Source organism: Xiphias gladius, chromosome 22 (genome assembly GCF_016859285.1).
Source record: "Xiphias gladius isolate SHS-SW01 ecotype Sanya breed wild chromosome 22, ASM1685928v1, whole genome shotgun sequence".
Lineage (NCBI taxonomy): Eukaryota > Metazoa > Chordata > Actinopteri > Istiophoriformes > Xiphiidae > Xiphias > Xiphias gladius.
Window position 1 is genome coordinate 22949914 of NC_053421.1, and position 111004 is coordinate 23060917.

The 111004-nt window shown below is 42.3% G+C and overlaps 1 protein-coding gene across 1 annotated transcript; it reads right to left on the reverse strand.

The window, feature by feature from the left end:
* Positions 1-6268: 6268 nt before the first annotated feature.
* On the reverse strand, positions 6269-92689 carry iglon5 (IgLON family member 5). Its single transcript, XM_040118192.1, has 8 exons — positions 92629-92689; positions 20708-20786; positions 17411-17643; positions 15580-15699; positions 9301-9432; positions 8919-9039; positions 7953-8104; positions 6269-6372 (listed from the first exon to the last, which is right to left on the reverse strand). The coding sequence occupies exons 1-8, from the start codon at positions 92687-92689 to the stop codon at positions 6269-6271; spliced, it is 1002 nt and encodes a 333-aa protein (XP_039974126.1).
* Positions 92690-111004: the final 18315 nt, after the last annotated feature.

Genomic DNA, 111004 nt, shown 5'->3' on the forward strand with positions numbered 1-111004 from the left:
TGTGTGTGTGTGTGTGTGTGTGTGTGTGTGTGTCTATTTGTTTGTGTAGAGAGAGAGAGTGAGTAGAAACGAAGGGGCGAGAGAGAGAGAGAGAGAGAGAGAGAGATGGGTTCCATATTCAACACTAACCTAAGCCAACTCAATCCCTCAATTATACACGGTGGGTTCTCTTCTGGTAAAATTTGTTATTAGTTTCCAAATTAGACATTTTCCATTACTCTGCACTGAAGGTTCCTTGCAGTCTGTTCATTGTTATTGCCCTCTTGAGGCACACAGCACATGAGGAGCCCCGATCATACATCCTGTCATGTATCCCGGCCTCCAGCGCACCTCACACAGTAATGAGACATTCCGCATTGGTGACTTCACCGCAGCCCGGCATCCTTACCATCTCGTAACTGCAATATAAAACAGCACAAAAACACCAGTTGGTGCTGTCACTTCTGAAAGAAATCCAAGTTTCCCCTGTCAGTGCTCAGCACCACAACCAATATTTACCCCTTGGTTGATTGACAAGGAAAATGCCAGGCGTGGGCTGGTGATTCAACGAGGCCAAGTAATAGGACTCTTTCTATGTTGGAGATGTGAGGTGGGCGACTTAATGACTAGGGGAGACATGGTGGGCGCGATGCCTCCATTGTGGCGCATGGCCCGTGCGAACGTTGCCGTTGCTCAACTGGTTAAGTACAGCACACTGTTAATTAGCCAGATGCTCCTGTTCTTAGAGAGGTGAGTGATTGACAAGACGCCATCTGTGGTCGCAGTGGGGACGAGGGCGAGGCTGGTGGCTCTGTCGCCCAACATCTTTGCTTCAAGCTGAGGTTTTAAATATATCCAGAACACCTGAACTGAACGATATGCATAAGGAATCTATTGAACTATTTTCATCTAATTACTAATACAAAAGACAACAATAAAATTGACTATCTATCTACTTATCTATCTATCTATCTATCTATCTATCTATCTATCTATCTATCTATCTATCTATCTATCTGGCTATCTGTCTATCTATCTGTCTATGCATCTATCTATCTATCTATCTGTCTATCTATCTGGCAATGTTGGCAATTTCTAATATTATTGAATTATTTTTTGCAAATATAACGTGACTCTTTATTGAACAAATCTGACGTCGTTTCCAACACCTGAAGTGTACTACTGAAGTGTAGTGCTCACTTTCATGGAGCCTTTCCACGTCACAATCCTCTCTAGCTTGCTGTACACTAATGTACTCATTAGCTTTGGTAATGGAAAAGTACTGGGCCTTAATAGACTTGCAACATTGACTTTGCCCATGAGAACTGAATGAATGAGTAGATAGATGGTTAAATGGATAATGGATAATTAATAATATATAATTAGGCATGCTTGCTTTGCTGGGAGGGTGGGGGGGGGGATTTAGATAAATGATAATCATTAAATAATAATAGTCACTCTCATATTATCCCTTTCGGAATCTGCTGCTGCCTATTAATGTTGGCAATATTTTATTGTTATTTTTTTTTTTTTTATTTTTTTTTTCCTACATGTGTATGTGTGCTAACACATTATTTGTGTATTTATATTATAATAACATATATATCACACACATACACATATACACACACACAACATACAAAATGCACAAAACATTCAAATTACATCTCTGTCATTGCAAATGAAATATAGAGTAACTCTATAGCACCAACCTAATTGCACATACAGCGTAAGAGCCCAGGGAGCATGTCGGTTAACACTGAATTATGTAGGGAAACAAACAACAAATACCAGCCTGGATTGACTTGAAAAGAAAAAACAAATGATTAATTCTTCATTCTCCAGATCGGGACCATAGCTCTGACCACACAGTTTACTGAGCTGACTTTACAGAATACCCAAATAGTTTCAGAGAAGGGTTTAAAATCGATGTGCAATTAGGGGTGTCTTGTATCAGGCATGATGAATTATGCTCTCTGTTCTAAGGCTGGTCTATAGACACTGGATCAATTCAGCTTCTAGGGACCTGGTAAGGCAGGCCGGGGAGAAATTGCTCTATTCCAAAGCCATTCAGTCAAATGTATTGATTAACCACTGCACTCTGTATTGAAGGTGTGTCTGGGATCTGTTGTACGCAGCGAGGGTGTTGTAGGAGAGGCAAGAGCTTGAGCTTGCTGCCACGTACAAAATGAAATAAGGGGTACATTCAGACCTTCTCCATGTTCACACTTCATTTTTCTATTCTAAAGTCTTGACTTTAGAGTACCGTAATTATTTTTATTTCATTGCATCAGTTCAGGAACGACGCGCTGTATCTGTCCTTACCTGACTCTTCTCAGCAAAGGCACAGTGTTCTGAATCTGTTAAATGTATTTCAAAGTATTTTACACTCCCTGTTCCTAAAATTCATTTCACAGCACTACAGATCTTAACAAAACAAACAAGCAAAGACTGCCATTCATTTACAACTGTATAAATTCACCTCCTTCTCTAGCTGTCACATGTGTAAACCCATTAATCAAATCTTACCATAAGCAAAAACCTAAAAAAAACACTACAGCTATAAAGTGCAATACAATGCTATTTACTGTAAACTGGCAATACGTGCTACTTTTGTGAGTTCTACACAACAGTTTCATGGCACCTTATTAAAAGAGAGTCTGTAAACAGATCACCATAACCTTAAGCTGCAGGAGCCAATCAACACTTTCTCATCAGGGTGAGCCGAATGTAATTAGGGGCCGAGCAAACGCCTTGTTTATCAGTGTAAACTCACTGTACCCCAATTGGGGTGTTATTTATACACTTGAAGTAGGCCAGACTGTGTTTGTGATCAAGGCTATGTTAATGCTATTCATATTACATTGTGCAACCATAAATAGTGTGTGGTACTCCTTCCCCTGGGAAAGACCACAGTGCTCAAGTTTGGAAATGTAATATGAGTGTCTGCCTGTCTTCTTCCCCTAAATGGAAAATTCACTGTCTGGTTAGTGTCATCCCATCTCCCTCTGGCTCTCAGCTTTTGGATTTGCATTGTCAGGGTATCCTCCCATAGGCCCGGCGGAGCGGGTGCTCTCTCGAAAGCATCCTTATCTACCCTCAAGCCGTGAGCCCTGGGGATCTGCTGCCTTCTTGCCCACACCCTCTCCAGTCCTCCTCTCTCACACCAGAAGGGTGACTCATTTACATACGTCATGACTCATGAAAACTTGTTCTTTCGCTGCTTGTTTTTATAAATGCCCACATTCTGTTTATCACCACTACGATTTTGAATCTTATTGTCCTCCCCTCCATCTGGACCCTTTACCCATAAACCTGAACACAACATACAATGTTTGCTTGTTTTTTCTTTTTTTTTTTTTTTTTCAAAATCCACCCATACACGAACACTAACGTGCTTTTTTTTCAAACCCACATTGAGAAACATGACAATATGTTATTTTTTTTGTCCATGTTTTTTTTTGATCTTTTCTTCTGTTTTTTGTTCTTTTTCTTCATCGAGGACAGTTTATGTACATACAGATGTTATATGCCACTGACAAACCCAGTGGGATGCTGACATGGACAAGTATATGAGCGATAAACAGGGGAAAAAAAAAACAAACAGCATGAAAGACAGAGATTGTGAGGGGATGAAAAGGTGATTGAGATGGAAAAAAGAAGCACTGACCGAATGGCCTACCCTTGTGCTTGACATGGAATCCATCATTATTTTTGGAGCAACAACATGCATGCACAAACAGTGTGTGGTCAGTCACACAGACAACTTGACTACTACGCAGAGGGCAAGACTACTTGAGTACAACATGTAGTGTTTTAAATTAAGGGCCATTTAAACAGAGCTTCACAATCATTTCAGAGTACTGTACACAGTAAGAGTACAACAACAGACTTATTTTATATACCGTGTTAATGGCAATTTTTCAGATATTACACCACAGCTTTAACCATATCTGATACCTCTTGCACAGTAGAGTTAGGGGTTATTGCTGGTTTCAAACAAAATCAAACAAAACACAATCAGACAACTGATTCAATACTGAGTAATTCCCCTTTAAGGTCGCTGTAGTCAGGGTTCGGCCGGGGTAAACTCATCTCTCCGTGCAGGCTCGTTATGGCAAATTTGCATATAGTCGCTGCATGTGAGTGGAACAGTGTTTCAGCGGCGAAACGAGAGCTGTCGCTTTGAAATAAGGGCTTACCTCCCACTGTTTGTGCTGTATGAGGGAAGTGGCTCGATAATTGTGCCATGGGGGTTTTGTAGTGCCCATGCCTGCATGTCACAGGTACACACTGGAGGGAGTACTGGTGCACCAAGGCGAGGTTGTCCTTGAAGAGGATTCCTGTCAGTGGCAGGATTGAGCTTGATTTATGGGGGCCATCACTGGCTGGCAGGAGGGACAGGTGGAGCTCGGGCTCCTTCACTTAGCCAGCCACAGGTAATGGCTAATTACATCTTTATCTCCCTGTGGTCTGGCTGAACAAGAACTGACTTACAGCCTCGACCAGAGACTGACAAAGGATCCAAATCATTTATCTGGCTGGTCAGAGAGACACACTATGATGCGTGGACAAATATGCTGTAAATGTGTGTGTGATGCAGTTAACAGCATGGCAAAGAAAGTCCAATACATAAACTGTTACAAATTATAAATTACATCATCATTCACCGCTTCTGGATTTGGATGAAATAATCCTTCAGACTGTTTCAAATGTGTTTTTAAAAAGCTTGTCATGGCAAAATAGAGCACATCACTTCGAAAACTTTACATCTTTTTTTTTGTTTGTTTTTTCATCGTAGTTGTTCAATGTGTGTGACTTCTAAGAGTAAAGTACAAAAATTATTTTTCCCACGCACGGCTCATTACCATCAGATTTTGTTCATTTTTTTTTTTTCTGACATGGAATTACTATTCATAGTTATTCAAATACTTATTAACATCATCATCGGTAGTATTATTAACACCAAAAAAGTAAAAGCAGGTAACCTTGCAGGGTAAAACAGACAGTGCGGGGAGGGAGGGGAGGGGAGGGGAGGGAGGGAGGGAGGGCGTGTAGGACTCACAATAGCAACATCTCTAACCGGTACATGCTATCAACAAGCGACACAGAAGATGGAGCTGCAGTTTTGAAACAGAAGATATCGTTGTCACGGGACAGTCTCTTGCTGCTTCAGAAGTCTGGAGTGTAGTCGAGGCTGAAGGGAGATGTTGTTCGGTGCCAGGCAACTTGAGGTCACCGGCAGGGCCTCTGCACTGCATACCTTATATTTACACTGGGGAGGAAGGGGCACACGAAGCGGAGAACACCATAGCAATGCGAAGGTCTAGACAGAGCACATTAAACAGAGGGGCAGGGGTGGCTAAAAAGGTTTGGGTAGTGAGGGGGTCTACATGCGAAACCGTGGTATAAACCCCCCAAATTACATAAAGGGGTAGTTAAGACTGTCGACGTCACCACCCACCCTTTTTATTATTTTTTTTATAGATTTTGACATCATTCATAGCAGCTTCACTGCTACACAGTTAAAATCAAAAAGCCAGACATGTGTATGTGTAGGTGTACGTGTGATCAAAGGGTGACAATTCACATGGCCACCAGTTGGACATTTTTCAAAAGGTCACATGACCACATTATCGTTTCCATAAATATCCACCATTATATTGTGATTTTATGTATAATTTCCATAAGGCAAACATTGTAGGTCAGTCATTAGTCTATGTAGTATATTACATAAATGATCGTCCAGTTGTTAGATTATCTATTTTGTCATAGATGACCGACACAATAATCATTAATATACACTCCCTATCAACATCAGCCCAGTGGTAATAACGATGGGATAACAAGGTGAGGAGGGAAGTACCATGTCAGACAAATCTGCAAGGCATTCTGGGAGACAAAGAGCGAGACAGACTGTGTGTGTGGGACGAGAAAGAGAGGAAGTGTGAGAGAGAAAGAGAGGAAGAGATAATGACAATGAGTTGACCTCAAAATTGAATTGAGGGTGCTGGGGTTTTGGGGGTGGGGATGGTTGGGTGGGTGGGTGGGTGGGGGAGGGGTGTGTGTGTGTGTGTGTGTGGGGGGGGGGGGTGATGTGGTTGTGTGTTTGATGCAATGACTCAGTGGCTCCTGGAATAATGCATATTCTTTTTGTTCACAGTGATGGGTTCGTAATTAAAGAATTTCATTTCCTTCTTCCCTCCGTAGAGGGGGAGGGACGGAGGGAGGGAGGGAGAGGGGCGGCTTTCAGGGACTATCAGGGACAATTCCAGATGGAGCTCGATCTTTACACCTTCAGCAGAAGAAGAGCAGAGAGAGAAACCCAAACACACACGCCGACACTCATCCCTGCATGTAAACCGGTCCCTCGCCCCTGTATGGCCCCCGGTCCTGGAGGAAGATAGAGGGAACAAAACCAGAGAGGAGGGAGGGGAAAAAGTTTAGTTAAAACACACACAGAAAGCTACCAACACTGCCAGATATAAGGGTTCCCAGTTTGGGTTTTTAAACATATTATAATTAATTAACCAAATTAACTACGATAACCTGCATCAATTTTTCTTACACAAATTATATAGCGTGTCTCCACATTAGAACTACATTTCCTATAACCCAACAGGTTTACACTCATCCCACCATTTAAAATGGTTTTATAAGGCGTTGCTTTTTGGAGGGACTTTGAATATCCACATTTCTTTTTAATATGATGAAAATGTCGTTGCATTTGGATCCCATTTAAGACCTTTATGTACTTAAAATGGGCAAAATATCATAGGCAGTGTATGTCATATACAGTTAATCTTAAATTACAAAGCCATTAAGTGCTATAGTGATACCCGAAGAAAGCAAAACAAAAGTCAATATTATCTTATTCAATATTAATCAATATACAATCAAGAACACTGTATTCAGGAAACAAAAATACATCACGATTGAAAGGACAAGTGTACAGTGAACAGTGTAAAGTGAAAGCCAGTGCGGGCTGCCAATGGTCTCAGTAATGGGCATACTGGTTGAAGGTAATTAAAATAATGTGCCAATTTTTGATGTGATAGTGGGTTGTTGATGCTAAAAAGCCACACGAGGCACCTTTAAAATGGTGAACAAAGAGGTACAAAAGCAGGGAAACAAAGTCGGGGAGGCAATGACAATGTTTTCTGTGGCTGGTCCGGAACGGAGAGGGGTTTGTTGTGTTCAAACGATGGCAGGAGTAGATTAGGAAGGAAAGAGGAGGCAGAAGGACAGATGATGGAGAGATAGGCTGACAGAAGTGGCAGCGCTGGTGGAAAAAGAGAGCAGGAAGATGTATGGGTCTGACAGGAGAGTGAGTCATTGAAGGGAGACTGGCCGAGATAATGGGTAAAGAAATGAAAGAAGAAAGGGGATAGATGAAGGACTCACTTAAGATGGTAATGCCGAATGCACTAAAAGGGGTGGGGGAGTTGCCGGGAAATGGAAGGGTAGGGAATCGCTCATCGGGGACGGTTAATGTGAATTGGGCTCGGAGAGAAATGACAACTTCATGGGTAACGGGACAGAGCAGAGAGACACTCTGGGTGTGTGCAGGAATGTGTATGGATGCTAGATGGAGGGTGAGAGCATGGATGAATGAGAGAGAGAGAGAGAGAGAGAGAGAGAGAGAGAGAGAGAGACGGTGATACAGGCAAGCAAAGCTTTAATGGGGCGGAGAATAACGAAAATGGGGTGAAGGAGGGAGGAGAGTGCTGAGAAAATGCTGTGCTGTGTGCAGAGCAAGAATGAGATGGGGCGAAGAGGGAAAAACAGTGTGTCATTGCACACATATCGTTCTGCGGTAGTGTGTCTCGTCTGTTCAGACTCTTGCACGTTGATTGATAGTCACTCGCGATAAAATTGAGCGTACTTATGTATTTGTCAAAGCTTGGGTTTACATACATGTGTACACTGTCATTGTGTGTATACACCCGGTGTAGTCCTGTCTGATCACTTACGAAACAGCAGCATGCTTGCGTTGGAAGCACCCAGACGGTTTGAGGCAAAGCAGGTGTAGTTGCCAAAGTGTTTCTCTGTCACATTGGTGAACAGCAACAGTGAGCGCGTCTTCTCGTTTTTGATCCTCAGGGTGTTGTCACTCTCCACCGGCCTGGGTGGTTAGAGGTGGGGAAGCAAAAGTGGAGGGAGGAGGCAGGACGAAAAAAGAGAAAAAGAGTGTGACAGTAAAAGAGAGTTAACACAACTTAACATCACACCTAGTGACTCAGCTCTCATAGAGGCTTTTTTCTCCGTCTCTCCAGAGACAACCATGCAACACAGTCCCCCTTCACACACTGGCTGTGTCTCACCTTGTACTAATAGTGAAATCTAACAGACCATAAATAACAGAGACCTCCTGCTGGGGCCCATTATACTCTATTAACAGCCCTCTGTGGCTGGCAAAGGCTTGTCTAAGTACTTTTGTGTCTTGCTTGATGTCAAATCACCCTGACTCTTCTAAGCTCTCTGGGACCTTTTACAAACTTGTGAGGATAGTTTATGTGAAGGTAATAGAGAGAAAATAGGTTTCCGACAAACTATTATTTCTCCAGAGATGGCCAAAACATACACGATTATCTCAGACCTACACTAATGTCAGTGTTTAGGCAAAGGGGCGGTACGTCCACAGCAGTTTATTACAGGTTAACGACGACACCTGTATTGTGTGAACAGACATGTTGATATTTAAAATTAGTGCACACATAGTGGATCGGAGGGGAAGTTATTTTGGCTTTAAAAAGCTCAGTTTTTCATGTCAACAGTAGAGCATTTTTCAATACGCTCAATTTTAGGAGTAAAAACATATGCTTAGTGTGGACCAAGGGCCCTGGAGAGAAAAACATGCCTTTTTAGGTTCAGCTGGCTTTGTGTGGACGTGCCCTAAGTACCAAACAAATTAGCCCCGAACTCATTGTTGGTCTGACCTGTGGTCATCTCTGTACCACTCGAAGGAGGCCGGTGGGACCGCCATGGCTTCACAGCGCAAGATGGCTGTCTTACCCAAGTGGGCTGGCATGTTCTTCATGTCTGTGATCATGGGAGGGTCTGGCAGGGAAAGGATGGACAAACAGAAGGAGGGGATTCAGCAATTAGTATAAATCTGTCTTCACTGGGAAGTCGAGTCAGGTCAGCCCGGGGTGGCCAGCAAAGTTGAAAAACCCCCGGAGAGAACAGAATTAAGATTTATGAATTCATACATAATAATGCCTCTACAGTTTTTACATATACCATTGATTCATCATTTTCCTTGGAGCGAATTGGATTATCACCACTAGGCTGTTGTGTGGTGCAGAGAGAGATACTTACAGTTGACCGTGACCTTGACCTTGCGCTGATCGGGCGGAGCCACTCCATTGTTGGTGATGCATTCGTAGTCCTCGGCCTGCTGCCTTTTGATCTCTGTGATGTCGAGAAACTCCCCCTCACTCACCAACCCATCTATCGACGTAAGATAAGATGTCAAAGGTGAATGTTTATCAAGGCGAAACACTACTTTTTCATGCACTGGTTGATTTTGAGATTTTGGGGCTATTTTGCTTCCATAACATGTCTTCTTTCAGACTAGTGGAAAGATGTCCAGAATACACATTTAGGTGTTTATTTTACTTCACTTTGTCTATTTGCATCTGTGGATTTCAAGTACCTTACATATCTTCAAAAGCTGTTTTCTCAGAAAGATTTTTTCTCCTACACTGGGCCAGAAATCTCCACTTCAGTAGTATTTATATACACCAAACTTTCCAATTTTATTCTTATATATATTCTGAAGATTTTTTCAGAAGGGTTCATTCATATATCATTCATAGGCTGATTTATATAACATTTTATTCTTTAAACATGGACAAATTGATATTTTTATGGATGTTGTAAAGACCTTTGGCTCTAATATATCAACAAAATGAAACATGAATTTTATTTGATTAGATAACATCTCACTTGCATATTTAAACATACAATTTCAGAAAACTTAAAATAATTGTCTTAATACCAGTCATCAACTGGGGAAGTTTCATGGTGATATCTATTAGTTAATTTTTTACCCTGTTCATATACCCTTGCCTCAAATGGAAGGTTACTCATCAGATGAAAGCCTATAATGCATATTTAGATGGTATTTTGGAAAATGCCTCTGGTGCTGACATATAGGGCTGGGTGATATGGTGGAAATCAATATCATGATATTCATAAAACTACTGAACAAACTTGATCACAATGCAAGATTACGTACGAAATATGCAAATCGACGTTTAATGCAACAAAATTGGTGCAATGGCAATGCATTATATCAAAAAAACAAACAAACTGAAAGTGAATTAAAATTTGCTGCTTGGAATCATTCATTTGGACACCAGAAAACAACAACCCAAAATTAATAAGAATACAATTTACACCAAAGACATATATGATGCTGCTGAATTATTGCCAAGCCTAAATAAAAAATCGGTTATCAATAAAGACTGATACATTTAAGTCATATTTTTCTCATTTTTCTCAGTTTTGTATGGACGCAAAGTAAATACACATGATTTAGCAGCAGTGACACCATTACTTTGTAGTGTTGTGGGAAATTGCAAGCTTTGCTTCCAAACAGTGGATACACCAGGGGGTGACGGCTTGTTCACCACATTAGCTAGTGAGAAGAATATTTGGCTGTTATTTGATGTTGACAAACTCCCAGGTGCCTCCAAAACCGAATTAGTCAGTCTCGCACTTCCACTCTTTCTCCTCGGGCAACAAACAGCCGAAGCATCTCTTCAGAGGCGGGAGTCGAACGGACGAGCTACAAGTTACTGCTCCTTCATGTGAGGGAATGGATGTCGTTGCTGTTATTGGATTGACGGTGGCAGAGAGAGTAAGGGAGCAAAAACAGAAACAGAAAGAGAGTGAGAGTGAGAGTCCACCCCTTCTTTCCTGCAAGTCTTAGCAGCCAGATGTCTCACAGCCTCCAAAACCATTAGGCCTTTTTTTTCTCCCACCCCTTTACCCCATTAAAGAAGTCAGACTGTGGAACACGACATAATATATAATCTCACCACTAACAAGGAAATCCAGCTCTTAAATTGCTGCTCACTTTTCCCTCTCAAAGGCGCCCAAACACACACACACACACACACATACACACAACCACTGTCAATCAGTGGACCTTTACTTTCCCTCACAAACGCACAAACGGCTCCTAAGCACATTTGTGAGCAACACCGACGCAAACACACACACGCACACACACACACACAAAAGACGCTAAACACCACGATTATTCCTGTCAGAGATTAGCGCGGTGGTTCTAATTGAAGATTATACTGGAGGATTATTAGTGCGGCTACTGAGCTGGAGACGATTATTTGCAGCTGCTGCGGCAGAGGCTGAGCAGCGAGCGACAACCGCAGTGACGGCTGCTTGTGCCACCCGAGCGAGTACGGGCGAGCCCCGGGTGATGGGGAGGGGTGGGTGCAATGTTGTTCACGCATTCTATTAGACTAATAAATATAGCTCTCTTGTGACATCTCTGTCAAGCAGGCAGAGCACCCAGCTTTGCCAGTGAGATGAAGCTGTGGTGGCATAGAGGGGAAAGGGGTAGTGGTGGTGGGGTGGGTGAGGGGTGGTGGTGGGGTGGGTGGGGGGTAGAATCAGACAACTAACACCGGAGAAATTACAGGCGACTGCTGCAGCTGACTTCCAGGAAATAAAAAGGACAAAGAAAGTAAAAAATGAGAGCAATCGAGCACTGCAAAGTGCATTACAGACACAGAGGAAGTGATAATTTGCAAGAGAAACCGAGCAAGAGACTGAGATACACAGATATAAAGATAGAGGAAAAAGAAGGAAACAGTGAGAGATGTCGAGGTTGATATTTGATGTAATTGATTCTTTCATGAACTTTTCATTCCCAGCACCTACTGTATGTGTGATGTAATATGACAGTGCAAAACAGGTCTCTCTCTCACCCTTTCTGTCGCTCCCTCTCCATCCCCTGAGATCTCTGGACCTGAATCGCACACTTCTCTCCGCTTTGGTGGGAGATCATATCTGACTGGGGCTGGCCCCTGGCACTCCTACAATGGTCTGTAAAATACAGCTCCATCAATCACTTACGGCTTTTAAGGGAGTCTGACTCCTGACCACCAGAGATAGATGGATTGTACCTGAGAAGAGAGGAGCGTGTGTGAATTTTCGGGGGGGGGGGGGTCCTGGCTTGTCCTACAGTGAAACCGTGCTCTACTTCCCTGGCAGCTCTTCTAGCCTGACTAGATCATCAGGGCACTCGTTTTCTCGGCTCCTCTAATCCATTTCCAATTCAAAAACTACCTTAAAGTCGGAGCGGTCTGATCTCGGGTCAAAACACAGACGGCTGGACAGGCTGACAAACGGTAAAACCTTTCATTTGGAAGAGTAAGGGGCTGAAATGTGTGTTAGTTGAGCTAAATGAAACTACAGCAAAATTTAAAACAGGAAGGCCAAATTTACTCCATAGCTTTCTGGCTGTGTAGTTTATTCCACATTCCTCTTTCACTTACATATCTGTTCTTTCTATTAGAGCCTGACCATAACTGGATTTTTGAGGCTGATACCTATTTGTCAATATTCTGTATTATATATTCTATTCTATATTTTCATTTGGTAGAAAAGAAACAACCCATGAAAAGACCAATTCATTGATTCTATCATCTCTGTATCTTAAACCTCATATAGATTATTCCTCTGTGCAACAGACCTCCACCTACACTGTGACATGTTCCTTCATTAGCCTGAACATGGGTACTGTAGTTTATTTTGAGTCAGTCCCACATACACCTTCCTTTTGGCATTCCCAAAACCTGCAGAGAGGTTTGGAATATGCAGAAACGCCCTGTTGTTCTTTTCATAGTATTGTTAACTATAACAAAAATACAGAATGCTGCCAGCCTTACCAGTTAACATAAGCACATAAACATTTTCGATAAGGACCCCTTACATGTGTTTATTAAAGTGGCCAAGATATGTACTAAGTGGGCCCTGTTGACTGGATGCCTTCAGACTTTCCCTCCTGTCCAGTCGTCTGAGTTCCCAGTCCATCTGCACACCTGCTCCTGATTCCCACATCAAGACACACCTTTACCTCATCAACTTACTCAGTATATATTGTCTACCAGCCCACAAACACCAGTCCTCCGCCAAGGCTATAGTGCCGCCATGGCAGTCATTTTTTGAGCGTCTCTTCCTATCTGCCTGCCTGTTCATCAGTCTTCCCTGTTTTTGTTTTTTTCCCTCCTCCTGTTTTACCTCCCCTCACTGCTAGCTTCTTGCATGGAATCGAGTCCGAGTAAACCATACTTTAATCCTATCCTCTACACCACAACTGCCAAATCATTTAACCAGTCTCACCAAAACCAATCACAAACTCCCTGTAAAACATATGTAAATCCTATATCATCATATCACTGACTTATTGTTTGTGAAAGCACATCACTTTCCCTCGCCATCACCGCAAGCATCCATTCATGTTAAGCCTGTGTGTGCTGTAATGGATGGGATGTCAAATGATAAGGCTGTGATGTGCTGGTGTATTTAACCGAATGAGACACAATGCCTGTATGTCTCTGAGTGGGTCAACTGATGGATGTCAGTAAAAGGGAATGGGCGCGACAGATTGCATCTGTGCTCTGGTGAAGATGAAGGAGGCGGCGTCTGCGAACAACAGTGCAGAGCATCATTACTGTCCGTATGCGAGTAAGGACACTGGTCACTTTAGATAAGTTGCAAAGGGGTCGAAGATTCTTAACAGGTAAATGTCTCACCTTTGAGGTGGTGCAAATAGATCCTCCCACCCAGCCACCACATGACACGCACAGACTCACGTATTCCACTCAACCATACATACATTCTTCTCCTCATCCCCCCTCCCTGCAGTCTCTGAGTAATGGGGACAGATGGCTAGCAGCTTCTTACTATTTCTTTGCCGCCGCCACCCCCCCCCGGTGTCCTGCAACTGATGGCTTGGTTGCAGAGACTCCCTTAGAATAGCAATGCGGCCCATATCCCATATCTCTTTCTCTGCAAGCTGAGGGGTTATTGGGGGGTGTAAGATGGTGGTGCTGGTTAGAGAGGGAGGATTACTGCTGACAGAGGCGAAATGCCGTAGGCTTGCAAGTGAGCATAACTGTACAAACATTATGATGTAAGTGTGTGTGTGTGTGTGTCTGTGTTTTCTGCAGGTGTGCGTTTGTGTATGCTCCTTCTTTTCTCCTCTATTTTTGTCTGTCTGTGGGTGTGTGTGAACAGTACCGGGCTTGTCCATGCCTGAGGTACTGTACTGTGTAGGTTCACAAACACTAACTGTGCAGGGAGGGATGCTGCATGCACAGCAGGCTAACCAAGGGACAGAGGAGAGAGGAGAAGGAACAGACCTCTGAGCAAGCCCAAAGCTGTCTGTAAGTACAACGGTATGGTAGCTTGTGCATTTAGGGGCCTAACAGTACAATTACATCGTTTTGAGTAGTTGTTCACACTGACCTATTTATTATGGCTGTCTCGTTGCCGCATTTGATCTGTGTGGTTGCTGCTGCTTTAGTCAAGCTACAACTCAGCCTGTGTGATTAAAAAGTGCTTTTACCATGACTTTGGTGATGCTGATGCAAAAACGGCCTCAAAAAGAGTCAATTATTTGAATTTCAAAACACTGAGAAGTCTAAAATAATAATCCCCCTCAGATTCGAGTTAAATCCACGATATTTAAAACATCTTTTGGCACACACATGTTCAAACTGCACACAGCAAAGTTCAGGGTGGATATTTCACCTATTGGTTATGGAGCTCCTGAGCTTGCAGTTCCACTTCTCAAAAAAAGAAGTGGAAACAACGGCAACATTCTGAGCTTAAATGCTAAAAAATACTGTAGAAAAAATGCACTCAGGAAAATAGAGTCAAAACACACTGGTATATTCAGTACATAGTTATTTTCTTTATGTGCTAAACAGATGTTACAGCACTGCCATTACAGTTCTAAGAAACCCTGAAACTGTACAATCTCTAGAGCCCGTTTTGCCTGACTTTGGACATTAGTGGTGACAAAGATGTGGGCAGATAGGGAATAAAAGCTGTGCTGATCCAATCAAATGGATCTGACTTCTATCAAGCTGTGCATCCTGACCACCCTGAACTAGTTCTGATTCCACACACTGATGGAGGACACAAATAGCTGATTTAATGCCAAAAGCGGCTGTTAGCGTCAGTTGGCATTGTAATGCTGGTTGACAGGGTGGATGAAGACAGATGCTGATGATTACGGGTGGCGCAGTGGGGATAATTACGTATAATGTGTGGTTATTTGCGACAAAACACTGGGACATAGGGAAAATAAGGCAGTATGAATTTAAGATGGGCAGAGACTGAACAGCTGGGTTTAAGAATGATGACATAGGAATGGGGGATAAAGACATGGGCACGGGCTGAATGCTGATAAGCTTTTAGGCTGCAAGGAAAAGAAAAATCAGACCAAGGAAGACTGAACAGGGTTAGGGATGAATGTATTGACAGGGAGATAAAGGTGAAGCTGTGAACAAGAGATCTCTGGATGTGAGGATGAGCAAACAGGAAGGGATAGCTTACATTTCTGGTCTTTCCAGGTGACAGTGGGCTCAGGCCGACCCACTGCCAGACAGTAGAGGTTTACATTGTCTCCCTCGTTCACTGACACGTTTTTTGAGATGTTGACGATTCTGGCCGGCACTGAAAAACAAGATCGGGCTATTAAAATTTGACCTCAAAATCCCCTTTTATTTCATAAATTATTGATAAGGTATGCCCTTACAGCCTATTAAGGTGTTTAAAGTGTGATGCAAATCCCTGCACCTTAGACGGACAGGCAATAAGCTGATTAATTATCTGTGCCTGAGTGCTTACTGAACTGAGCAACAATATACTTGACCGTCTACTTAAAATGCACCGAATTCTAAAATGGTCATTAAAATCTCCTTATCCTGACATCTAATGTAATTTGATCTTTAAAGAAAAGAGACATTTGTATAAGTGGTAGTCAGAAATTTTTACCTCTACTTTTTAAATGAATGACCACCCCGAATACCATTTTGCCCCAAACTCACAAAGTGTTGGAGCACTACGCGTGTAGTTAGTTTGATAACAAGATGGCCCTTGAATTTAAATGGCCCATTATCATTGTTTTTAATGAGCTTGGCCCTTAGATAGCTTTTATGCGAAACATCTACCAAGGATCCTATTTTTCTCTATCTTGCTAGAGTTGAATACTAGCAGCAATAAAGCACAGACTAGAGTGGTGGTGAAGCTGCTGCTGCTTGATGCGCTGACTTGAGGGTATAATTATTTTGTGTGATATCAAGCTAGGGCTGAAATTGCAGGCAACTTGGAATTAGGTATTCATGGTCATCTGTGCCAAGCTTTGGGCCCCGCAGACAAGAGTGTTTGTTTGGCTGCAGTGCGATGGGAAAACTCCGTTAGTAAGCAGATGACATTGTCTCTGCCACCTGTGAGCTGCGAGGCCTTGTGTTTTCATTCCAGCAAAATATACCTAATACAGCCTGTTAAAAGTTGTCAGTTTTATCCTGCTGGTGATGTATAACAGCAAGCTGCACAAAGCATTGTTCAAAGTACGCATAAAGACTGTCATATGCGGGGGGAAAAGTCTGAGATCCATCCTCCGGGCAGTCCTGAGCCAATGCATCATGTCACTCAGTATCAGTCAGACTCTCACTCGCTTAGCTGCTGACTTGATGACTGAGCCCCAGTTGTGTTCCTGCACTGTCAGTTATTTAGTCAAGCAGTTGGACAGCCCCTTGCGTATCTCATCTCCTCCACACACATCCTCATCCATCTGATCTGCCTAACTTTCTGTTTATAAAGACAAGTAACCTTGACAGGTTACATGAAAATAAAAACCAGGATTGGGCTTGGCTTTTTAATTTTTTTTTTTTTTTTTTAATTGCAAATAACTTTCTGGTCATCTGTCACCTGCACTAGCTTGCTTTTAGGCCAACTAAGCTTTCAAGACGTAATCAAGTAATTACATTTCGATGTAACCATAAATACAGATCTTAAATACACAAACATAATAAACATTAACGACTAAGACTTGTGTATCATAAATGTAAGCATACATTTAAGCGTGATTGAACAGAAAAGGAACACTGAAACATAACTATAGAAAATCTTAATTGCTTCCCCTGATCTCAAACCTCAATCACACCCAACAGACAGCACTATGCTTGGATGAATGATGAAATGCATAATTAAGCCATTTAGGGGATGTTTTTATCCAGTACCATGAGTGCACACATATTTTTTGCAGCCGCAGTGGCAATCAAAACTGCAGGATATATTAGGGAAATGAGTCACGATTTATACTGGATGTAGTAAACACCTCACTCATAACTGATTCCTATTGCATCTCAACTCAGCTGCCAACCTTGGACGATGAGGTAGACATGGGCGATGCGGGGCTTGTTATTGGCCTGGAAGGTGCAGGTGTAGGGCCCCTCATCGGTTACTTGCACCTTGTCAATGTGGATAGAGAAGTCACTGTTGTTACTGTTGACCAGCGTCACACGCTTGTCCAGCGACCACTTGTCTGTACCCGTGAACAGGATGTTGGAGCGATTCAGCCAGGCCTTGTGGGTCACCTCCTCGTCGATCCGGCATCTGTGACAGGATAGGAGTTGATCAACAGGTGAGAGGCCTTTCTAACATTGTTTTGATAGGGTTGATATTGAAGGAGTCAATGCTGAGAAATGTTATATTGTTAGTTGTTATATCATATAATATATATATTTCATTACAGTAGGTAGCAGTTCTTAGAGAGGTACATGAAGTGTCTTAGTACAGTGTTGAGTATCCATGAGTCACCAGAACAGCATCAGAACATCTTAGAATAGATTGTATAAACTGAAGAAATTGGGACACCATTCTCGTCACAAATAATCTCTCTTTTGGTGTTTTGATAATGGTGGCACGCACATTCTAACACCTTGGTCCAAACTTTCCCCACAGCTGTTCAATTACTTGGAAATACAGTGACTGCAAAGGCCACAGCGTATGATTCACACAATTCTTCTTACTCATCAAACCGTTGGAAGTAACCTTGTACTCTGTATGTAAGAGTCCGCCTTCATTATTTCTCTCCACTCATTTATTCCTATTTTTCCTACACTTGTTCTTTATTTTATCTGTCTGCAACCTCTTGGGCAACACAGTACAAATGAGCAAAATTTTATGCATCATTTCTGTTTCCCGCACAGGTGGACCAAAATGCACAAATTATAAAAATAGAGATCAGTCAGAGAAAAGTGTCAGCAGCTTGAATGCACAGTCAGTTGCATATGAGCCAATCATACCATTATTCTTTGTTCTGACTAAAAGATAACCCTGAAAACTTAATGCACTCCGAATATTGATATACTGTATGTCAACTGGCCATATGCCCAGAAGTGGCTATGGACTCATACTTAAAATAAATAACAATAAAAGGAGACATTTATGGAGAAAATAACAGGTATGGGAAAGCAAAATAACAGTGCTGTGGTGATTAAGGAGCAGTAAATTAAAAATGTCCTCTACAGAAGGCTGTGGCAAGCTTCATAACAGGAGCCACTGGCCAAATGTGTGAGTTCAGTTCTTGTCTTGGCCACTAGATGTCCTTAGCTTCAACTAGTTTGAAGGACATGCCCCTGTAGTCCTTACGTTTAATTGATATAACCTGGATAAATATCACTTTTGGGTTAGATCTTGGATCACCTGCCAAGTCATTGGCAGTGACACCATTGTGCATAAGAATCATAGCACTGGTAAGCTTGGAAGTCTTTGACAAACAGGCTACAAGGCACTGGGCTGACGGTTCAGGTTGACACATGACCTATGGGCCAAACCACTGCAAACAGATTAGGAAGTAACGGAAAAGATGAAAAAAACATTTTTGACTCATATTCAGTCTGTGGCTGGTGGGCTTAAATAAAGAAGCAATATAATAAGAAATACCACCATAAAAAAATCATTATCTGTGTATAAACATCCTATTAATCTATTTTTATAATTAATCGCTTCTGTACTGATGATGTTGCTACAGGACTGCAAGCCCAGAGGAAAAGAGCACCATAATAGCATCAAATGTGCCTCATCTTAATGGCCCGCATCAAAGCCAACACAACAGCATTGTCTAAAGCATAACACAAGTATTTGTGCGACTTGGGCAAAAAGGGATTTTACATGCAAATGGAGTTTATTTATAAAGCTCTTTAGTCTTTTGTTTGTCAGCTGTTGGCTGTCCAGTGCAGACTAAACTTACACACACATCTAATTACAAAATATGCAAACACATCTCTACTGAGGAAGCTACAAAGACAATTCTGTGCAGTGAAATCTAACTCGGCGTACTCTATGGATTACTGCAAGTTTAAAGCAGTAGTTCCCAAATTGGGGTTGGTACCCACCGCAAACACCAAATCTGAGAGGGTGCGAGATGGTTTATAAGAGAGCAAAGCAGAAAAACACATTTGCTTAACAAGAAACAGGCTTATATTTTCAGACTTTCACATAATCTCTGTGAGGGGTTTTCGTGAATTACTTTTAGTTTTACCTTCAAGAATCTATATACGGTATTTGAATTTAAAAAAAAAAATGAGAAGGAAGAATCAGCCCTGGGTTGAGCTGGTCAGAAGATGTAGACTCGTGCAAGTTGTGCAAAGGGGTCACAAGTAGACATAGTTTTGTTTTAAGCGGTCGAAACTCAAAAGAGTTGGGAACTACTGGTTTAAAGAACTGTAGGGGATTACGTCTAAAATTGTTCTATGCTCTGGTAAACCAGTGAATGTGGCACAATTGTTATATAGAGGTGTTTGTAATGTAGCACTACTGTGCAGCTTTTCCGATACCCAGCTGTAAAAGGAAGAAAAAGGTGACATTGTGAGCAGAGATTTTTACCATGAAGGTGCATTAAATTTGGACTTTTATGTGTGAAAACAACCAAATAAATTCTATAGATGTGACTTCTGCACAGCATCAATAGAACGGCTTCAGGCTGCACTGCTTGATGGTGTTATAGATCAGCATCCTGGTTTTTTTGATTTCCAACTTTGAGAAAGACTTGTTGATGTTCACAAATATTGACAAGAGCTGTACTTGGCTTCGGAATAACATACCTTATTCTAGTAGAGGGCCCACTTTTCTTTCAAGTAAAAAAAAGGATTAAAAGAAGAATTTGTTCAAAGATCTGAAGAGCTGTAGGCTCAAAATTGATGAAAGTAATGTTGACTTGGATTTCTTTTTCTTTTTATTATTTATTTATTTTTTTTGGGCTGCTGAGTGTACTGCCAAGCCAGGTCCAATCCAGACGAAGGGGAAAAAGCAAGGTGGCGGTTTTTCTGCTTGGTTGGGATCTGGGGAAAGCTGTGATTTCTACTTTATCACTCACAGTTAGGCAGGTGTGGTTGGATGCAGAGGAAGTCCACCCACCGAGCTGACCTGTGCATCATTATTGTTATATCTAAGTAAAAAGAAAAGGTGATTGTAGACAGACTGGACGACTCCAGCGACATCTGACTGGTATTATTATTTAATTAGCTGTAGGGAAAACAAAGCTGGAAAAGATGGCACAATGTGGGAGTTATGTGACAGAAAATTGGCAATTAAACTGCACGACAGTTGAGGGGTTGGGGGGGACAAACATGTTTTTCATGTAATTAGAAGGTACAGGTGTAGGATCAAGAGTTACCTCAAAGTGACGCTTTCTCCTTCCAACACTGTAATGTTGTCCGGCAGGTGTCCGAATTCCGCTCCGTGCAAACTGGACCCTGCCAAGAAAAACGAGAGAGGACACCAATGAGCATCCAGTAATGGCCCCAAATGCTAGTGCCGCTGGTGTTCATCAATCGCAGGTCATTTACATGGGCACAGACCACCTCACCAAATCAGGATGGGCAGGGATGTACTCTGCATCCTGCTTACTTATTTCTGAAGGGAAAGTAATAAATATACTAAGCAAAAGAGTCACAATGTCTGCACTGACCCCCATACTTGAATAATGATTTGGTTTTACCCTGCATTCTGGTGGGATGCGCGTTCATTGAACAGCACTGATAATGAGCCAAGGGAAGGGGATTCACGCGGAGCTGCCGGAGCGTGAAATGAAGGGACAGAAACGGTAACAGAAGGGATGCTCATCCTGCCTACCAATACACACATGCACACACTCACAGAACAGAGACACATGCTTACAATTGCACAAAGACACGAGAACAGACACACATCCTGAGAGCCATTAGGTGAAGAGGAAATACAAACTTGGCATCCGTGATGTGTGTTTGACACAAGAAGAAAAACTTTAAAACAGTTTGAAGTCATTTTTGGGAACTTGCTTGGACTGAGAACGAAGATAACCAAAGACCTTATATGCTGGCAGTGATATTGCCAACTGAGGCAGGCCAATCCCCAGTAAGACACCTGGCTCTGTCCATCTAAACTCTGCCAAATCACAGCATGACACCAGATACCTCGGCTTGTGTCCTCCCTCCATCTCAGACAATCTCTTTCTCGCTCTGTAAGATGACCTCAATATCTCAATAGGTTGTGGGTTGCTGCAGTCTAGCCTTGAGGTTTAATAAATGGTGACTTTATGAGACAAAGCTGCTGCAGCCAGGATCTAAGAAGCAGCTCAAGGTTTTTTAAATAGCTCGCACAAAGTTAAAGACATGTTGAGCATGCCAAATGGGAATGCTAAGAGATGAGACCCCAAATGATTGGCAATGTACCAATTAATGGATAGGAAATGTGGGCTTTAAATTAAAAGAAGACTCAGGGTTTGATTACAAAGAATAATGAGAGAGGCTTCAGAATTATAATACACATGATGGATTACTATTCAAAAGGTTTTCAATCTGCATAGCAGAAAGTCCCGAGAAGTGCCAACTACAATAAATAATAATTTAACATCTCTTGAATAAAGACTAATTATGCCTGTTCTCTTTTTCTGCGTGTTTTTGAATGTAAAAGTGTGGGCTGGCATAACTATGTGGATATGCCATGGTAAATATAGGCTATATTCATGGTTGTTTATTCATATATTCATGTGTGTGTGATTAAGTGTGTGCACCAGTGCATGTGTTGCTCATGGGTGTGTATAGAAGCGGTTACAGTATCTAGGTGTCTGTTGCTCATGGGTGTGAATGTGTACATTTGTTTTCTGACATACCGGTGCAGAGCAAAAAAAAGGACAAACTAATGACGCCTCAAAAGAAAACTAGCCCCCGAAAATCTCCTGCTAAAAACTGTAATCGCATTAATGGGTGTTGCTGCCGCCACTGTTGCTGTGCTATCTAGGCCGGCCAAGAATGCCAGAACTGGCTCCATCTATCTCTCTCTGAAAGCCTTGGGGGGAGGGGTGTAGCACATTAACCATTGTGTCCAATGTTCGAAAACGTCATAAGCTTTCGTTTATCTGTGGTTTTTACTATGGTGTAATGTTGCACAGCATCGCTGTTCCCATGCTTTCTTACTTAGACGCAGACAGTCCTCAGCTCAAGCCCTCAGCTGTTCCCTTTCAAGTGTTCTGTACTCTAGACTTTATTTAGGTTAATTCAATTCAGTTCCAGGGCTTGGGGCTTGGAGACGGGTGTGACATGCTGTCATAAATACACACTAGCCCACATATGCAATTACAGACACACACGTAGAGAAAAGACGCTCTCTATCACATAATGTAGCCACTGAGACACAAACGCAACACACACACACACACACACACACACACACACACACACACACACACACACACACACACACACACACACACACACACACACACACACACACACACATTTTGATTGAATGAATGATGTATGCATACGCTGAATGCTCCAAACAACATTGCGAAGGTTACAAACCAGTGGGGAGCTATTCCCATTTCCCTACTCAATTCCCATTTTCACAGTTCGATTGGCACCTCGCATTCTAAAACCTGTATCACCCTGCCTCCACTCCCAGGCGCCGCACAACATGATAACCAGGTCAACGCGTTCAGCCTAGACTTCCTCTCACACACTGAACCACAGGACCGATCACAGACGTGCAAGATTACACACACACACACACACACACACACACACATGCAAACACACTCATCGATGAGCTAAACCAGCTGAGATGAAGGTTTGTCTGAGTTCACTGTGGCAGCGAACACACCAAAGATTCTCTTCACATTCCCCATGGGAAATACAAATATGACTAGACACACACATGTCAAAATACACACAGGGAAATGCACACATACACAAATATTTTGCATCCACTCTCCTTCACGCATGGACACACCCCCTACTCTATAACCCTTTTGGACTTCTGTTGAGGTCTGACTGCTCAGTGCAAAGTGAACTTGTGGCTTTGACCTTTGCACAGGTTAAGGTCCTCACCCAAGATTTATGTTGTGGAAATCAGCAGCTTGTGTAGAACAAACAAACAGGACCACCGTCTGTATTTAGAGAGGGGAGACCACCTCTCTCCTGACACAAGGGTGACCTCAGGACAGTTTTGAGGTTCACGCTCCCTTTTCTTCCCCCCTACTTGGAGCAAAGCACTGAGTGAGAATCAATCAAATATTATCATTTGCTTGACAGCTGGACTATGTTTCGGCACAAGACGATAACGAAAACCTAATGCAGACCTGGAAACATACAAACCCAGTCCTCGGGAATGTCAACCGGCTATATGGCTAGAGCTGGCTGTAGATTTAAAGTTAAGGTTGACGACAGCAAATTGAAACAATCGTGAAAACATGCACTGATATGGGAAGATAAGTTAATATAGGTAAGAGATAACGGAGGTCATTTGAATTCATCCTCTGTGCATCGTTGATATCTGTACCAAAATTGAATGGCAATCCATCCGATAATGCAAAGATATTTTAGTCTGGACCACACTGTGGGACTGACTGACCAACATTTCCATCCCAAGAGCCATGCTGCTATAGAGCCAAAGCCAACGCAATCATACTGTAATAAAACTGTAATATGTATATGGAGGTAAATGGTTATTGCCTCTACGGATAAAGGACTATAAAGTGTGCATCTGCAGCATCTCTTTTATGGGTGAGTGGGAGTGGGGGCATAAAACAACAAAATGTAAACATCATCTGGCTTAATGACAACATGTCTCTCTCCCTTTGATGTAATCCACATTATTTATCCTTTTCGGGCAATTAATTCAAATCTAGCCAGCCAAACACAACGGACATGATCAAACAGAACAATAATGACTCCAGACTGCAGCCAGCATGGTGTTGCATGGCCAAAACAGATCCTTCAGACAGCTCTCTCAAATTCTGGGCTACTTTTGGCTTTATTGATCACTATCTCAAATTCTCCTTTTTGTCTGCTACCTCCTGGGGCTCAGCGTGCAGGCTGATGAACTGCGCCCACCAGGAGGATTCAGGAGTTTTTTCCCGTTGACACTCCAGAAAGCTGGATTCTTATCAACAGGAAAGCAAAAAAACAAAACAAGCTTCTCGTCTTTACTGCTTCGGTACTTTACTTTACTAAAGTAAGAATGGATTTGTTTATAGGAGTGAAAAATCCTGAGCCTATATAAAACACAACTGAGCGGACATGATAAATAACCATTTGGAACCATGCTGGTAGTGATCACTGCAGTGGCCCCTGGTGTTGGCGTGGCTACCGGCATATTGAATTTCACTGCTCACTGTTGTCTTTAGCAGCTACACTCTCTCCTGGCTACTGGTATCTTGTCCTTGCTATGACCTGCTGTTTTGGCACACAAATGGAACCCCACCTCCACGCACACACACGTACACGCACAGACACACACATACATACACACTGTGTACGCTGTCCAAATGACCCCCCTCAAGCCTTTCTGTGCACACAGTATTGAGCCTTGGGTTGAAATTTGTCGGGGATTTTTAAGAGGATAAAATTTTATGGACATGCCTATGGGATTACACACAGGAAACTACTGGGCTGACAGACTATTATATATACTTTTATATTTACTGTAGTTCTTCCTTTGCTGTTCAGTTCCGCTGTTCTACACCCTCCAAAAGCAGAAATCTGTTTTGCTCATCTGTGGATAACACTTTATCTATTGTTGGTCCATAGGTAGACATTCAGATAATTCCCTACACTTGTGGTCCAGTGTTTTTGCCTTTGTGCTTTCCTGCATTGTGTCTTTTGTCTGTAAACGCGTTGCAAGGCTGTATCCTCGGCACCCACAAGACATCTATTATGTGATTTGTATTCTCTTGACTTTTACATGCGCCTGTTTGTAATTACACTTGCTACTGGCAGACACTTATGTGCAGATCTCTATTGAGCTGTACAACTTTAGCCAGTGCAGTCCTTGCAAAGGTTTCTTTGTACTGTTCATCTATTTCGCATTGCCCTTGACGATCAAATAAACACAGAGATGACGGAAAGCTACTTCTGAAAGCATGATTTGCGTCAAAACGGATAACGGCAAAGACTATAGTGAAACTCCTAACAAGAATCCATTTTAACGGATGCTACTGTGGTTTTGAATCTGAAAAGAGAAGGAGAGAGGCATAGTACAAGGTTGGAAAGCAGAGGCGAAAATGGATAGCGAGGGCAAGGTGATGTCCTGAAAGAAAAGTCATTCAGAGTGAGGAAACACTGTAGTGGGATATGGAATTACTGGATGTTTTGGAGCCGCAGCAGTAGAAGCAGTACCAGTAGTGGTAGTTATACAGTTATAGTAGTATTAGATGATAATAGCACTGTTGGTGTTTAGTAGTAGCAGTTACAAAAGGAACAATAGAGTAGCATCAATATGAAGAGGAGAGAACAGTGCAAAGACACAGTCAGTAATGCTGGGGCAGAGAGCAAAGCAAAGGAAAGACACACCCGCATAATTAACACCGGGATACTGCAGCCAATTAAATATTTACAGAGACACTTCCCTCCGACACCTTGATGATGAGGAGAGGCAGCCTAAGGATTATCAGATGCTGGGAGCCCCAGGCAGGAGACAAGGGGTTGGGGGTGAGGGATTAAACATTAACCGGCACAGATATCCCTTTCTCTTCCTCGTCTGATCCCATTAACTCTGGATGGCCCAAAACCAACCCCATGTCCACCTCATTTAAGCCCTATCTTCCTGCCCTCCCCCGTTCTCGTCTTCCTCTTCATTCCACTACTTATTCAGCCCCCTCTACTCCCTATCGATGAAATCTCTGGCTCCCTCCACCCTCAGCACCACCTGTTAGGGACAGAACAACGGGAGAGCAGGAGAAGAGTGATGGGCAAGAAGTGAGAAACCACTTGGATGCCTCGCTCAACAGCACAACAAGATGGATATGCAGGTCGCCTGCTTTTCACAATTGCTGGTGAAGCAAAATGGTTGTTGGCAGGATTCCACTTGACAGGAAATCTAAGAAATGTCAGAGAAGTCACAGTGAATGAATTGTTTTGAATCTGTCTGGTAATGTCACCCCCCGCCCGCCCCCTAAACCAAAGATGTTTTTTCCTGCTGGAGAAATGTGGTGGAAGGAAAGAAATAAGTGTTTATGTGATCTTAGCTTATTTCAACATTAACTGCTCTGGTGACCTTGTTCTGAGGCAACAAGAGGACTGGTTGGACATTTAGCTGCTCATCATTCAAGGTCATATATTTGGCTGGCCTCACAGGACTGGCACGTTCCTACTATTCTGACAAATATACAACTGCTAACACTCACAAGCATGCCAAAACGATCAGCGTTTACAGAAAAGCAGGGCATCCCCCTCGGGTGTCTAACTTGGCCTTACCAAAGATGTGACATCTGCCCCTTTTTACTGTACACACGCTGCATCCACAATTCTGCCTCTGGTCCCCTCCCATTCAAAATCTCCTCCTCTCTTTCCCTCCCCTCGTCTCCCTCCCACACACTAATCCTTCTTCACACATCAATCAATAGAGCACTGCAGAGTGCAGAGAGCCATACAGCTCTCAATGCAGCAGTTGTACAACTTCAATGGGCAGCCACAGATCTTTGCCATTGAATCAAGCGTGGCCGGGAAGAAAGCCGAGCGTGCTAAAACCAGGGACGAGCCCCACTCCACTTTCTTTTACCCCCCATTTTCCTTGGACTGATGCCTAAACCCCTTAGCACTGTTGAAATCAATACAGTAGTTAAACTGTTACTTCCTTTCCCAGTGAGTACACACACACACACACACACACACGCCCGCCTTTACACAAGGCCTTGTAGACTCCCCTAAATACACCCTGTGCACTGGTAATTTGACAGATTTGTGGGCAAGTGCTGTCACTGCTTTAAAGGAGAAGCTTAAAATACTGATTCACTCCAAGTAGCTCTGCATCTGACATCCTCTGACAATAACATACTTTATAAGCAGCAAAAAGGAATATAATACAGCGGCATGCTGCAGTCTGTGATACTGAGCAAATCTGAGTTGTAAATTCCCATTTTAGTGTCAAGTTATGGTAAACGCATACAGTAGAGGCACAATACATGAATGGGCTGAAATATTAGCACCTCATTGTCCTGTATTCATGTCTATTTTCATGGACATAATGATAAAAATATGTATTATTTTTAAAGGTCCTCTGTAGTGTTTCAATACCATGAAACCTGCATTCTTTATATCTTCTGGACATTTGCATGCTAGCAATCTTCTCCTCAACTTCCATTCCTACATTTCTTGATGCCATACCACCCCTGATTGTTGAGTAGTGTCTTCCTATGGCCATGTTGCATATGGCAATACAAAATATCAAGTAAGTTCCCCAAACTGAATGAAAACATAAAGGCTTCGTAACTGACATGATAGCTTGACAACATAATTTGCTTAACAAAACCTGTTGCACAAATAAAATTGTTTTCTGATCTGACACCTCTATGGTTAAGGTTTGGTTATGTTTGGGCACAAAAACAACAGGAAAAGATAAATGTCATAGTTAAAAGAAACATGAAATGAACTTCTTCCTCCTGAAGGACAAGAGCTATAATTTCGGCAGAGAACTCTGTCACTTTAATGTTAACATAAGTTATTTTTGTCCATTTACTGAAACGACCGATGCCGTCACTTTTCTAGGAAGGACAGATTTGAAAAAGCACATAAAAACAATCAGGTTACTGTTTAACACAATGAACATTTCAATAACAATTTTTTTTATTAATGTTTAACCATGATTTGCATGGAATCACTGATTTGGACAACAGAATTGTGTAAAATAATAAGACAATATGATCATATCAACAAGAGGTAATAAAACTTGAAGTCTATAAACCATAATATTGAATTATTACACAGTCTTATACCATAATTGTCAAAATACATATACAAAATACAAATAAATAATACAACTGCATCATAAAAAAGTGAAATTGCTCTGGTATTCCATATTCTTATTGTTTATAGGACCTTTGTCAGATGCAGTGAGACTGATCAAATAATTCCAGCCATGCAGTTAAGCTTCCAGCACAGTGGCAGGGCTTACCCTATAGTTTACACTTGAGCCTCTAAGAGGCTACAATAAAAACAGCAATTACTGGGCAATAGTGACAGGAGACAAAGGAGTGTAATAGCATGGGAGCAGTTATTTTCGATAGGACCATTGGCTGTAAAGTGGAGTCAAAAAAGAATGAGGCGTCAAAAAGTCAGCTGAGTGCTGGGCAGTATGTGTATGACATGGTGGACCAGACAATACAAGCTGCCAATGGTCATTCATGACACACTTGAAAAGTAGGACAAATGAGACAAAAAGCGTTTAACAAGAGCTCGAGAATGAGTGCCAATGTTGTTAATCTGGACATTAACTTACACTGAAAGAGCTGAAATCATGCAATTTCCATCAAAGACAAAAGATGATGTGCTGAAAATGCATTCAGTGAATTTTGAACAAAGTCTTGAATCAATGTGGAGATGAATAAAAGATCTAATTTAGCTTTTGTTTAGATTTTCTGGCATGCGTAAGCCTTGACAGCACCAACACTGACTTAGTTTATCCCCCCCATTCATTTCATACTGATAATGACGTATTTCTGTGGAAGTATGCAAAATATGTTATATACTCAAACAGAGTAATAAGACCAGTTAATTGTGATGACTGAATGGAGGGCAATTAGCCGCTGTCTGAGGCCACCATGGTAATGAGCAATCTAAAATAAGTTATTCTTTGTCTGTGCCTTTTGCATACAGCAAAATAAGAGGGAACAACATTTTGGTTACAGGAGAGAAGGAACATTTTCACATCAACACACTTCAAGTTCAGTGATGCACTAATTACTTGAATGTGATGGTTTCAAGTGCACCTGGGTTATATCTAAGCACATGTGCGCATCCATGAATTCATGCACATATGAATATTATGTTTGAGTGAACAGTTTTTGAGCGTGTGCAAGTCCATCTCAGTATTTGTTTGTGTGTGTGTGTGTTTTTATGTGTGTGTGTGTGTGTGTGCGGGCCGATGTGTTGTTCAGGACCACTGGGCTGCTCATCCAGGGGTCTTGCTGCCTGCACTACAGGGGGTGGCGAGAGAGTGAGGATGAAAGGAGGAGATCCAGGCGGGGGAAGTGAGGATGGAGGCGCAGGGTACGGCGAAAGAGAAGGAAAAGAGCTGGGGGCAGGAGGGGGGAGAAGGCGAGGGTCAGAGCCCAGGAGTAAGGTGCTGTCAGGATAATTCACAGCAGCAGTACTTGCTGCAAAGAACAAAACAGAATTACCTGAGGGAACAGAAATCAGCTAACACCTGCTTAGGAGGGAGCTCCTGAGGGATGGAATGGGAGAAGGAGGAAAAAAGGGAGGAGGGAGGCATGGTGCAGTGCACTAAGACGCTGGCAAGTACAGATGAAGTACGCATCAGTGTGTGAGTGTGTACGTGTACGTGTGTGTGTGCGTGTGTGTATGTGTGTGTGAGAGAGAGCGAGTGATAGCGAGAGAGAGAGAGAATGTGCATATATGTATTTGGAAGCTTGTGTAAATCTATTTGCTGCTTGTGTTTTTGAGTTTGTGTTTGCGGTTACTGTGTGTGTGTGTGTGTGTGTGTGTGTGTGTGTGTGCGAGTCAGAGAGAGAGAGAGAGAGTTTAAGTGTGTGTTTTTTTTGCATGTGTTTGCATACTTCTGTCTGTTTGTGTGCAGTTGGATTCCGCCTGACTGTGCCCACCGCCATCCTTACAGCTGTGGATGGGGTTCATTTGCATTCTGAATCGCAGCAGCTCTTGCCATTGTTCCTCCACTGCTGCGACTCGGCACACACAGCCAAAAACCAGTTTTGTTTGGCTACAGCTGTGCTGGAGAGCCCATGGCAGACATTCAAAGCGCCACCACAAGCTCAGGCCTTGGTCTGTAAGTTGGATTGAGTTTGGTTGACGTCATTTCCCCTTTCTGGGCTATGTTTGCGGGCTACCTGGTTCACTAAGTTAGAGTGTATTCTCCTTCACCAAATCTTGGAGTTCCCTTCTGTTTCTCTCTGCATACTTGTCTTGCACCAGATGGAAGGCACATGACACCCCGGCTAGCTTTTGGCACCATCAGCGAGCTGCCGCTGCTCAATTACAGAAAAGCCCCTTCCCATTCCCTCGACAGCATTACAGTCATGCTCACATGCTCCCTTGTTGCTCTTTTCATCTTGTTGAGCGGGGAGGCCCTCTGAGTTAAAAATACCCCACTTTGAAGATGAGAGTCCCTCCCTTTTCACCCTCCAACCCCTTCTTTCAGCCTGGGTGGTGACATGCTTTTGGTATCTCTTTGAAAGGGCCAGTGCATTAGAAAAAAACAATCAATAGAGAGCCCATTTAATCTTTGCAGCTGATCAGAAGTGAGAGGGGTCTCATGTATGACATGCAGAACAAATACTGAAAATCAAAAAGTGAGAGATGAGAAGATAGGTAAACGTGAATTAATGTGTCATAGTCTGTTTGAGGAGGAAACAAGCGTGCAGCCAGTTACTTGGGGCGAAGCTAAGCTATGAGTTTATGTCAGCCTTGGTGGACTGAGCCACTGACTAATCTGCTGGCTCATGTTCCCGATGAAGCTGTTTCACCAAACCCAGAGGCTATCGAGGAATATGAGGAAATCAGGGGCATAACTAAAGCTGCGACAGAAGTAATGTGTAATTAAATACAATGCCACTGGCTAATTTACCTTTAATTTATCTCTACACATCAGTTTCTTCTGTGTTTTTTTATTGTGTTTTTCACAGAAAGGGTTGTATAACTCCTTTTGTGGAGGTTATTAATCTTTCAGTGCACTGTTACAAACATAAACAAACTCCTAAGTCACCATAAGTTATTAGAGGGCCGTCTCCTTGGAGCTGTTTGAATTGGATTAATGCTCCTTCATGTGGAGCACTGAAAATGATCTCTGGCTTCCCTCTCTCTCATGTGTGCATGAGCTGCAAAAACAATTTTACTACTGTGCCACAAGCACATGCAAGCATGTGAAGACGGCAGACATTCCTTATGCATATATGCAGACAAAACTATAATAGTAATAGGTATTGCATTCATATATAAAGCTGTAACTGTCAATAACCACAGCAAAAAACCTGGGGATTCATTAGCTGCGGTTACGTGCACAATTTTTCATTCTGGTTGAAATCCTTACGATTCAAGATTTCGGGTGAATTATTTACATGGGATGTGATGTCTGGTGTTTACATGCGCTGGGACATTTAATCGGAAAAGCTGTGCGACATGCTACTCAATGGCTATCTAATCTCTCTGGCACTTATTTGATATGATTATGATTGCTATGATTATGCCAGTGACTCTTGCTCAAGTGAAAGCTTATGCTATCGTGTAAGGAATATTTCCATAAAAGACTACAAAACTTACAGAAACTATAAAGTGGAAATAGAAGTATCCTTCTTTAAGATACAGGCTAATGTATCAAAATTTTATATAGCGCAAGTTTCATGTAAAACACATTAAAGACAGCTATCATACAGCTTCTTTAATTTACTTGTCGTTGATTATTACTACTCAGCAAGTGAGCAAGTGAATGTGTCATAGCAAGATCACTTCTTAACACATAATTTCTAACCTTTTTACAAGCTGTCTCATTATCCTCCCTCACTCCATACTGCATCGGCATCGACTTCATCCACAAATGACTCGACAAACATTAGCCAGATGTTTATTTCCTACATTTGCACAAGAGTCTGGAGTAAAGGATTAAAATAAACCCCCTGAAACGTAAATTAACCTCCAGCAAGACATGATTGTGCCTGAGTCATTATATTCAGAGACTTAAGACTTAAAACTTTTTGAACAAAGAGAAGATGATGGTGAAGATTAGGTGAATATTTTCAAGGAAAAATCCACCCCTGGATTCTTTTTCATTGTTATGTAGCTTATCATGAATCTGTGATGTTGAGTGTGTTCCAGGAGTTATTTTTTGTGAAGTAATTGACTTTTTTTGGTGTACCCACTTTGCCGCAATCTGCCTCATCTACGTCTATTAAAGCTGGTGATTTCGTGTGGCTCCTAGAACTACACCGTTAGAGCAGAGACTGAGATGTCAGATGGAAAAAACATTACTTATGTCCCTGAAACACTGCATTTTCTTAACCTGCCATGCATTTTGTGCTACTGAGGCTAGTGTCGACTGAAAAATGTCTATCTTTATATAGTCTACACTGAATTTCTCCCTGTAAAATTGTTCGGCCTTGGAGCATATTGGCGAGTCTAGAAAAAAAAACCCAAAGCTCTCTGCCAGTTGTTTTTGATGATCTGAAAACAAGAGTGTTTATTTCGTACGGTACAGAGCTAAAAGATATTGTTAGCAACTCTTGTGATGTCACGTCATGTCGAGCATCTTTTTACAGCATTAAAAATGTAAGAAGGTGTAAGAAAAGAAGAAGAAAAAAAGGGAGAACGCTTGAAGCAGCAGCTCATCCTTGTTTGTTAAAGACCTTTTCTGACCTCACACCTCTAACCTAATGTTTTACTTCCTCCAGCAGTTGTCAGCTGTACTTTTATCAGGGGGGACTCAGTTTAAGCCCTTATGCACTGAGCTGGGCACATTGTCAGAATCTAAATGAATTTTGATGCTTTCCTCAAGCCGTTTTCTCCTTATTTCTTTCTATGTAGTTCTATATTTTTATTTGCATAATTCTTTTAGTCTGTGTTTGAGTGTATGGCTGTCAATCTCTGTTATCTATGTTGTTGCCCATAGGGTACACAGTTGATGTTTGCATACAACATGTTGTGAGCTTGCATGCAGAAGCCATGTGTGCTTATGGATTGACGGTTGACTGTTGGCTAAACTTCTCCCCGGAGCAGTGATTGTTCAATCATAACTTAGCAACCATAATTTGGCACAGCAGGTCTGTCAAGCTTAGGATTTCTCCACAAGCTGAAGCAGTGTGTGCACTGGGGTTGTAGTGATACTCTCTATTTAAAATGTTTGGAGGGTGGCGTCTTTTGTCTTTCCAAAACCAAAAGCAGAAGAGGAAAAGTGTGAGGAATGCATAAGACAGTAGGTGTATCCTGCTCTAACTTAAGGCGCCACATTAGCATGTTTGGCTAACTAGCTCACTGTCTACATTAGTAACAAAGTGTTACTTCTAAGGCCATGGAGCTTAACTAACTACATTTAAAAAAGCAGCATATCCATGTGGAAGCAGGTCCTGGACGCTATTAGAGCCGAGGCTAATGTTAGCAGCTCTGTCCTGCTCTTAACTGGATTTTGGGAGGTTTATCCTCAAGCAACACCAGCTAACTGTACTGGTGTTAGCAGTGACTTTACCAAACACATTGGTTACTGCTCATACCCAAAGCCTTTTGTCTTGTAACATTAAAAATGTAAATATACTTTTTGAAAATACGAACAAGCAGGCTATGTAAATGAAGCAGCCAAACAGAATTTTTGTTAGAACAAAATTACCGTCCAATTGCACATTTTTTCTTATCACACTTACAATACTAACAATCTCTACACTGAAATAAGAGAACAATGCTGTTTGTTTATTTTTATCTTCTACTTGGAACATTCAGCTGGTGAGCATGCAGAATTTTAGTCAAGGGAATGCAGCTTTAGCCTCAGTCCCATAGCACGATATCATGTATGGAGACAACAAGTGTATATTTAAGGCTATATGTTCAACTATATTTAAAGTTGGTCGGACGCACAGTGTTTTCATCCTCATTGAGCTATGAAACGTCAGCTTACTTAACTAGCTGGCAGCAGTTATTGATCTGCCAACAACGGTATATACAGTACATGTCATATACTTTTCTGATCCACGCTTCTCTCACCCTAATCTAACTTGTCTCTCTTTTTCTCTCATTTTGCCATCTTTTCTCAACCCCTTTTTCCTCCTCTCCTCTCTCTCCCTCCCTACTTTGTTATCTTCTCACCTCCTTGCTCATCTTCTCTCCCCTGCAACGCCACAGCTGATCTTCTCCACCCTCGAATTCAGCAGCTTATCTGAGCATACAAGTTCCACAAAGCTCTATGATCCCTGTCACCTTGCAGGCCGCGTGGGAATCATGAGTCAGTGCTGCAGATACATGATGGTGTAAGAGCTGGTTGGGAAGGAAGGTGGGAGGATGAGGATGAGGAGGTGACAGAAAGAGAGTCGGACGGGGAGGAAGCGCTGTCGGGGAATGCTGAGGAAGTAAGAGAACAAGGAGGGGAAGGGGAAATACAATGAAGTGCAGAGTAGAGGTCAAAGATAATAGAAAGCTGAGGGGTCCTGGAAAAAATGCCTTAAAGAGGGAAATGAAAGTGAGACAAAAGCATCCTCTTGGATGGGCAGGACACATCCTTCTACCTGTGTGTTTTTGGGTTCAGGACCTTTGCTGTATTTAATCTGCTATCCTATGCTTCTTGTCACCTATCACTGCAGATTCTGTCAAATAAAGCATGGAGTAACTTCAAACAGAAGCAAGAGAGAGACAGAGCAGAGGTAGGTAATGGATATAAATTTAAAAAATGTGGTGAGAAAGAGAGGAAAGAGAGTGAGAGATACGGCTCCCCAGATAAAGACAGAGACAGAGAGACTGTCGTTGTTAGAGATTTAGTGCAGATGTGTCACACAAATCCTGATCTTTAGTCAGACTCTTGACAGGCGCAAAGAACATCTTGCTGTCACGCAGAGGCCCCCCGTTAGTTGTCCTCCTCCTCTTCTTCCTCAACATCTCCCCCTCTTTGGCTTTCCTCTCCTCAAGCTTCCGTTCTCTGTTTTCACTTCCACTCTGCCTCATTTCTCCATTTGCTTCACTCCATTCCTCCCATTTCTCTTTTGCTCTGCATCATCTCTCCCTTCTCTCTCGTTTTCGCAGTGCACCTCAACCATCTTAACTCCATTTTCGGGCTCTCAGTCCATCTCTTTCCGTCTGCTCTTTCTCTCTTTATACTACTCTTCTACATTCTTTTGAAAGAGATGTTTCATTAAAAAGCTTCAAAAGTCAGTTTTTGCTGCCACGTCCACTCCTGCCCTCTCAGATCCCCTCCCTTCCCTCCCTGTGTGTCACTCTCCTGGTGGATTTTTGCTTCTTGTCCCCCTTGCCTCTCTTCCCTAATGAATTTTGGACACTTTGCAGCCACAGATGGTGCGGCAGGCAGCTGCTGGCGGCGGGGCTCTGGCGTAACAAAGAGGGAAAGGGAGAGAGAAAGGAAGACTGAGTGCTGCAGCGATAGACCGTCTGCCATCACCTGTTTTAAAAACACACATCACTGAATATGTCCTCACCTCAACCTCTCTTCCTCCCGTGTTGCATTGAAATACAAATCTGACTTCAGCCAGACAGCCAGTGTGAGCACGCATATCACCTATTCACTTTTAATGTATTTTCTCTTTTTGCTCTTTCCTCCACCACTCTCTCACCCCATCCTTTTTTTTCGTTTTGCAGTGGCACTATGGTTAATTGCAAAGCCTCGTTTCTTTCTGGGAAGCTTTAAACCTCTTCCCCTGCAAGGGCGCCTTCAGGCAAGGAAAACAACCCTGAAGTTGTGTTTCTCTCCTCATCTTTTGAACCAGTACCACACCCTTATCTATGTTTTCTTTTCTGTTTTTTAAAATCCAACTCACATACATTGCAGGATTCCAATGCGTAATTCATTCTGCCGTTGGTCTCTGAGAGCTTTAAAGGCATCAAAAACTGGGCGAAGGCACCAGTAATGGATGAACATGTGAGGTGACAGATGAAGTAAAGTTTGGAACAATTATTTGTTCAGTAAAACACATCCAAGGTCTCAGTTAAAATTTTTTAAGGTAGCTTCAATGTCATTATGGTAGTTAGGGGTCAGGACTTCTTCAAGGGGTCACAGGATTAACCTGAGGGGTCATAAGATGATTTACAGAAGAGAAAACAGGATAAAACATCTCATAGCCTCTAAAACGTATTCAAATGAAGCGATCTGAGAAGAAAAAACACTCTTTTTTGGAACTTCTCACAATTTATGTCATTTACAACATTTGCTTTTCTTTAAAGGATCAAAATGTTCATCAAAAGGTTGGAATAGCCTGATCTACACCACATTATTTGGAGGTAAAACAGAAAGTAAGTGTAACCGAATTTAAGTTTTGGGTGAGCTCACTTTTAATTCCCAGATTTCTCTGTACTTGTCTCGGCGAGTACACAGTTTTTACCACTGATAGGTAAAAATTTCCAAACCAGAAAACAAAAAGGTGCATTCTCTGTAGCCTGCTACCGTGCAGAGCACAGGTGTAATCGCCACGTGAGCATATTACCTCTGCACAACCCTCAGCTCTGATATCATAATGTAAATACTGATAATACTGTAAATACAGGGACATCAGAGAGAAGACTGTGTACTCAGTGTATCTTGTGTGGGCGTCCGTATATGGTCAGCACATCCCGAGGTAACACTGAATGATTTATGAATTCTGGGAGATTTAACATGCTCAAATGGAACTGCTCTAAACTATTCTACGGTGAACTTCTATAGAGAGCTAAGTATAGTACCAATGGGTGCATAGGTTAATTGTGCTAACTCAAGGGCGTCCCAGATGTGGTGCCCATGAGAGATATACCATTATACATTTTAAGGCCAAGCAATCCTTTCTTCTTCCCCTCTCTCCTGTTTTCGCTCTCTCTCTTACCATCCTTTTCTCCCGTCGTCTCTCCCCTCTACAAACAAAAACTGCCTCGTGATCATCATCATCTCCCTTGACAATGTTGGTTGCTCTCTGTGCCCCAGGTGAAAGCTGTTCTCCCACACAGAGGTCAGAATTTCAAGTCCTCTCTCTGCTCCCAAACTTTTTGGGAAAGCGGGAAACATCACTTTGATGTGCTTTTGTCGGCTACTCTCGACATTTTAGACAAAGTGCTTGTGTTAAAATGGAGGGAAAAAAAAGCCTAGACCAAGGGTTTTTCTGGATGTTCAAGGAAAAAACACTTAGATCTGTTCTCCCTGGTGTTACGTGATTTTCTCTGTGGCTACTGCACTCCATTTAAAATATTTAATTTATTTTAAAAATAATTTTCTTATGTTTTTGCACCTCCACATCTTCATGTCTTTTAGGAAAACAGAGCAGTTATTGTACCGCTCCTTGTAATCATCATTACAAAACCTTAATAAACTCAGCTAGTAGTGGGCCTCATCACTGTATGTAATTTTATATCATGATATAAAATCATGATATATAGTATAATGTATATTTTCTGGAAATTCAATGGAGAAACAGTTTAAATTTAAAATAACAAATAAGCAGTCAAAATGTATTTCAAAATCCTATTTCAAAATATAGGTTAAAAATGCTATATAGGAAAAAGAAGATAAAAGAGAGAACGAAGACAATAGAACAAGGAGAATTAAGTGCACAATCCACAAAATAAAAGGTATAAAATCAAGAGAAAGCCAAAGAGAAAACAAATGGATTTTAAGATGTTTTATAGAGATGTGCACTGATTTGTCTTCTATGAGACTTAATTAAAGAAATGACAGATGTGGATATCTCTTTTTGGCTAATCCAGTGAATTAAATACCTTAAATCAATGCATTTGATCACATTGCTTGTTATTAATTAATCATTTTTGATCAATTGATAATCATTTAGTCTATAAAATGTTGGAGAGTATTCAAATAGCTTGTTTTGTCTAGCCAACACTCCATAAACCCTACAGTATTCACTTTACAGTGGTCTGAAACAAAGAAAAACACCAGTTCTTCACATTTGAAAAGGTGAAACCAGAGAATTTTTGGTATTTTTTCCCCCTGATAAGTGACTTAAAAGATTAATTAATTATCAAAATTGCCCCGGCACAAGAAGCAGTGGGAATCCGTGGTATGCAACATCACCCCAAACGGACAAGATTTTAAAGGAACGGGTACCTTGGTAAAAAGGCTTTAGAAACTATCTCTGACCAGCTGACAAATCTCTATCGCCTCAAGATATCTATCTGCATATCTCCTTACTCGAAGCTGAACTAAACTGCACTTCATCCAATCATGAAAGCAGATGATGACTGTACCGCATCTCCTCTCTTACCCATATTAACACATCACACTCCTCACTTGCTCATACAGTTCAGGTTCCTCCTTTTAACTCCCTCCCAGAGGAATAAACAAACCACAGAACAAGTTTGCTCCAACTTTTTTTCCAATTCATCTCTCATCATTGCTCTTCCCTACTCTCTTTCTCCCTCTGCTGTTTTCTCATTCTACATCATTCCCTGAGGTAGGCGGCTGTGCGGGGGAAACTGACAGCCATCACTGCATCGTTTGTCGGCTCGGCTGCTAATCTGCATTGCGTTAATAATTGATTGAAGCCTGCAACCATAGATCTATGATGGACTCTCTCCCCCTCCATCTCTCTCTCTCATTCGTTCCATCTTTTCTCCTCCGCCTCTAAATATACTCCTGCTTCACTTCCCCCATGCTATCAAAATGCATTTTTCTAGCATTTTTCTTCATTCGCTCTCTCTTGATGAATCTACTGAACCATTCCAATTCTTTTCTCAAACTCTCAGTCTCTCTCATAGAAACACAAACACACTCTGTGCCCTCCTCTCGCTCAATATGAAACCCTTACATCTCTGTTTCAGCTTTTCATCCACCTGTTAAGTTTTTCAGATGAGTCTTTTCACGCCGTTCAGCTGTCTCCACTGTGTGAGGTGGCTTTATGTATCCCCTCGCCAACAAACAACAACTGAACAATGTTGTGTCAGTGCCTCGCCACCTGTCCTACCGTAGCACTAATGTGTGTGGCAGCACCACATTACACATATACAGGGGAGAGCGGCGCACACAAACACACACCACACACACACACACACACACACACACACACACACACACACACACACACACACACACACACACACACACACAAACACACACACACACACACACACACACACACACACACACACACACACACACACACACACACACACACACAATTTTTTACTTGACAACATAATCCTGCCATGCTGCTGTCTGTGATTTATGAGACCCAGTTAAAGGGATGTGAGGGTTCTCTCTTGCCCCCACCTCACTCTCTCTCTTTCTTATATTTCCAAGGGGTGTGTGTGTGTGTGTGTGTGTGTGTGCTGTGGAGGAGGGGGTGCGTCTATATGAGGCGCAGGGCGAATCAGGCCACTTGGGCCCCCTGCGATTTCTAACCACAAGCTCTTGCACCAAAAACACCTCAGTGCTCATGACTCACCTGCCCAGTGTGCACATACACACCAACACAAATGCATGCCCACTACAAAAAACCCTTACAGTCAGTAAAACATGTCGGTGGTTCTATCAGCTTTGCTGCCTCCGGTACTGGAGGCATAGAACCGATCAAAGGAATGATGAAATCAGAAGATTACCAGTGCATTTTAGAGTGTTACCCAGTGTCAGGAAACTAGGTTTGAGGCAAAGGTCTCGGGTCTTTCAGCAGGTCAACAACCCCAAGCAAGAAGAATGGTTGAAAAGGAAAAGATGGACTTTTTTAAACTGGCCAGCAATGAGTCCTGACCTAAATGCCATTGACAACCTTTTGAAATCTGCCATTGCAATAAGGACTCCTGCAAACTTAAAAGAACTTGAACGCATAGCAATGGAAGAGTGGCAGAAACTACAAGCAGTCAGATGCAAGAAGCTTCTAGATGGTTACAAGAAACATTTAGAGGCTGTCATTGTTGCCATAGGTTCTGCAACCAAATATTAGTGCAGGGTTCCTATAATTGTGTCCGAGGTACATTTTGTGTTTGTATTATTTCACTATTATGCAAATAATGTTTTTTATTTCTTTTGTTCAGTAACCTTGGAAATTTAATTAAAACATTCTGATTATACAGAACTTGCTCATTTGCATTTATTTCTGAAGATATTCTGAGTTATGTACTTGAAATTCATTGGTTCCAATAATTTTGACCAGTGTTGTACACACGCATGTACCCAAAAACAGAAGGATGTAAAAATACACATACAAATACACTGTGGTGTTGCAAGTTTTACTTAAATTAAGAGGCCAGAGTACTTCTCTCACCACTGTTTATATATGCACAGGTATTAAAACATTTATCGTTTTTGTACGGACAAATTTTAAACCATACGTAGTCCCAATTCTTTCATTTCCATCCTGGGGCCCCCTCGCAAGTAAATACGGCCTTGGTTTAGCGCTGTCCTACGACTTACACATAAATGTTTTTTTCCTACTGGGGTCTTTCATAGCTGCATAATCAGTCCCATCCTTCTATATAGGTGCACAACACAAGTATGTTTGCTGCACTCACACACACATCTCTACCCGGCAGACACATAAATTCATAATAACATCTTAAGGCAGCCATCCACAGCAACATAAACACATTTAGAGGAATCTAAGCAGCAGGAGACACAGTGATGTGTGTTTGTATGTATGGGTGTTTTTTTCTGTGCGTGTATGCTTGAATGTATGTGTATTCTTCAGCGTATGTGTGTGTGTGTGTGTGTGTGTGTGTGTGTGTGTGTGTGTGTGTGTGTGTGTGTGTGTGTGTGTGTGTGTGTGTGTGTGTGTGTGTGTGTTGGAGTGCGTTGTGCATGGGGGCTTGGCTGGGGCTGCGGCTTTGGCAGAAGCAAATCTGCCCAGGCTGTTAGTCACGACGCTGTGACACCCCCTGCTCCCAGGCACTGCACGGGTCATTAAGGAGCAGCAGCACAGCTGAAGAATGACCACACACACGAGCACACAAAGGCACACTGACACACATAAGCACACAAACATGCCCAAATGTGACATTACTAGGAAGAAGCAGCACTTCTCCTTTGCCAGGAGGATGGTTAAAGGGGACTGAGAGAAAGATACAGCACACAGGACACACACATCCAAATCCACACATATTACTTCCACTACCTTCCAAAGGGGGAGCCGGTGAGGCATGAGCCACCCAAATGGGAATCATCTATTCAATTACTTAATTAAATGTGGAGCCCCCAAGGGCCCAGGAGAGTTAGGAAGAGACTAATTGGGTGGATGGGATACTTGCCACAACCTCAGTGTTGCTCTGCATCCTGACCCTTGCCACTGCATGTTACCGATGCCAAGTAGGTCAAGATGGGGACGCGGCCCACGCTATGATCTCCAGGCTAGACAGAGTGAGAGCAAGAGGGGGTCAGAGCTGGATGAATCAATGAGATTAGTGGATTAGAGTTAATTCTGGCTTCCAAGGATATAACTTTGAACCTTCAAAGCAACAGGTTAGATAGTCGGGCATAGTTGGTGTGGCAATAGATCTCCATATAGACCCCCAGAGAGTGATTGTTTACCATTGTGAGGCAGATAAGGCATTTTTATGAACCCTTTTTTGGACTTTAATTGCACTGTCTATAGGTGTAATAAAAGAAGCTGAGAAATAATCATTGTTCCAGGGAGTATTGAGTGGTTTCTCGGCCACCAAAGTGAGATGCTCCCCGCTAGGAGGGGAAAGTTGTTTCTGTTAAGGGCAGTGAAGGAGGAAGGAAAAAAAGTTAAATGGCTTTTAATTAAATTTTCATCTAGAGATGATTTTCTCCTCCCCAAACCAGTTAGGAGGAAGAGATGGATAGAGCTGAGCAGAAGGCAAAAGAAGGAGCGCAATGGCCATGACGGATCGGATGTTTAAACCCTGCAGAGGGCCCATCACAGGTGTCTTGTTAAAATTTAATCAGTTAATCAGTTGATCATCAATGAAGCTGCCAGATCTTAAAAAAAAATGAAGCTGCGATGAAGGTGAAATTCTTCAATTTTGATTGCCTCTACTCACCTGAGAATAGTCTCTAACCCTCTAAGGCAAGAAAGTCTCAAAGGCAAACCTGCTGTCAGTATTGTTCCTTTAACATCAGGTCAAAGTGAGATAAATATTTGCAAATATACTTGTGTTCTGAAAATGAATAGAATTAAATTTTTAGTCCTCTCTGGAACTCAGACATTATTGCAGATAATGCCACCACCTTCTACAGCCGACACTTTTGCTTGGCCACTGATGAACGACCCGACCTTTAAGTAAAGCCTGGTTCTCAGTACAACTTTACTACTTTATTGACTTGACTGGCTTAACAGTGCTGGTGCTGCACAGTAAACATTTCTTCCTGAATGTCAGACTGCTGATGTCATAGTTGCCCAGGAAGTTGGACCCATCTACATAAAACCATAGACCCATGTAATCATCTAATACCCTCAACTCCCCCATGCTTAGCTTCACTTTCTGCTCTTTATGAGATGCTTGGTGGGATTGGCAGGCTGCATTCTGGCCTGAAGCCTGACCACATCACATTCTCCTCACCAATGTGCAGCAATATAAGAAAACACCACCAGTAATCACATTATCATATTCATGCAGCTTCCGTTTTGACTTATAGTGTAGCGGTGACTAGCTGCAAGCCATGCTGTTGCATTGGATTACATTTCAGCTGAGTGTTTCCTGCCGTTACGGTGGGCTATTACTATTATCACTTTCCTTGCTAGGCAGGAATGGAGCGAAGTGGCACATAAAGTGAAAATGTCACAGGGATTTTAGTGGGTAGGAAGAGGTTTGGAGGGGGAGAGTAGTAAGAGGCTTCGGTGCGCAGGGAAGAGTGTGTTTCTGACATGGTGTGTGACGAGGGGCATCACGCCGACCCCTGCTCATGAATAAGACATGGGCAGAGAGGGCCGCTGGGGTGCCCGCTGTCCATTTGCCATTTGCACGCTTGGCCAAAGCCATGGAGGATGACTGGTGAGGGAGTGCTGTATGGAGTTGCTCTAGGAATACGGCATGGAGATACAGAGTACACAGAGGAGACTGCTGCTTGCAGCTGTGCCATTTGTGGATTGAGGTTTTTAGGTCTACTACACTAACATAATTAATGACTGGATTTACTGATTACATGGACATGAACAGCATATCAATTTGTTTGTATTTTTAAGAGAAAGCATCTGGGATTCTGATTGGTATGGTTCAGGGTCTCGACATGTGGAAACAATGCAAAATGCTCTCTGTTTCTGTTCAGTGTGCGTAAAGCATGTGACAACCGTCTCAGAGACACAATAAAAGTAGAGAAATAGCTGCAGGGGAAGATTTAGTGATGCAGTGCAGTACATCTTCAGTGCTTACTTTGGATACAGATATTTGCCTTAATCATTTCCGCAGTTAGCTTTGAGCTCACGAATTGATGTCCTTTAACGATTTCCAATAACAACCAACATCTTGCAGTCACAGCATTTTCAAGTTTAGTATGAAGAAAGACCACTGAAAATTGCATGAAAATCTGAATGCTGAGGTAGCTTTTGGAATAAAAGAAAAAACAAAAACTAATCATTAGCATTGGTTTGTTTCTTCAGCTCAGGCTGGCAAACCAGAAATGGTTAATGTCTTTCATCCGAAACGCATCTGACCTAACCTCTCATGGGAGTTCAAGCTAGCATCGATCCATCACCCTCCACATTCTTCTTTTTCTTCTCCTTTTCCATCCAACCAAGGCAGATGTGGATCGATAGAAAATCAAGGAAATGGGTGGAAAGTAAGTTGGTCGTGAAATGTTCCAGACTGAACTTTTACTTCAAAAGGAACTTCCGAAAAAGGGGGAGAGACAGACACACCAGTCACAAGAACTTTGAAGCCTGAGCCTTTTGGATGTGAAGCAGCAAATTGAGGTGAAGAGTCAGAGGGACAATGCTAGCTGCTCAGATAGAGGATAAGAGGTCAAGAACACTACAGATGAATGGTACAAATAAGTGCTCTGCTGTTAACACAATCCGGCACCTGTACAGAAAGGCTAAGCCTCATTCAGCACTGCTGTTTTGACTATTCTTTAAACAAAGAGCTGTCAAAGGGGTCTGAGGGTTTTCAACTGGCTGTTTTGACAGGAGTATAATGACCGAAAACACGGACTAGTTAGCCTTCTCTGTTTGTTTTTTTTTGGAGTTCTGATTGGTGTCTGTAAAATATTCTCAGTCCTCAAGGCTTTCACAAATGTAAACAACTCTGACTGGTTGGAACAGCCTTTAACCTCAAAGCCCATGGGTCTCCTCAAGCTTATAATGCACCTTTCAATGAAAAATGTTCAGGAGGCAGCAGGATAGTTCACGGGAGCTGTTAAACACTGACCTTGGGGCTCCCAGTGCTTGTTACCAGTGTGACATTTCTAACCCAACTATACTAGGTCAAACAAATTAGGCAATAACCATCGCAAAGAACTGGAGGCACCCAGCTGAAAGCTCCGGCCACAACAGCATTGGTTGGGCATTTAAATTTCCATTGCTGCCCCGCTTGTAAATGCAGAAGTACCACGGTATGCAAATCAAACAGCCCACAGTTCAGGTTCACCACACAACCTAGCTTTTTAACCCATGCAAAAAAAGAAAAACCGCTTCAGCTCTGTGTGCAAGCAGTTGGTTAAAAAAAAAGCAAGTCTTTTAGCTGATCCTGGAAATATTGCTCCAGTGTAGTACAACATAAGAAGACATAGAAAAAATTACAGAGATACCCATTAGCAAGCCCTGGGCATTCATTATGTAACAGATACGTATTTAGTGAGATCACACTACCTGGCTGCAACAAGCTCAAGGAAGAGGAGTCAGAGTAGTAGAAATATCAGAGAGCCTTTAATTAGAGTTGAGTGAAAACCATCTAGAGGACCAGGGAGCTTGCTCTGCAGGACTTGGATTGGACAGACTCTGAAGCGGAGGAAAGAGATGAAAAATACATATATATATATATTTTAAAAAAAACTATGAAAATCATGATGTAATTAAAATTGGAAAATTGGAAAAGGGTAAACTGCTGTTGGAGGATTGATGGAGTAGGTGGAGGTGTAAGATAATCAAAGGTCTTAACACTGTATTGGGAGCACTTTGGCACAATGGGTTATTAAAGGCGATAAAAGCAGACTATTCTATGTGTGGAAGATGTAATGGAAGAAGCGGACAGGAACAGATTGAGGTGCAGAGACACACAGGTGGGGGGTGGGGACAGGTGGCAGGACTGGTGATGTGGTGTGGTAATTGGTTGGCAGGCAGCTAGGCTCAGCCAATCTCTGCACTATATGGCAGTTTGGAGTGTGTGTGTGTGTGTGTGTGTGTGTGTGTGTGTGTGTGTGTGTGTGTGTGTGTGTGTGTGTGTGTGTGTGTGTGTGTGTGTGTGTGTGTGTGTGTGTGTGTGTGTGTGTGTGTGTGTGTGTGTGTGCTGCAAAAGGGAGAGAGAATTGATCATCAGATTTGTTCATTCCTCTGGAAAGGCTGGAGGCAGGACAGGGTACCAAGGGTCAGAAGAATTTGGCTTGTCTAAGTCCGATCAAGAGAGAACAAAGGTAAACAAGGGAGACACGGAGCAGGAGAGAGAAAAAAAGTGGAAGAGGAAGTGTAGAGATGAACATAGGGAGGGAAACAAGCCAAAAGAACACAGAGAGAAAGAGAAACAGTGACTCATGGGAGGATTAGGAACCGAATGCAGTGGAGGAAAAATAAGAAAAACTCATTTACAGAGCCGGTCAGAGGCACCTTCAAAGTTTTGAAGTCAATCACAGAATTTCAAGTTAGCCAGCCAGATTCCAGCTAACTCACTCTGAATACTGGTCCACTGAGTGCACGACATGTCTTTGCGAACAGGTGGCTCAGACAGTGGAGGTGCGTTATGTAGTTGCAAAAATTCTGTCCAGCTCACTCCAATCTTTCCTGTCTGAATTATAACTCCAAATAGTGAAGTTCTGCTTTGACATGTTTTAACAGGAAAGGCAGGACAGTTGTTGAGATTTTTTCTTTCTCCCAGAAGGACAGACGAATTCGAGTGCTGTAGCAGAGCTTACTGCATGATGAAGATTGAGGTGTAAATCCGCAATTATAAAAGCTTTTTCTCCCTCTTAACCCTGGGCACATGTTTCATTGGTCTTTGCTCAATCCACAATGCTTGCAAAAACCTTCACCTAGCAGCAATATCAACTATCCCAAATGTCTGGCTTTTTTTGCAAGTACAATGTCTGAGTTCAGCATTCATAAATATCACCAGTTCACACCGACACACTACATTTACCTTGTGAGCCAGCTGATGAGCGTAGAAACTTGCAAATGCATCGGGAAACAAGTAGAGGGGAAATACTATGTATAAAATGTCTTTAAACATGTGTGTATGTCTTGCTTTAATTTAAAAAATCTTTTTGAGCGCTCTGGTAGCCGAGTAATTACAGCTGATGCCACATAACCGCAATGTTGACGGTTTGATTCCAGACCTTGTTGCATTTTACGCCCCTTCTCTCCTATGTGCTTCCCTGCTACTGACACTCAAATAAGGCAAAAAATAATTTAGAAAAAAATTCACTTTAAAAAGTCATGTGTACTATGGCATTGCAGTTGGAAATGTCAATCACAGTCATTTTGAAGTGTAAGCTGAAAGAGAGCTGGAGAAAGAAAGGTACCACTATAGATGGAAGGGTATGGAGATGACAATGCGCATAAAAAGGAACAATTAAACAGGGTGGTGAAAGAAAGAGACACTGTGATTGTAAGTCAAAGCAACTGAGAGCAATGAAACGATAGAAAAGGAAAAGCTTAGATGTTTGTCGCAGTCACACTGCAAATCTCTCCAGAGGGAAAGTGAGGTGAAGGGAGAGGAGAGTATGGCGATGAAGAGAGACATTATATTGCACTAAGTCAAGCAAGACTTAGGTGTGAAAATGGCCTCCAGTTTGTTCGCCAGTACTTCTGCCAAGTGATCAGCCTGTCCCCTGCAGGCAAATTCTCCACAACACAAACAGACACTCATATTCAGGGGCAGAAAAATTAAAAAAAACAAACTTTCTTGCAGCAGATAGTCAAGCTGCAGTTGTATGTTGCTGCATTTGTAATATGTTTTTCCATGCTTAGGGTTATAATTCAAAACTTAAGGATTCTCAGGCACTTACATAGCTTTGGTCAATCTGCTGCTGAGATAATAGGTGAGACATTGATAAATCTTCCATAAAACCAGCTCAAAAGTGAGCAGAATAATTCAATAAGCCCAGAGGCAGGAGGGAAAAGGACTTGTCGGGGAATATGAATGGGAGAGAGAAAGACAAAAAACAGACATGCTGCAAGAAATGACCAACAAGCTGTCTGTCTCCAGGCACCCTTGACCTACATGTCAGGCCTTGAGGCTGCACCACAAAGCCCCCCATTTGCATGGCAATAAATTTTGGCAACAGATGCCTTGACGTCAATCAGGCATCCTTGATGAATTTATACAAACTGGTTTAGTTCAATGAGGAGTACGAGGCAGGAAGACGGGTAAACAGCTAGCACAAGAGAGATGGGATTTAAGGCTTGAAAGAAAGAAGAAGACAGAAAAATTGGTCGTTATTGAGACCGTAGACTGAACTTCCGGGCATCTCCCCTCTTGAAATCTGCCCCCGCCCTGCAGCCATCCTCTTGAACCCCAACTCTTTAACACCCCTTCCAATTCCCCGACCACCAACCCAGTCCTCCAACCATCCCCCTGCCCGCCCCCTGGAGGCTGCTCATACTTCCTGTAAGTTTCCACTTTTCAGTGCCAGAAACTGGAGCTTGTTGCCATAGAAACAGCCTTGTATAGGAGGGGAGGGGGAAAAAATCTCTGCCGCATTGCTCAACTTGGATGAGTGTTTTGTATGTGTGCGTGCATGCGCGTGTGTGTGTACATGTTTGTGTTTGTCTGATAGAGACCTTATGAATGAGTGTGTAATCAGGCACTTGTGGAGATGGGATGCTGTGCGTTTTTGACAGAGTGACAGAAAGAGACAGAAAGAGAGATGGCAAAAGAAACAGTGTTTGCTTATTAAATTTGTTTCAGTGTACATTGTGAAGTCCAACCTTATCTGTCCATCATCCTACTTTGTATGCTCTGTATGTCTGTGTGTGGTTGTGTGCATACATGGGCATGTTAATGTGTGTTACTGAGCCAATTTCCTGCCCATTAATGTTTGTCATTAATGTATATGAGAGAGGATATTTGATTGGGGACATCACTTGCGTTTGCTGTATGCATGACAGGCCCCTTACACACCATGGCCTGTGTAAAGGCTATCAGCCAATCCCAGTTTGGCTGTCATGGAATTCAATCTATTCAATTTCCTGCTGGATTCCAAAGACGTTAACAGCTCTTACTGGTGGCAGGCCCCTTCCCCCCAGTTCTCTGGCTCAGCCCCTTTAGTGACTGAGGTGACATATTGTATTAGACCATCAGAGGAAGGTTACGAAGCCTTGGTCTGCACCCCCCATTCTCATTCGGGCCCAGCCTCAGCCTGCCTTGCCTCTCTAGACACTCAGCAGCCTGGCAGCCCTGTCCTCTATTGATCCCACAATCTCATCAAGCACGTTTCCTTGAAGATGCAATTTCCGCCACATCAACACACGGGGCTGGACCACTTTGTTCTAGCCGCGTCTGCCGTGTCATTGATCTAGTTCGCCGCCTTCTTGCTGGCTCTCCATCCCTTCTTCCCCGTTGCGCCATCGTTGCACTGCTGCCAGCATCACCTCCAGCTATCAGCCGCTACCCCACTCAAAAAACAGAAACTCCCCACCTTCTGATGCCCCACGAACTACACCTCTCCACTCTCCCTCTACCATAGCAAACGTCTACCCGTTGTTCACTTTCCATCGTTGCCAGCGCCCTTGACTGAATGAGGCTCAGGGGAGCGGTGAACCATAGTGCACCCACAGGTGCACACACACAGTGCTTATAAGCACACACAAAATGCGCATGTAAACACACACCATATGCGGAGACCCACGCACAAGCGCAGGCATATGCCCCCCATCAAAGCTGTGGCAGCACAGGCCATGAGGGACTGAATGGGGAGGCTGATGGATATCCTCGTTATGAAAAAAAAAGAAAATAATAAAATCTTCTACTGAAAAGTGAGTCACACTTGATCAAAACCTTTACACATACATACGAACAGCAGCTCTCACCCACTATGTATTTATACTGTACAGCGGACAAAACCACCAATTCTCTGTGAATTTGCTTTTTATATCTAACCCTTATTCCCTCTTATCTCTCTTTGTATCACACACATCCAAACAAGTACACCCACACAAATCAGTGCACAAAAATATTCGCACATACACACGTATACACACACACCTCATCTGCCAGGCTTCAGCAGTGAGGTCATGGCAGTCTAAGTCTACACTTCAGGGCCTTTGAGACCTCATCCAATTCATGCCTCCTCCTATTCCTTCTCCCATTTCTCCTCCTCCTCCCCCTCTCGGCCCTCTGTAATCCGCTTCTATTTTTCTTTATGTAATCTTGTCACAAACATGTTTCAGATATGACTAATACATCCTCCCGTCCATTCCCCTTTCCCTTTCTTCCACTCCTTTTTCGTCTTCTTTCTTTAATTACCGAAGCAATCATATTTACCAATTCCCCTCGCTTGTTTATCCCTCCCCGCAACTGTTTGAATATTGAAATTGCAGTATTTATTTGTCTTCTCTACTCTATATTCTTAGAGAAAAGGGAAAATGGAAGACAGAATCGCGGGGGATTTAATTGAGTGGGTCAGTGGCTTTGGGATGAATTATTAAATAAGCAACAAACATCGTGAAAATGCAGATGGTTGCACTGGCAAAATTGTGATTAAAAACGCCACACGCTTTTTCTGCCCCCTCACTCTGCTCACATTTCCTCCCTCCCACTTCTTCTCACCTCATCCTCCATAGTGGATGTCAAAACCGTCTGTCACAGTTCTTTTTAGCAGGCAGACAAGACATAGACTTTGCTGCAAGTGGCCTTTGAGGCACTAATGTCAGCGTTTATTTTCCAGTGCCCACAATTATTCCGCTCGACATTTGATGAGTGTCACCTTGAGTGATGCCATGAAAACAGGGTGGGACAAACATGAAAGCAGGTGAGAACACATATAAATGCAGAATATTTTTAGGTAAGCGCAAGACATTTGGGATCACTGCATGTCTTTCTGATTAACCTTCTGCTGTTGGATGCCTCCTAACTGATGGCGCAAAACTCCAAACTAGACAGCAGTGATCTAGCTTTGCTAAAGCTCATACATCTATAGCTCTCATAGCCTCTGACAGTGTTTTTCCTTTAGAATAAAGTATGATTGGACCAATTATCACTGTTCACACAGAAGAGGAATGGCAGTACAGTGAGAAATACCTGCTATGGATTTGAAGACTGTGTACAGTAGTGACTGTATAATCAGTCACTCTTTTGAAAGATGGTTCATTGAAAGGGTAAATAAGATGACTTTTGCTTTGACGAACTGGAGTCACGGAGCTGCAAGCTGTGTCCACTCTCTAAATTGAGAATCATTGGCCATGACATATGCGTAACCAGACCATCATCAAAGACTGTCACTGCTGACACATTTGGCAATCAGCACAGCTGGCCTGATTACTCCACAGGGGGTGATGACATTTCTGAGTGTAATTAATCACGTGTCAAGCACCACTTTCCTTGGCGGATGTGAATCATGTGAGGCATATGTACTAACACCATTTCAAAAAAGACACCTAGTTACTGCTCTTCCCAGCTTGTGTTCCATTTATATCCAATTACCTGGTGTTGGGAGAAGCAGACACAAGTGGGCTCTGTTTCCAAGATTACATTGACCTTGTTTCTCCTTGCTTACGAAACAGAAATTAGAAAGCCTCCACTGTCTGACCAATCCCTCCAAGTGTCTCGTTGCAGCGCTCCTCTTGGTTTTAATCAGTAAAAGGATGGGACTTGCTGGCCTGTCTGAGGTAATCAACATCAGGGGCCATAAAGCGATGCTAATTGAATGGTCTCCTCATTGTCATGCACAGGGGGTATCTCTCCTCACTCCTTTTCTCTCCCAATCGTTCTCTTTCCACTCTGACTCTCCCACCCCTTTTCTCTTGTATGCCTCTCATACAAGTCCCTTGGCGACCCTCCATCGCTGGTGCTGGCTTTTCCCACCGACAGCTCTAAGAAAACGGGCCTTGTTTGAAGTGGATGGAAGAGCTGCTGAGAGAGTTTAGCCCCTGTTTGGATCCCAATTTTTTGGGTTTTATGGGGGGGGGCAGTTCTGAGGACAGGGAAGGAATTGGAGGAAATTATATAAACATTCTGAGGAGATCAACAGAGCAAGTGAGGTGAACAGGCGCATGAGTGGGGGTTGGTGAGCATGTGTCAGACATACAGCATCTGTGTATTAAGTTTTTCCATGTGGTGCATTGAAAAAGACACTGCTTACGTAGGAGTTGGTATTGAATTTCACTTTTATGTCTCAGATTTATGAGTATGTCATTCGAGGACTTCCGTTCTGGCTTTGCCGAAACTGCTGAAACTACTGACTGTTTTAAGTGTTCTTCCCTTGCAACGGCCCCTCGCTCAGAGCCACCCTGTGAATACTTATAGAGACAAGCCAGGACCGTGACCAAGCACATTGGTTAGAACAAAAGGCCACTGATTTCATATCCAGCTTTGCAGATGAAAGGAATTAGGGTTACATCACGTACCAGGGTATGATGGCACATAAGTGAGTCACACTGAAGCAAATATTGTGGGAGGATATGTTTTTCGTTCCAGACACCGTTCAACAAATTCATATGGTTGCATAACAAGTCCGCTTAACCTGAACAAATGGCGTTGCTCACACTTAGATCATTGCCTCTTCCACATAAGGATGCTCTCCCCCATTGGGCCTCTCTCCTCCAGGCTACAATGGCAGGGCGGTGTCATATGGGAAGGCACTCATGCCACTTCCAGAACCAGAGGCGGCCTTCTCCAGCGATGACTCCATAAAGCCGAACCATTGACAGAGCACCCCTGGCGACAGAATGAAAACCACACAGCAGAGAGGATGCTGTGTGTGTGTGTCGCACAGCAGCTCAGCAGGCAGACCATAGCATGCTGCCGACAATTGATTTTCTATTTTGTGTGCCCATCTTCACCTGAAAATGCAAAAAAACTGTAATCATCACCACGCTCCCCATCTTCCTCCCTGACAACCCCCACTCATCACCACCCAGCCTCCCACCCCCCAGGCAGCTGCTGCTCAGGCTGCCATCTGGAGAAAGGCTGACCACCGCTTATCAGCCCCTGGCTCATCACACAGCTGGCACGATGGCAGAGAGAGAGAGAGAGAGAGAGATTGGAGAGAGACAGAGATGAAAGAGAGAAGGAGTTAATGAACGAGGGAAGGATGGCAAAAGAGATATAGCTGTGGAGAGATAAAGGATGGACAGAAGAAGATGAAAAGTGAAAGATGAAGGGATGACAAAAAATGACACTGAAAGATGGAAGAGTAGTTAGACAAAATGACTGTCAAATCAGGAGATAAGAAAAGAGTGTTCAAACCAAATGGCAAAGATGGAAAATCAAAGCCGAACATGTGTAAAAAAGTTAAAAAATAGAACCAAAGAGAATCAGACAGAAGAATCTCAGGGGCTAGGGGTGGGCAGTTGGAGCTGAACCAATGTGCTTGTCCTTTATGCTTCATAAATTGTCTTTCAGGACATCATTGTAGGGGCTATTGATTTGAAAAAGACAAACACCCCCTTGTTGCCTCCACTGATGATGTTGCCATTCACACACTCTTTCTTTACAATCCATTCACCTCTTGACCAGAGAAGAGTGATATTTACGCATAACCTCCTCTGCTGGCCTCTTAGCATCATGGCCTATGAGTTCAGAAGTGCGGGGAGGGTGAGATTCTCCAGGAATAGCTTCATGGGTCCCCCTCCTCCCCTACCTGTAATGAGACTTTGTGTTGCTGTGAGTCACTATGTCAGTCAGCTCAGCCTGTTGAGGCAGTGTGTCTGTCAGACAGGCAGCATGAATCAGGGAGTCTGTCATGTGGGTTAAATGGTACACAGTCCACTGTATATCTCCCCATCAACTGTCACGAAGTGCCTGACATTGACGCAGATTAAATCAAAGCCCCCTGCTCTCCTTTTCCGCCTAAATACCCTGGCCTTGTTTATGAATCTGAGGGCCTCTCTCTGTCGGATGGCGGACGCTGCTTGGAGCAGTGATTTCCCCGGAGGCTGGAAAACCTGCCTCCTGGTTTGGCTCTGTTGTGTTCCTCCTCCTTGTTACCGAACACTTATTTACATCAAGGCGCTGTTGGAGTGCTTGCATAGCACATCGAGACCCAGTTTCACTCCTGCAGGATTTTATGATGAGATCAGTGAGTGGGGCTGGCAAGAAATTATGTGTTTTCATATGCTTAGCCAGTCTTATTTCCATGAGTCAATCATCCAACTTAGCTCTAAATTGGTCCTCTAGTGGGCCTGCAGCTGTGGGAGCATGTCGAGGCTCCATGGGCTAGAGCATCTCAGAGGAGAAGGTTAGCCAACACCAGGTGTGGTCCGACTGCCTCCTGAGAGTCCAACTGGCTTGCTCAATTCCTCTCCTCTCCCAGCCTCAATTACCAAATTTAACTGGTCATTTGTATAATAACTCACACTGGCGATTTCATTCAGTTTTTAAGTCTTGAAGACATGTCCTAATGAGCTGATAATTAAACAGTACCTGAACTTGCATGCCCCCCAGAGGAGTGACATTAGCTCTTCTCTTGGTTACACTAAATCAGAGAGAGGCTGGATGTTGCTGTCGGAGCTCCCTCCTGTCTTGGAGGCAGGGAGTAAACCCACTTGGTGAGAGACAGGCATAGAAACCTGATTAAATCGGCAGATTTATTTTTCTGTGTTGGTCCCCGCTGTCTCTTTGTTCCAGTTTGCTTACTTTCCAGCGTGCTTCTGATGGGGAAGAGGGGAAACAAAAGGAGCAGTAGCAGTATCTTTCTTCTTCTTCCCTCTAAAGAGATTATACTGTAAGTGCTTGTGAAATTACTTCAAGGAAAAGCACATGGAATTGTCTTTTTTCACTTCATATCAGCCTGCAACCATGAGCTTGAAACGGCTTCCAGGGAGACAAAATGGCTTCAGACATCTTGCCACACACAGAGTTGCAGCAGACAATGGACCAGCCTTGTTTTAAGCCTGATCCCCCTGCCACCATAACCATCTGGATTGTCTAATAGCTTGTTAGCCTGAATCCAGTGGACCAGTCAGCAGGCTGCTGTAGTGAATAGAGTTGGCTGGCAAAGGCTAAAGGTCAGAGCGTTCGATGGGGCTGGTCTGCTAGGCATCCACAGAAATGATTTAGTGTGATCCTTTTAATCAGTCTATTCAAGTGTGTAAATAGACCTGCCATGCAGACGAGAGCTGACTTATTACACATGCACTGGACAGGCAACACTGATGAACTGCAGGCTTGGAATTGCAAGATGTGTAAGGGTGATGGTGAGCTTCATTTTGTTTCCTTCCTTTAGTGCTTTTTGTACCTTCATTTTCCTCTCTCAGCTGAATATTGCTCTGGATGCGATGCCGCCTTGCCAGGAGTTAGCATTAGCGTGGGACTAAAGCTCATCCATCAAAGCTGGTGTTTTGTGATGCTCCCTGCCTCTGATGCTACCTGTTTCCCGGCTGATCAGTCCGCTAAGCCTACACCACCATCCTAACGCTCTCCCTTGTGAATTGCTTCTCCAATCCAAAGTGACTGATACAATTCCACATGTGATAAAAATTCTGGGTCTGTGTCGATGTGTAGGCTCTGCTCGCTCAAATCTTTGAAAGTCAATTGTATTGCTTACTCCCTGTTGCCTCTGTCCTGTGACACTCATTTCTGCTCAGTGGAAGTTCTAATCAGTTTTTGGCAAAGCTCGGACGAAACTTTGATGCCAGGTGGTGAATTGATCCGCGGAAAAAAATACTTGGATATAGTTGTCCCCAGAGGAATCCTATTCAGCTCTAGCAACAAATTAAAATATTTGGTTGTGTACTACATTTAAAGAATAGTCTCGGAGTGATATCTAGGGGGTTTCTCTCTTCTGAAAGCCAGTGGACAAGAAAATTCATTTTTGCTTCTAGGTGGTGATCGTATCAAAATATTTTATCACGTGATATAAACTGGAAGGGATTTCCTTCATTTTGATGGTAAAAAGTTTCAAAATTCATGATGAAATCAAGCAAATTAGCAACAACACATTTTTTAGGGTGGGTCTCATGGAAAACTTTTTATTGTATTCATCTTTTGCAGTAAGTAAGTAGTATACAGCTACAGCTTAGACATTCATGATGCCAGTAGTCATAAATCAAAGTTATTGATACTATGATATTGGTAACTATCATAGATAATAATGATCACTTCTGTGTAATTATGAGCGAATTTCTGAGAAAAAAGGAATGGAAAGAGTGTTGCTCTGATAAGCACTGCCAGAGCTTTATGGATAATGGGGATTTCCTACACAGCAAAGAAATACATTAGCGTGGACATAAATCTTGACACAACAATCCTTTTTGCGTGCAGATGAACTCTAGTCTGAATGAGAGAAAATAAGATATTGCTAATTATAGTTATTAAATGCATGCCTGTCAGTATCAGCTTTCTAGGAGACAAACATGATGGGCTTACTGACTTATATGGAGCAACCACTTCATTTGCTAATTATCAGAACATTCCGGGCCACTTATGCAGCTTCCAACATGAGTACTGAAGTGAGAGGTTGTATCCCTCACTGTCAAAAGAGGTCCTGGGCTGGCTTTTAGTGCATCTACCCTGCCGGGTCAAGTCACACTTTTTAATGTCATTCAAGGGGGAATATCAACACTCATTTCCATTTGATGGAGGCATAAAAATGAATCGTGGCTTGCCGCTCAGCGTGAGGATATGAAAAAATAACTGTCAACATGAGCGACAGCCGGCAAGGCAGAGCCGACACATGATTGCACTCCGCAAACCACCTTCTGGGGAAAGGGTCAAATGAGACTGAAATCCTGACAGGATTCTTAAAGTCAGTAGACTCATAACTCATAACTTAGTATAATTTAAGGAATAAAACAAGGGCTGCATCTTAAAATAGCAGCTAATGAAACAAGCCCTGGGGCTGTGTTGTGGAGGGAGTGACAAAGTGATGCTAACGTGATGCGACATTTGATGGGATGGTTAAGTTAAAACAGAAAGCAAGTAGAGGGACAATGCCACTCACTTCCCTTCTTTGTCCCTCTCTATATCTATCTATTTTACTGTCTTTGTCACACACACAAACACACTGGCGCATACACCACAAGTACATACTGACCAAGTCAAGTAAAGCAGTCCCAGTTTTTGCCCTCAGTGCCACCCATCAGGGACAATTAAACCCAGTGATCTGTGACCTCCTTGCCGCTCAATGTCACTGGTTGCCTTTTCAGAGATATGCAGAGACTCTTGAGATTCTCTGGGAGCTACAATCAAGTCAAGGAAATCATAGATATCTGTAGTGACTCATTGGATGCCTTTTCTTTGTCTTGCTTTCTCACTCATTGTTTTTACATCTCACATTCAGAGTCATGCAAATTGATTTCAGTGTCACAAGTGTTCACCTCTTTTTGTTCAAGAGCGTAATTTAAAATGCAACTGAACAGAACGGAAAAGCAAGTTTTATTTGAATGTACCTCTATAATTAGTAGTCTGGGCAGAAAATAGCATGAGAGCTACTGAGCAGAACAGGATAAGAGGAGCGGAAACTCCCCATATTGCTCCTGGGTGATAATGAAGTGGAAATGATGCCTCCGTTAGATCATCTCACAGTTGTGGTTGTTTTTCTGTTGTTCTTTTTCTGCTGTCTATCAAGTCCATCATTCCACCGTCACCCTAAATGCAGCACCCTGACATGCATGCGAATTGGCTAATTTGTTGCCTGCTCTTATTTCCCCCCAGACTCATTTGTGAGACCTAGCGTCTGGCGAAGACGAGCTGGATGCACACCAGCAGGTTCACAGTCAATTAAACAAAACACAATGCTATGGTGATGAATAGAAAGCAAATACGTTTGACGATAATTTGCGCCCTTGTAACACTATTTATGAAACTTTGCCTGTGAAGCGATCTATGATGTTGCTTTCACTACAGAGAAAGAGGCAGAAACAGAAAGAGAAGGAGAGATCCCATGGAGCTACCATCAACATTCAACTTGTATAACAGCCAACCGGTTATGAAAAACGTGGATGCATGTGGGTGTTCTGCTTTTAGTCAAGTGCAAACATTTTAGCCTTAAGAGGGAGATCTGCCAGAGTCCACTGCCAATATGAATGCACCATCGACACCCACGCCATTTCCAGTAACTCAAGTAGACACCTCATACATATTAACAATACAAACACGCACCAAACAAGCTCTCCACATACATTTACTCATGTGTAAACACTTTTATGCTCTCATGTACATTCCCACATGCCTCGAACATGCAAACACGCAAATACACACATCAGGGTAATTAGTGTATTACATCACAGCATACAGTGTAGAGCCTGGAAGGCGATCTGAAGCTCATCTAAGCTGAAATTTATACCACTGAGGCCCACTGCATCACCCTAAGCCAGACAAACTCTGCATGAAAGTATGATGCTTGAGAATCTGATGGTCGATTTCCTAATAGAACTCCTGGACTTCATACTTTTTAACGAATTCCTTCTTCATATTTGACATATCCTCATACCTACAATAAATTAAGTAATTTCTTAGGGCATTAGAAAACTTTATGACCTTTTCCAAAAACTACTCATACAGTATGAGCATTTTTCTAATGTGCCAGTCCTATTATTGAGCTATGGTTATGTACGTGTAGCTTCTAAGTCTATTTTGCTCAGGTTAGGAGAGGATAACCTTCTTGGTAAAAAGAAACCTCTTTTAACCCCTCAAAAGACTTTTTCTGGTGATATACAAACATTACTCCTTCTTTAATTGTACTGAAATATTGCTTGAAAAGAAAAAGTAAACACAGTTTTCCATTTGACTAAGTAACCAGTGCCGTTGTTTTTCTTATGAAGACAGTCTCAACAACCTGACAGGTCTGCCAAACCATACTTGCCAAATGGTCCTTAGTCAACATCTTTGGATTATAATAATAAAAACAAAAGATTTCTTGGCCTTGGACCTTCCTGTTCTGAGCGTCTTCCCAAGTCACTGCTCCAGGAGGTTCTGTCAGTCAACATAAATCTCTTTCAAATCAGAAATAGTTAGAGGTAGACAGCATGTATAGCAAAAAGGAAAAATATTCTGCTTCTTGCAACTTAACTTGTGCTTTTTGTGCTCGGAGAGCCAAAGTATGTTACATTTTTTGGGGAACACCATATGATAAATCAAATTCACCAATTTGATGATTCAATTAAACACAGAGGGCGCAATGGAAATGTTCCTTTCATGCTCCTAACCTTGTAGCTGACAACGCAATCATGCACAGGTCACTTGCAATATGTATGACAACGAAAGAAATTTCTACCATATTGCTCGGTAATGAGGGTTATAGTGATTCTGGGCTGTCATGTGTGCACTCTGTGGGTCCCCATCTGCAGCAGTGAAGGTCACTGTGACATGGCGACAGAACCAGAAAAACCTCTCACCCCGTCACAGTGATGAGCAGGCGATGCTGCTGGTTCCCATTACAGATCACCTCCTCACTGATTAATTAGGCTCATTCTGCTAATTGAAAGTCACCCCCTCACCCACTGTTTCGCTGTGAGATTGAGGCTAGACCGAGAGATTGCTATCGTCCCACTCTGGAAAAGGCGAGCCACTGAACTGCCACACTTTATTAAATCAACCAGTGACCGCTACATTTTTCTCATGGTGCTTCCTCCTGTTCCCTCCCCTCCTTGTTTCTCATTGGTTGTGGTCAACTCCCCCTTTTTTATTGTGGAGGCCTCCAAAGAATGACAGCCAACCCACACCGGTTGCCCTGGGAGCAATTGGCGTAACAAGCTAATTAACTAATAAAGACCTTGTTTGGAGGCCTAACGAGGAACACAGACACCCAATTGTGTAAATAAACAGATATTTTTGGAGGGCTCGAATGCTGGGTTCTTGCGCAGAGGTCAATAAATGAAAAACAAAATAACAGAATGCTCACAGGTTTCTGCCAATAAACGCCCCCTCCTGTATGCAAGTGAAGTGAAGAAGCAGAGACAGTGCAATATGGGGATTCATTTATTCTAATGATACTGCTGACATCAGCCAAGCAAAGGAGCGGATCAGATCTGTCTTATCGCAGTATAGAGGTGGGGAGCGCTTAGCCGTCTGACTGTCAACTCATTGGCAGCTGCCGTATCGTAATAGCATGGCTGCATACCAAACTGTAAACAGACACAAGCTGAATTGTTACTGATTCCCCTGTCGTCCAGTATCAATCTACATCAGGAGACATGATGCCCATTGATCTTGCAGCTTGGCGCAGGCTTTGATGAAAACGTCTTATAAAATAAGACAGTATAAGGGAAAAATGAATTTGTAATTAGCTGCCGTCTTGGTTATTGGACAGTGAATATGCAATGCATCAAATAGCAATCCTTACAATCCTTTTAGAACTCCAATATAATTCCTGACTGGTGATTGATTTGGAAAAATGGAGCATAATGACTAACCAATCAGAGAAATTAGTAATTCCTTTTTAAAATTGATATATCACTCATCACTCATCAATCTTCTAGCAGAAAGATAAAATGTTAGATATTCTAGGGCACATGTGCACACAGTGCGCACGGCATTGGGCCTGCTCTTCTTGTATCTTCTATGAAAAAGAAATTTTGCACTTTCTCTTTGAAATCCTTAATTGGTTAATATTTGAAGAGTTCTATTCCAAAGTGCTATCCATTTTGAACAAGAAAATAATTATCTGAAACTTATGATTAAATATCTGCAAAATACCAAGGGTACAATGTGTTAAGGCGTTATCATCTTCAAAAAGAGCCTCATTTATTTTAATTTTGTTCCCTTAATAAATCTGTGAGGGTAGGTGTCTTTTTTTCTAATCACACATCTCTTTTGTAGTGAGCTTGTTTGCTGATTTTATTAACTTTAGTATTTTTAACTTGTATCTAGAGACTGGAATAATGTGACACCTGTAAGCACCAGTCAGTTAACAATGATGCGATCAGGTAATTGGCACATGACCAAACCTATTCCGGTTGAAATGCTTTATTGGTGGGACCGAAATTATGTGTGCTGTGTAGGCCTCACATTACTAAAATGTCTTCAAAAAACCACAGGCTCAGTTCAAGATAAGCATACAATGAACAGTCCATGCTGCCCCGTAAAGCTGAAATAAAGACTTCAGGCTTAAGACCCCAACATGTGTGTCATTAAGTGTCTGGTGTAAATCTTCATGTCACAGATTCAACCTTGGCAACTGCAGAGACTCTGATCAAATCTGTGGCTAATCCCCTATGACTGAGCCCCCAATATGGGCTACAAACAGCAGGAGGGAAGACAAAGAGAAATGGATGTGTATGTGTGTGACTGTGTGTGTGTGTGTGTGTGTGTGTGTGTGTGTGTGTGTGTGATCGTCTGTGTTTGTGTACACAGAGCAATAGATGTGCAGAGGAAAGCAGAAAGGTGAAGATGCAAAGAGGAGAGGGTGAAAGATAGATGGGTGGGAGGTAGAAATATGAGAGATGGGGAGGGGAATTGGAAAATTTGATCTTGTGGATGGAAAAAAATGCTGAACAGGGGAGCAAACACAAGGGAAAGTCACATCTGATATAGAGGAAGTGTTGTCAGGAGAGAAAAGGATGAGATGGAAAATGGCGGGTATGATGGCATGGAAGGAAGAGGAACCAAAGGGTGCGGGAGTGACCTGTATTGTTGATGGGTGTGACAACAAAGCGGTGGGGAGGGGAGAAAAGAGCTGAGGGTTGATGTTTTTTTTTTTTGGTTTCCCTTTATATTCTGCCGGGAGTCAGCAGGTTTGGGTGTGGGGCAGATCGATGTGAGTTTCTATAGCCAGAATACTCTCCTCCATCTCTGACAACCGCCATGATGGCGTGATAGACCAGTGGGATGGAGGAGAATGATGGAGGCAGCAAGAACAAGGGAATGAGAGAAAGTGAGGGGGAAAAGTGACCAAAAGAGTAATGGACTGCAAACTCATTAAACCCTCTGCAGTTTATTTATTATTAGTGAAGGCCGCCTCCTGATAGATTTATCTCATTTGGGCTCCTTAATCCGATCACACATCTCCATAAGTAGAGCATATTGTAACTATTATGTAATCCTGAATACTGAATGAAAAGTAAGGTCTGGACTTGGACTGCCAACCCATATGTTATCAAGCTGCATTAAGCGAGCAAGGGGAGGGTCTCTGTACAATGTTGAACATGCTCATCAGGGCTGAACACGCTCATAAACAAATACAAATAAAGGCACACACACATAAAGAGCTCACAATTCATTATCTCTGTTCTGCCAGCTACTGTATGTGTGATTTCAATGTTAAGCCACAACTTTGTCATTTACTAGACAGCATTATGCCCTGGCTTAGGTGAGCCACTGAGAGATTTATGTTTGTCTTTAATTCCTGTACCACCTCACTCCCGGCCTTGCGTCTCGTGCCGTGTGATATACTGTCCAGTCAATAAAAGAGGAAAAAAAGTCATGAAAACAAAAGGCTGCATTTTGGAGTAGAAACAGGCCATTTAAGCCTGCTAACGGTTTTGAGCCGACCGACCATTGAGGTGCCCCAGCATGAAGTAGCCCCTGCATCCACTCCACACAGGGAGAGTGGGAGAAAGAGAGTGTAAAAGAAAGTGTTTAAGACAGTGGATAAGTCCCAAGATGAGAGAGTGTGTGTAACAGTGACAATGCCCTTCAGGAAGGTCCTTAACCTGGCCCACTCAGGCAGTACTAACTCGCTAATGTGCACTGTATGAAAAATGTAAGTGGCCTAAATTGCATTATATTAAGGCAGCTATGAAGCGAATAACTGACAGAATAAAACAATAAGTCTCAATGGGAGTAGCACCAGCAGAGGAAAAAAAGCATGTGGCATGTCACTTTAGTCCGCAGGCCTGCTGCTGCTGCTGCTGGCTCCACGCTGCCGACAGGCAGTTGGACACGCGCCATAGCCAGGTGTAGGGGATTTTATGCTTGTTACCTTGTCCTCTGTGTGAATATTGAGTTAAATTACAATCCTATAACTTCCAATGGGGTCTAGCGACTTTGTTTTTTATTTATTTACTGTACCTCTACGGCAATTTATATCACAGTAGCGCCATGTGGCCGCAACACACCTTAAAATGGATCAAAGTGCTGCATAGCAATTTTTTTGCCATCGCCTTTAGTTTTCTGCAGTGCCTGGTAGAACTGTGCTTGGTATGTATACAGAGCAGCAAATCATAGCCAACTCTGTTTTCTTTGTCCCCAGCTGTGTCCCTCGATCCCAAATTGCTATGCACCAAGTCTTACAGGAAAGAGCCTTGAGGGTAAGCGCAGGATTTTGCCTTCAACACATTTGAGCTTTTTTACACACTCCTCATTGACCCTTTTCCCCTCCGGGTTACGGTGGCAGCATGTGCTGTAGTTCTATCAGATAAACAAATAGAAATAAATGCCCTCTTGCCCTCTCTCAAAGAAGCACTGAAATGTGTCTGTTCAACACTGGTGCACTGACAGGCTCTTTGACGCTCTTTGCACATGTGCTATGGAACAAATACGTCACTGCAAAGAGAAACTACGGGACACAGCTCCACGCTACATAAAGATATGACATTCTCTCACCTGCAGATGAGATACAGTGAGAGCTCATCAGTGCCGTGTAGAATTAGACAGCTTCAAATGAGATCAAATGTATAAAATGTGCTAAGAGGATTTCAGAGCATTGACACTGATGCATAATTTCCACCACAAATGTAAATCCTGAGGTTGTGTGTGTCACACTGCGACACCATGCGTGCACACATTTTGCTAATGAAAGACAATTCTGCAAATATTCCTCCAAAAATCATACAAGAATGAAAATAATCACTGACAAAACTGCATATCTACAATGGTGCAGTAAATTCACAACTTGAAATATACTTAACTGATTAATCTTTCTATCATTTCAACTGATCTCTAGCAGTGACTAAAGTTGTAAAATAAACATTTGTAACTGGCCTGTAAATAAAAAGAATAATAAAGTCAATTCTCAAAACACTAGTAGATGAGCTATTTCCAGCAGAGACCAAAAAGTATCATTTACTGAACAGACATGATATTACAAAATGAGGCTTTTTGCCCTCATACTGTGGGTTGAAATGTGTTTTACACCAGTTCACTCATTGGTAAGACTATCCTCCTTTAGAAATTCTGCTAAATTATCAGTACGATCAGCAGCTGAGTTTAGAAAGACGTAACTTGTAAACTTATATTTCAGTTTTTGTTGTCAATCAACTACGCGACTAAAGTGCTATAGACAAGTTGTATAATAGCGTTGTGCAGTTGGACAGAAAAAAACATTTTCACAACATCTTAAAACGCAAGAAACATTTAAACATAAAGATATAAAGACTACAGTAGAATAAATTCTGCCAATACGACTTTAAGGGAAGAGAAATGTTGGAAATAGCAGTGGAGAATGAGAAAAGTTCAGCTAAGTAGGCCAAGGATGGATACTCCCGCTCACCTTTGGGCTTAGCACGTTTCAGTGGAAACTTGTAAAACAGTGCAGTGCGAGCCCCGGGCTTGCCAAAAAATCCCCTATCTACAGAAACAGAAGAGCTCTGTAGTCACAATGTTTAAAATGTAACATGTAAATAGCAATGTATTGGGATAATGAGTGATACCATGCAAATATAGCCTACAGTATATATACTATGCAAAAAAGCAGACAGTGATCCTTAATTCTGAATACACTCTTGAATTATGTAACTAAAAATGGAAAATGCAATTACCATAATTATATTCCCAATGGAATGTTGCTGCAGAGGTTGTATTATCCTGATTTATCTCAATATTTACTTTACTGATAGCATCCTCTAAATATGTTATTACAGAGTGAAAATAATTGAATCTAATGAATAAATATTCAGACAAAAAGTGATTCATCAAATAGTTTTTGAGTCTCAGATCCTCCCATTCATCTGAAACTTCAGTTTTAAATCCTGTCAATAAACTACGACAACACAATCAACAAATTAGACAAAATACAATGAAACTGAATTGAGTATTATCATTAATTTATTTCAGAGTGAATCAGCTTTAGCTTGGTTCATTGGCCAGTTCCCCTTGATGATCTGATGGTCTGAAATGATCCTTCCCTAATGATGCTCTCGTAATGATCTGAACGGCAAAACTAATTATATATTGTCTCCTCTGTTTGGATGAACGTGGTAAATTTAAGTAAAGGGTTTCTGTGTTTAGGATTTTAGTAGCTCATTGGTTGGAGCTTTTAAACAGTTTGGAACAACATTGACACCTCCCAGGAGAGGAAATTTACAGAATCTACTATCATTAGGACACATTTTCACTTTCTTCCTTGAACTCCAGACTTCTCTTACTTCCCCTTAATTTGTTTATTAATGGATCTTTCCAGTCCTTGCTATTCTCCACCTGTTTAACAGATGATCTTGGACATTCCCAGTCACCTGATCTCCACACCCACCTGCACACCTGCTCCTAATTTCCACATCAAGCCACACCTGTCCCTCATCAACCCCACTCAGTATATTCTATATGCTTGCCCACAAGCACCAATCCTCTGCCAGGCTGTCTTTTATATGCTACAATAGTGCCCCCGCCCCATGTCTTTTCTGTCCTGCTTGTCAGTTTATTATCTCGGCTTGGTTTTGGGTTTTGCTTCTTCGTCCGCATCCCTTTCTGGATTTGTTCACCCTGGCTGACTGATCTCCTGTTGCTGGCCTTTTTTCCTGAACAGTGACCGCGTAAACCTCAGAGTAGCCTTCCTTGCTCCGCCTCTTGAGTTCTGCTTTTGGGTACACACTGCACCTACCAGAGCTGTTGCACCCTACAAACAGACTTTAATTGTTGTTGCTTTGGGTGACTAGGGGAGGGTATGGAGGCAAATACAGAATAAAATGAGTTTTGAAAAAACAATTGATCTTTGGTTGCCATTATTCTTTAATCAGATGTTTCCTGATCTTAATCAAAAAATTTGAAAATGTTGCTGCTTTTAGAATATCCTCTATTATTCAGGCAAAGCTTTTGCGCACCATTACACACTGATGCTTTGAAAAGGTTGGAATATTTTGTCAGATGAACAAAAGGGCTTTGTAGTAAAACATTCATCAGTTTGAAGCATTAAAAGTATTGTTTCGATATTGGCACCAAAACTTATATACAGAAAAATTCCTAACATTACCCACCTTTTTCTGGCAGAAAAGCCCTAGTAACAAGCATCAGAGTGAAAAAAACAGCCTGAAAACTGAGTCAAATATTTCCTAAAAAATATATTCCTATGAAACTGAAACAACTGTGCTGAGTCAACTCAAGTTACAATGTTACCATCAGTATTACAACCTTTTAACCGTGTATAGAAACACTTAAATCTCTTTCACATCGTTACTGCCACAAGCTGAGCACATCTCTCCGCACTCATCTAATTATGGGGGTCAGTCAGCACTGGAGGGAAGAGGAAAACTTGACAGATTTGCATTCACGTCATGAGTTGAGTTCAGATCATTTGCAAAGCCATCAACTGGATGTCCTTTCATATCCGAAGTCTCCGCTGTCCCATCACTCCTACACGCTGGGGATCTTAATGATGGCTCTCTTATTTGCAGTTATTTCAGGAAATTCAATGACTTACTTGCCAGGGTCATGAGCAAAATGAACAAGACAAGCATCTTTGAAGATCATGATAATGAAAATGGAGGGCAAAATTGGAATTGTTTTAAAATTCACCCGCACGTTCCACATCTTATTATCCTTCCACTTGGCAGCCACCCATTTTCAAAGGCGTGATAAAAATACACATTAGATACATTCAATGCCACTGCTATGTAGCAGAGAATTTTATGGCTTGTAAAGTTTGGTATTTCAGGATGAGAAAAATAAACACTCTTCGCAGCTAAAAAAAAAAAAAAGACAGAGATCTACAGGGAAGACGGATGTTATCCACAAAACAGTCATTAGGATTTACTCCGTTTTTTCGACGCTCAATGCTACAGGCGCCTATATTGAGAAGAAAATTGAAACCGTCCTTTCTTGCTGGGAGAATGACTATTCAGTGCTTGATACAGCACTGACCTACGGACCAGGTGTTGCACACTAAAACATACTTTAAGAGGGAGGATGTTGTTTCAAAAGGCAAAACTCATGCAAATCAGGTTCACAGTGAAGCTGTTGACTCATGCAATTTCACAGTGTTTATCAATAACAAATTGGAATGGAACATTTATAGCGCTTTCTGAGCCAATCCCCGGGTAAGGCTAAATATTCAGAGAAATGTGTTATTACAGCTGACCTCAGAACCGAAATGCTACATTAGCAAATTATGATAGGTTTAGTAGGTGCCCTGCATAAAATGACTAGTGAGAGAAAGGACACGTTGACCTCGGAAAATATACACACATTCGGAAAATGTTGGTTCCTTCCTTTGATCTCTGGGAACAAGTAGTGACTACAACATACGCAATTACATCAGCTAGGCAGCCTCTGAGGCCACATGTTTAATAGTGTCACAGGCAGTCTGCTTCACCGCAAAATTATTCATCTCATTCCGAACCTGCTGCTTCTTTGGTTCATTCTTCCAGCCACTAATTAGAATAACACAGAACCCAGAGTTTGCATATTTGTGACAATGTTTTTAGCAGGAAACAGAGATTTTCATGTAAGTGGAAATAATTTAACAAGGCACAAGCGTCTTGTGGACTGTAGTGTTGAATCTGATAAAGTCTTTCAGCATGTACCTGTATGACTTGACAATATTTACAAAATGTCCCCCCCCCTCCGCATCCTGTTTACCATGGTGGATATCTGGAGTGCAGCAGTAGCTAAAGGAGTTTGGAAGGACACAGCAGTCAGACAGACAGGTAGGCATACGGTATGCAGGGGCGTGAGGCAACCAGGTTCTGTGAAGTGTGAGGCTCTGCCCTCCCCAACTGATGATCAAAGACAGGCATAACTGCCGCTGATGACCATGGCTGCTAGCCAGACCAAAATCAAAATGTGGACTACAATGTCAGCAGAGATGAGCCATATCAAGGCAATGCCAGCAATAGAAATACTATTATTGCTGGAACCACAACAACACAGCAAATCAACACAGAAACAAAAACTGAATTACATCTCGTCAATTATCTATGGAATCCTTTTGTCTGCTCCTAGTAACCTTGATTTCCTTCATTTAGACAGTAATGACTGCCCTTTGGTCCCACATTTTAAAGAGGGTTTCATGACTGGGGATTACTCAGGACGTTGTGCTGGAATTGGAGAGAGAGAATCTTTCCCTGCAGCCACTCAGCCAAGATAATGTTAATGATGTCTTGTGGGATCCTCCACTAGAAGGACTCCTGATCTAGATCCAGGGGGATCCATTGTCTTCTGGCACCACTCTGGAGCTCAGGATAACTCCTGCTATTAATTCCCCTTTAATAGAATTAAACTCTTGATAAAAAACCTTTCCATAAGGCGATTATCATGTCAAGTTATGTGAGCATAGGTCTTCCTGGGTATGCAGAGAGAGAGAACTTTTCCCTGATGGCAGTTACTGGGAGAGCTTTGTTAGAGAAACCTTTACAGATGTTTGATTGAATGGGAGATAGCTGTCACGGTGTCCCAGTGCTGAAAAAGTGAAAAAGGGGCATTGTGTACCAAATAAGAAAAAGACCATTTATTGAATGGGCATGATCTGTTGTCCTAAATGCCTTCACATAAAGGAACATTATATCACATTAGGCTGTAACACAAAACTAAAACTTCCTTGTAAGGCGAGGGCGAGTGTATTTTCATCCGAAGCAATTCAAATGTAATTCAAAGTGCTTTATGTAAAAGAAAATAAATAAAGAAGGCAGGAATAAGAAATGCAACACAAGGCATTTTAATTCAAAGGACAGCAACAAACTAATTAAAAGGAAGTAGATAAATTAAGAGAAGGGGGTTCAGGATGTAAGATGGATAACGGTCTGCTAAGGAATGCCTAATTCAGTCAAGGGCAAAGGAGAACATCAAATGTTTCTATCTTGTTTTAAAGGAATCAAAAAATAAGGCCAAAGATATATTTTACTCCAAAACCACAGAAATTTACAGACAATTGGTAGTATTTGTAAGATAATGGTGTAATCGAAGCCACCGCAGAGACCTGAGAATTGCAGTGATGGATTCAGTAGGGTAAAAGAGTACTGTAGACTTAGACCATTAATTCCATTAGTAAAGTCAGCGTTTCATGCAGTATTCATTTGACAAAAAGATGTATTGACCGCAATGCCGCATACTCCGTCTGTAGCTTCTACTATGTCGTTACAATGCATCATGTCTTATATCCATGCCCGGGTGTATTCCATTGTCATGGGCCACATTCCCAATAAAGCACTGAGAGATCAATGCATACAGGGGTACCACCTGTGCTGCCTGGAGCCCCACTAAAAGCCTCTGCGTCTCCTCTGAAGACGGAGCTGGCATCCCCAGGGACTCGCCTTACAGCAAAAAGAAGGAAGCTAAACCCCCCTGCATCATAGCCGTGGAAAGCTCCATCACAGTAGTCATCCACTGCTGGGAAATCAGCGCGACTACTACCCTGTCTTCTCTCTTTTTCACTTGTGTGGTTCAAGCAGGCCTAATGAACTTCCTGTAACAAAGGGCTCTACCACCATTGCTCTACAGCCTTATTGGGCGTGATAGTACGAGCTGAATGTCATGCTCTCCTTGGGCCGATCAATCCAGGCGATCAGATATCAGACACCTGAGGGATGGCTCTAGCCACAGATCGCTCACGCGCAGGCTCACACAGGCACGCGCACAAACACAATCAAAACACATCGCCGGCCACATTAAAGGCACGCACACAATCACAGAGAGTCAACACAAACATGCACTAAACCATGGCTGGGGCCAAGGACGAGACCTTGTCCGCAGACAGACATGCGGAGCTGAAAGCTTTTGTTCACAGACATTTTTGTCTTTCTCCCATTTCAGCCATATTATTATCTGCACGTCAGTTTGATGAGATGACTCCCACGTTGATAAGATCTACTGTTCAATGCAATTGCTGCACTTGTCACATTTTCACCGACTGAAAAATGTGTACCTTGCTCAAGGTCACAGACAGTGGTTTTTCCCCTGGGAGGAGAGGGAGCCAGACATGCAATTCCCTCTGCTCACATCTCTACGTCTTTGCTTGATTTCTAATTGCCTCTGTGAGAGGTTGTGGCCTGTGGGGGGAAAGTGGTACAGGCAACAACAACCATTTTGTATTTGCCTGTATTAGTCAGTCAAAAAACAATCAGCAATGGTAAACATGCAGTTTGCCCTCCCTGGGAGTGTTGATGACAGTCATTCTGTTAGCAGATCATCTGCCTCTAACCTAGAGGGATAACAATAACTCCCTTATGTAAACCTATGAAAGGATGTTGTTTACAAAGTTAAGATGAACTATATACACTGCTCCGAATACTCACTAGGATCTAGGATGTTGTTGAATGTGGAGAACAAACACTTCATCCATCTAAATAACACTACTGTCATCCTCCCATCCATTGCTCCCATCCATCAGTACTGAGTTTCAAGACAGTCAGTAGTTCTCTTTCCAGCTCAATCAATATGGTCAGCAATAATACAAGAGTCAGTATCTGAATCTCACCTTTTCTTCGTCTCCCTCTATGATTCTTTCTCATACTCGCTGTACAATTTACAGCTGTCTTTTCAACTCTGACCACCTCATTATCCCCCTCTGCCAATCCTTTTTCCCCCACTAACTTTCATTTGCACTACTCTCCACCAAGGCTAGCAATACTCTTCATTGTTTCCCTCGTCATCATAGCGTTTTCCCTTGACACTGACTTGACTTCTCGTCTCCATTACTACAAATGATCCTATTATTCCCCATCCGACTTTCTTTCCCCCCATTCTCAGCGCCCCTCTTTCTATCTTAAATTTCCTCTTCTTCTGACTCAGTTTTGTTCCTAATAAAATGTAGGGGGGATGATGGGACCCCAGCCATTCTCTGTGGCGCATCCACAACCACTCTCCTCACCAAAGGATGGCTACAGTGGACAGGCTTCAGTCTTCCACGGAGCTGTATTGCCCTTAGGTGTCATTTTTGTGGAAAAAAAAGCATGACTAATAGTCTTTGCAGATGTATTTCCAGTAGGAGGTTCACAATCATTAAATAGTGTAGCCAACTGCAACTACAATTCCTCTGAGAATTTTGCCACAACTCACCACGGATGATGCATTTTTTTGGACAGTGTTGCACAAACGCAGTCGATCTAACTCTTAAGACTGATATTAGGGTTAATGTGCTTGGGTTTTCAGGAAACACTGGTGAGTTACAAGAGCTTCAGATTTATTTAGATGTGGAATGCTAAATCACTCCCAATCTGAGCAGGTCCACTCACTCTCTTCTCACTGCACTGCAAATATATTGTGCAGGCATCTTTCTGGATACTGTTGTAATCCAATAAAAAATGCATCATGGGGATACCATTATGTGCTCATTTGTACAGATGCAAAGCATTCCCTTCGAGGATATGCAGCAATCAATAACTCAAAACCCTGCCCTCTCTCAGCTCTTCCCTTTTTAAAATGTTCAAATTAGGTTTACGGAGGAAATCAAATGAAAGTTTTGTTTTTAGTCTCACAGCTGAAAAAAAGGCTCCTGCTTATCTTAAACACAACAGCAGAGTGAATAGGCAGGTCATATCATTTAATCTGAGTTTGGGATTTTGTTACACAGTTAAATTGGGAAGAGATTGAAATGGCAGAAGATAGTCTTGGAGCGCCTGGGAGATGCATAATTTTTGCTGTCTCTCCTTCCTTTTTCTGAAGGGAAATGGGCTTAGGAATTCAATCAGCTTTGGAGAGCCAAAGCTGTATGTGATCCAGCTCCGCCTTGGTTTCTGTGTCCTGCGTATGCGAATGAAAAGAAAAGAAAACAAAAACAAAAAAAAACAAAACAACAAATCAAACAAAGCAAAAAAAGAAGATATTCAACCAAACTGCAGCAGAGCGTGAACATAATGCAGTGCCGTTTCAAAAAAAGACAAGTATGTCCTGGTCGGGAGCACCTAAACTACTCTTTCAGTAAATAGAAACAAAATTAAACCTACAAAACTTTTTTACAACACCATGTCTTCTTGCCATCTGGCTAAAGCGCTTCAATCTCTGTTACACCTTTTATGCTGTTGGCTGAACACAAACAAGGGCTGTGGTATTGATCTAGTCGTATACCCATTTTATTATCTTTTCTCCCATCCAATGGATGCTTTCCTCTTTGATAGCACCACTGTCATAGGAAAGCATAAATTCTCAAACCCATTTGCTGTGAGGGGGCGGATAAATGGATGTGAAATCAAGCTTTGAAAAGCCAACATGGCATGGCGGAGAATTGTATCCTGAGCTCATTAGGAAAAGCGTGTTTCCTTCTTCATGGAGCACAATATGCTGATTGAATATTTTTTCTCTATGGTCCCACATTTTCATGAATGCATTTTAATTGGGAACGTTTGGTTAGGCTTTTGTTCTGCTGATATTCTTTGGCACACTAGCCGTGGGAGAAATCAAGCCTGGCTTCAGCTTGTCAAACTAACAGTGGGCCATAAAGGACGTGAGGAAGAGGGTCCTGAAGTTTCCCCGTGCTTTGTGACAGTAGGGCAGCTCTGTGTCAGAGAGACCAGAGTAAATAGGGCTGTGTTGAGTCACAGAGCTGCCCTGATCAAAGTCGTCTCTCTCAGTTTGCTTTCACAGATTCTAACCCCTCTGTTACGTGCATGGCTGACTGACTGGCAGAGCCACCGGACTGATGTGAATGGAAGATAGCCACAAGAGAAAAATCTAAAGACATTGTCTGCAACACACTACTGTATGTAATCAGTTTGTGTGTGAGTCTGAAGGTGCAGCGAGTAGGAATTCCCAAACCCCCTAAACCATGTTGCCTTTAATATTCATGTGGTCTTCTAGGCTCAGAGAAAAAGCTGCACAGGTAAGAGATGGTCCAATAAGGGAACAGCCCCCCTTTTTTTTATTGAACGTACCTGCACAAATATTCACCCACCTCCATCTCCTCCCTCCTCCATGTCTGAGAAAACCGCACATGTGAAAAAAGGCCCTGAGGTGCGTCGTTCCAACAGGTATGCTAATAAGATTCACTAGAAGGAGGAATTTCTCTCTTAGCTTTCTTTCCTCATGGATGTGCCACGCCTCAGGGGACTGCTATGCATATATTACATTGCTGCACATGGATTAGCATGAGTTTGGGGAAAGATATGTATTTGTGTGTGCTTTTGCATCCGTATGTTTGTGCAGAAGCTCTATGTTGCATAACCTTGAAGAAACACATACCCGGAAAAGATGCTCTAAGGTCTTGATCTTCTACCTGCCCATGTTTTATTCCCTCCTCCTTCTCTGTACATATTTTATCAGAGCTGCAGGCCATCTCCAATTAGGAGAACTACACTTCTCCCCCTCTGCAGCTTCGGCCAAGTGTGCATATCTCACCGTCTTTCCCACATGGTGGGATCGCAGTGAGGTGAAGCGTGACTGCTCATGATTGAGCCCTCTTTAGCTAACAGGTGCTATCATCTCTGCAAACCTTTGCCGGCGCCTCACACTCATAGCCCCCACAAAAAGCGTAAAAGATGAACAAATGTATAAATTACCCGATCACAAAGAGAGGCACAGCGTGAAATCCCAGACTGAATGAACATTGAGAGGGGGCTTTTGGACTTCAGGATAAGAGCTAAAAAATGTGCTGAATTTCAGAGGCGGAAGTGGTTTCCTGGATTTGTGTAGGCAAACCCCGGTGACTTCCAGCTCTCTCGGCCTGTTATGAGTCAGTCTGAAGACATCAAATTAACACTGTATTTTGATGAACGAAGTAGCCCAGCTTTTAATAAAAAAATGCTGTCCTTGAATAAAGACAGGTGTTGGGGGTTTTGCTTCTGACAGATTCCTTTTTAAATAGCCAAGAAACAACCCAGATCCCTCGTCATTTCTTAGGCTGACACGTTTCTATTGGTTTATAATTTGGATGTGGGGTCAATCGCTCAATAAATGTTCCAAGATGGCTGCTGAGAGCCTGGCTCTGTTACCTGTGCAAGGCTTTCAAGTTTCCTCTCTCCATGTCCTCCTCCTTATTGCTCTCCGTACTTCGCTACAACACCCCCCATCCAGGTTTTGAGTCCACTTCCTTCCCTCCAAATCACAGTCTTTGCACCTGTAACCTCTGGGTGAGAGATGATTACACCTTCCAAAGCAGAAATTGATCTGAGAGCTTGGCCCTGACCTCTATCACACACCTCCACCTCCACCCACCTTGACTAACAAATGTGTGGAAATACTGGAACAACAACCGTTTAACAGTGGTGTACACCTAATGAATTAATAAGAACTATACATGGGATTAATATTTGCTGTATGAAGTACATATAGATTAAACATCATGTTGGTATATGTCAGCAGACATGCACCTGTTTTTTGTTCGTTGATAAGCACATTCAACACACCATCTACCTCCTGCTCCCCAACTCCCACAACCCAAAGTTGTTTGGAGCTAGCAGGACAGCAGACCAAAGGCTGTAATTTCTAATTCACTAAGCCCCGAGGCTAAATGACAGGTAGTCAATGGCCTGCTTCTCTGCATGCTATATCTTCCATGGCGTCAGCAACAAACTCATTTTCCCCACTACAAAGAACCACAAAGACTTCCCAAGCCTCCCCGTAGCTCGGTTGGCGAACTGAGATAGTGCAGACGGAGAAAGAGAGAAGTAGGTATAAACAGCAAGGGGAGATTGAGGTTGAGGGCAAGAAAAAAAATGAGGAAAGATGTGATGGATTGAAAAGAAAGGGAAGGGCGTTTTGAAGTGAGACGAGATAGCGTCGAGATGGGTGAAAGAAGGGGGAGCTGAGAAAGCGACACACTTTTCAGGCTTATTTACACGTAGCTGCCAGTATGACAGGTAATTTGGGCAAATTCTCCACAGAGCCTGCAGCAGACGGCGGGGGGATAAAGACGAAAGAAGAGAGCAAAAGATAGAAAAAAGAGACGGGAGGAGAGAGGGAGGGGCACAAGGGTACACGCACCGAGGGGAGACGTGCGCTGACTACCTGACACGGTCTGAGTTGGGTCTGAGAGCAAGACAGCAAATGGGTTTCCAGATTCCAATCAAAAGAGAAGGGTGGGATAGGAGGTGAGGGCGAGAGATGGAAGGATGAGGGTGTGCCTGGAGGATGAGCAGGAGGGTGAAACAGGGGCGGAAGTCACCCTGTTGACAGAGTCTGATCATTTTATTTATCCGCAGCAAGGAAGAGACATCAAAAGCACTTTTTAATTCAATTTCTCTTTTCCAGTTGAGACTGAAAGATTAGGCAGAAGGCAGGAACAGATGAGGCAAAAGAAAAGAGGGAAAAAAATATATCAAGATCTCCAGATTTATACAGGCTCTGATTTATTCACTTGTTTATCTCATGCTTTGTGTGTGTGCATATGTGTGCTTGTGTGAAGGCAGGTGTGTGTGCATGATTCGGCGTGCACGCGTGCATTCCTCTCACTGCACTTCACGTTGGGACGAAGCAAGCCTGTTAAGATTGTATTTATAGAAAGCTCTTGTTCTTGTTTGGAGCGTGGCTGTCTGTCAGTACTCAGAGCCAATTAGAAAACACTTGTTAATGGAGCACGCGCCCCCCTTCCTATTACCGTGCGTGTGTGGGTGTGATGACTTTATTCTCCAACGCAGTGACAGCAACTGAGGTGTGGACGACAGTTACAGAGATAACGATGAAGGAGATAACGAGGTGTTTGTCCCTGTGGGTGGAGGTCCCCTCAGGAGGTGGGGTAGGGGGGGCACATTGCACTGGACCCACTGCTGGCTTCCATTTTCTGTGATGACTCATGCTTTATAGGAGGGGGAGCGCTTACCCTGTGTTGACCTTTCCACCCAGCCTCCTTCTGCGCTCAAAGCCTCAGGCATCACAGACGTGACCCATCCTTTTCTTGTCACACACATAAACGTGCCAAAGCAGCCACGAGCGCATGCTTCACACACATACGTGACCACTCAAGTGCGCATGCACAACCACAGCCCTTCTGATATCAGTCCTTTTTCCAGGATTATAGATTCACTTAGGCTCGCAGTGAGAATAGGCCTGGTTAACAAATGTGCAAATGTACACATTTGCATGACCGCTATACACACATACACACACACAACAAATGTCCAGGAACACGTGCATACAAGACCACACTATACCCTTCCAATCCAAGCGCCCTTACCACTGTTACACACCATCTGCACCCCAAACTGCTCCATGCAGAGCAGTCTGCCCCGTGCTACCGAGCAATCTCACAGTTTATGACACAGTAAGAGTAGAAGAGCCTTGGAGGTCCGGCACGTAAGAATGAAGAGACGGAGGGGGTCAATTTGAATGAAAAAAAAAAAGGGGGGAGCAGATGGGTTGAGAGAGGAACACCCAAAGGAACAGAGAGACTTTAAAAGAGAGCCTGAGAAAAAGAAACATGGAAATGGGTTTTAGGGGGGACATACGGTAATGTAGACGGAGTGGTAAAGAAGCGAACCTAGACTCAAAAACAAAATGACACAAAGCAGTCAGTCCACAGTCCGGATGTCCACATAAGGAGGTAGCTACATATTCAGAAGGAGGGTGGTGAGGGGTTTGGTGAGGAGCGCAAGTGGGCGGCGGGACGGTGTGTTGAAGAATGAGTGCAATGAAATATAATCAAAGACAGCGAGAGAAAGGATTACCTCTTTTGCTTCAGTGAAGTATGTAATTGTGGTAAAAAAAAAAAAAAAAAAATTACTGTGACTTGTTGCGACAATAAAACACAATTGTGCCACAGAGAGCTGAGTGTGATGCTGGGAATTAGCAACAATGACAAAGATGGAGATAAGAGCGAAAAGATGGGGAGGAAAGATTCGGCTTATTATAAGTGTTGATGATAACAGTGTTGGTGGCTATCATAATGGAGGTGGTGAGGATCAAACGTGGCATAATGTCTTCATGATATGATAAAAAAAGATGACTTGATTAAAATTGCTACTGATGCCAGGGATGATAGTGGCATTTTGTGGGCACAATTTTAATCACAGAGATTCCACATTTCACATATTCTGCCATAATTCAGTAAAGCAGGGAGGATGTTTTGCGCCAATTCCCTTTGGTTCTTTGCATTTTAGAACACAACGCCCCATATGACTTCATGAATATTCAACCACCAATACTGCCCTGGGGTATCAACACTGGTGTCACTCACTTGCTTTTATTTCAAATCTAGTATGACTGCTAACCCTAAAAATTAAATTAGGCCTACATTGTTGTTTTATACCTACAGATGCAAATTATTACCTTAAGCGTTTAAGCTTTTCCACCCTTTTTCCCTTCAGCCGTTGAAGGTCCCACCCCAACTCTTGTCACCCATACTGAAGAGCTGTCCACTATCTAGCCTGAAGCTAATGCTGAGGTAGCCAGCATCCATAAAAGCTAGTAGGGGTGCGGACGAAGAGGAGAGTGGAAATTTGCAATATATTGATAAATCATTGCGCTGTTATTAACAAGTTCAAACCTAAAAAGTGGTTGGATTTTTTAAGCTATTGCCATCTAGTGGTCAGTTCCAGAACAACTTCAGTGCCGGAGTGTATTGCAGGCTGATAAGAGGAAGGATCTTTATTTGGGTCCCTTGGTATTACAGGAGGGTTAGTACATTGTCTTGTCTGGATTGAGGGTATCAAGTGTTCTGAGTGGGGAGCAACTTGTATCTATTCATTTCTGAGTCATGTTGTATGATTATTTGATCCTCACGCATGCAGGAAATCAAACTGCAAAGTATATAAGCCCGTTTTCACAAACTGAGGCTACACCGGTAGAGGTGAGGGAGGGCTGGTGCAGGCAACATTTAAAAGTGTTGTTGTATTTAGACCAACTGTAGACACAATGTAATAACCATCAGAAGGTGTCATGAGCACTCCAATTTACAAAAAACTTTTAATCTAATCGTATTAATCATTACTAATTTACTGTTACTTTTATTAATTTTCAATATCTATCTCTATTTTTTTGCATCTGTCTGTTCTGTCTTTTGCAAACCATTTTGTATTTCACAAATTTGTATCAAATTTGCTATATATAAAGAAGTTGTATTACTATCATTATTATCTATTTTTAATCAGTCGCGCCCTCGGCGAATGATATATACGCTCAAAACTTTTCCGACATTACAAAATCGAAACTTTACACATGCACAAGCAGGATGAGAAACTGATTGATGAGGTACAAAAATGAATTATTAGTAGTATTAGTAATGTCAAATGGTTTGCATATCTTAGGTTTCATTCCAATCTGAATATGCTGTCTTGTTACCTCTAACTGGAAGCTCAGTATGGTGAGGGCCGTACTTGTGTAAACAAAGCTTTGATTAACTGGTCTTTACTCTGACCCTAATCTTAGAAAAGCCCAGATATGCCCCAACTCTGTGTTGCTTTACACAGGTAATGTCTGGCAAGGTCATCCTTCAACCCTGTTTAATTAACTGGGTGGCCTGAAAATGCGCCTTTAGGATACCATTAACCCATGCTAGCCTAACAAGGCTGTGCAAACACAGACTAAATACACTAGCAAACACACATCTGTGTCTAGAGTGAGTAGGAGTGCAGAGGGGAAAATCCATTTCATGAATATCGGATTTCATTATGAGGGTGAAAAAACAGCTTTGCTGTGGATCATTCTTTAATGACCCAAAGACCACATGCATGAATCTTTTAGTTGTGGCTGTCAGTTTGATATGGGGGAAGGAATAAGTGAAAAAAGAGAAGGGAGAGCCGTTTCCCCAGTGTGTTTTGATGGCCAATGAGACGAGACTAGGGTTGAGCACCTGGATCATGGACTCAGACAATATTTTGGACAAGTAGTTCATCCTGTTGCAGACACAAAAAGACGCCAAAGACGTCTCAGACACACTTCTTGCATTTTCTCTTATTTATGGAAACCTGCAAAGGAGAAACAATAGATTTTGGGTCCAGATTCAATGTTTGTGTCAAATCTTAAAGCCGTCATTTATTTTTTTGATGTTTGAGGCTGGGCTGATTTCTTTGCTCACTTTACTCCTCTCCTCCCTAAAGCCACTAGAGTCCACCACCCTTCAGTTTGTTGATAGCAATTTACAAATAAGTGATCCAAGGGCTGAATTTGCACAGGACCCACCTTTCTGAGCATTTGGTACGACAGGTGTGAGTCTGATTTGTATGCAACTCAAATCCAACACCTGGATATTGTCTTGGTTTCTTATTTTGGAAATGGAAGGTTGTCATATTCAGTTGATTTAGTCCAAAAAGATTTTTATTTTCATTCTAACAATTAATCCTTCAATCAATCAGTGACTCAGTGCTGACTGAAATTACGAGTAACTGCATGGGGCACTGGTGAGAGATGCCAAAAAAGCTAACATACTAGGGAACATGATGTACATTAATATCAGTCAGTGAAAGACCGCAGAGTTGATCTGTCAGCTTTAGTTACGTCATGACTCTACTGCTCAAATCAGGATTTTGTGGTTATGTCAAAGCGCATCTGTATTGAATGATACAACCCAGAATATCTGAAAAAGAATATATGTAATCAAAAGGCCAGTGTGTGCACAAGACCAAAAGCTTTAAACTAATATGGAAATATTAAACAAATTATTAACCACTTGTAATCACAATAAATGCCATTGGTATTGCTTTATTGATTTTTTTTTTTTTTCCCTACAGTTTGAGGGAAAGCTAGCATTCACCCTTTATGGAGCTACTTAAAATCAGCAGCTTCAACTAAAGAGACAGGTGGAGCAACAGAGGCATGAAATGAATGTGGCAAACAACCTGGCAGAGCTAACAAATAAAACAACCAACCACAGCCAGAAAAAAACTCCATATGGTGGGCTTCTGTCTCAACCAACTCTATCTGGCTTATCCCTCCTTTGTGCAAAGCACAGTGCATCCCAGGAGTGGCCTTACCCTTTCCAGCCCAGCCAAGTACCTCTTGTAATGCAGAGTTCTTCTCACCTTCCACTTCCTTACATGCAGAAGCAATTTCAGGTGCTGCCTTCCCATGACCTTCTTACAAACAGGATTAATCACTTCCCCAGACTTTATGCATGATGGATTCATTCAATGCCACCCTAAAGTCAGTGGTTTGCAACAGAGTCTGGGGCCCCTGTGGGTTGTGTGAATGAAACTCTTTATGGGTATAGAATGAAAGATCTTATTTACGCAGTTTTTGGAAAGGCATATTGTCCTTGTTCTAAAGTCCTCATCACTGCCAATTCCCCGTTTTTTCCTGGGGAAGGAATGTCCTCTAATACACGTGGATCCCTCACCGGCTTCCCATCAGCCAACACTAAAATCTGTTCGATAGGTTGCCCAGCCAAGCTGGATTCACTGCAATCTGGGATAAAACCTGCACCTCTGAAAAGTGTGGTGAGTGTTTTTCCTTTATGTCAAGCCAGAGTCCCTTAAGTAGAATAATTATTAAATTCTTTCACATATTTTTGCACAGGAAAGTAAACATGTTATCAATTGTTAGCATAATGTGTTTAATCAAAATATGAGACATTGCAGATATCTGAGATATCTTTTTGTTTAAAAGTGTCAATCTTATTATAAATATATATTATTATATACCTTATTGTCCTAATTAGGCCATTAATGTTATTTGTCAAGCTAGTTCCTGGTCTACTGAGTGAGGTACCCATCATACCATTGCTCAACTTTTGGTGGATTTGGATCAATATGATCATAACCTGTAATCGTTTTAGACATTTTTGTTGTACAAATTAACCCAACTGTAATTAAGAACAAACAGGTTTTTGCTTTAGTGAAGAGTTTTGTATAGGGCCAGGTATCCTTCAAAAGTTTTTGATACTGGTACTGGTACCGATAACTGGACTTCGATACTGGTTCCTGAATGATACTTTTTTCGATACCAATTTTATACAATCCATTTTAATAAACATAAAATTACATTACACATTACAGTACAAATCTTTAGTTTTATTTTTATGGCTCCTTGGCATGTTTGCACACCGAAAGCAGCTTCATAATTTATTTATTCTATTTACCACAGTGTGGTTTAACTTAAGTTGTCTGTTTCAACTCTTATTTTTACGTTTCAGTGCCTTGGCATTTTTCCACTCAAACCAGTTTTATAACATATAAAAATAAACGTATTTTCTCACAACTTGAAGTTGTCTGTTAATATCAATAAGTACAAATGTATAAGAGCTGGACTCAAACCGACGAGTGCTGTACCTCCTGAACTACTGCAGCCATAACAAAAAATATTAGAGTACAAAGGAACGAATGTAAAAGATAAAATGAATCGGTGCAAATAGTTTTCCTCGCAAAACGGATAGTGGAGGAGGCTCTGTAATGTTAGGCAGACTTGAAGGCTGAGAGGAAGATGGCTGTGGTCCATTCTTTCTTGCAGTCGAGCACGGAGCAACTTTCTGCTCTTAAATTTTTTGTTTCTTCAAATTTGTCGTGTTGCCGGTCATGGCAGCAATGTCCTTTTTACTTATATTGCATGGTGAGCAACTGGCATCGAGCCTCATAAAATGGAGCTTTTGAAACTTTTGGAACTTTTGATCTCTTAGAAATTTTTACACCTACTATGCTGTTGCATACTGTAGTCAAGCCTCCAAAATTCCACAACACACGTGAGCCCCATCTCTGGGCGTAACATAGAGTTTTTCCTGCATGCCTCTGCGACATGTTTGTGTAATATCACATTTAACAGTCAATGACCATCATTTTTAAATAGTAGTTGGCGATTCGATCCCCGGCTACTCCTGTCCGCGTGCTAAAGTGTCCTTGGGCAAGACACTGAACCATAACTTGTCTCACTTGTAAGTCGCTTTGGATAAAAGCATCTGTCAAATGTGTAACTGCAAATGTCAGGCTGTGATCATGGAGAGTATATTCACCAACATCTCCTTATCACTTGGTTAGACTATTGGACGGTGTCATCTTTTAACAAGCATGGCATGAATAAAGTTTTTAATATCTGTGCACATTCACATTAAACTCGCTGCAAAGGGAGTACATTACAGGGGACACCCCAGCAGGGGGGGAACAGCTTTTATTACAAGTTGTGAAGATGTGGCGTTCCCCAGGTAATTAGGGCAGACACAGATGGCTGACAACCCTGATGCTACTTTTTATCACCTATATCCATATCCCTGTAGTTATCAAGCCACCCCAGAAACAGCAAATAGATGGCCTCAGGTCGTGTGCTCGTTTCTTTTAAGTGTGAGCTGAAAGCAGGAAGTGGCAAAGGGTGAGTGGGCACAGTCAGACGGCCGGGGGATCCCCGGGGCTGAGCACTAAAGCATAGCTTATAGAACACAAACTTGCCGGCTTTTACATTGTAATATATGCAGCGCTACTGTAATGCAATTCTGTCCACTTCCATGTTTGACTGTGTAATTGCTGTCCTCTGAATTGAAATGTTGCAGTTTCAAACGCACAGTATTTCAGAGCCATTCACTGTATATGGCTTGACAACTTGTGCCATCTTTGCTTTCAGCCTGCACAGTTGTATAAAAGAGAATGTCTGCTCATTTAGAAATCCTTGCTTTAAAAAAAAAAAAAAATCACTGCGCTACATCAAACTGCACTGTCAAAATGCTGACAATGGACATCTATATACTTGAGAATAAAAACCTCGCTGTGATGCAGGGAGCAGAAATGAGGCATTAAACAGGCAGGCACTGGATAAAGAGCTTCTTATTCAGCACATGATATAAAGCATATTTGCTTATGTGCATCATATTCAGCACTTCATAGCAAGTTTTAGTGACATGTTTTAATAAAGTCAAATAAATTGCATACAGTATACTGTGCGATGCCATTGCTTTAACTGTCTGAAATAATTGAACCTTAAGGCCAGTCGTCTCCCACCATCAAAACTCTTTGCATTAATTCATCACGCAAAACCAATCTGGTAACAAAATCTAATTAAAGGAAAATCAATAGCACCCGCAGAATTCCTTCCAACAGTTTTCGATTCATAAAAGCTCTGTGGGGCTGAATTGAAATGCATATTTTTGCTGAAGCTTCTTGTGCTTTTTTTTCTTGTCCCATCAAAAAAAAAAAAAAAAAAAATTCTTAATAGAAGTCCAATGTCAATAAAGCTTGATCATGATGGATTCATGAAAGGATGACTCACGTCGGCCTGATTGAGAAAACACCTGCACTGCCTGCCCCACATTTGTCATGTCTGATTTAGCTGCCTCCCTGCAGTATCCAAATCAATTCTGATTACAGCTGTCAAACCCAAAATAACAAACAAAGGTAACTGAAGGTTTGATAAAGGAGATATTTATAATCAATAAGGCTACATGAAGTTTAATAACAAGTGTTGAATTGGGCTGTGTATCTTCTGTGGTTCAGATGTCTGGTTTAAATCTTCGGTACTGTGGGTCCTGGTCTTATCTGATAGCAATTAATTTGGTTTTCCTGTTTTGAAGAATTGCATTTTTAACCTTGAACCGTCTCGTGTTTCATTTTGCGCTGGTGGCCTCTCATCACATCTGGTCTGGTCATAGACTGAGTGATGACCGGACCGTTTGAAGGCATCTCTGTTTCAGAGTTGTTGTTTTTCAACCTACCTCACCAGAAATATTTTTGTTTTTAAAAATGCAGCAGTACCGGCTCAGTGGAGCCCAAATCAAGAAATTCGTTTCTATAATGTCAACAACTCCAGTAACTCTTAATTGTGTCTCAAAGTACAGCGGTTGCTGTCAGGTATAGATATTGACTTGTCAGCAAAAGTTATATTAGAGTACTGTTGCCCAACATTAAGCAGCTAATTGCCCTTTTCTGACACCTTCATTATTTCTTAATGGAATTGGAGGTCTGCTGGCCAGATAAAGGTCACATCGATACAGCTGGTACCCCCTTGATGGGGAGTGTGATGTTTTGCTGCTGTGACAAAATGGTTTCACAGAGTCATTTCTAAAGGGAGGGTTGCTAAAATATTTGCTTTTATGTACTAAACCTATTTGGCGCTTTCAGCACTATATTTGATCAGTATAGTAAACATAGCATTAAACCAGAACACTGGATGACAGGGAATATAAGGTTCAGCCAACATTTTTCATTGATACAGTGCTCTAGTATTGAAATAAGTGCTGCAACTTCGAGTAAACAGCAGCTCAACAAGGGCAACATGATGAGAAATTTTAATTGGAAATTTGACTTGCATCTCTGGAATGATATGCATCTTAATGAGTACGATTTGGCAAAATTCCTTTATATTTAGTGCTGCTCTAACACAAGAGGAAAGAAAGAAAAAAAGTAACTGACGTGTTTTTTAAAGTGCATCGCGGCCTTGAAGAGTATAAAGAAAAAAGAAAAGGATTTTTGAGCAGAATTTGGAATTCACACTGGCACCCAAGGAATGATATTACACAACATATTAGATAGCATTATTCACTCACATCCCTCAGTGAATAAAGGAATGAAATGTGATTGGATCACAATTTAAAAGAACACCATATCCTTGAAATGTCTTAAATAATGTCTGAGTTGGATATTGTGCTCACAATCGCCCCAATGCAGGTTCAAGCACTACTGGAATTTCACTCGTTGCATTACAAAACTGGGAAGGGCAGCAAATGATTTTAGCATTATCCACCCCCCCCTCTAATTAGTGAAATATAATAACACAATAACACAGCAGCGTCTTCTCCAAAACCCAATTAATGGTCTATTCCAGCACAAATGTTTGATGAAATCTCACCTAACATCCAACTTACTACAATAGCACCGCTGTATCACAAATATGATATTTTGTTCAAAAACTATTCCTGTGATCTTTTTCATCAAGATGTGTGCAGCATTTTTTAACACCCAATTCCCAGTGGACATGGAGAAAGGAGTCTAAATCTTTCTAGACACTGGATCATTTCCTGTAAGTCCATTTATGGGGCTGTCACAGACAAATCCTTTGTGAAATTCCTCCTAGCTGAGTCTTTATTGTCAGGATGTCGGGCTAATATGGGCACTTTGCTACAAAAAAAAATCCCACCGGCACCTTCACAGCTGGAGCCAGAGCCATGTGTCAGCCTTAAACAACAGGGGAATTTTGGCGTATCTCTAAATCGCAGAATAGGCTGAGTGGAGGGCAAATACGCCGAGCACTGTCTACCCCTGGGCATCCGTTGGCATAGTTAGTTGATTCCGAATTATGTAGCTTTCCTAATAACAACATCGAAACATGTAATGTTGGTATTTGATTGCTGTATATGCTGACAGTTTTAAAGAGTAGCTAAATATAATATTTTGTGAAACCTGTGGATTCTTGACAAGCTCAAAACCACTTATTGTGATTTGGGTGAACTGCATGTGCATCTTATTAGACGTGTGCTGCCTTGCTGGAATAACTCCCTAACCAGTGGCATATCACATTAGCACCAGCTCCTTAATGCTCAACTATTACACAAGTGACCCTGAAACAATTTTACTGCTCCCACTCACGGCAAAATCACCCAAACAGTTTTCATAGGCAGGATAAACCTGCCATGTTTCCTATTCCACCTAATCATCTGCCTGCAAAATCAATCCATCTCGATCACTGCCTGTTGCAGGTCTTTGAGTCCCTCCTCCCCTTCCTCCCTCACACCATCTGTCTCTCTTCCCTCGTTCCCTCCCAGCAGCCCTCCTTCAATCATTTTTTCATAACTCCTCCATCTCTCCGGCCTGTCCACCCTCATAAGCCCCCTCTGTCGTTTTTCCTGCTGCTGCTTCTCGCTCTCAGTATTAAACATACATATCACACCACGCAGGTTGCATGTAATGTGCGTCTCTTGTGTGCAAATTTCATGGCAATGCGAGAACATATCAGCTGATGATTGGAGTGTGGTGGCTCTGACGCTGGCCACGCCTGATTCATGGCAACACGTTAAGTCGTCTCCGCTGCTGGCTGGCTCATTACCATTTAGAACTGCTCACTACACAAACTACACACCCCCACGGTCTGTCACTAACTCCTGACAGGAATAAGAATTATGTGAATATCGGGAAGAGAGAGATTCTTACAGTCACTATTATGTAGTGCCAAAGTCCAGGGGCCCAGCCTCTCATATGCCTTTTTTTGTTCCCATAGGAGACAATGTTGGTATGTGGTGCTCGTTAGCAAACCCTCCGTTGCTTTTCCAACCCCTCACTCATGCCTTCTCTCTCTGTCTATTAAAGTCTGGGACACAATTATCCCCATTCTCTGTCTCTCTCTTTCACCCTCCATCTCTCTCGCTCACTGTGAATGAGAGTCTGGAACACAATTACCCCTGTTCTCTCTCTGTCTTTCGTGCATTTTATCCCTCCCTCCCTCTCTCTATCTCTCTCTCCACCTCTTATGGCTTCAGGAGAAGTCTGTGAAGGGAGCAGCTGCTGAAATATTTATTGATCTGTTTTCCTGAGTTTTATTTATTTCCCTCTCTTCCCTCTTGCCCTCCCTTCCCCTCCATACAGACCGAGACGCACCTCCAGTACCACGAGATGTCAGAGGCGGCCGAGGGGCTGAAAAATTCACAACATGAAACCATTATTTAGCATTTGTTGCGCCCGGTACTTTTACCTGTGTAAACAAAACAAGGGGCGCAAGGGTGGGATGAAGGTAAATATGACAACAAAAACAGCGTCAGCTACAGCAAGAACAGATGCAGCACAGATTGAGCCGTGAGACAGGTGGATTGTCTGGCATATTTTGATGCCGGCATCCGCTGCAAAGGGTAGTTGACGGGAAACACCAAGGTGCTGATCTTTTTTTTTTTTTTTTTGTCAGTGTAAAGGAAGTTGTACACAACTGGAGGCTATTGAAGTACTAGTAGTCATGGCAACAATGCCCTGAGCAATTATAATTACAATGGTAATAGTGTTAGTACTGGACTAAATGGATTCGCTGATGAATCTGACGTTATCTCTGCATAATTCAAGGGCTTCCGTGCTATTGTAAAACCCCGTGGTAAATATCAGGGCAGTTAACCAGGAGTTTTGAGGTTACTCAAACTGCGAGCAATTCAGCAGTCATTTGAAACTGTTTTTCTCATGCCTTCTGTTGTAGCACAAATGATTAAACCCCACACACACACACACACACACACACACACACACACACACACACACACACACACACACACACACACACAGACACACACACACACACACACACACAAGGGAAGGATCACACACATAAAAACATGCACACACTCAGACACAAAACACACACATACACAAAGCTAAGTCCCATCACCAGGCATGGCCTGCATTAGTGCCTAAGCCTTTTCCATTGATTTGCCGGCGAGCTCCTTGTCTTTTGGTAATGAGGACAGGGAGAGAAGCAGGACCCTCTTCCCTCCCGGCTCCCCTAGGACAAGCAGCCTGTACTAATCTGAATTGTGTTTCCAATGATGCTAACTCCTTGGCACAAAAAAGACTAGAAGACAGAGGAATAAAGGGTAGAAAATCACACAGTGCTCTCTCTCCCCCTCAAAAAGAATCCATTCCTCTTCTATGTGTAACATCTGCACATCACCAAACAAGAAAACATCTCTTTTTCTCCCTCTCTTTTTCCCTGCAGACAGCTCAATCTGCAGTGTGTACTGAAGCCTCGAAAACCAAAGGGGAGAAATCTCCACTCTGCTGAGGCTTATTCGATTTTCCCTATATGAAGACAATTGAAAAGAAATCAATGAGAGTTATTAATATCCATACTGATGTGTATATGTATAAAGATGTCCCCTTGTCTCCCTCGCGGTGGCTCCATTGGCTTTCCAATGATTTACTGCTCACATCTTCAGCGGGGGAATTGTTGAAATTCATCTACCCAGTGTCCCAAGAAAAGAAGCTATTCCATAGTGTATGCATGCAAACGTTTATTTCACTGCAAGTGTGTGTGTATGTGTGTGTGTGTGTGTGTGAGTGTGTGTCTGCGTGGGTGATGGCTGATGTGAGTACACGAGTCACCACTTATTCCTGCTCCTGCAGCCACTCAGCTCCCTCTTGATTGATCCTTCCCCTACACTAAATAAAACATAACCCTTTTTCATTTGTCACAGTGAGAACCAACAGCTCATGTTCATATGCACATCCGGACCGACACAGGTCTTTAAGCTGGGACTGGGGCACGGAGAAGGGCGAAGGGGGGTTGAAACGAAGCGAATTACTACAGTAATTAAACACAGTATAACTACCTGTCCCGAGTTGAAAGCGGTCCCAGTTCCTTTCCATTACACTGAACTCCATATATTATAACTGTAATTATAATTGCAAACAAGCCTTGCTGTAATCATTATTTATGACACTGACACTATGTGTAATTGCCAACCCCCCGAACCAATATGTGAGGCCCCCGTGAAGTGTTAATCAAAACTGACGGGACAAAATCTCAAGGGCAGCGAATTGGTGCTGCATCCGCCTATCGTCCACAGCTACACTGTGGCCAACCACCCTCAAAGGATTTGAACCCTTGACTTCTTGGTCGCCGCTCTAGCCGGATAGCTAACACTTTGAGATGCAGATTTCAGCTTAGGCCTGGCAGGTTGTGGGGTTATAGATCTCTGTCTAGCCTCTAATGGGAAATGCTGCAGAAACCCACGTAAAAAGGGCACGATAATGCATACAACTCAAGATTATTCTCTGATCTGGTCATTTGGCATTGCTATCGATACCTGCCGACCCTAAATAAAGACTTTGATCTGTTTCCTTTAGGGTGGAGGTATAGACTCCCCAGAGTTTCTTTTTTACTACGTTCAATAAAATCACTTAATTTGCACTCGTTGCAGTTACTAAAAAGACAGTAATAGTTTAATTTTCCTTTTGTCTATGTGGTAATTGTTTTTTTTCTTTTTAACTTGTTCTTAATTACCTGGCTTTGGTGTGTTTGTTTTTGCCATGCTGCAAACCAATTTTCCCATGTGGGATAATAAAGACTGAGCTGAACTGGTTGCAGTCTACAGTTCTTAGTGTGGATCTTAAACACCTTGAAATCCTATAAAAAATACTGTCAAAGGCTGCCAGGTCTGACATGATTCTTTGCACAGTACTCGCAAGTCTAAAACCGTGGTACAATAGCAGTTTCACTGCTAAATTAATCAGAGTAGTAGGTAAGTCAGATAATTGAAGTGATTCTAAAATAATTTCAGTGGGTAGTATTTTGCTCTTTCAAGAGCTTCTGGTTTATTTTCAAAATGATTTGGCTGCTTTAAGATTGGAAAGTATCAGGTTTATTCTCATTCTGTAATATTTTTACAATAACAGCACTTCTTAACTTAGAAACACCCGAATATATCAAAACCAATTAAAATGTTTCACAGCGCTTCTTTAGTACACCATGCTCTATTCATTCATTTTTGGCCATTCTGTTTTTATCAGGGTGGTGACAGGTTTAAACTTTGATATCTCATTTCTCAACCACTACTTAATATGTGTCCATACGTCACCAAACTCGCCTGTTCACTTTCCATCACAGTACCTGTCTCTGCCAGTCCTAGGTCGAAACACAGCTGCGTTTTCTTAGGGTACTGCCGGCTCCACAATATGTGAGGAATAGATTCAGTGGACAACCCTGTCTCCTAAAAATTACGTTCATATACAAGGAAACTGCAACAGCAAATACATTTTGTTGGAAATATATTCGCTGGCTGGATTATGCCCAGAGGCAACACATTTTTTGAATGAATGAAGTACTACATTATTAAGGCAACAAGAGCACTCTGGTTAAGGTTAGGGAAAGATCATGGTTTTGGCTAAGTGTCAATAAACATGTTGTCTCTGAAGTCACTGTGAGCTTTTTCTGCATTGTACCATATCACAATCTCTTCCTAACCTTAACCTAATTCTGTGACTGCCTAAACATAACCATAGAAAAGTTTAATAAGGCTGTTGTCACTACAAGTGGATACTGTATTGCAAGATCGGATATTTTCACAGAAAAAGTATGTTGTCTGTAAACATTTTATTGATATGTTCAGTATCAACATATTTGTGACTTGCCAAATACGTCAATTAACCACAATATTAATAAATAAATAACAATATCATCAATTTTTTAAGAGAAAACTTAATCCAATCGCAATTACGTTTCCTACAAAACATATCTGCTGTCGAATTTTCGATATATATGACCATAATATTTAGGAGGCAGGGTTTCAGTGGAAGACAACAGCAGGAGAAATAGAAAAAAAGTGAAACCCAGGAAAAACAACATTCAGACCACAGACCCACTCCAGGCTGGTTAAACCTCCAACCCTTGTCCCCAAGGCTCTTGAGACCAAATCCAGGCCTTCTCACTCCAACACTTGCAGATGAATAAATCCTGCCAAAATGGCAGAGCATTTCTAAGCCAAACATGGAGAACAACAGCACACAGAAACCATGGATTTCAAAGGGAGGGAGAAAAAGCAGAGGCCCCTCCAGAATAGGAGCGCAAGGCATCTGTTGATGCTGGCATCTCCCTTCTCTTCATCCCTAAGCCAAGACTGGTGATCCAGTCGAGTGTCTGTGTGCGCGTGTGTGTGTGTGTGTGTGTGTCTGTGAGGGGGCAGGGAAGAAGGAAGGTGGCTACATGCTAACATGTGCAATGCGCATTGACCCCACTTGGCCCCCATATGTTGCTGAAACAAGAAGGATGGTGGGCTACGAAGCAACCCCTCCTGTTTTCACCTGTGTGCCTGCCTTGTACACTTCCTCTTCCAGAAGCCATCACAGCAATGCATATTGGTGGGAAGACCCCTCTGGGGGACTATCTGAACATTAGTGGCATATGTGTACACTACGGTGTAAAAGTTGAATTTCCTGCAGTAACTGCATTACTGGATATCTGTAAGGCAGAAATCTGTTTCTTAACTGTCTAATAATAGCCTTAAAATAATATCCTCTGAGATATAACCTTACACGTCCTCTATTGTGACCTATGTAGCACAGTAAGCAGAAGCAATTTCTCTTGTCATCTTCATTTTTAACTGAATCAATGACGGTATTATTCTCATGATCGGATCTTGCAGATTTGTGTCGTAACAGAGATCCTTTGGGCGAAGGGTAAATTGTTTAATTTCTGGTGGAGGTGTGTGTGTGTGGATACATTCACTCAATGTTCCGTCATCAGGAAAATGGCAGAGCCTCACACTGTCTGGTCTCGTAGATGAAACTGGTTTTGATTAATTGCAGACAGCTTGTGTGCCAGAAATAGGGAGATATTTTACTGTAAGAGTGGGCGCTTGGCCATCCACCTTTCTTGAGTTATGGTTCTCAAACACAGAGGAAGGGAAAAGTATGGTGGGATGCCAGGAGCGGACCGTCACGCCCATGGTGGTGTGTTTGTGGTTTGTGCATTCAAAGCCAGTAGGACACCTTTGAATAGCCTAATGGTGTTTTGCAGCATAGAAAAAGCCCTTTTTTCAACCTGGTTGGCGTGCCATTGTACAGGTCTGAAACACATTTCACCATGTGTTTCCGAGGGTGTTACAGATAAAATGGCACTCTCTGTTAATAAATGTTTGTCATGCATAATGTGAAGTGGCTAAATAAGTGCTAATCACTGTCAAGAGGAAGAAATGTCATCGGAGGAACAAAATAATGTACAAGCAGTACAGTCATTCAGAGGATTTTGTATTATACATCATTAACCAGGCAATAATAACTCAAACGCAATCTGTTAACAGTGGTGGTGAAGCATTTATGCAACCACATACCACACTAGCCAGACTCTCGGGGGCACAGAGACAAAGGATTATTCCACTGCTGCATGATTTATCAAGCAGCGGACGGTGCCCTTTTAACAGTCATGTTCTTCCTTTATAATGCATGCTTTCCACCTTAAAAGACGGACATTGTGGGGCCCACAGCAACTAAGAGCAGCAGGCGGGATCCCTCTCCGAGAGGAATCTGATTCACGTGTGCTAAAATGTGCACAACTCACGTCAGCATCCAATCATTCCTCAACTATGGCTTACATGATTGGTCACACCTTCACATTGCAAAACCCACAGGTTACAAATTCAGAGGGCTGAGAGCCGGAATGAGGCTAAATGTGTGTAGGGGGTTCGGTTTTTGCGTGGCGCCGAGCTCATTGTGTTTGTGTGCTGTGTACGTCCTGCAGGGCTGTCCGTCTGCTCTCTGCCTGGTGTGGAGAAGGGGCTTGCTGTGGCAAGCCAACCATGACCAGCTGGGCTCTCCTGCCCACAAGGAGTTCAAGAGCAGGAGGCTACAGCCTGTCTGCATCTGCAGGTTGTTAACCTCACATCTTATTGCACTGACACATCAATTATTGTTATTAAGGGCCGGAGTAATTTATTTATATACTAATTTCCCACAGGATGAAGGCCGGACTAATTGAGCCAGGTGTGTGTATTTGTGTGTTGTGTGTGTGTGTCTGTTCGTGCTAGATGGGCTGGGGGAAATTAGAGTGCATGGTGAGAATGCCGTGCACAACTAATATATGGTGGGACATCCCATAGCATGGTGAGAATATTAGAGGATGACATGATGAAAAATGCAAGAGGATTTTTAAACATTCCCTGGTCAGTGTTCCCTGTGGACAACAAGAACATACTGTAACTAGACTGACTGTTTGTGTTATTCATAATGAAACAGTTTAAGACGCCAAACAAAATGATCCCGACACTGGAACTGTCCATCCGTCACCATTTATCTCTCTCTGTCTCTCACGACCTTGGTTTTGAGGCGAGAGAGCGAAACATCGTCTTCCACTGTCTCTCTGCATTGGTTCTGCCCATACTGACACTAAACCCCCCCCTCACCACCACCAACACCACCACCCACAATTCCACTGGTGGTGCGTCGTGAGCGTGGGACACCGGGCCATTCACGTCACGTAAAGGAATGTTCACACAGACTACTGGGGATGCGAGTCTATTTTTTTTTTTTTTTTTTTTTTTTTTGTCCATAGTAAACATCTTAACATGCATCACTCGTTGCTTACGCTGAACCACGAGTTTGGCTTGGAAATGAACCTGGCGCTGCGCTCACACGCATGCGCTCACGCACACATCGGCGTGCGCTCACGCTCACACAGACACAGCGTCTCTCTCTCTCTCTCTCTCTCTCTCACTCTCTCTCTTTCTACATTTCCATCTATCTCTGTGTGAGCAAATGGAAATAAGCTGGGGCGCAGTGGCACAGCACACAAGCGTGATTCACAAGCAGGTAGACAACCCCCCCCCCCCCCCCCATCATTAGTATTCACCTCCACAACCGTTTTCAGAAAATGAAAGGCGAAGATACCTGCGTAGAGACTGAGCAGCACAGCCGCCAGCGGATCAGTAAAGTGGCTCCTAAGAACTTACCTTTCGACAGCAGAACCAGGATCAAACAAGCAAACGCGTTCCACAAGAGGGGGCAGCCCATGATGGAGTTCTGATTGATTTTCTGCTTGTTTTTGCAGCCGAGTGCCTTGCTATTCCTCCTTTATCGTACCGTCGCGGGGAATCTGTGCGTAAAAAAAACGACCCGGTGGGTGAATGTCAACAGCAGTAGTCCAACGCTTCTACATGTGACTGGACGAAAACATCAGTCTGATCCACTTGACTTTTCCTTTTGATGACCCCCGTCGGAGAGAGAGAGAGAGAGAGAGAGAGAGGCGGAGAGGGTTGTTTATCTTCTCCCGTGTAGAATCTCTCAACCACCAAAAAATACTAGAGCGGGAAAAACAAAATATCCCAGACGCTTAGTTTGGCTCTCAGTGCCTTGAAAAAAAAAAGAGGAGATATTTCAGAAAACGCATGGGAAGAGAAGGTAAAATTTAAACTGTAGAACGACTTCACAGAAATAAATGTTTATTATTTTTTTTTTTTACAGAGAACAGGATGGGGTCTGTGCGTCCTGGCCAGTCGCAAGTCGCCACTTCTGCCTTAATTGCCCTGCTCCAGTATGTCTCTGTTGGTATGCAGCGCGCCCCGTCGCTCCGCACTCAGCGCGTCGCAGGCAGCAGCACTGAATGCGAGAACTCGCAAGGAAGAGCGTGATTGACAGTTCAAGGAGAGCCCCTTTCCCCCAATCCCCGGCCTCAAGCAAGGAGGCGGGATTTACGATCGCGCCGATGTCCCGCTCGGAGAGGCCGGCCGAGGAGCAGCACCGGCCAATCGGTGGCGCGCGGTGGGCGGGCAAAGCACGAGGCGAAGCACGGCGCGGTGATAATACAATGTGATTTATAGCCAGTTCGGCGTTGCTGCAGTACTCAGAGAAAACAGTCCACAGGGGGACAGGCAGGCATAATAACTACAGGGACAGAGGTAGTGGGTGAGTGAGGGGCAGATGGAGCCATATGGGCTCCGGCGCGTGGGTTTCGGAGACGCTGAATGAAAAGAGAACGAGGTAAAATGACAGGTTGTGCCGCTGATGAGCAGATGTTGCTCAGCTGCCGAAAAGGAATATTGTCAGGCGAGAAGAGTAGAAGCTTGTAGAGTGAGTGAGAAAACAACTGCCCACATACATACATGTTCTGATTAGATTGGGTGGACTGGGCAGAGCATCAGCGCAGATTGTAACAGCACTGCAGAAAACATACCATCTGATCAGGCTGCTGACTTAACGGCAGGTTACATGACTTTGGGAAGACACTTTATGTAGAAGTGCCAATGAGCCATTTATAAACACGATAGTCTCTTAATCTCGGTGCTGCATCGGGTACGAAAAGCACAAGAAGCAGTTGCCTATAGGAAAGATCTCATTTTCGAATAGAATGGCACTCAGTAGAGAGCCCCCAAGACTGAATCCGCACCAAACTTTAAGAGGTTCTTCCCTGACCCATGCCCCACCCCCCCCACTAAGTCTGGTGCAAATAGGTTCAGTACTTTCTGCGTGATCCTGCTGACAAACAAGGCACGGGTGAAAACATAACCTCCTTGGCAGAGGTAATAAAAGGCCATTCACATGCCGAGCTAATCATCCTTCTCGAAAGCTAGAAGCCATTGGTCATTACACCGGAAGCTGTGAAACTGCCAGAAAACTTGATTGCCAAAATCTCTGCATACTTCCTCAAGATTTTGCAGTTCATTACAGTCATATTGCATCATATCAGTGCACCTCCTCCGTCAGAAACACAAACAGCACAGGCTCAGACAGCGCCCATTGAGTCCAATTTTCGAAATATTTACTTTCTGCCTGAAATTATTACTCCCATATTAACTGATGTATTGTTCGGTTTTTGACTGATACACTTGTTTCTTTATTCCCCAGATAACCAACTAATGCTTTATTACTGCTGAGTGCATAAGTAATAAAGCACTGCTTGCTGATTTATGGTATTCGGACAGAAGTAGAATAAATACAGTGGGGCATAAACGGATTGCTCAACTGCCCCAGATGAAAGATGGAGGAAGATGAACAGGCAAACTCTAAGAAAACCCAGGCCTGATTAATGAGTCAGCTAATAAATGCCCAGCATTAGTTATTTACAGTGTGTAATTGTTTGTAAATACTTGTTATTCACTATTAATTAGATTTGACACACTGGAGTGAATCGGGAGTCAGTGTTGTTTACAATGTTAACCACTGGCTTTTTGCACCATTTTTTTTTTTTTAATTTTACTGTCTGATTTGTAGCTTGATGCGGAATTAACTATTTAAAATTTATGGACACGGATAGATAGATAGATAGATAGACAGATAGATACTGGCAGAAGCAAATTTGCGTACACAACTAGAATGGCACTCAGGAGAGCTCATACCTCCACCGAGGCCAATGTCAAACAACATAAACCAGACTTCAGAGAACACAATTCACATTCATAGTAAGCGATTCGGATCTGTCCCAAAATTTAATGGGTTCTTCCCTGGCCCATGACCCATGACTCCACCAAGTTCGGTGCAAATCGGTTCAGTACTTTTTGCATAATCCTGCTGACAAATAAACCAACAAACGAACCAACAACAGACACGGGTGAAAACATAACTTTCTTTGCGGGGTTAAAAAGTAAGAATGGAAATATGAAGATATAACAAGTAACTGAATAAAGAGAACAGGCCTAGGCGTTGGCCTGCGGGAAACCCCAATTCAACAGGGCTTATACACCCGTAAATATATGCTATTGCTTGTACAAAACAATTAATCCTTGCACAGTATGGTATGCTGTTCCTCTAATCAGCATATCCTCCTCCTCCTCTTCATTTGGACATAGAGTGTTTGCCGCAGGACTGTTATTGTACAGCTTCCACATTAGCATAGAAACATTGCCTCCGTGTGACACTCAAAACTCGGATCCAAACTAAAAGTTGCAGTATATCCAGTTGCAAATCTTCAATAATTGTATTCATGACTGTAACCACTAATTCGCCTGAGTGTCCATGTACTCACAGTAATTATTTATAGACCTGTCACAAGTTGCAGTTTGTTTGTTGTTCGATAAAATTAGAAACACCTGCGAAAATGTTAACATAAAGCTGCATTCTGACGCTGATTTTACAAAGCCTGTTACCTTTAGACCTCCCAGCTCCCATCATACTGTCTGACATCCTGAGTGCAGTGGAAGCAGGTTTGCAGAGAGGCTAACACAGAGGAATATTTCTTAGGCTGAATCCAGATGTCCCTCCGGACTAGCAGACCCCCGCGGACCTTTGTCGTACGTACAGTGACCATCATCAGGTCAAGTCTGCGAGAGTGCTCTGAGGGGATGAAATCCGCTATGAGACGTGACTTAAAGACCTTACCTGTTTCCATGGAGGTTAACTGAAATTTCTGAGCCTCTAACTCATTTCAAGGTATTTTTTGGAATGGTTCTTAACAGTATTGATATATGTGCAACTCTGCACAGTAGCCAAGAAAGATACGGTCAGAATGTGCAGTCAAATGTTTCCTTTACATGAGCTGCCAAGCACAACACTATGTCAACATTAAACCCTCAACTGGGGATCCTCACACCATAGATGGATGAAAACAAACGTACAGATTATTAAATCCTAATTAATCGGCCTGTTCATATTAGTGCAATATGGAACCTTACTACATCTATAAACTTGCACAACATAAATGAGAAACAAAAAACAGACATCTTCAAAAACAAATATGGTACATGTCATTATTAATAATATTTAGTTTTTTTTGACATCGTCACATCTGTATCACTGTGGATTGTGGGTAATTTTCCGAGCAAAGCTCAGCGAAGTCTGCACCCCAAGCAGACTCTCCGGAAGTCCGCAGAAAATCCTCTTGAAAATCTCTGGATATCTGCAGAAAGTCCACTTGAGGCCACTGGTGGACTTGATGAATTGTGGATTCGGACGATCCCTCAGCACTAGCGGACCTCACGGGAACGGGCCCGTTAGGTCTGCAAGTGCAGTGGAGTCTGGACACTTGGATTCAGCCATCATTTTGTTAAGACTGACGTGCATCAGCAGAAGGAAATGGTGCTGCATGTTGCATTGTAATTAAAGACAGAAAACTAATTTACACATGCAGCACTAACTGTAAATACATAACATGCTCACTGCTCACATGTACATTGTTACTTCTAGCTTCTGTCACAACATTTACTCTGGTTCTCTAATGTAGCAAGAGCGCATGCTGTACACAATGCTGCCGCGCTGGGTACCAAGCACAGACCATATGTGAAGACTACGTGTAACCACTTCTTCCCACTACGCGAGGGTGAAGTCAAGATGATATGTTTAGGCTCCAGACTTCTCCGCTGGGGACTTCAGGCCTGCGAGCCAGTGGGAAGGATAGATGTTAAGATGTTAGTTCCCAAGTGTTGGGGGTATGGACATCATGTCACATGACCAACTGCTGTGTATTGTGTGGTGTCACTGACTGTGTGGGATCTGAAAATAGGCAATATAGGCTACTCGTGTAAACTAGTAGAAAAAACATTTTAAAAGTCACCATTTCATCAAAATCTCAAGAACCCGCTCATCAAACGTGTCATTTTTTAAATCTGCCTTCCCCTGAACTCAACCGTAGTTGGCCCCGATTTTGTGTCACAGATCAACCTTTAAGAGCGGGTGCCAATTTTTCCAAATGGTGAATATAATATTATACTGGAGCAACAAAAATGAATTATTACGTATTGAATAGGTTTTCTAATATCAGCTGAGGGCTGGAATAAACAGGAATGGACAAGAGGCAGTTATTATCTCTTCATATCTTCTGACTCTTCAGTTTAGAATCATCTTGACTTTTAACTCTGGTGCGATGTTTTCAAATTTTCATTGATTGATTGTATTCATTTTTCTTTTTTTTTTTATCTAAAAGCATTATTGTGACTGTGTCTGGTTTTGTCCCTGAGGGCAACACGGCCAGGAAGAACATGAACAACACAGATAATGCCTCATCAGCGTGCAGCATTATTATAAGCATGGGATGGGATGGACTTGAGGGGCTCCTGGAAACTTGGAGAGACTAAGACAACTTACAGAGACTGACAGTGGACCCTCATTTCAGACTACATGCTGGAGGAAGACACTTATTTGTGGAAGGGCCAAATAGAGAAAGAAAAGTATTGAGACGAAGAAAAAATTCAAATACAGCTAGTAAAGGTGAGTGGACAATAGGAGAAGGAAAGTACATGTTTAAGGAGCGTGTGTGCACTTGCTCAGCGATTTAAAATGTTGGCTGAAGGCAAAGTAAGGCAAAAGATAAATGAAGGCAAGTGGCTCTGTCCAGCCGTAATGTTCAAAGAAAATGGAAGGCAATGGACAGGACTAAGGCCCCATAGGTCTGGCAAAAGAAAAATGGTAAAATACTGTACGATAAGTCAGGAAAAACTTGAGCTTCCAGCTGCTCACAAATGAGCAGGACACTTTTTGCTGATGAGGAAGACCTCCTCTTCTTCGAAGGTAACACTAATTAGAGTAGTCATAGAGCTCTGACCTTTTGTAGATTTTCTGTTTTCACCTTCAGTCTTTAATTTCTCTCTAAGTGAAGGTTCTTTTGGCAGCAGCAGCCAGTTATTGTAACTCATTTTGTACTTATTGATCCCTATCATTCCTGCAAAAATGTTACACTCTCATCATCTCTGTGTTTAATGACTTTGGTGAGTGACCATTTACTTAGTCTGTCTTGTACCGACCTAATAAGCTTCATGGGCTGTCACAATGCAGTTGGAGCAAAGTAGAATATATTTTTTTTAATTCCTTGAGTATGAAATAAATCCTTGGAGTCACATTGATTGGGCTGTGTTGTAGCTCATGATGCATGGTAGAGCGTGATTGACTGTCCACAATGCCACCGAGTGCATCGTTACTTATCGGGGGGAGGAACGGTGAGGAGAGTTGGATGGATTGTCGCTAAACCGCACTTTGCAGCAAGCTATTTAAAACTGTGCGAGATGCATTGTAGCATAAGTGTGAATATGTTTGTCTTATAGTCAAATGTGCCGTAAGGGTGCATGTCCGAGACTTTCCCCCGTATCAATCGCAGCCAGAGTCATTGAGACACCTTGAGTGCCCGGCTGAAATGACAGTAATTTCACACCCAATTAATAGAGTATAAAGCAGACCCATACTATAATGTCAGATGCTGGCACCTTGACTGTTAGGACAAACACAGAATGAAGCTAGTTTGGAGAGCGGGGCAGTTTATGCAAACATGTATGACTTTGAGTACTTCAGGCTGTGGCAACCTGTCCCTGATGTGTACTATAGAGCTACCAGTTGGGCTGAGATACCCCACCAGCCTGCTTAGTATGATAATGTATGGAGATGCGGGCACGGGCCCTTTTTCCCCTGTTTCCCCGCACTCCGTGTTCCACCCCCCACATTAATTGGCATGGCAGAGGCAGCAGTCACTTGGTTGTAATCACAGTCCCTTGGAGAGCCCCACTGAGAAGGATTGCAGGAGAGAGGGACGAAGAGAGGATGAGTGAGAGCCTTTGGTCTCGAAAGGCTTGTCCTCTGAATTATGTTATGCCAAGAGGAGTAAGGAAGCAGAAACACAGGGAGTTAAAAGCAAGAGAGGAAGCCATGGAACAAGAAGGGGAAAGAAAGGGAGAAGCTTGAGAGCAAATTGTGATGTGAGCTTTCCTGCTCCTAGAGAAATGGAGGATTGCAGATGGAAGGAGAGGAGAATTGGATGTAGGGGATTATGGATCGAGATGGATAGGTGGATCAGTGGAGAAAAGGGTAGGGGGAAGGGGGCTAGGATACTTGATCGACATGAAAAAGATGAGAAGGGAAAAGAAGGGAGTTTTGGGTCAGAAGAAGATGACAGGGGTCAATTGACATTACAGCTCCTCCTGTTGTAATTTAATCGGTTTTCATCCTCTGTAAACTTTCTCAACTGAGAGGAAAAGTCAGGAAGGAAAAGGCTTCACATTTCTAATTCAAGAAAATTGATTTATTAGCCATAACTTATTAATTTGGTTCATTCCCACTGCTAATATCACCCTTGCTGTTAGCACCTCACAAGTCGATGTTGTTACAACGACTTTAAGCGCACAATTGTTTTCACTGCTGATTGCTGCTGCTGCAACATGCCACGCTTGTAAAGTACCTTGAAATTGAGGCAATGCGTCTGAATCTGAAGGGGAGATGACAAAAACAGCCTTCCAAGAGATGGAGTAAATGGAGAGATGCTGAGGGAAAGGGAGTGAAAAAAGTAAAACATTTTTTTTTTTTTTTAAACGGAAGGTGTCTCCCTTTGAGGGTCAAAACATAAATGTTGTACTCCATCTTGGTCAAGGCTGCTAATTGCCTCAACCAAAAGATGAGTGTGTGCAAGTGCAAGTGTATGGGGTTGTACGCAAACCTACTAAGTACATGGATGTGTTTCCCCATAGGCGGAGAATGATGGATAGTAAATGGATGATGAAACAGCGCAGGGAGTCACCTTTAAGGAGCGAATGGAGCCTGAGCACGTCAGAGAGTGTGGCCTTGAAGCCAGATCAAAGCCACGAGCCGAGCTATAATAGATGATTGAATTTAATCATGTCTGCTGCCTAACTCTCTCTCTCTCTCTCTCTCTCTCTCTCTCTCTCTCTCTGTTTTATGGCTTTCAAAATGCAACTGCCATTTTCCATTCGTTTTAATTCGCCACCCCATCAAATCTTTACATCAATGCAACACTCTGACTTTCTAGATGCAAGTCATTGACATGTGCTACAATGACACAAAGAACATCAGCATAATTACTTTATTAGTGCAGACTGATGTCAGATCGACCGGTCGCGTTTTCGTGTCAAATCAGTGCTTTAGTTAGTGTCCACTGGTTGCCTTCTGGCCACGGGGAAGCCTTTTCCGCTGAGCGCTGTCCCTTTCCCTCAGTCCAGGAATAAGTGTCGCGGCTCACTCCCCAAACCATCCCCTACTAATTAAAAAATTCTTAACGATAGTGCTTAAAGAGCATTCCTTATGCCATTAATCATCCACGGATCCCATAGATCAGAACGAAAAATTTCAGTGGTGGAACGAAATAAAAAAGGTGTGCTTCATTATCATCACGAGTACTTTTGCGTCCATTTGTATCCATAACTGTTGCACTTTAAGCAGTAACTCATTAATCCCTGATACGTTTGTCGAGATTATTGCACCCTGAATCATGCCTTAAGGCAATAGCAGAGGGGTCCACAAAAGCAGTTCAGTCCAGTCAGACACTGTAGAATATATAGGAGAGGACATAAAACGCTTTGCTCAGAGCTTAAAATGGTAATCTGGCAACCAACAGAAATGCGGCATTGATAAATAACTGGTTTCTGAAAGTAAATATCTATCATGGATAACTATGCCAAGTGCCATGGTTTTAAGCTTTGAGCATGTCTGCTTATGACTGGCTCACACATCATCTTAGCCACTCCCGAGTTCCCTAATGGATTCTCTGCCCCTGTCGTCCCTCTCTCTTTGTCTCTTTTGTCCTTTTTCCATTTAACCACACTGAAGCGAATCGCTCCTTTTATCTGCCTTTCTTTGATTTTTTTGTTTTGTTTTGTTTCCAGTTGTTGTCTTGCTCCTCTTTTTATTTCTCTCTCTGTCACCCATTATGAAAGTCTCCCCTCTCCAGCCGACTACTTGTCCGTCCCCTGCTTACTTTCTCTGCTTCCCACCTTCAGTTTGTGTCTCCCCGGCTTGATTCAGCAGTAATGAGTGCGGCTTACAGTGGGGCTGGCCTGAGGTGAGTTGGATAGAGGCAGAGAGGTTAATGAGGATAGCAACCTTGCTTTTTGCCTGAGGTGTAGAAAGAGAGCAAATGGATGAGTGAGGTAGAGAGAGAGCAAGGGGCCAGGGAGACAGACAGACAAACTGACAGAGACCTACCAATGCAATAATGAATTCAGCTGATGCACAAATGCACTCGTGTCAAACTGTGTGACCGTCAGCTGAGGTCAAAAAGTATGCGCAAGAGTGATGGCGGACTTGTGTTGAAAATAAGAACAATATGTTTGATTTCTGATTTTTATTTATGTGTACAGCTTTTTAACATTAAAAATAACGAATAAGCAAACAGTTACAATAATCAATGCACAATATATTATTAATAAATATATTCATAATTTTAATATAAAAACAATTTTTGCCATCTGGGATCTTCAGAATGATTCCATTAATTGCCTCACCAAGGTTCCTACGTTTAAGAAAATTAAAAATCAAACAAGGACATGCAGTGTCAAATTACATGAAGCAGCCTACACAGTTCAGCAGCTCTTCCAAGAGCAAGGGGCAAGTAAGTGGTGCCACTTCTTCAAAAGACATACTCATTCATCCGAACAACCACTGGAAACAGACAATCTTACCATGAGTTAGTAACTAAGAAGGAAAATAGATAAAAACAAGGAATAAAATAAATAAACAAATGAGATGAGATCTCCAAATCCAAATTAAACTGAGGTGAAAAAAAACACTAAATCAACTTCAAACTGAAACTGAACTAAAAGGAAAAAGTCACCAGAGGAAATAAAAATAGATGTTGTAAAATGACTTTTTAATAACTTCTTGATTGACATAAAGTGTTCTTCAGTTTTAGTGTTCTTTTGATGGTCTGTCACTTCCGCCCGTGGCTTCCTGTCACCTACAAATGAAATCTATTGTCATCTTTCCATCTTTCCCTACTTCTCATTCCCTCCTTTCTCATATACGGTACCTGCCCCTGTCACTATTTCCTTTGTTTTACTCCCAAATCAATCTTTCTCATTTCGTCCAGAATTGATTTCACCATCTCCTATCGTTGACGCAATCCTGCAATCCGCTTTCACTACCTCATCTAGTCCTATGCTGCTCCATCTTTTTGATCTTTTTCTCCTCTTCTACCTCATTCTATCTATCTATCCCCACTCTGCGTTCCTGTGGTACTCATTACAAATGGGGCTCCATTGCTCGCGCCTCGTACTCGGTAACCTCTGCAGAGATGTGGAACAATGTCTTGATTGGATGTGGCTGGCAATGCTAAGTGTTCTGTGCTGCAGAATTGGTGCCATGCGTAAGACATTATGTTGGCAGCCAGTGGTATATTATCACCATAGCACTGATATACAGTACTATAAAGATAGATTACCAATCAGTCAGGAAGGTTGTGTCGCAGTATACTGATGCACTGCATTCTTTTTTTTATCTCTAAAGTACTTAAATTTCTTGTATACAAATTATTCCATATTCGCATCTATCATAAAAGTAGCCGCAGTGCTGTAATTAATGTCTTTAAACCACATATTTTTGTAGAAGGCAGCAACAACATTTATTAACTCTCACTGCTTCATTAACATTCGTACAGAATGCCGTCACATACTACAGACTTCAATTTTAGCAACACAAACACTCCCGGAGACAGAACTGCTCTGGCAGCAGGATAATCACATTTGTCGTCTGGGCAGAGCCAAAGAACCATCGCCCCGGGGACAGAGTTGAACTGTGGTGACTCTGCCAGAGTGGGCAAAATCACAAGGTGCGCATGCAAGTCATTTGATGCCCCGAGGCCCCTAACAGATTTCTCCCCATCAAACTGTTAAAAAGATACAGCTGTGAAAGTATGATGACTATATCCTGGACCACGTGTTCCAAAACAGCTTCTTCAAAAGCCATCAAGGGCAGCATATTCTCTGGCTTTAGTTTTTTTGAGAAGTATCCAGGCACTGGCACATTGTGGCATTCATTAAGGAATATGAATAATAATTGAGTGTTCACTCTATGAAACACAGGCTTTGTCTGTCTAAATTCCACACTGGAATCAGAATAGTCTAGATGTAACTAAGCTTAGGAATATATGTAGATATATGTTAGTTTTTGAGATTGAAACGATTGAATTAATATGTGAAAAGTAAACAATGATGGGCCTAAAATAGAGTCCTGTGGAACTAATTCTTAAGAAATCAGTATCACCAAATTTAAAAAAAAAAACACAAACTGATATGTGTCACACTTACCTTAGCTCTAAAACCAGTTAAGACGTGCCAGCCCAGTATCCTTGGTAATTACATCCATTTCGTACGATTCAACATCTCATGATTTATGTCCAATGTCAACGTTTAGTACTAATGCAGGAAAGTAGTGTGTCCTAGATGTTTGTGTCTCATCACAGACCTGCAAACAAAATTCACCCTTTTATTAACTGTTACCGTAATATTTCCTTAAGCGTAACAAAGTGTTTTGGTTGCCAAATATTAATGATATTTTATTTATCTTAGCCACATTCTTTCCCCATTCTTAACCGTGTATGTGTAAGTATATATAAGAGGAAATGTCAACCCTATCAACAGAAATTGGATATTGAATTGGATAATGAATTGGAAGATAAATTGAATAATGAACTGGAAATTGAAAAAAAAATTGGAACATTTCATTATAAAGTTGACAATTCCTACCAATGAATGGAAGATTTAACTACTGTAGTGTTAAAACTAGATCTAACTGATATCTATTTTATAGTTTCTAGTATAGATCAGAGTCTGTATCCATAGGCCGAGCCCCTACATGTGATCATGTTGCTACGGAGAACTTTTCAGGCTGAAGGTTGCAAAAAACATTGGTATAATCCTTGATGATCAGAATAAAAGATGCATGAGTGGACAGAGAGTATGAATCCATTGTTCTGCCAAGTGCTTAGTAGCAACACATGGAGAAAGTTTCAAAGCTGAAGGACAACTTGCTGAACATGTAATTGCCATATTGACCTGATAAAAAAAAATTCAATGTCTTTCAGACTATGAATATTGGTCTATAATATGCTGTCAGAAGTAATATTTGGCTACTTCCAGCGGCCTTTCAAAATCCTGAAAGCCAAGATTTTAATGTTTCTTCGTTCTGTGTAATCCAACCAAAGAGAAGACCACTTGAAAATGCCTGTATTCCCAAAACTCCAATCTGTAAACATCCACTGAATGATGAATCGGGCTTAGACCAATATAAAGACAATACAAAGATGCTCAAAAACGTGCACTCACTTGTTCTGTACCGTTAAATTTAATGTTGCTTCATTTTGTAACAAACAACCACACAAGTACGGGAGAGGGCAGATATTGATTGCTTCAACTTAACCCTCAAACTATGTTAGAAAAGCAGCTGAATGGCCCTGCGCACAAACGAGTTGTGATTTCATTCTGTCTCTTTGACAGTTGTCTCTAAGTAAGCTGCTGCAGCAGTTGCTTAAAAACATTTTTCCCCCGAACAAGCACTGCAGTGTCGAATGTGTGACGATTGAAAAATGAAAGAGAATTGATAGGCAGTTTTTGGACTGACAGCCATAGATGTATATACAAAAACATATACGCTCATCACCACGTATCAAGTTCTCGTTTGTTTGTAGATTTAAAAAAAACGACTCATGATGTAATTCAGGTTTTCACAAAAGTGCCACAGAAAAAGAGGCTACAGTCAGCTGTTTGTGCAGTGCAACCAGACAAGCTTATACTGGTAGATTTATTAATTTGCCCTCAACTCTCAGCAACAGCCGTACAATGTGGCAGTCTGATGTACTGTATTAGCAGAAACCTGTTATCAATCTGTGCCACACTGTATTTTCTCAGAAGGTTTCTAATGTGTCTGTAATGCTCGGAGAGAAATAAAGAGAGAAAAAAACAAGAGACGGAATTGAGAAGTGAGGGAAGATACGGAGAGGGAGTTTCAGAAATGCAATCATTTTTGTGTACAGTCAAAGTATTAAGGGTTTCAACATGATGGTGATAAGTCTACAGCGCATTTAATTTATCCAAAAACAGATTCAGCACTCCTGAGACTTAATTCAGTGGCTTTTAAAATTGATTATTTTCAGCCAACCGAGTTGCTAAGTGGAATGGAATGTACAATTAAATGTTTGATTGTTTATGGTGCTGCCGCTCATTTGTTGGCTGTCTTTTAACCCATTTAGCACGGTCCATCAATACACATTTAAGCAGTCGTATACCGGATATGCTATGCTGTTAATGTCACGGTTCTGGCGCGCTCGCCTGGACCGATTCCCAGTAAAATCGTTTATCAAAGTAGGACTGTCATCAACATCTCTGCATGATTATCACACACCACCGTGATAAATGTATTGATTTTAGACACTGCCAAGCTACAGCACAATTTGCGTAAAAGAGTAACACTTTTGCCAGTCCCCTCTGCCCTGCCCCTGCTTAATCCTCTAACATATACCCTTATTATGCCAATTAATTAAACACATCCTCCCCTACCCAGGCATGAGGGAACATTTTTCCAACACAGTTTGAATCGAACACCTCAGCGCTGATGTGGAATCTGCCCTAGCTCTGTGAGAGTGCCAGTCAATGACACAGCTTGTCCATCCCTGTTGCTCTGCATCTCAATCACTCAGCTGATATTATCATTCTCTCTGCCCCTCCAGCCATTTCTTCCATCTCTTTTAACCTCCCTCAATACACTCGCCCACTACACATTGATCATGTTTAATCAGATACTGTGTCCCAAGTTTTAGGTTGTACTTTTCAAGTGTAACGTTATTATTCAAATGATATGAAACAGTTTGGAGCAAAAATGGATGCTTTGTCTCGTTTGATAAAGTTGTCATGACAGGTCGGCAGCTGTTGTTCCTGCGTAGTTGACTGAGATTTCTGAAGCAAACAGATTTGCCACTCAGCATGAATCTCATTTTCATGCATTTGCAAACTTGCATCACCTTTAATATAATCTATTTTGGCATCATGGCCATGGCAGGATGCCGCCTGTTCGGAGGAAGAGGCCACCTTCTCTACAAACCATGGTTTTTGTTGACAAAATCATTAAGTAATTATGTGGTGTAATTATTATGTTTTTCTTTATGTCAAAAAATCATGATCAAAAATCATACGACCACAAGCAACCCTTTCTCAACTCACTTTCTGGCTTCCCTACACTGTCTGTTGTGCTCAGCCATATAGTCAGTTGGTCCAGACTGGAATATCTACACAAATATTGGATGCATAGCTATAAAATTTTGTACAGATGTTCATGTTCCCGCAGAATGAATGTTAAAACTTTGGTGATTTCCAGACTTTCTGGCACAGTAATGGTAACATTATACCTGCTAAACATTAGCATTAATTTAGTTGTCATTGTGAGCATATTAGCATGTTGACATGTTACCGTTAAGCTCAGAGCACCATCGTGTGTAATTCACAGAGCTGAGGGAAAAAAAAGCCGATGAGGAAACACTAGGCCGGCCGACCAATGGCGTAATTTTATCACTCATTCACTCAGTCAGTCACGGACATTCGCGTTTATAGGGCTGGCAAAGCTGTTGCGGTCCAGCCAGAAAACACACATGCATATTGAATGTGTAAAGTTCAACAAAACAAACTAATACAGGAAGTTCATTGTTGTTATGTTGTGCTTTTATTTTGGAAACCTCTAGTAATCGCTCTCTCTTCGAGGTCTACCTCTGGGAATGCACCCTAAGGACTCCAGCAGATGTCAGCAACCTTGTTAGGCTCACCCAAGTGGTCAAGAAAGAGAGAGGAGAGTGGGCAGAGGGTTTTTGTTAAGTTTGGCTTTTGTTTGGTATTTCCCACAGTTTATTATGCATTTTATCTTATCTATATTAGGCAATAGTCATTTTTGTATTTTGACTGTAAACGTATTTTCTAAATTTATTGTGGGAGCGTTCATCTGCCCTTCACTGTATAATGGAGCTGAGACCGTAGGTGTATATATGCCAGCAGGGAAATCAGTGTAGGGCGTCACCTCTGCTCCTGGAATCTGCTGCACCTGTGAGACTGCTTTTGTTGTCCACCAGCCTGCTCCATGTTGGTGAGAGTTGTGGAACTTTGTGTAACTTGCTGTGGTCAGTAATCAAAATCAGAGCTCTGGAAAAAAAAAAAACCCTGGTTGACTGATGCTGCTCATTTCTCTATAACACTTTACACCTCAATACAGCTGGCTTTCATCCTGTTTGTAAGGGTTCCCCACCATCAAAACCTCATGGTGACACTAACTCAAAATAAAAATTACTGTGTCGATGTTTATCACAATGAAGTAACATATCACCTAGTGCAATGGTGTAGCTCACTGATGTGTTTGTAATACTTTTTGGAGAACAGGTCTATGTCAGAGAAGTAAACTGCTGTATATTAGGTTTTGGCTGCACAGGCAATGCTAGTGGGCTCAATTCAATTCCTCATTTTGGTCTTATCACGGGATTTGTTGACAAAAAGAAAATGTAGAAAGGTGCTCGACTTGGTACTGGGTGCCTCGTGACAATTTATTTGCTCACCACCTGTTGTGCATAATTATCATGTTCATGGGTGCATGTGTGTGTTATGTATATCTTCAGCTGACTGCGGTGCACATGAAAGTCTAATATCCAGTATCCTGGGAAAACAACTGAAGGAGCACTGAGGAAAAAAGAACACATGCTTTAGGTGCCACCGTGAGAAAAAAAAGAGGTTTAAAATCTGATTGAGTTGTTACAGTAATTATTCACGTTACCCCAACTAAACTAGTGAACATTGATATATTAATTAGACAAATAGCTCAACAGCACTGAAGCACAGACTAACTGAATACATGTCAAGTAGAATTTATCTTCCTTCTTTATTTATTTATTTTGTCAGTGCTTTCAAGTGACCGCTGGGACTCACAGCCTGATTCTTTGTGAAATGTGTTGTGCTTTGATCTACATCAAATGCAAACTAAACTTTGGGAAGGAAAACTAAGTGGTGTCTAATAGCACAAAGAGAGATACACCAGGAAAACACTTCCGCCGCAGCTTTTGTCGCTACTCTGTTCATATGAAAGAGTGTTTTTAGATCTTTTGTGAGGCTGGATTCAGTCCTTGGCTGATTTATGCCAGGGTTTCTGGGCAAAACTCCTGGTGCAAAACAACTGTGGAGAGTGCTGAACAATGTAAATTGGTGTGTGAATGGACACTGTGACCTTTGGAAAACTCCTCCCTGGGCAAGTGGGGGCTGTTCACTGATCTTGTTCTGTGTCCTCTTTTATCCCCCCGGTGCTTTCAGAAAACTCCTGCCACAGCAGAAACGCTCCGCAGCACTGTCTTCCGAGTAACTGAATAAGAGCGGAGGATCTGACTCCTCCAGGACTTCTCTGGGACTTTGTCTTTGAGGCAACACGACACGTGGCCTTGACACTCTAAAATCACTGCTTAGAATTTTACTGTACCCAAAAGACGATGCGCTAAGCCCCATTGGTGAAAAGTGGCTCTGGCAGAAGGTGTCAGAGAGTGATGGCCCTTATGTTCAGTCCCGAGCACTTAACGCTCACTGTGAAAAGCTCCTCACAGTGAAGGCAAGCAATGAAAAAAGCGGCCTTGAAAAAATTTCTCTCAGTCTTCTGTAGTAAGATATGTTGTTTTAAGTATTTAGTTTATCACAGTGCTCTGCTATTGTATTGTGACAGAAATCTCAAGAATGAAATGCGTATATATATCTCCAGGATATTTTAAAATGTCTTGTATTTCTTGCTTTCCAAGGACTTATCAATGTGTATTGTATGTCACATGCAATTCCAAACAACCTATGATCTCACGACATGTGTCCTCTTTTACCCAGAGTCTATGCGATAACTCTCTTCCAGGCCCTGCATCTGGAAGACGGTCTGAGGTGCTAACTAATGCCCCGAAGGGACAACATGCACCTGTATCCCAAGACTGCAGCAGGTGTTGGATGCTGAGCCTGCTTAAGGGGGGCAAAAGTGCCCATTTCCCCACAGTTAAGATTGCCTCTGAGGGTGGAGCAGTATAATTCTAGCTTCAGGCACCACTTCTGGGTGGCTGTTTTTCCAAAGGCTTAGCTTCAAGATGCACTGCTGGTCTTCCATCAAAGTGGGATACGTTTCTCTGATAGGCCCGGTTCCCTGGTAATTCTGTCTTCTTTCCATGGAAAGAGTGCAGACTCAATATGCTCAGAGCTGGCTGGTGAGTCATCCAGTGTTCAGCTAAATTATATGTTTCACTATCCACAATTATTACAGAGAACTGAAAGAAACGAAACAATAATAATAAATACCACTTGGATGGAGAATTCAAACAGCCTTTCATGCAATGTAACTTTTACATCAATGATCAAAAGTACATATCTGGCAATATCCAAACTTTATTTATTTTACCATCGCGGTCATTTATTCAACAAACAAACCTTTAAATTTCAAGTGGCAATCTTGAAGATTTCAGTCCAAAAATGATGAGGATGACCGTTGTCTTGTTTTGTAGACGCATTTTTGATGAACGAGAGCGGTTAAGTGCTAAGCTCACCGACAAACGCACTGCGTTTCCTGTGACTACCTCATAATAAAAGTCAACTTGTGTTTTCGCCGGTTAAATGCCTTCAGTGAGAAGCTGCAGCAGTAGAAAATGTTCGGTTTACATTAGTAGTAAATGAATACAAACTTTTATCCGGGAATGTCGCCACAGACACCCAGTTTGTAACACTGCAAATATATAAATATTGCAGTACTTTCATCAGTGGGCTATAGGCTCAATCACCATTGTATTATTTCATTTGGCAATAGTGATTTAACAGACTGTTAAATTATTGCCACTTTAAAGTGAAACTCAAATTTAAAACCTATAATGATACTGCAGCTGCTGTTCATACTTTTCCATTTTTTTCAAAAGAGTAGAAAAGCATTTTTGGACACATTTGCGAAAACAGCACCTGAGGTTCAGGACTAAGGGGAAGTGTTTCCCACGGCAGCAGTTGACAGCCATTTGAGAGTGCACTACTGACTGTATAGCCTATGAAGACTGATACAAGACGTTATTTGCTCCCTTTTCAAACAAGCCCATATAGCACTGGTTATGTGCCATTAGCGATTTAAGACATCTGTCCCTTTACAACATTTAACAGAGGACCCATCATGTTGTTTACTTTGTATATCACTCAGAAAATGGAAGCAAGCAATTCAGCCTAACCAGCCTCAGTGGATGCTAGTTAGCCCAGCTTTCTACCCTTTAAACTGATTCTCACTAGACATTATTTTCCGTTGAGTCACCTGTTAAGTCATCAGCAGCTCGTGCACATTCATCACTGTGCTCCTCCTGCGTTACAGAATGGAGGAGGTCTAGCCAACCTTAACTATCTCTCTGTCATCCACCAGACAGTCCAGACCTACTCTTTAAATCACAACACAGCGAACAACGTCACCCCCCCAGCTGGTTAATTGCCTGTGCGGCCCCTGGAGTTGAAGGGATGTTATGAAATATTAGTGCTCTCCCATACATATATTGCACCTGTCAAATAACCAGTTAATTACCATTTAATTTGTTTTATATTTTATAATAGATAATTAATAAAAGTGAGCTACAAGTCCATTTTGCAATCTGACCTAAACATCACACCCTGTAGACAATACCTG

What these genes read in the sequence shown, in the direction of transcription:
- iglon5 (XM_040118192.1), bottom strand. Translation starts at nt 92,689, where the DNA reads ATGGGCTGCCCCCTCTTGTGGAACGCGTTTGCTTGTTTGATCCTGGTT. An exon ending in CCTGGTTCTGCTGTCGAAAG is followed by an intron (nt 20,787 to 92,628) that starts GTAAGTTCTTAG and finishes TTTTCTTGGCAG; the next exon opens with GGTCCAGTTTGCACGGAGCG. An exon ending in GGTCAAGGTCACGGTCAACT is followed by an intron (nt 9,040 to 9,300) that starts GTAAGTATCTCT and finishes TTTCCCTGCCAG; the next exon opens with ACCCTCCCATGATCACAGAC.